General features: G+C 42.1%; 1 protein-coding gene and 1 long non-coding RNA gene across 12 annotated transcripts; one reads left to right on the plus strand and one right to left on the minus strand.

Annotated features, from left to right (window-relative positions):
* Nucleotides 1-483: 483 nt before the first annotated feature.
* TNC (tenascin C) lies at nucleotides 484-86578 on the plus strand. 11 transcript variants are annotated; one of them, XM_039866771.1, is made up of 29 exons: nucleotides 485-873; nucleotides 25446-26037; nucleotides 28545-29954; nucleotides 31223-31486; nucleotides 32567-32682; nucleotides 33381-33537; nucleotides 36905-37174; nucleotides 37921-38106; nucleotides 39092-39181; nucleotides 40619-40882; nucleotides 46616-46888; nucleotides 47459-47731; nucleotides 48350-48622; nucleotides 51167-51439; nucleotides 53739-54011; nucleotides 57895-58191; nucleotides 61397-61669; nucleotides 63238-63510; nucleotides 68357-68479; nucleotides 69600-69743; nucleotides 71848-71967; nucleotides 73621-73764; nucleotides 74485-74615; nucleotides 77854-77986; nucleotides 79628-79779; nucleotides 80570-80666; nucleotides 81531-81692; nucleotides 84018-84181; nucleotides 85980-86578. In XM_039866771.1, exons 2-29 carry the CDS (start codon nucleotides 25581-25583, stop codon nucleotides 86088-86090), a joined length of 6903 nt encoding a protein of 2300 aa, XP_039722705.1. In that variant the 5' UTR covers nucleotides 485-873; nucleotides 25446-25580; the 3' UTR covers nucleotides 86091-86578. The 11 variants fall into 11 exon arrangements, with proteins under 11 accessions (XP_039722708.1, XP_039722707.1, XP_039722705.1 ...); XM_039866774.1 differs by lacking the exon at nucleotides 51167-51439 and having other exon boundaries at nucleotides 484-873; XM_039866773.1 differs by lacking the exon at nucleotides 48350-48622 and having other exon boundaries at nucleotides 484-873.
* A 9240-nt stretch (nucleotides 86579-95818) lies between these two features.
* Nucleotides 95819-99669, minus strand: LOC120605745 (uncharacterized). The gene is made up of 3 exons (XR_005653694.1): nucleotides 99577-99669; nucleotides 96691-97116; nucleotides 95819-96015 (listed from the first exon to the last, which is right to left on the minus strand). It is a non-coding gene; the product is annotated as an uncharacterized LOC120605745 (long non-coding RNA).
* Between the last annotated feature and the right edge of the window lie 44510 nt (nucleotides 99670-144179).

A 144179-nucleotide genomic window follows, 5' to 3' on the forward strand; every position in this document is an offset into this window, starting at 1 on the left:
GAACCGTGTCAAAAAGCAGCTCTCCTACAAAATACTGCTTGCTGGGACAATGAGGCCCCCAGGCAGCTGGGCATAGCTGTCTCCCTCAGGGGAGAAGACAGACTGATCTGTGCTCCCAGTACTGACCCCACCTGCTGAGAACTAATCCTGGGTTATCTCTCTTCTGGCCCAGAGAAACCCAAAATTCCCCAGGCTTTTGAAGGGCTTTATCTCCTCTTTCCAGGAACTGGGCTCAGCCCATGTGCTTTCTCAGAGGTGCCCTGAGCAGCTGCTGCCCAGAGCCCAGGCAGCCGGCTGCTGCTCTCATTTCCAGCCTGCAGGAGGTGCAGAGCCAGACCCCGCGGATCCCGCTCCCTCTCCCTCCCCGGGCTTCTGTCTCACAATTAGAAAATCCATTTGGGGAGCAAAGCAAAAATCACACTTCGCTAACAGCTGCTCTGCGTAGGGGGCTGGAGGAAGGGAAGCAGGAATTCCTCCTTTCGCCATAAATTGTATGCAAATGGGTTCTTTTCCTGGCAGGGAGCAGGGAGTGAGTGCGTCTTTCATGAGCTAACCCCGTTCCTCCGCTGGGAGGGCTGTTCCTTTAATTCGCCAACCGAAAAAGTGGGAAAGGATGTCTGGAGGCGAGGCGTCCCATTTCAGAGGAAGGAGCTCACTATATAAGCCAGCCAAAGCTGGCTGCACTGGCCACAGCCTGCCTACTGTCACACGCGCTCCCGCGCAGACATACACCCGCCTCTCCATACAAAGACAGCTCCTGGTGGGGTGACCCTGGGGGGCCTCGCGCGTGTGAGCCCCGCTGCCGCTCACATCCAGGTACTTAGTCCGTGGAGCTGGTTCATTCAAGGATCTAGGTCTCCCAACTCCAGAAAGGTAAGTCTGTTTTACCTCCATCACCAAAGATCCTTGTGATACACTGTTTTCATTCCTGGTACCGAGTGGGTTGTGTTTACATAATTATAAAACTTTTGCTTTGTCCTCGCCGCTAGCAAAACGGGATGTTTGTTAGGACCTGGGTGCACCTTGACTGTTTTCTATTTGCCCACTTCTAATCTGATAGGTTTTTGTCTGTTTGTTTCAGTTCTTTGAATAGGAAGGAACTTCTTGTAAAAGTTTTTTGTTTTTTCGTTTTTTGTTTTTGTTTTTGTTTTTAATATGCTGTTCTTCAGAGGAAAAGTAAGAATTTTCTCTTCCTGGCTGATTCACCTGTGAATATTTTTGTGAAGGTTAGGGAAGTAGAGTTTGAAAGTAGAGTTTGCTCATAGCCTTACTCTGGGAAGAGATAGAGGGAGATTATGTTAAAGGATCATCTAGAGAGAACAATAAAATTTTACATCTAAACAGCCCTTACCTTACAAGCTTACAGTTTTGTATCCAACCCCTCATTCCACATCCACCCTTTGGACAGACGTGGAAAGGGATGAGGGCTGGGGACAAGAGAGAGAAGGTGTCTTCTAGGGCCTGACGAACAGCTATAGACGACAAGATGGGAGTGGTGAACACCAGTTTTCATTCTGAAGCACGGGGGAACTTTCTGTGGATACCTCCTGATTCACCCATCCTGGGGCTGGGTACCTGAGCATGTATGGGTCGCTTAGAGCCAGTAGTATCCCATCTCTTTCTAAAATCACCTCTCCCTCCTCACCTCTCATCACAGAAAGCCCTGAGAAGCAGTTTCTCCCTGGGATATGAGTACTACCTCTCCGGGCTGACTGAAAAAGCACAGGGGTTCCTTTCGCCCATCAGTGTTATAAGGGTTATGATAAAGAGCTCAGGTTTTGAAGGTGGGGATCTCTTTATTGTCCCTGCCGCCACCACCACACATGTGACCCTGATGAAAATACATAACCTCTTTGAGCCTCACTTTCCACTCTCTAAAATGGGCATAGTAAGGTCTGTTGTCACTATGAAGAGGAAATGAGTGAGTGCTCAGTACCTGGAAGTTTGGATAATCATTGTCATTGCCAAAAACTGCCATCACCTTGGACATTTAAAGAGGCACTTAGCCATCCTTGGATTGTTCCTTGTGCGATCCCCACCCGCCTGTCCGCACTCCCTTTGTTTTTATCTTGCCAGCACTAAGGGTGTCTCCCTAGGTTGGCAGGTCAGAGACTTGGCTGTATTTTACAAGCAGGAGGTTGTGTTGGCACAGGTTGGGAGAAAAGGGAGCTGCCTGGGGCTGGATATAAATGTCAGGTTCTGATTCCAGAATGCATGAGGGTTTGAATTTGGGTATTTGCAGATTCTAAAGTTGTCAGCTAGAAAGTAGAATGCTGCCGGAAGACTCTTTGGAAAAGCTTTCCGTCCAAGGGGAGAGCAGGACGGAACCCCCCTTGAAGAATGAATGCCTCTTTCTCATGTTTTTGTGGACCTTTCCCCTCTTTTTATAGAGCTTTCCCATATGTGCTTTAGAAATAAAACCTGCTGCCCACCGCAGCCAGCTTTCCAGCTTGTCCTACAAGCCCAGCTCAGGACTGGGGAGAGATTCGTTCAGTGCTAAACAAACCCGTGGAAAGTTTGATAGCATAGGGTGCATCTGAGCCTTTTGTACTAGATGTGAGTGTGCTGTGACCCTGTGCTTTGGAGGGAGGTGAGGGTGTTTGGGAGAATAAAAGGGTGCATAATATGAGTATTCTGATTTGCTCAAAAATTGTGAATTGGATAAAGATTGAAAGGGATGCTGCCAAACTCTAAAGTTGTTAAAGGTTTTTGTTTTTTTTATACTTTATTTAAAAAAACCTAGCTTCCCTATCTCATCTTCCACTGTCTCTCCAAGCCCCAAGAAGTTACCAATCTTTTAACCCTCAGCTTCGTCATTCATATAAAGAAGATGATCTCATTGGGCTCTTGTGACACTCAAATGAGATAATATATGCCAAACTCTTGGCACAGTACCTGGTACATAATAAGAGCTCAATAAATGGTGGCTTTTCTTGGTTTTATTGCTTACCAATTTGCAAAAACTTTCCCAAGATTAATGTTCTGAGACAGAACATTTCAAATATTTTAGCAATGAAATTATGTATTAAATGAAACTGAGGGAAAAACCCCAATATATGACAAGTAACTGCAAGGGTGGTTGGGTTGAAATAGGAGTGGAGGGTGCAAGACTCACCATATTGCTCTCTCAGCCACCAAGACATCACAACAGAATCTTGAACACACAAAACACAGTTCGAAATCGTAAAGCCAGGCGGCGTGCCTTCGGGATGCAATTTTGTACTTGGACGAGGCTCTGTGCCCTTCTGAGTCTCCACCTCTAACAGAAGTCAGAGCAATTTTCCAAGTAGTACGGTAGACAAAAATATATGTGGGAAGTTTAAAATGCTTAATGAAGGATGATTATTTTAATTAATTTTAATAACAATAGCCAAAACATAGAGAGACTACTCTCTAAGCTATAAGCCCATTGTGTACATCATCTGACTAAATAGCCGCAACATGTCTCTGAGAAATAGACCTTAGACAAAGGCATGGCTTGAAAAGCAGAGAGAATGAGTGAAGTTTCCTGACTTCTAGGATTTAGAGGAATGGAGCCTGTTTTCAGACCCACCTCTTCATGATCCCCAAATCAGAAGCACATTTCGCTGCATACCTGCTGAATGCTGCTGCTTCTTGAACTGCCTTTAGAAGGAATAAACTTTCTTTCTGACTAAATCCGCCCCTCCAGCCAGACTGTGGCCACCCATAAATACAGCGGTAGCCTGATCATATAACCAGAATGGAATTTGGAAAGGGAATTCAGGCTGACAGAATGAAAAACACATCTCCCCTAATTCTACCCTTTCTAATGCTCACAAAGAACTCAGAACACCTACCTATTCTCTCCTCCCCCTAGATTTCCAAAGACATACAGCCATGTTTGCTTATAGAAAAAAAAAAATCCAGTTGGCTTAAAGCATAAGGCTGTCCACACTGAAGTCACTTCAGTTTGGAAAGCAGAAAGTAGATAATGAACATTTAGTTGACTCAATATGCACGCACACACTCAAAATAGCTAATATTGAGGGCTATGTATCACACATGAGAGAGAAGGGTTTGCCTATGGTTTCTCATAATTCTCACTCTAGTACTGCAGGTTATGAATTTCTAGCTCCATTTTATGGCCAGAAAAATTGAGGCCCAAGGAAGTTAAGTGATTTATCCGAGGGTTTTCCAATAAGCGAGAAGCAGAATTGTCTTTAAACCCAAACTTTCTGACTAAAACCCCACAATTCCTTCCACTAAGCTACATTGCCTCCGGAAGTCAGGCTGGGCTGACCTCGTATAGAATCCTGTCCAATGCCTCTCAGTGATTGGCCAAGATGGTAGAGAAGCCCCCAACCAGCATTGGTGTCTATTGATTTTACAGAAAGGCCCAGCATATGTCATTTGTCATGGTGCTCTGAAAAGGTCAGCTCGTGGTGGTGTACTTCTCTGCCTAGAAACAGAAAAGTTCAAATTTCAGCCCCAGGAGAGAGAAGAATGACACTAGTGGTAGCGATTAGGTAATTACTGCTGATTTTTATCCCAGAAAAGTAGGTACACGCTTTGCCATGGACTACAAGTGTACCTACTTTTCTGGGATAAAAATGGACTGAGAAAGCAGGACTGTACCTGTGCCTGCACTCTCTTTGAAAGCCAGGCGAACTGAGCACTTGGTTTTAAAAGAGTTGATTTGGAGATAAAGTCAAATAAGTGTGTCCAGTCTTGAGGCAGTGAACCCCAGGACGATCAGGAAACGGTTGTGGGCTCTGAGCCACAAACTCCCCGGAAGCCTCCAAAATGAGATTATCATTCGATAACTTGTCACCTTGAGAAGACTACAGGGAATCTCCTTGAATCCGATGCCAGGCTAGTATGAACACCTTTGATATGTGAGAAACATTAGATGAAGTCTCCTTTCTAAGGAAGAAAATCCCCTCGAACTCCAGGCAATAATTCCATTCAAGACAATGGCAATGCTGGCCTCACCTGCCGTAAAGGGGCTTTACAAACCTTTTTTGACTTCTTTGCAGAGGAGAAAAGTCTGTGTGCCTACCTGAAGGTAACCCTGGTGAGGCAGATTTTTTTTTCAGTTACACCCTTAAGCCTAGAAATCCTTGTTCTGTTTTCTTCTCCTTTATCTCATACTTCCAGCCTCTCCTTAACTTTAGCAACAACCTAGTTCAATACTTCATTGCTCCCCTTGACCCTCCATCATAGAATGAAAGCAAAATGCCCAAGTCGAAAGCAGATCGTCAATGGAAAATCCCTTCCATGTGTGTTTTTAGTCTGTTTGTAAATAGAAATGAAAAAAAGAAAATTACATGCCAAGTTATCTCAGATTTTTTTTTGTTTTGAAATTTACTGAAATTCATAAGTTCTTAATTAGGTAGCCATAGTAACTCAAAAAGCTTTGGTCAGTCCTTTAACCCTCCCCAAACACCCTATGTCAAGAGTGAGAGATAGTTTGTAAGCTCTGAAAGCAGACAGCTTTGCTTCACAATTAACCACTGATCAACTCTTATCCTGGAGGGGATGAGCTGGCCACTACTAACTACTGTCATCAACACATCCAAGAAGTTCTTCTAGGACAGGCCTCAAGGCTACAGTATTAGCTAACACTTACTGAGTATGGGCATTATGCCACTTAATCATCAATTATTGTTTCCAGCAAGCCCCTCCTCGCCCCAATTCAAACATGAATTAGGTTGAGGCTTAAAAAGTTGAAGTAGCTTCCCCAACACAACTCAGATAGTGATGGTGGAACCAGAACTCAGAGCCAGTTCCAAGTCCCGAGCAAGTGTTTATAGCCATCATGATAAGCAAGTGGTGTTCGGCACCATAATTCTATTCATCCTCAGACACCAGAGAGGGCTAGACATAGCGAAGCTAAGAAATAGTCAAAGCTTATCTCCCAGACCCTAGTCTCCTCCTCAGCAGGGTGGCTGCTCTTTGTGTCTCCAGCTTGTTCCTTCAGGTTTCACTTCCTGTGGAAACTAATTAAACAGTGTGTGATTTCTAGTGTAATGTGTTTCCACTGGTAGGCTCTGAGTTGCAGTGGGAAAAAACCTGATTGACACCTCATCGCTCCTAGCAGCCATCGCTCCTAGCATGGACATACACATAAGCAGGTGCTGCCTGAGCGAAGGTGTGCTTGCCCTGCAGGCTGGCTTAAACGCCCCTCTTCCTGATTCCCACAGAGTCCTCTGTTTCCCCCACTGACCTCTGTGCATCATAAAAATTGTCCTGATGATGGCCTCCCACTCCACCTGACTACACACCATTGAAATCAAGTACATCAGTGAGGCAGGAACTATGTCTGCTGGAGCTCATTTTCCCCAAAGCCTAGCCACCTGCTGGCAGGTATCAGGCCCTTGGTAATTTTTTTCTTAAAGAAACTCACTGTTGTCCCAAAGAGAATAAAACAATAGCACAGCACTGCTTTTGCTTCTTAGCTGAGTTCTATCATTTATGAAGCATATTCATATGCCAGATAAATTTTTAAAAAATACTCATAAATTTATAAATGTATAAAGTAACTTTTCTGTACATCACTCTCAGATTCTTCTTCCAGCAATTATGTATTATTTTTACAATAAGTAAACTGAGGCCTAGAAACATCACTTGCACTGAGTAGAAAGTGGTGACTTCGGGTTACTCCCCAGGCCTAAGTCCCCAAACTGTGCTTTTCTTCACTGTGTCACTCTGCATTCAGGTATTATTCTCATTTCGCAGTTAAGAAAAGAGGTTAGAGACAGCAGGTGACTTGCTAGAGGAATATTTACCTTTTTAAAGGGTAGTTCGAGAAAGAAGGCAAACAACAAAAGTAAGAAAATCGACAGCGGTGGACTTGAGGCAAAGGTATACCTTGGAGGAATAGGGGAGCTCAAATTTCATCCGCCAGGATGGGTTCAGAGGTAAAACCAAACTTGGCAGGTAGAAAAAGAGATGGCAGAGACTGAATTTGAGCGCAAGTCAGTAGTAAATTTTTGTTCAAAACTTTAAATCTAGAAACACAGCGTAGGGAAATTCCATCTCATAGCAGTGTACCGGAGAAGTTTGCTGGGCGTGCAGTACAGCGTGGACACGTGTAACCTCACTGCAGAAGCCACACACCACAGCCAGAAGAGTGCTCAGAGCAACTCTGGACTCTCTGACAGCCAGAGACCCTCAGGGACATGGAGTCCAGTGTAGGCACCAAGATGCAAACAACAACAACAACAGTAATAATAAAGCGTGAGTGCATCCAGACAAGGAAGCCATGACTTTCTTCCTAGGGAAGAGATTGTCTGGGAGAGGCAAATACCGAAAGAGTGTTGATGCCACAGAGGGAGCCCACCTGGTGGGGCGTGCAGGAAGTCACAATCGGCTCCTGTTGGCAGATGCACCTTCGGTGCTACTCCCAAGGAAGTGGCCTGCTCTCTGAGGCACTTACACCACAGGTCTGGGAGGGTCCCACAGAGGTAGCTTGATTCAGAGGTGTCACAAAAGAGTGATCTAACTTATAAGTAAGTTGTTTTGAAGCATTTCTCTAGAACACACAGGATGTTAAAACCCAAAGAACTCATCAATAACCTCTAAGCCAGGGGCTTGGAGACTAGATTTCAAAAAACTTCTCTGAGGTGGTTTGGAGGCTGCCATGGAGAAATGGGGGAGCCGGATGGAATCCACTCAGCTTTCTTTCCACTAAAGCTCCTCCGCTTTTATCTGTTTTGTTCACTGAGATTCCTCATGAAATGAAAGTTCTATGACAAAAAAAAAAATTATAAATTGTTGCCTTGTTTAATTCCTTTCATTTTAAACATGATGACATTGAGACTTAGAGAAGGGAACAGTCTTTCTAACATTTCATTCCAGTTAGCAACAAGGTCAAGACTGAATCTTCGATCTTTTGACTCTTGCTCTTGGAAGCCAGAGAGAATATAAAATATATCAGAGTTAATGCATTGTTTTAAAAAAGAAAAACTCAGAGTTTTATTTTTTGAACAGCTTTGGTACACGTGGAATGAGCCGAGGAGTCCTCTGTATTAGTTATCTGTTGCTGCTTAACTAATAACTATAGAATGTGGTAGATTCAAACAACACACATTTATGATCTATAATTTCTGTACATCAGGCTTCCATGCACAGCTTAGATGGATGTTCCACTTCCTGGTCTCTCATGAGGCTACAATCACAAGTTCAGCCAGGGTTGCAGTCTCATCTGAAGGCTCAGTGAGGAATAATTGGCTTCCCAGCTCGCTCATGTGGTCATTGGCTGGATTTACTTCCTTGAGGGTTGTTGGATTAAGGGCTTCAGTTCCTTGCTGGCTGTTGGCCCAAGGCCATCCTCACTTCCTTCTACATGGGCCTCTCCAGCATGACCATTTACTTCATCAAAGCCAGGCAAGAGAGCTAGAGAGCCTACAAGCAAGAAAGGCATCACAATCTTGTATAGCTTAATAGTACAAGTGACATCTCATTACCTTTGTCATGTTCTGTTGGTTAAAAGCAAGCCACTAGGCCATCCCACACTCAAGGAGAGGAGATTACACAGGATATGAATAGCAGGAGGCTATTCATTGGATACCATCTTACAGTCTGCCTGCCACTACTTCCAACACTCCAGTGTCACTGACCTCCAACAACTTTCTATCAATGACAAGTTATCCAACACACCTATACTTCTGTTGATGAGCAATCAATAATGATGGCAGTTACTAAAGTAGATGACATCTTATTTTATCTTTCCATCCATTTATAAGGTAGAGCCAGGTGTTTTGCATTAGATGTCATTATTTATTGGTGAGCCATGATCCCTTTTGAATATCACCGTAGGGTTCAAACTTCTAAGTCAAGGACTTCAAATGTATTTCATTCAAAAGCAAGACATCCAATGTGACTAAAACTGAATCTCATCCATTGAACACCTTCCCAAACTATTTCTCTTCTAGCATGTATAATGAAACCTAGGATTAATTCCTTCTCCCTTTCCACCTGTTCCTTACTACTCTACCATACACCCAATATTGTGGGCTCTCCTGCCTTGACAAGTAAGCCGGTTGACTGCCTCTTCATCCCCCCATCATCACACTAGTTTAGGCTGCAGCATCTCAAAGATGGACCACTCCAAAAGTTTCCCTTTTGGTCCCCATCCCACCAGCTTTCCTTTTCAAGCTATCCCTCAACCGCGATTTGCAGAAGTCAACATGCCTAGGCCTAAAGATTTCCAAATGGTTCTCTTCTGGCCGCAGGAAAAATTCAAATCCCCAGCCTGGTGTTCAATATTTTCCGTGATCTGGCTACTGGTCCTTCAACACACCTTGTACTTCAGCTATAATTCATGTTCGCACCAACCATTTCATGCTTTGTGTGGCCTTCCAAATGTCGTTCTGTTTCCTAGAATTCCCTTCCCTATGTTTTTCACCTACTTATATGTTTCTGTCAAAATTCAATTCAGGAACCACCTCTTCTAGGTAGATGAGATGCCCCTTTATTGTCAACCCGTTTTGCCCCATGTGTTTTTCTGCCATCACTGTATCATTCTGGAATTGCCTGTCTGCTCTTCCTGCCAACGAATTTCTTGAAAGGAGAATTTATATCTGGTTTAACTGTAATCCAGTATAACTAGAATCAAATTAATTTTCAACAACATACAGCAGTCCTTGCTATGTCCCAGACTTCTTCTTCCTTACCAGAGTTTATTCAGAAAAGCCAGATCTTGAAGTTGTTTACATGCTTTGCCCTCTAGGCTCTCAGCTATGCAGAGTGATATCATAACATGTGACAGGAGGAAGCCAGCCCAGTCCTGGGACAGGAAACTGCCTCAGGACGCAGACTTGAAGGAATGTCCTTGCTTTCAGAGGTGGCCCCCAGAATCAAAGCATGCACTGCCTGGGATTTTAAAAAACCAGTACCAAGGACAGAGGAGGCTTGTCTGGGGATTTGAAGCTGAGTCACAGGAGATAGCAAAATCTGGAGGCTATAACAAAGATCAGTCTACAACTAGAAGGAGGCAAGAAGGAAGAAGGCTCTATCATAGGACATGGAGAAATTCACAGCCCAAGGGAAGGATTAGATAATGGTTGAAAGTATGGTTTTGGCATCAGAAAGTTCTGAGTTTAAGAGCTTGCTATTTGCTTGTTACGTGATCTTGGCCAATTTACTTAACTTCTCCAAGTCTCATTTTCCTCATCCTTATTGAAGCCAAAATAGCAGCACCAACTTCATAAAGTTATTGTGATGATTAAATGATGTAGTGCAAGTGTGTTGCTTAGCAGAGAAGCTGGCGCTCAATATTAATGTTTTATTGTCATCGTCATTGTTGAAATGATTCTTGGAAATAAAACTCCATTAGACAAATAGTTCCCAAAAGTGTGCCCTGTGGGACAGCATTCTCATGAGATACATCTAGAAAAGGGTCTTGCAGCCAAAAGAGTTTGAGGAACACTTGATACTGTGTCCCGTTCTTCGAAATTCATAGCTCATATGTCCATTTGATACATAGTTCTAGAGGCTGGAGGTACAATGGAAAACAAGATATATAAGATCTTTTTATTCACAGAACTTACATTATGGTGGAAGAAGGTGGACAATAAAAAGGAATCAAATAAATGCATTGTACAATTTCAGGTAGATATTTGCTAAGAAGAAATATAGAACATGGTAAGGGAATAGACAATGGCTGGTGGTGTAAAGGGTCCTCTTTTAGAAAGGGTGGGGCATGCAGATAACATTCGAGCAGAGATCTGAGTGAAACGAGGAAATGAATTCTGTAGGTAGTGGCTAGGAGTTCAGATTTTATTCTGAATGTGATTAGAAGCCAATGGGAAATTTGGGTTGAAGAGTACATGATCCTGAGAAACTCTATAGCAGTCAGTCTATTCAGCTTTGTTTAATCCAGTGTCCCCAAACTTATTTGACCACAAATACGCTTCCCCATAAGACTTCTACCTGAAAACATGTTGGAATACAGTCTGGTAAATTCTGCACTGGAACACAAGGTTTCACAGATTTTAAAAAGACTGTAAATTTCCCTCCCTCAGCTAGACCTATGGTAATAAGCCAAACAAACCACTTAGGCCAAAACAGGCATGCCCAGAGCAGGAAAACCTAGCTCTAGAAGAAAGATATGCAGGATGTCACCCTAATTAACAACTCTTTTTGGCTAAGATGATCAGTGAGCACAGCCAGCTTCAGCAGACTCTGGAACCCCATCTCAGGCCAACAGAAACTTGCCAACATCTGCCTAGAAGCTAATAAGTATTTGCAAACAGTACACCTTGGCTTAAGCATTCTCCAAAAGGAATGTATAAAACTTGAGCTCCTGCCAGAGGCTCTGGGAGAAAGACGGAGGTCAAATATTTCAGAGCTTACACGTGGACAGCCACCAGATTGCTGCTGAAGATCTAGGAAATGGAAGGTGAAGGGGTCTGCTTGGGCTCTGCTCTCTCATTTTATTGAGCGGCGCTAATTTAAGCTTTCACCTTATATAAACTGCAGGAAATTGCTTGATGATGAGTCAAGCTGGTATAGTAGTTAAGAGCACATATTTTAGAGTCACAAATCAAGGTCCAAAAGCTGGCTCTGCCTTTTAGGCCAGTCACTGAATGTCCCTGAGTATCAATTTGCCTTCTAAATAAGCATAATAATGCCTATATCACCAGGTTGCCATGACAAATGACAAGATAAATGATAGCATGTATAACAAAAGCATCTAGCATAAGTCTTGGCACAACATAGGTATATAATAGGCTCTCAGCAGAGTGTTAGTTTCTTCCCTGTCCAATTTAATCTACATTTGGTTTTATAATATTAGTTATCATTTGTTAACTAACTACCATATTCTAGCAGATGTTGGCAAACTATTGAGTAGCTGCCTAATTTTGTAAGTAAAGTTTTATTGGAACACAGTCATGCTCATTTATTTATGTCATGTCTATGGCTACTCTCTCTACAATAGTAAAATTGAGTTGTGACAGAGACCATCTAATCAAAAAACTAACATTTACTATCTGGCCACTTAAGAAAAATTTTACTGACTCCTGACATTCAGTGTGCTAAATTTATATACATAATTTCCAACCACCACAAACTAGCAAGTTGAATATTATTATACTTATGTATACAAAGAGATTGAAACAGAAATAAAGACTCATCTAGCAAGTCCCCCTCCAAAAACATATGCTAAATTCTATACTTAAAGGAAGCTTAGAAGAATAATAGAAGAGTTATTCATTTGTAAGATTCACCCCACTTTGCCCCTCGCTACCTCTGACTTTGATCTCTCTTGAACTAAATTTCTTGACTGTCTGGCCATATGTTTAGTTAAATGATCCTGCCTGGAAGGGATTTTTCCCCCTTTATTTATTTGTTTGTTTATTCATGTAAATCCATTCTTTCAAAAATAAAAGTTGTAGTGTCTAGACCTTCTGAAATGCTATCATATCTTGACTAATTTCTTGGAATCCAGACCTTTTTTTTTTAGATAGTATATAGCATGAGGCCCAATTTTCCAGAAAGGAGAGATTTTTAAGCTCCCTTGTCTGCTACTTCTCACTTTATCTTCTTCTCACTTACTCACTTTCTCCCCGGGCCAAACTCAAGGAGAGTAAGCTATTTCCAGAGGCTTTAAAAATTTGCTCAAGACATAGATACTATAGTGCATTCATCTTTGTGCCTCCCCTTAAGTTAAAAACTTAAATAGACACATGAACCCCAATTCCCCAACACCATCCTTTCAAGAGGTCCCATTTGAGGAATCCAGCACACTACTTAGATCGATGATGTTGAATCTCCCTCTGGTATTTATTGCATGAATATTAGTTCTTTAAACTGAACAATGAATCTTGCTTCAAAAGATAATTTGGTTCAGCAGAGAGAGCACTGGATTTAGAATTCTAAGACTGGTTTCTTAATTCTGAGCCAAATGACTACTGACTGGGCAACTTATTTAAACTTCTCAAGCATTCATTTCTCTTAACATGTGAACAATGCTTCCTAACTCAAAAGGTTGGTGTCACAATTAAATGGCATCTGTAAAGTGTCAGGGATGGGATAAGTATTAAACCATTCACCTCACTCTTAGTTTAAATTGCTAAAGAGCCTTCATCCTGGAGGTTTACACTTGTCACAGACTGGTCACAGGTATGTCATTACTCCCATCTAAGATGTAAGGAAATGAAAAGAGAAAGGGTCTAGGAGTTGTTCCAAATCTGCACATCCCTCATTGTGTGCCCTCAAATGTAATCCAGGAATGTACTTCAAACAGAAAATAATCAAGTAAGTTAAGGAAACACTATAAAAACTCTTCCCTTCTGGGAGATTTCCAGTGAACATGAGCACGTCAAAGACCCTGAAAAACCCTGAAGTAAAGAAAGCTGTGTAATTTGTTTGGCTTAAAATAACATATGGTTTAAATAGCATTTTTCAAGCATGTTTAATTAGAGAATTTTTTTCCTTGCATTAATACTCATCAACATGTTGTAGATTATACTTTAGAAAATGCTGCTTAAATTTCAAAAGTTAAACCAAAGTCAAGGGTTAGAAATTCTATATTTCAGGCTCACATGCAGCTTCTCCTGCTCTCTCTGTAAGTTGTAAAAGTCTTCCATGACCATTGTTTATTCTGAGTCCTCTCAAAGTTAGTCCTTTTAACTTAGTCACACAAAAACCACCATTGGACATCATTAAATGACAGCAGCAAAACTGACTGTTAGGAATGAGGTCTCTGACTCAGGAGTCAGTCCACCTGAATTAAATTCCTGCTCCTTCTTTCAGTTGTGTGCCCTTGAGCTGTGTGAGCCTCAGTCTCCTCATCTGTAAATTGAGAAAAATAAAGGTAGCTACCTCAGAGGTCTGAGAGAGGATTCAGTAAGATAGTCCACATAACACATGTAAAGCAATTCCTGGCACAGATATATTCAGTCATCGTTAGTTTATTGTAGCATTTAAATAGCCCCATGAGAAAGAGAGAGTAGATGATGAAAGTGTATCTATCTTGCCCAGGATCACACAAATCAATTACTGGAGCAGTCTGTTTTCCAAGAGTCCAGTTTCCTGCTCCCAGTCTTAGAGGCATATTTTCATTTCGGGGGTCAACTGTTACCAGAATGTATCGAACTTTATTGAATTTGATCCCTATAGGCATTTATAATTGTCGTTGACTCCATCTGGCTTCCTTTGACCCAGGCAGCATTCCATTCATCTGAATATCAGCCCACTGGGTTCAAAAAACTTGTTAAAGCTATCTATTCTTGCTATGCCAAATATTTGGCATATGTATCAACATTCTCCCCTCATTCCGGTACCCATGGTAAACATTGCTAATCCATCACAGTGTGTTTTGCCCTTGAGTCCAAACATCTTTGATTGTAGTTCCAAGCAGCCATATCAGCTCAATGAAGTTAACCCATAAACTAAAACTTAATTGCCATCCCAAACCAATTTAACCTCTTAACAAATACATGAACCTCTACAACATTATTGTCTATTTGTTAATATGTTCAATGTTGTAGAACTTCCTAATAGGGAAGGACGAAAGAGAAAAGGAAAATAGATACTATCATGTGGGTAGCATTTATTATTATTCCAGCCATTTATAACACTATTATCACATTCAATGTCTCCAACAACTCTGCAAAGATCTGTATTTACAGTTGAAAAACTCGTAGTTGAGAAAAGTTATAGGACTTTGCCAAAGGCTCCCCAGCAGTAAGCAGAATTTGATGGCATGTCTTCCTGGCTCCAAAGGCCATGGTCTCTCTTTTCCATCACAATGCCTCCCCTCCTTAAGTGTTTTCAAAGTCTTTTTGAGGCTACATCTTTGACATTAGGTGCCTGATAACGGCTTCACAAAGGCCACCCTGTCATAGCCATTTTCAGAAAATCTCTTGTCTAGAGTTGAGTGATGAGTCCATCTATAACCTGTCCTTAGATAAATCTCTTTAATTTTTAACCATGGCTCAAAAGTTTAACAACCTGCTTTCCAGTACTTGTGGAAGGATCAACTAGATTTCTTCAAATTCTGGATGAAGGCCAAAACAGAGGAGGCCATTGTTCCATTGGGAAACAATGAATTTGAATCTATTTGTGAAACAATTTTCCTAAATTTTATAGGAACCTATATTGTTGCCACTTGGTCATACCACTTTTTCTCTTCTTTTCTGTCTAGGCAAGAAATAGAAGAGGGAAAGCAAGTGCTCTGCAGAATTTTTATTTCAAAAATTGAAACCAGACCCTACCGGGGCAGTTTGTGGTCTGAACATATCAATGGATCTAGTCATATTTCATCCAAGCTTTTCTTAGGTATAACTAAACCACAAATATGAATCTCATTATTGTGCTGGATGGAAATATTTTATGGATTAAGATTTGTGGGCTTAATTTGTTGGTAATGAAACTTCTGTTTGGAGGATGGGAGAATATTAATAATAAATGCTACCCACAACTCGAGAAAAAAACACTCTGCATCTGGGAGTTTTCGTATATAATGTTGGCCATTTGACTTGAATCTAAAAGAAAATCCAAGATTAAGTTTGGTAGAAATATTACTGAATTAGCAATGGACCATAGGTAACTAGAACCAAAGAGACTCTAGAATCGGAGCCACACACACTTGCTTATTTTACAGGAGAGTGGATGTGACTTGCCCAAGGTCACCCGAGTAGTTGGCAGAACTGTGACTCAGGTTCATTTTTTAGCTTTTCTATGTATTGATTGAACATGGCCCCCTGAGAGCTTCAAGTTTCTAGGAGCTTAAAAATAACTAATAAATAGCCAAACTACAAAAGGAGAGAGAGTTGACCCGAATTTAACAAACAACAAATACTACAGTGAAATTGAATTACTGACAAATAATCCAGGATGCGTCCTTCACACAAAAATCAGAGTTTCACACTGAGGATATCATAGGCCTGGTCAATTCTACGTCCTACCAAATATTCACTCAAGTTTACTTTGGTCATATGGAATGCTTGTCTCAAAGCAGACAGTATTGGGCAATCAAGAACGTTTGGGATGTTGACTAGAATCTCACGGGAACGAGCCTGGTCTATCTTGGCCACTCTTGTAACCCCTGTGCTTAGTGTGGTATCTGGCACATAGTACGTAGTCACTGAATAGCTGAAGGAATAAAAATGAACTGATTCCAGGAATTAGTTCATTAGATGAATTCCTCGATACATCTTGCCTTAGAAAAGATCACAGGAAAACTAATTAAATTACAGCCATCAGGAAAATAAGAATATTTGTTCATTCATTGATTTCATGAATATGAACACTTGCTGCATGTTAAGTTTAAATCAAGAAATATATTCAGCTTTACTTTATTTGAATATCAGTATATTGTACATTTACCACATTCTAGACACAGTGCTTAGTTGGGTATTAAGAGATGAATGACTCAGCTATAGTCCCTGCCTTCATAGAGTTTATAGCCTACAAATAATCTAACTGCATTCTAACGATGTGAGGACTAACTGTATGCACACCAACTGCTTGTAATCTAACCTAAATACAACTGAGAATTTGCTTAATGCTCTAAAAGAGCAAGATACACATCTACAATAAAGCCACCCAAAATCATTTTTAGAATAATATATGATGGAAATAATATCAAATCAAATACTCAGAGAATTCAGAAGAGAGAAAAAAGTTAACCTAGAAAACTTCTAATAATAGATTTTTTGAGCTTTATCTTAAAGGGCAGATCGATTTGTCCACTCAGAGATGGCAAAAGAGCTTCTGAAGAGGCTTCAAGTTATCTGGAATCCTCTCCCAATGATAACTGAGATGTGACAGCATGCTTCATTGCCACAGCACTCACAGGATGTCTGGTACCTTAAGGCCCTAATTCTAGGGCACCAATAGTATTTTCCTTTAAGGCAGGTGTTTGGAAGTTGTATAGACAGAGCTTGGCTCTGGTCCTGAAGCATAACTCCTTCTCCTAGCAATTTAGCTCAGAAGGCTATATATAACATGATGGTTCAGAGCATTTACTCTGGACTCAGACCCGCATTCAAATCCCAACCCTACTACTTAATAGATACCTGAACTTGCACTAGACACTTAATTATTCTATGCCTCAGTTTCCACCTCTGCAAAATGAGAATAAAGATACTGCCTTAAATCATTTTTTGAGAATTTGAAATTAAGTATTTAAAATGTTTAGCACAGGCTCTGGTCATTCAAACCAGTGCTGCTTCTGAAACTTGCTTATGTATGTTCTTCTAGTTTCTAAGATTTCTGGAAACACAGGTAGGTTCTCACTCTACCTAGTCTCCTCAGCACCCAACTCGTCGTGCAGCACATAATAAGTAAAAAATAAGTAGCTTTTGAAAAGATCTTAGGATTTTTACTCTTGCTACTGGCTTGAGAGTGTGTACTATGTTCTCGATCTACAGTGACACTTAAGAACATCACAAATATTAAATCCACAGTACATGGGTTTAAAATCAATTGCATTTTGTGAGTTTTCAGGAGGAAATTACAAGTTCTATGATCATAGCGAACATGCCTATCTTTACTGTTGTTATATCCCTCATACTTAACTCTGGGCTTGACACATGGTCGGTATTTAATAAAGATGTACTGAAAAGATCAATAGTTAGATGGATGCATGCATGCATGAATAGAAAAAATGAAGAAACACATGGGACCAAGAAATCTGGAAAATCTCTTAATACAGATGGTCTCTGAGATCCCATTGTTCGTATTTCTCTCTGGGATCATTACATTGACCTCGGACTAGGAATTACTAGAAGTCTTTCCTATGCATTTAATTTTGAAGCCCTCCCAGTGATCTGAGAAAAGAGATAATCAAATGTCTTGATCAAGAGGCAGGACCTATGAGTTTAATATCAGCTTTACCACTAATTCGCTGGTGGCCCTCTCTGGTCGTTTCCGTTACGCTCTTCTCTTTCATGTCATGTACTATCTCTGAGGAATCAGATATGGCTGCTCGGAGTGATGTACTCATACCAGTACTGAAGGGAGGCTCCATAGAAGTGTGTTGGTATGGATTATCAATATCTGCCACGTACGCTAGAGACCTGTGTGTGGGTGCCACAGATTTGCCACTCTTGGACTCTATAGTTGATTCTAAGCCCTGCTCGAGTCTGATTTTGATTCTATAATCTGGTATCTGTCTGTGTCTATGGAAAGTGCTGAAAAGCTGAGCCAAACATTTCCCGTCAGGAGCAATGTCTTGGAAGACTAAACCACAGGCAGCCTGTTCTGGAGAAAGGCCTGGCTGAGCAGCATGGACAACCGATCCAGTAGCAGCCCTGCCTCTTGGCCAGGGTACTAACGTCCCAGAAAAGAACTCCACCCCAGGCCCATGGACTTGATTTTCTTGCTACCGAATTAGAATAGATAGGCTAGAAGGAAAACCAGGACTGTAGCCGCAGCCTCCTTACTCTCTTAAGGATTTCAGAGTATCCTTGTCAATTGACAAGCTGAAAAACGAAAAATTATATGCTTCCCTGGAAGCAACATTGAACAGGCAGGGCCACCCCCATAATTCTCGTATGAATTCTTCATCTTCAGAGACTTGCCTTCAATAACTGCCTTCTCCAAACAAAAGACACAAATCCTCACACAATAACAACTCAGTAACACACCAGTTACTGAGATCGCCCTCTTGTTAGGCACTATCTTAAGCATTTCTATGTATTATCTCATTTTCTCCTACTTGCAGTTGAAAGAATTTCATTGTAGGGTTGATATTATTATTGCCATTTTACAAACAAGAAAATTGAGGTTCAGAAAGGCAACGTTATATATCTAAGGTCATAGCTACTAGATGGAGCCATATAAAGTTGCCCCTATCCAACCATTTTTACCTATAAAAATGACAATTCCATATGGTTCAAACTAAAAGCAAATGGCAGAACCAGGATCTGATAGTATTTGATTGATTCTAGAGCAGATATTCTCAAACAGCGCACAAAGTCTGCTTGGGTATTTGTCAATTGTAACATTTATCATTCTTCTCTATAAATATCTATTTACGTGTCTGTTTCATTTACTGGACTCATTAAGGGCAACTACTATCCATCATTGGTCTCTGGAATATCTTGCTATGCCTTAGGTTATCCCATAGTCTGGTCTTAGCACTCACTGAACTCATCTCTGTTGAATGCAAGAATGAATGATTTTTAAAATAAATCTGTTCTGAGATGATTGTTGGCTCCACTAGCATCCTTACTGGGCAGCAGTTAAGCCACTGTGCTACCTAGATGGATAAATGCTTTTCGGTGCTGGAATTCAAACACTTAGGGCTTGGAAGGGCTTTGGTTTGGCAATCAGAGTTTTTTCAATTCTTTTAAGACCCAGGTTGTGCTGGACTCACTCAGCTATAAAAATCAGATGTCCTTGGAAAAAAAAATCCACACTTAAGGCTCTTTCCTGGCTCCTGTCTCTTCTTGACACATTATAAGAAGGAATTTATGAATGTTGGGAAGGACAAGGGGTGAGGAATTCCTAGAACCTTTAAGAACGCCCATGTAAGCAACCCCGTGCTTAATTGACTGTGCACAATAAAATTCTCTTGGTGTGAGCTGTCTCATGGGTTGCCAAAATGATGTGGAAAGAAATTCATGTGAATTGCTAAGCAGTGAGAATCCTTCTTGTTCCCCCAAACTTAGGATATTTCACGTACACGCCTCAGTCAACAAGATAAATATACACTTTGAGCTACTAAAAATAAAGTCACAAGTAACTAATTCTGAAATATGACTCCAGCCAGCTGAAATCCTTATCTTTATCTAAAAATGAAATTGTTTATTCTCCAACTGTGACTAAGGAAAAATCTGAAGATTGTTGATTCCTTCAACTAGCAATGGTCATTGTCCTGTGTTGCGGTGCTTAAAAATAACTCTTGGTTTATTCCATGCTCTTTCCAAAAGATTAGCTACTAAATAGCTCTACTGGGGAAAAGCAAAAGAGAAAGATTTGATAATAAGCCAAGAGGCACTTAAAGTATTATTATTAACCAAAAAGCCCTTGGGACATAGCTGCCATGATATTGACTATGGTTTCCCTGCCCTAAATGGAATGTTACTTCAGAGTAACGTTCTGAATAAAAATCTCTAATACCAAAATCTGGAGAATCATCCTGTACTGGTGATATCTAATACCAAAATAATTGAAATAAGAATTAAGACTTACCTTTCATCAGTAATGAAGTCCTAATATTTTAACCCACTCCCTCCTCCAAAGAAATAAAGCCTTTAGGACCATTGTTTTAATTTTTTTTTTTTTATAGAGAATACATGCCACAAATGTGCCAGGTATTTGGAGACCAAGAGACTAAATACAGAAGCCTATGTGTTTCGCAGCAGATGACACTGTGAGCACTTAGACACCTAGCCTTAGAGAGATACAGTGATGCTTACTGGGCTCAGTAACTGCTTTTCACACCCGCCCTTAATCCCCTCCTCACTACGGTTCTACCAACTTCGTTTGCTCTCTCCTTCCCACCCTCCTCGATGTACTTTCTACCCAAGTAGAAGTCAATCTTCAGTATCCATACGTGTTACTCTACCTTTGCCTACCTCAGGCAGCCACAAAGGGAAGTTGCTGTTCTTACTCTCACCTTCTTCCCATGCATTCTAACTACATTGCCTTTTCTCATGCTGTTCCATCTTGCTAGTCTTCTGTAGGCTTCAAATTCTACCACCTCCTACAGTTGTATCCATCCACTCTTTAGAATCCCACCCATTCTTCAGATCCATCTTAGATACCATCTCCTTAGAGGTGTCTTTCTTGAGCACTTCTAAAGAATGTAGCCTCCCTCCATTTTGAACATTGATAGACTTAGGTCGGTCAATCCTTTTTATACCTATTAGATTATTATTATAGTCATGATGCATCTCCCTGATTCTCCCATCCCTTCTAGATGCACAATTTCCTTTCTGATCTTTTCTCTGATTGACCAGCATTATTATTGTTACTTCTGTAACAATACAGTGACCATCTATTAAGCACCTACTATGTGTCAGGCACTCTGCTAGTAGTTTAATATGCATCTTCTCATTTTATTTCATCATCCTACAACACTGTGATAGACATATGTATAAACGAGACTCAGCGGAGGAGAGTGAATGTCCATAGGTAGCAACTACTAAGTGGAAAAGTTAGATTCTAACACAGGTCTATTTGTCTCCAAGGACCAGGCTGTTTCTCCCACATCCAGCTGCTTCATCGACAGAATTGATTAGACTGCCGAAGGAAATGGACTGAATTCCTTCAAAAACTCTAGACCAGAGTAGTGCAGAGTCAACAGAAGAAGGAGAATCATGAGTTATCTTTGACAAGTTTTACCAGCTCCCAAGAGAAGGGTGAGGCAGAGCATGGTGTTAGGTGTCACCAAAGTGGTTTCCGGAGCAGCTTATTTTTGATTTGATTTGAGGAGAAAAATCTTGTGAAGAACTTGAGGCTCTAAGTTGTACAGAGAGAGAAATAAGAAACAATTTCCTATGCCAAGGATAGGGTGGGGGAAAAGGATGCTGAGCTGGGGCAAGGCGGATGTTCCTTCAGCTCAGAAGAGGACACTGGTCATAAAGACCATTCCTCCTTTATACCTGGAGGTTTTCGAACATGCAAGATATGAAAATTATGATGCACATAAATATTTGCTGGTGTTTAGGTGAGTTACTGAAAAGAACTCCCTAGTTTCCTAGCATCTGTGCCTGAGGTATTCGCCCATTTTCGTTAGATGAGAGACTTAACAATATAACTTTCTTATAGACTCTCTTTGACCTTCTTGACTCAGTTCCCTCATTTGTACCATGGACTTAATATCATGAAGCAGCCTTCTAAGCCACTACTATTCAATAATCTTCCTGCAATGATGGAAATGTTCTTTATCTGCTCTGTCTGGTCATATAAACACTAGCCATGTCACTATTAAGCACTTGAAATTGTGAGTAGTACAACCGAGGATGAAATTTTTAATTATATTTAATTTTAATTCATTTTAATTTTAATAAACCACTTGTGGCTAGTGGATAACTTTAGACAGCCAGCTCTAGAGCAATGAATTCAAAGTTTTCTACCTCTTCTCTCTCGGGAAATCTTTATGGTAGACTTTTTTCTCTAGATTAATTATATTTTGATAAGTTAATGGGAAAGGAGATACCTAAAGAGTCTCATAAAAACAATTCACAGCAATTCATTGGCTCTAAAATTTTATTTTGATAAAGATAGAAAGCAAAGTCTGGTCCACATGTGAATTTTTGTGCATTCAGCATACATGCTGAGACAGGGTGCAGAGCAAGGCAACATGCATGGCCTTGAAATAGCCACTTTGTCCTGGATACGTAAACCCCAACAATCTATGTATTAAGCCAGTCCAAAGGCTCTTTCTGTTGCCTTTCTTTGTGAACATTGACTCACCAGATTCTTTAATTTCACCATAAAATATAGGTAGGTAGGAAAATGGAGAGAGAGACAGAGACAGAGACAGAGAGACAGAGAGAGACTGAGAGATCTCCCAAGACATATTTGCCTGGGAACTCTGAGAGAAGTCTCCACTTTACTGCAGAACTCTCATCCTTGCTTTAAAAAACAGACTTGCGTATGCCAAGGTAGTTTTCAAGAGTTAAGCGGAAGAAAATCCTGGAAAAAATATTAAGTGAAATTCATATTGTTTACTACAAAGCTTCCCTTTTTTGGGCTCCTGCTGCTGCCAAAGACTATACCATTCCCATTACACACACTATCTCATACACTTTTCACAACAGTCCTGTGCAGACACTCATATCACATTTTATTGACAACATGATTCTGGCTTGCGGTAGTAGGTATGACCTCCCTCAAGGAAGAAGAAGTGGTGGGACAGTGACTCAAAACCAAGACAATGTGTGTCTATAAACCTGTGCTCTTCAACACCATTGTATCGCTTCACCACTATTCCAGCACCTTGGAGCTTGCTACATTCTCAAAGAAGCCCTTTTAATTGGATAGTTCCAACTAGAGAAAAAATTCTCTTGTGCTGAAATTTTCCTTCTCTTACCAACTCTCCTCTGCATCTCCGACACCCACACACATTGGTGCTTTTTCTGTCCATCAGGACCACCAGGGACAAACCAGCTCCTGCTTCCCCAGGATTTATTGATCTCGATCCTGTCTCTCTCAACCTTGGCTTTCTCACCGACAGGATGAACACACACAGGTCAATGCTCCTTCCTCCTACAAGATATTTTCCAGACTTTGCATTGCTTTATCACTTCATATAAAGATAAGAATCTGCTTGTGCTTTTTACAGAGTCCCTATAGAATAAGTTATTCATTATCAAATTCGAAAAGCCCTGCTGTCAAAACATGATCCTTTGTGTCTAACCTAAATATCACAAACCGCAGTCTGCAGTCATTTTCCCTAGGTCTGTCCTCAAAGAGGACATTAACCAGACAGTTGTCTGAATGAGAATATTTTACATTCTTAAAGATTATTCTTTGCTTCCTATCTTTTGCCTCTTTGGCGTAAATATTTCCAGTTCTAATACATTTATCTTCATAAGATTTGCTACCTCTCCCATAAGTGATTTCTATAGCACTTCTTTAATCTAGATTCGAGTCACTGCTGAATTTAAGACAGGATTCAGTGAGGAAGACAAGCTTAAGCAAAAGGAAGCTGTTGTTCTGGACTTGGGCTAGGCTTTTTTCCTAGGAGTGCAACAGAATTGCATCTGAGTTTTAATGTGTGCCTACTATGGGCCTGACAGCATGTTGGCTAATAATTCCCAGAGGAAGGATTTTGACCATCATTTTACAAATAAAGTTCTGGTTTAGAGAGGATAAATGGTGTGCCCGAGTCACAGAGCTAGTCAGTGGCATTTGAACCCAGGTGTGTCTAATTCCAAAACGGAGGCATTTTATACCTTATAGAAGCTATAGTAGGTCTTTCCCAAAGTACAAAAACATCCACTTGCCCTCAGACCACCATGAGCCAACAGGAAATACACAGCCCTCAAGAATCTCATTTCTTTCCTCTAAACAATGCAGCATTTGGCTGTGCCAATGCACGTCTCTTACATGCACAGTGAAAAATCCTCATTCGACCCATACTCCAGTCATTATTACCCTAGACTCATTGCTTAGAGTCTCAACCAGCAACTCTAGTGGCCTTTTAGATGGAAATGTAAGCCATTTAGCAGCACACACAAAAGTGCTGGGTAATAGTCCAAAAGCATTTCGAACTTGGCCCATGGCCTTTTCTCATTAAAAAACAAAACAAAACAAAAAAACACACACACACAGAATTGATGGGGAGAGGGTGGGAAGGAAGGATTTTGTGGAAGGCAAAAAAAGTTAAAGCAACGGCAATAGAGTATGCAATCAGTAAATGGGTGTCCAGTAAACAAATCAGATGGGCTACACTGGTTTAAGAGAGGCGAGTTTGCCAAGTTCTCTTCTTCATAATAATTTTCATTCAGCAGGCTTGCCCACATCACAGATCCACAAATTCTTTTTTAGGAAACTAATTTGAATGAGAAAGCATACTCAGAAGAAGTTTATTGTTTCTCTTTTTGTCTTAGTTTTTGGTGTTTGTGTGTTTTTTTGTTTTGTTTTATTTTGTTTTTTGCCTAACTAGAGGATAAAAGGCCTAAGTAGATATTACAATGGATAGTTGGTAAAATATCAAATATGAATATAATTAGGATGTGGTATGGATAGTTCTCGATTAAATGCACAGCCAATATATCCTAAGTCCCAGACCCCTTCTCGATCTTACAGAAATACTTCTTGGTTCAATTTTCCCTGCCACAATCCCTCTCTAGGTTTTGCAAAGACTTTCTGTCGTCATGGAGGAGATGATGTTCATGCATTCTATCATTGGAATAAGATCTTCCTGGAAAAAAAAAAGTTAGAAACCCTCTTATAGGATAAGCAATCTAAACACCACATCTAGTTGACATAAATAGCCAACTTAGAAAGTCCAAGTGTAAGAACAGCATGGACATAAGAAAATGTCAATTTGTGAAATGACTGATTGAAAACCAAATAGCTCTCAATTATTGTCTTGAACTATATTCAAATTATTCCTAATTAACTAAAGAGGACTATAAATTACTTAGTACCATAAGTAATATAGATTTTTCTCACATGCTTCCAAGGCATATTTTAATTAATATTATAACCACCTAAAGATTAATCATGTCTTCTCGTCTTTACTCAGTAATATCACAACCACCTTTGACAATACCCCTTCCCTCTGCTACTTCATATCCCACTCAGGTGAACAGCCATACCACGGATGACTAAGACAACTTAGCAGAGTAAGAACTGCTTCACAATAGCATATGCTCCTCCAGCCTCTATATCTAATCCTGTTACTCCTTTAGAGATGATTGCATAGCTACACTCTAGTGAATATTGAAGGAATATCAGTAGAGTTTCAAACATAGGAGACATAAAATAAAAATTCACTCGGAATTTCAGATATTCGATAGATTCAATTAGTAAATATTAATAAGCCTGTTGGTTTTCTTTACTAATAGAAGAGAATTCCATCAAGAAGATCAATAACAACTGACTTGGTTTCAACTCTGGGCTCCCAAATCCCCAATTCTGCCTGAGAGTGAGATACCGAGGATCCTAGAAGCCCAGAAATATCCAGCCCACTCACCTCCACCATGAGGGCTGTGACTCGGCTGTTGGCAGGCATCTGCCTAGCTTTGCTCACTCTCCCTTCTGAAGGTGGGGTCCTCAAGAAAGTCATTCGGCACAAGCGACAGAGTGGGGTGAATGTCACCCTGCCAGAGGAAAACCAGCCAGTGGTGTTTAACCACGTCTACAACATCAAGCTGCCTGTGGGGTCCCAGTGCTCAGTGGATCTGGAGTCAGCCAGTGGGGAGAAAGACCTGGCCCCACCATCGGAGCCCAGCGAAAGCTTCCAGGAGCACACCGTGGATGGGGAGAACCAGATCGTCTTCACACACCGCATCAACATCCCCCGCCGTGCCTGTGGCTGTGCCGCTGCTCCTGACATCAAGGAGCTTCTGAGCAGACTGGAGGAGCTGGAGAGCCTGGTGTCTTCCCTGCGGGAACAGTGCACCATGGGAGCGGGCTGCTGTCTGCAGCCTGCCGAAGGTACGAGCTGGTGACTGGCACAGCCCTTCACTGTACAAATGGGAGAAATGATGAGCATGGTAGGATCCATCGAAGTGGGTTCCCTGGGGAGCTAGCCTCACAAGGGGTTCATTAAAAAGAGATTTTATGGTCAAATCAATGTGGAGACTGTAACCATCTCTATTCCGCTCTAGGTGACAAATGTTTCATAGAGGAATTTGCAGGCCTTTGAGAAGTCTTGTTTCAAAAAAACTCTATTTCACTTTAATAACTAGTTTCTAAAATTTATTTGACCCCGAAATCTACCCATTCTCGACCCTGAAACCTATGAGCACATTATGAAATTCCTGACCCACAGGTCACATTCTGAAATATAGCCATGTTACTTCATTGGACAAATAGGAAAACAAAGGCCCAGAAGTAGGATGGGGTGCCTCAGGTCTGCAATGAGGGGCCACAGTATTCTATACCCCGGTGTTCTTACAAAGGCACAGTGCTGCCTACGGTGGTGCAAAGTCTGTGGGGTTTGGAAAAACCGTTCCAGCTGCACGACAGCAATGACAATCACAACCAATGGGCCGAGCCCTTTCATGTGCCAGGCACTGTCGTTCATTATCTCATTTAATCCTCCCAACAGCCCTTGCAGATAAGATCAAATACGACCATTCTACAGATCTAAGAACTGAGACTCAAAAGAAGTTAGCCAGCTGGCACAAGATGACACAAAGGATAATGAGAGATAGGCGCCTTGAGCATTGTCTGTGTGTCTCCAGAACTCCCAGCCTCCTAGCAATACATGCCTGCATGTTTTTTTAAGGAATTTTGCCATTTGGGAATTATGTCTTCATCTCCATTCCCTAAAGTCGGTAGAACTATAGGTGTTTCGACGGCTTCAGATCGGAAATGAAAATCTCTATTTCTACCACTCAGAAAAAATTACCAGAAATTACTTGGGCAAATTAATTTAAGCATAGACTTAATCGCCATAAGTGGAGAGTACTAAAATAGAACATGCTGTAAGATTCTAAGGCAAAAAAAAAAAAGTTTTCTTTATGAATAAATTATCTTATCTTCCACTTCTGTCAACTCCCCAGCAAAATGCAGACGGGACTTTACACAATAGGATTAATTCTAAAGAATGGTTTGAAATCATTGTTTAGAGCAGTGCTATGCAATAGGAATATAATGTGAGCCATATAAGTAACCTTAGATTTTCCAGTAGTCACCTTAAAGAAATAAAAAAGGTATGGGTAAGAATAATTTTAACCTTCTATTTTATTTAACCCAATAGAACCAAAATATTCATATTTCACCCTGGAATCAATATAGAAATTATTCATGGATATTTTACATACTTTTCTTTTGCACCAAGCCTTTGAAATCTGACGTGTATTTTATACTTAAGCACATCTCAAAACAAACTAGCCACAATTTAGTTGCATAATAGCCACATGTGTCCAGTGGCTACCATACTACATTGCATCGGTCAAGATTTTCACTTTTCAAACCAAGCTTTTTTTTTTCATCACCATCTTTCCTGCTGTCAGAGAGGGGATCAAACATATCAATACGACTATATTTAGATTCAGAGAAAATGGAGTGAGCTTTGTTTCTTCTCCTTGGGCTCCATGGAGACCATGCCAGTTACCCCTGCAAGTTAAGACATTAAATAGACTTTAAAGAGCAGAAGTCATGTCAGTGCTGACCACGCATTCCTCAGACCCACTCACCACTGCAGACTGCAGGAAAGACAGGAAAGAAGGATAGAGGTGCCTACGTTTTGTGGGGGCAGAGCCAAATTGCAGGTTGTCCTAACAGAATTAGAAAGCCATTCCTTTGCCTCATTTCGGTTATGGAAAAAGAAAGTTTTGGTCACGTAGACCTATATACCGACTTGAGTCAACCCAAAAATCTCTGAGTGAGATCAGCACAATGAGCACAATGGTCAGCTCTTAATGTCCTCGTTTCACCCCGATACACCCCAGAGAAGTCGGCTGGGGGTCCCACTTGACCCACCAAGAAACTGAGCTCCAGAGCATCTCAGTCCCTTCCCTAATGCAACACAGCTATTGAGTCAGAGTCAGAATAGGGTTCAGTTCAACAATTATTTCTCGGACAACTCCTTTGTGCTTGACCTTGGCTAGGCGCTAAAGTAGCAACACAGCCCAGTGTAAAGCATTCCACAAAGTAGTGATCTGTAATCATTGGGCTTATGGAACTACATGAAAATTTGATGAGAATTATGGATCCTCTCTCCAGGGGTGGAAACACACCCACCCACATGCACGCATACATACTATCTTTGCATAGAAGTCTACAGTTTCAGAGAGTACAGATTAACAATCCCTACCTAGTATAATTAGTTGTGAGTCCCCTCTGATTTCACACACTAAGCACTAGTTTTTAAGCCAAGTGGGGCCCAAGGGTGCAACGGTGCTCTGGCTGAATTTGAATGTGGGTTTGGCGGGTAGAAATTGAGAAATCAGGCTGCTGTGCTCAGCTGAGAGCCTCTGTTCTCTTCGCCACAGGCCGCCTGGACACCAGACCCTTCTGCAGCGGCCGGGGCAACTTCAGCACTGAGGGATGTGGCTGTGTCTGTGAACCTGGCTGGAAAGGCCCCAACTGCTCTGAGCCCGAATGTCCAAGCAACTGTCACCTGCGAGGCCAGTGCCTCGATGGGCAGTGCATCTGCGACGAGGGCTTCACCGGGGAAGACTGCAGCCAGCTGGCCTGTCCCAGCGACTGCAATGACCAGGGCAAGTGCGTGAATGGGGTCTGCGTCTGCTTCGAAGGCTACACCGGGGCTGACTGCAGCCAGGAGATCTGCCCGGTGCCCTGCAGCAAAGAACACGGCAGGTGCGTGGACGGCCGGTGCGTGTGCCACGATGGCTTTGCAGGCGACGACTGCAATGAGCCGCTCTGCCTCCACAACTGCTACAACCGCGGGCGGTGTGTGGAGAACGAGTGTGTGTGCGACGAGGGCTTCACGGGCGAAGACTGTGGTGAGCTCATCTGCCCCAACGACTGTTTCGACCGGGGCCGCTGCGTCAACGGCACCTGCTACTGTGAAGAAGGCTTCACGGGAGAAGACTGTAGCCAGCTCACCTGCCCAAATGCCTGCAACAGCCAGGGCCGGTGCGAGCAGGGGCAGTGCGTATGCGATGTGGGCTTCACAGGTGCGGACTGCAGTGAGAAGAGGTGTCCCGCAGACTGTCACAACCACGGCCGCTGCATCGACGGGCAGTGTGAGTGTGACGACGGCTTCACGGGAGCTGACTGCAGTGAGCTCAGATGTCCCAATGGCTGTAGCGGCCACGGCCACTGCGTCAACGGGCAGTGCGTGTGTGACGAGGGCTACACGGGGGAGGACTGCAGCCAGCTGCGGTGCCCCAACGACTGTAACAGCCGGGGCCGCTGCATCAAGGGGAAATGTGTGTGTGAACAAGGCTTCCAGGGCTACGATTGCAGTGAAATGAGCTGTCCCAATGACTGTCACCAGCACGGCCGCTGCGTGAACGGCATGTGCATCTGTGACGACGGCTACATGGGTGAAGACTGCCGGGATCTGCGATGCCCCAAGGACTGCAGCCACCGCGGCCACTGTGTGGACGGGCAGTGCATGTGTGAAGACGGCTTCGCTGGCCCCGACTGTGCAGAACTCGCCTGTCCCAGTGACTGCCATGGCCAGGGCCGCTGTGTGAATGGGCAGTGTGTGTGCCACGAAGGCTTCATGGGCAAAGACTGCAAGGAGCAAAGGTGTCCCAGCGACTGTTACGGCCGGGGCCGCTGTGTGGATGGCCAGTGCATCTGCCAAGAGGGCTTCACGGGTCTGGACTGCGGACAGCGCTCATGCCCCAATGACTGCAGTAACTGGGGGCAGTGTGTCGCCGGCCGCTGCATCTGCAGTGAGGGCTATACTGGTGAAGACTGCTCGGAAGGTGAGTATCAGTGCTCGAGCTAGTGTGATAATGGCCGTGACAGAGTGTACACCTGGTATGTGTTGGAGAACTAAGTGTTGTATTAAACATACATATCCATTCAAACTCTTCGAAGGGTCAGTCATCATTCAGCTGTTACAGGGCTACCTATTTGAAGTCACAAAGGTTCAGAGAGGTTGTGAAATTGTCCCAAGGACGCACAGCTGATATTTGAGTCTGCTTAACTGGTCTACACTGAGTTTAACACCCAGTGTCTAGGACAAGGTAGATGAAATGATAATCTTCCTTTTGCTAAGCATCGATCTTCTTTTCTACTTCACACTGACACTGATCCAATAATAAACCAAATCTATTCAGATGGAAGTAAAAATTCAGCTAAGTTAAATGGACAATGAAACTATATGAAACAAAATGTTTTAAATACACACTCAGTTAAAGACTAGATGCTGATCACCTATGAAACAGGCCTATTTCTTAAATCGCCTTTTCTTTACCGTCTTTGATCTCAAGGATGGTGAGCTCCTTAAAGGAGCACCACCCCTATAGTTAGCATAAGGCATGATATACAATAAGTGCTCAGTAAACATTGGCTGAGTGAAAACACAACAAAGAATGATAATGCTCATGTTTAATGAGAGTCTTCTTTGTACTTCTGCCATCCACCCATATTATACTTGTGGAGAATTTCTACCTTAATTAAAGATACTAGTAGATAAGAATAAGTAAATGGCTCTGTGTTTAACGTGGCCAAGGCAGGGGCGCCTGAGTGGAAATAGCCCCACTAGCAGGAAGGAGATGTGAGTCCCAAATTAATGAGATAAGAAAAGTTGGGCAAGTCTCTCTGCATCACACATCTAGAAAATGAAAAAAAAATTGGACCAAATGAGCCCGAAATATCCTCCCAGTGCTAAGGATGTCTGATTTGAAGTTCAGAGCAGGGAGCGCAACTCAGGCTGCACTTTCCCATGCGAATGGCCTGAATCTGGGCTAAGGTCCAGGATGTGGAGAAGTCAGAAGGGCCAATTTGCAGAGAACCTTGAAGGCCACAGTACAGACTTGAAATTTTAGCCTGAAGGCAATAGATAGCCATCGAAGCTTTTAAAGAGAGTCCCAGCAAAGGGTTCTTGATGAGTTCTGCATTTTAGAAAACAGAAGATGGATCTCAGACCTCTGCGACTAGCAATGGAAGAATCAGGTCAAGGAAAACAAACCTAGAAAAATTTATAGAGTGTGATACTGACCGAAGCCGTCCTTTTTATTCCCATCAGTGTCCCCTCCCAAAGACCTCATTGTGACAGAAGTGACAGAAGAGACTGTAAACCTGGCCTGGGATAATGAGATGCGGGTCACAGAGTACCTTGTTGTGTACACACCAACCCATGAGGATGGCCTGGAAATGCAGTTCCGCGTCCCCGGGGACCAGACCTCCGCCACCATCCAGGAGCTGGAGCCTGGCGTGGAGTATTTCATCCGCGTGTTTGCCATCCTGGAGAACAAGAAGAGCATTCCCGTCAGTGCCAGAGTGGCCACTTGTGAGTGAGCAGGACTGCCCTCGGCAGTCTCAACTGCCCCACCTCACCCGGTGCATAACTGTCCTCACGAGTTACTGCCTCGCCTTTGCCCCCAAAGCTCTATAGCTGGCCTTTCATAGTCACACTAGTTAAGATCTTGGAATCCAATTAAGTGCATTGATTATTATTTTTAAAGAAACTCCTCGTGTGCTAACTTAATTAACTCATAATAATCCTATGAGATAAGAGCTATTATTAACCTGTTTTACAAATAAGGAAAGCAGATTCTGAATGAGTGGTTAAGCATCTCATTCCAAATCTCACAGTTCATAAGTGATGCAAGTGGAATTTGAACCCTGGCAGTCTGGCTGTGTATCGATGCTCTTCATCACTCTGTTCTCCTACTACCTTCCTGTGGAGTTCACTATCTATCTATATTTACATCTATATCTATATCTATTGTCTATTATCTATGTGTATGTATATATATACATATATATATATATTTAAAAATGGAAACATTAGGGTTCAAGTTCTTCCTTTAAGAGTGCAACATCAGTATAATTTTCTTCATACCTAAAAAGCAAGTTATGGCTAGAAATGGGTCCTTTTTTGCTTAGTAATCATAACATCATCTATCATGTCAAACTTATGCTACCTGCCAGGAACCATACCCAGCCGTCTACATGGAATATATCGCTCAGTTCTGAAAACGTACCCAAGGGGCAGGCATACTTACTTCCTCCTCCCAAGTGAAGAAACTGAGACTGGGAGTATTTTGTGCAACTTGCCCAAGTACACAAAATTTGTAATGGTGAAGCTTAGATTCCAGTCCAAGTCTATCTGATTCCGAAGCTTCTGCACATATTAGGTTTAACCACATAAAATTGCCAATATGTAATCATATGGTTGGTCCTAATATTAATTTTCATACTGCCTCACAGTACACAGCATCCCAGAAGAACCTTGAAGTAGACTCCAGCTCGGATGATCAGCCCCGACTGCGGCAGGCACCCAACCTGGGGTCCAGTGGAACAGGGTCGTGTCGCCTCTACCACACATGTAGCCGTCCTTATCTCCTCTCTGTGCTCTTCCTGACAGACTTGCCTGCTCCCGAAGGTCTAAAGTTCAAGTCCATCAAGGAGACATCTGTGGAAGTGGAGTGGGATCCTCTGGACATCGCCTTCGAAACCTGGGAGATCATCTTCCGGAATACGGTAAGGCTCGCAGAGGAGCCAGTGTGCCACAATCTGAAAGGTAGTCAAAGAGCTCTGCAGACTTTCATATCAGCTCCAGTTCCTTGGCTTTTTGCGGGGGACAAGGCTCTGATTAGCTCCTGTGTGTGTATATATTTTAATTAAGTGATTTTAATAAGTAATAAGCATAGTACTTAGAGCCGAGAGCCTAGGCAAATAGACATTAAGTCATCTCTGGGTTCCCGATGTTCTTCATAGTCTTCCAAATCTCTACTCAGAGACAAAAAAAAGAGAAAGAATGCTCTCTGTCTCCACATGCCTCTGGGCCTAAAGCACAAGTGAGGGAGCAAAGTGAGTGCCCAAGTTCAAGTCCAGGCTCTGCCACTTACTAGGTATGGGACTACGATGCTGCTTCTTAGTCTAGCAAAGGAGAGATTAAGCCTGTGGCTCTAGAATTCCTTTGTCTCTCACAGTCTGTCACTTGATTTGAGTGTCAAAGGGGTGAGCATAGAAGTTTATTAAAGAGAGAAACACACTTGAGAAATGTCTTTATCGTTTTTGTATCCTCGGCACTTACTATACTGATCAAATGCCTAGTCAGTGCTGAGTGAATAGACAGAGAAAGAAAAGGGAGATGAATGAAAGTGAAATGAATGAGCTGCATAAATGAAGAGGCCGTCACCTCCTTTAGGTCTTATTAAGGTGCTTCTCTCTTTTAGAATAAAGAAGATAAGGGAGAGATCACCAACAGCTTGAGGAGGCCAGAGACCACGTACCGGCAAACTGGCCTCGCTCCTGGGCAAGAATATGAGATATCTCTGCACATCGTGAAAAACAACACTCGGGGCCCGGGCCTGAAGAAGGTGACGACCACTCGTGAGTATTACCTTTAAGACTAATATTAAAGCTGATCGTACCTCATAGCACCTCTGGTTGATAACATGCCCTCTGACTTAGCACCAGTACCAGTTCGCTTTTGCTATGTAAAAAGCAAGCCCAAAACTTAGCGACTTAAAACAGTAAATCTGCATGTTGGTGATTTGGGCTGAGCTCAGCTGAACAATTTTTCTGTTCTTGACTGGGCTCCTTTATGCGTCTCTATGGGCTGGGGGCTGGATGGCCTGAGCAGGATGGTGCCTTTCTGGCCCTCTGGCCTCAGCCTCTGGGATGCTTTCATAGCAGCGAAACAGGCTGAACACTAGCACTCTGCCACTTCTGCCAAAGGAAACCTCAAGGCCAGTCCACATTTAAGGGATGGGGGAACGGGTCTATCTCTTGAGGAGAGGAGCTTCGATGTGACATTTCAAAGAGGCACAGACACACCAAGATGAACAAGTGAGACCGCTGCAAACAATCTACCACGTCATCTAATTTAATATTAGCACCAGGCCTGTGACAGAGGTGGGGCAAGTATTAATGTTATTATTTTTCAAGAGTGGAAACTCATGCTTAGAAAAGCTAAATCAGTTTCACTAACATCACATGGCTGATACTCTCAGGACCACAAATTTAAGCCAGGGTCCAGTTTTATAACTTGAACTCCATTACCACTAACATTGGCTAACCTCCAGTTTGTGTAGAATGTTGATCCCATGCCTTCAACAGGTCACTAAAAGGTCACTCGATACTGATAATGGCAGAACTTCTTAGGGAGTAGAATAAGTTTGGCACTACTAGATCATTTGGTGGGGGGGAAAAATCCGAATTTGGAGTTGTTCTACCAGAAAGCAAATTTTAAATAAATAAATAAACAGATAAACTAACAAATAAATACATCATGTTGCGTTGTCATTTGAGAAAACCTCTTTATCTTTTTCAAGACAGCGTATGTGCCAACTGCTTAAGAAATTGACTCTTCTTGGCAGGGGATGGTTGGAAAAGTTAAATCCGTTGACTAATGACAAGAAAGAACATCTTACATTTAAATATTTGCACACTTTGCTTAGCTCAGAGCCAATTTATAGGATTGTCTCCTTCACAAGCGTTTTCCGTCATCCTGACAACATCCCTCTGTGGTAGGTAGAAGGCAGGTACCAACAGGAAAAAAAAATCATTAGATCACCAGAAGGGCATAAAAAAGATCAAGCAAATGCTTTTTGCTATAGAGAAGACACACTGAAAATACAATAGACTTTTCTTTCATCAGCCCTTTTTCTTTTTAATCTAAACATGGGGATTTGGCAGCTTTATTTTCTTCTTACTGCAGGACAAACATCCTAACATTTGAAGTTCCCTAATCACATAAATATCAACATTGAGAGGCAGATATTTACTTCTTTATTTTGCTGATGCCTGAATTTTTTCCAGGTTCAAAGGACTTTTAAAGTTTTGGTGCCAAAACACTTTTGACTCTTTCCCTCTGATCTTTATAGAGATTGTATTACAACCATTTTTGGCACATGGATGTTTTTGAGCGGCCTCCACACTTGGAGGGGAAAGAGCATAGGCTATGAACCCAATCAGTCCTGCGTTTGAATTCAGGCTTCTCCACTCACTGTTAACTTGAGCAGGTTAACTTCTTTAAGCCTCTCACCCACTGTCTGGGAAATGGGTTTATAGTATCCTCCTTATGCAGTTGTCATGAGAGTTAAGACATAAATGATAAAGCACTGTGGTTGGCCCATGGTCAGCACAGGATAATATTAGTCTCCTCTAATCGAGGGTCTCAAATCTAGAGGGAGATCAGTCCTTGACCGAATCCCAACTTTTTTCAATAAAAGGGCTGCTAAAGGAGGCAGTAGGTATGGCATGGGTACTTGCCAGCACCTGTAAGAACACAGGACAGGCAGCTTCACTGTCAAATTAGAGCACTGTTTTCATTGGGCATTTTGCGAGCTCTCTATCTGTGAGCTAAGACTGTATCAACACCTAGAATTCAAAAGAAATAGACTCTGCAGTTTTCTCACAATCAGCTATGAATTATTCCTTCTTCTCATTCCCTTTATAAAACCAAGTTCCTTTCATTTGATATCGTTTCCTCAACCAATGCTGAAAACAGTAATTTAACTATTTTTAAAAATAAAGAAGGAAACATGGACTAAACGCCTTATAAGTCTTCATTTTCGACATTTACAGAATGCCTGGAATGTTTGCATTAAAATTGTTTATATAATTTTAAAAAATAGGCTTAAGACACAAACAGCAGAAACTGAGTCTACACTGGGGTTAAGAAAAGTCAAAGACTCACTGAATAAATGAACAACCCTATCTAAATAGAATACTACAGTTTGAATGAATTGTAGAGAAATCTGTTACAGAACAGTGAGACCAGTGCATTAGAATACTCTTCTTTTTAATTGTGATAAGAACACTAAGCATGAGATCTACCCTCTTAACGAGTTTTTAAATGTACAGTATTGTTAATTATATGCACAATATTGTTCACCAGAGCTCTAGAACTTAATTGTCTTGATTAACTGAAACTTTATATCTATGGAGGAGGGAGTATGTGTTTACCCGATTGCAACAGGGTCAAAGGGCTTCCTGTGAGGAATTGACATATAAGTGAGATTTTGAAGAATGAACAGGTGATTTTCAGAAGAGAAAGGGGTGGGCAACCTTGGGAAGAAGAGACAAAGGAACAGCAAGCGCAGAAGCCAGTAGGTGAGAAACGGCACTTGCTCTCAGAGCCCTGAGCAGCCGCTATCAGAGCACAGAACAGAAAGGGTGGATGTGGGGCAGGAGGTGAGTAACGAGGCAGGAGGAGGATCCAGATGAAGATACAAAGATAGGCAGCTGTGACGTTCCTGCCTAAATTTGTTTCATCAAACGTAACTGTCCATAGCTGCTAAGACAGTCATTGCCTCACAGGGAGTTTTGTCTAATTAAAAAACAAAAGAGACTAAGTCAATGTTTGTTTTGTTTTGTTTTGTTTTGTTTTAAATCAAGTAGCCCCTAAGCTTGTTCCTCCAACCTATGAGAACAGTAATGATAATAATAACGGAGTAACAACCACTTATCATTTAACGGTCATGCTCCATGCTCTGTGCCAAATGCTTTGCAAGCACTATCTCCCATACTATTAGAAAAAAAAGCAACAACAAACCCTACAAAGCAGCAGTCATCATTTCTACTTATAGCTTGTTAAACAGGACATTGAGACTCAGAAGATAAATTAAGGTCAAGTGGTCAGTAATACACCTAAGTGTACACAGATGGATCCGGATGGCTGCCAGCCCTCTCTCTGCATGGCCCTGGCACTTGCCCCAGTCTCTGAAATGGCTCTGTCCTCTGCCCATCCCAGGGTTGGACGCTCCCAGCCAGATCGAGGTGAAGGATGTCACAGACACCACTGCTCTGGTCACCTGGTCCAAGCCCCTGGCCGAGATCGACAGCATAGAGCTAGCCTATGGGATCAAAGATGTGCCGGGTGACCGCACCACCATCGATCTCACCCACGACGAGAATCAGTACTCCATTGGGAACCTGAAGCCAGACACCGAGTACGAGGTGTCCCTCATCTCCCGCAGGGGCGACATGTCTAGCAACCCTGCCAAAGAGACCTTCACAACAGGTAACGGGCCTTCCTCTCCGCCCAACACCAGCAGAGGAAGGATTGTGAGACTTCTGTCCCCCTCTTTGCTGGGGTGTCATCCAGGCTCCCTTTACAGTAAGGAAAACAGAGAGTTTTCATTCCTTTAAATTTTATCTTAAAATATTATAGCAGTTGGTTGATTAATTTTTCAAGGAAAAAATATCCAAAATATGTATCTTTTTGCATACATAGAAGGTGCTGGTCTGATAGTCTCAGACAAAAGTTCTAGTAAAAAAAACTTTAAATAAATGTTTTAATAATAAAATATAGTATATAGAAAACATGAATGACAAAGATGCCTCCTAACCTCTTAGCTGATGGCATTTTTTTTAAAGTACCAGAGTGTCAATCACTCATTCGCTATTTTTTTTAGAGCTCAGTAAGTATTGTATGAGTTATTAGAAATACAGTGATGAACACGACAGGCCAGTTCTTAAATTCATAGGGCTTTTTAAAAAGTTTTTGTATAGTTCTTTAAACCCCAAATCTGAGGAAAACAAAAACGACTCAAGTATCACATCATTAATAAGGGGGGAAGGTGCCAAATATGTAGTATTTGTTTAGATTTGTGCATCAGCTATTGAGAAGCGTATGTGGGCAGTTTTGTCATTTCTCTTCAATGGCAGGAGCCTAGGAGCCTTTCGTATCTCAGGTTGAATTGTCACACTCCCACTTTCCTGGTACCCAGTGTTTTCCATACGAATGTCCCTTCCTCTCCTAAACAGGCCTGGATGCTCCCAGGAACCTTCGTCGCATCTCCCAGACAGACAACAGCATCACCCTGGAATGGAGGAACGGCAAAGCAGCCATCGACAATTACAGAATTAAGTACGCACCCATTTCCGGAGGTGACCACGCCGAGGTCGAAGTCCCAAAGAGCCAGCAAGCCACAACCAAGACCACACTGACAGGTGAGCTCCACAGCCCAGACCTAGCCAGCCCCAAGGACATGTCCCCGTTTTGCAGCCCTCCAGAGAGAGACAACAGAGCAGCTCCCAGCCTTCCCTCTCACTTGGACGTCAACGACTGAGCCTGTACACTCCATTCACTGGGAAATCACAGCCTCCAGGGACAGCTCAGGGCCATTGTTTGCTTTTTGTTGTTGTTGTTGTTGTTGTTGTTGTTGTTTTTATGCCAGTTTTTTTTTTTATGCTATATATGTGTAATTTTTTTTAACATTTTATTTTTGTATTTTCCCCCTTCCCTCTCCCCAGTCCCTTCTGGTAACCACTAGTCCATTGTCCATGTCCATGAGTCTCTGTTTGTTTGTCCTGTCCATTTGTTGCTTTTAGGTTTATATCCCACATATGCGATATCATGTAATTTCAACCTTTTCTGTTTGGCTTATTTTGCTCAGTATGATTATTTCAAGGTCCATCCATGTTGTCGCAAATGGCAGTATTTCATCTCTTCTTATGGCTGAGTAATATTCCATTGTATATATGTACCACAGCTTCTTTAGCCAGTCATCTATCGTAGGACACTTCGGTTGCTTCCATGTCCTGGCCACTGTAAATAATGCTGCTATGAACATCAGTGTGCAAATATCTTTTTGAATATGAGTTTTCAAGTCTTTGGGATAAATACCCAGTAGAAGGATTGCTGGACCATACAGTAGATCAATTCTTAGTTTTTCGTTTTTGAGGAACCTGCATATTGTTTTCCATAGTGACTGTACCAATTTGCAGTCCCACCCGCAGTGTGTGAGGGTTCCTTTTTCTCTGCATCCTCTCCAACATTCGTTACTACTTGTCCTGTTCATGATGGTCATTCTAACAGATGTGAGATGGTATCTCATTGTGGTTTTGATTTGCATTTCTCAGGGCCGTCGTTATGATACTGTGAAAGGCTGTCTAGTTTGGTGCCATGTTTCAACATGCACATTCTCTCTCTTAGGTCTGAAGCCAGGGACTGAATATGGGATTGGCGTGTCTGCTGTGAAAGAAGACAAGGAGAGCAACCCGGCCACCATCAATGCGGCCACAGGTGAGGCGCTCCTGGAGCCCCACCACTACTGGGCCGGCACTGCCTGATGCAAGAGAAACGGTAGACGCCCCAAGGAGAAAGGGGCCCCTCGGATTATCTAGCACAGATATCTAATTCAGAAGTAACGAAGCACGCCACATCTCAATGATGCTGGCAGGCCTCTCTATACAGAAAGGGGAGCGAGGCTTTTTGGTTTTGTTTTTTAGGAAAAATTAGAACCATACTTTATAAGAAATCTGCAAACCTTTTAAGTTGATAACCAATTCCATGTTTTGTTTCGTTTTGTCTTTTTAATGCCATTGACTAATCGAAGCACATCTGAGGGGTTTTCTCAGAAAACTAACCTCTGTCGTACACCTGGTCATACAGATTTATAAGTGTCAGGAACAGTTGAAGTCAGACTTTGTTCTTACCTGTTGCTCCCCACAGCTCCAGCCTGTGAGGGCGGTTGGTAAGGGGCTGCCTGATTTGAAGCCATTGATTCTTCGTTCAGACTACTTTTTTCCTAAAAAGTGTGTTAAAAAAAGGAAGTTCTTCTCTCTACCTCTCCATCAGACTCCTCTTTACCTCCTCCGGACACCGCAAAGAAAAGGAAGGCTGGTGTGCCAAGGACAGATCACGCTCTACGGAGCCTCCTCATTGTGCGGGAGCCATAACGCTGACCGCTTCATCTTTTTGTTTTGAGGTCCTTGTAGGTTCACATGCTGTTGTGAGAAATAATACAGAGAGCTCCCCTAAACCCCTGGCCGTTTACCCCAATGGTAACAATTGTGTAACTACAGAACAACATCACAACCAGGAAAGTAACATCGGTACGATCTGTCGACTTTATTCAGATTTCGCCAGTTTTACACGCACCCCCTGTGTGTGTGTATTTAGTTCTATGCAATTTTATCACATGTCGATTTTTGAATCCCCCACTAGTCAAGACACAGAATAGTGTCGTCACTAAGATCTCTTTTGCTATCTTTTTTTTATAGTTGCAGGCACATCTCTCCCTCCTCCCATCCCTAACCCTTGACAATCACTGATCTGTTCTTCATCCCTATAGTTATGTCATTTCAAGAATGCTACATAAAAAGAGTCATACAGTATGCAAACTCTAGAGATTGGCTTTTTCACTCAGCAAAATTCTCTTGAGAGCCATCCAAATTGTTTCTCGTTATCAAGTCGGTTCCTTTTAAATGCATTTAATTAAGTAGCATTTTGTGATATGGATATACATTATATCCTTTTTAATCTTCCAAAAATCCAATGAGGTAATGTAAAACCACATTTACAAAGGTGAAGACTGGGATGCAGTTAGGTGAGACTCCTGAAGTCACACAGCCCCTCCACAGCAGATCTGGGGCTGCAGCCCCGAGCCGGCCAACTTACAGCCCCAGAAACAGCCTGTCTCACAGCCTGAAGAGCTTCATCTCTCTATTTTCCTTTCAGATATGGATGCACCCAAGGACCTTCGGGTGTCTGAAACTACAGAGACCAGCTTGACCCTGCTCTGGAAGTCCCCACTGGCCAAGTTTGACCATTACCGGCTCAACTACAGCCTTCCTGCAGGCCAGCCAGTGGAGATGCAACTTCCCAGAGACACCACATCCACTGTCCTGAGAGGCCTGAAACCTGGTCAGGAATACGCCATCCTCCTGAGGGCAGAGAAGGGCAGGCACAAGAGCAAGCCCGCACGCGTGAAGGCGTCCACAGGTGAGGTCAGCCCCTGAGCTTCCTACGGGCCCTCTGTTCATTGTGAGGCTTGCAGACCCAGCAGCCAGGCCATCTTCACATGAGAGACACAGAAGGAAAACATGCTGCTTTCTCCATTCACATAGCTTCTAAATGCCACTTACCTTTTCCTCTTGTCAATGGATTCAGCAAAGTTCTTTTGCTGGGTGATCAGCAGTGGTTTTTAAACATTTCTTCCTAGGAGAATTTAAAGCATCAGGGTTTGTGTTTGTCTTTAGTTTTTCTTTTTGATTTTGTGCATTTTACAGTCTTTTAAATTGTTTCTTTTTTTTACTCCCTTTAGCCTAACAATTAATTTACTTTTCTTTCTTTCTTTCTTTTTTTTTTTTTTTTTTTCAAGGTGATCAAGATGCTGGTAAGAATTCTTTGGTTATTTCCCATTAAATGTTTTTATTCCAGGTCTTTTGCTTTCCCCTAAGGTTACCTGAAAATTTGCATATGGTCCTTGGAGCCTTTCACAGTACCCTTCTCATTTTCTCTTTTCTTTTAGTCATTAAGAAGTGAACTTCATTTTCCCATTGCAGCTTAATCCTGACCTCCGGTGTCCTTTCTGGCCCAATTATCCTGTTCTTTGTACCTGCTGCCACATTTCCTCAGTGGCTAAATTGAAAACAAAATTAGAAAAATATCCATTCTTCTCATATGAAAAATATGCACATGTAGTTTTGCCCCCCAAATACTCAAGATATATAAGTAGAAAATGTTAATTCTTCGGGATTCGACAAGTCATAGTCTTTAGTTTCAACTTAATTGTACATATTTATTGAGAACCCACGGAATACACTGTAGTGTGCTGGTATCTGAGAGAAGAGTAGGGCACAAATATAGCCTTGTTATTTTGACTCATGTGCTCCTCTCACAGATCTTGGGGAAGACTAGACATTCAGGGTATTAGAACTCGATCAGGGAAGGGGAATCAGGAGCAGCCAGGCAATGTGTCATGACAGAAATGTTACTCCAGCTGAATCTCCACAAACAGAAAAAGGGTTGTAATAATGGGCACATTTGGAAATGCCTTGAAGGGTCAAATAACAAGTAACGCAAGCAAGATAGAAGTTGGTTTCCTCTCTCAGAAAATAAATCTGAGGTTACGTGGTTCAGGAATAGGATAGCAGTTCCAAATTATCAGAAACTCAAGCTCCTCCTCTCTTTCTGTTCTGCTATTCTTAGTCCTTGGCTTCCGTTCTCGAAGTCACCTCCATGTCACAAAATGGCTGCTTCAGTACAGCCTTCACATCTGTGTTCTAGGCAGAATGAAGGAGGAAAAACCAAAAACAAAAGGGAGTACCTCCTAGATGAGTCTTTCTGGAAACTTCACCAGTGACTTCTACACATGTTTCATTGGCCACTCCTGGCTATAAGTAAGTCTAGAAAAGGTAGTCTTCTGTCTTCTCAAGTCTCCTACATTTACTAGAGTCAGTAATATACTACAACCATGCTCTGTGCTAAGTTCTGAGGTTGCTAGGTCAATTAAGACAGGTCCGTGCCCCCCAAAAAGCTCACTGTCTAGTAAACAGACAACACAACACTCTGCTTGCTATAACTGGGAGTGCAGAGGGTATGGAGGGAGCACAGATGCCTTCTGGGCATCAGGAAGGATGAAAAATAGGAGGAAGCCTTTGGACAGATGCATAGAGGCCGACAGGACTATGTTGAGGATTATGTAAAGAAGTAGAAGTCCAGGCACCTGGCCTTTGTAAACATGTGGGAAGAAGAAAGAAACGGGATAAATGGGAGCTTTTGGGTAAATGTACCATGCGTCTATGAGTACTCAGATGTCAAAGGGCTACGGTTACCTGGCCTTCTCACTGCTCTTTAAATATGCCAACCCTGCTCCTGCCTTAGGGGCTTTACACATGCCATTCCTCCTGCCTAGGTATCTCTCTTCTCCCAGTTATTTGTATGGCATCTCTCTCATTGCACTCAGCTCAAGCGTCAGCTCAAAAGACTTTTCTGGCCACCAGTATAAAATCATGCCCCCATCCTGATTTACCCCTTCATGCTTCTCCAGAGTTCCTCATGATATTTATCAGGCCCGATATTATTCAGTAGTTAGTTTATTTATTTATGGCCTGCCTCCAACTACCAACCAAAATGGAAGGACTTCATCTCCTTTATGTAGTGCTGCATCCCCAGTGCCTTGAACACAGCCAACCATGTGCTTTATGAGCATCTGGGGACCCCAGTTGCTCCAGAGGCAGTATTTCCATTGAATCTTCTGGTTTTCTCCTTCTGCCTCTGCATTAACAGCCCAGATTCTCCCCTTGACAACTAATGGAAAGGAAAAAGAAGTCATTCCCTGGAAAGTCTTTAATTAAACTTAATCTGGATAGAAAAGGAAGGAAGGAAAGAAGAAAGGAAGGGTAGGAGGGAGGAAGAAAGAGAAGGGCTAAGAAGGAAGGAAAGTAGGAAGGGAGGAAGGGAGGGCCCAGGACAGATTAGGCAATTGAGGCTTAATGCCACATTGAGCTAAGGAGGAAGCATGGGTAGTGATTTGGGACTTTAAAGGGGAGGAAGGCAATTCACGTGGAGAGGCAGAAGCAAAAGTCTGGTAAACAAATGTTGGCTGGGCCATCTTCCACATGGGATACAGAGAGAAGTTTGATTGAATGGGCCTTGCTAGGTTCTTCCTTGTCTGTCACACCTAGTTAATAATAAACTCTAGTTATCTAGGACAGTACTTCGCTCCCTGGAGAGGTCCTCTACCTAAATTTTTTTAAAGCTGTTAGGAGTAAGGTAAAACTTTCTTCCTAAGTCTTTTGTTTCTTAAAAATAGCTAGCTTAAAATAATGACTGTCTCAAAGAGGCCTATTTTGAGGTGGCAAATGCTGCTTCCTTTTATGTCTACGAGATGGTGGGAATCTAAAGATTTAAAGTTGACACAGCCAGAAATTTTTCCAGGCCAGCTGGTCCACACACTATCAGAACAGAAATGAGATTTCAAAATTCCGATTTCCCAGGCCCACTGGCATTGTTCAGAGGATAGATGCCAGTGCACAGCTGTAAGAAAAAGACAACAGCCTTTTCATAAAGAAATGCCAAGAAACTGAGTGTGGAACTATGAAACGGAAACACTGGACTTCTGGGGCGGTCAGCCCACAGTGTATCATTTGCTCTCGAAATGTAGAGTCTGCATTTATTATGGGAAGCCTCTTAGTCCCTACCTCAACTATTCTTCTGTATTTTTATTCATATCATTCCCTCCCTTTTCATAACTTGTATCCCTCTCCCTTTAATTTATCTACTGATTTTATTTGGTGAAATCGTACCTTTTACTTACCTGACTAGTCTGTGTTTAGTGAAGGGGTTTGGGTAGAATACAAATAGCTTCCTTAACAGTCACAGCCCTACTCACTAAATATAAACTGATGCTGTTTTTTGAATTGTCTAACCACCCTCCCTCAAAAGAAAAAAAGAAAAAAAATGGAAGAATAGCCAAAAATGTTGGTGGAAGTATCATTACCATGAGTGTTACTATTTATTGAGCAACATAACATTAGGTGAAAATTACTCTAAAACTGTATGAACAAAGAAAAAAGGATGTGAGGGGTGTTGTATCACAGCATCGGTGGCATATTAAAAAGCTGCTTCAGAGAGAAGAGATGGTTCTCGTCAGGAAGAAACATTTTCTGTTGTGGATCTCCTCCTCGCCTCTCTCTGTCCATCTTTATGGCAACGGTTTAATAGATAATCCGTAATCACCTCCTTCCTGCCAAGTCAGGTCACTCTCATAGCTCTAATAACCTGGGACCTGAAATTTGTCATGGGAAAGAAAAAAAAAAATGTTTTATGACAGAATGAGAGAGACAGCTTAAAAGGCAGTTAGAGAGGAAAGACAGTGACCTCATTCACATAAAGGGGAAAATTGTCAATGTCAGCTAAGTTTCCGACAAGCAGGAATAAAAAAGAGGAAAGCGGAATAAGAAAGGGAATTTATGGGCTACAGGATCGATTTTCTTAACCTTACTGTTTCTCTTAGATTGCTTTTGTCTTATGTTTCTTCGTGCATGAAGACTGCTGGAGTTTAGTTGTGCTTTAATCCCAAGGTCAAGGATGCAACTGCTATATCTAGAGCGTTGCTTCAGCCTCACAAGGGCTGTGGGTTTAAGATTGGATGACTCTCCCTTTCTTTCCCTCAAATTAGATATATCACTTTGAGTTTTGAGGTCTTCTCTTTCTCATGGAGACCGTGTTTGTGTGGATAGAACCGATATAAGGCTTTGGATGTGAGCTTCTAGACACATGTTTGGGTTAAATGAGGAGTTCATAGAATGTAGTTCAAGATCAGGTATCTTAAACATTTTCTGTAAAAGGGCTTGATAGTAAATATTTCATACCATATGGTTTCTGTTACGACTACTCAACTGTGCCTTTGCAGCACAAAAGAAGCCATCAACAATACAGAAATGAACAAGCGTGGCTATGTTCTAATAAAACTTTACTTATGACACCAAAACTCGAGTTTCTTATATTTTTATATGACGTGAAGTATTCTTATTTGGATTTTTTTCCCCCAGTCATTTAAAAATACAAACACTGTTGTGAGCTCACTCATTGCCGAAAGAGGCAGCAGGCCAGATTTGACCTTTAGATTGTGGTTTGCAGAACTCTGTTCTGGATCAACCAAGATTTGAAGGAGAGTGAGCTTTGCCAATATGAAACAATTAAGAAGAATACTCCCCAGAACTTGGAAAAGTCTAAATTAAATACAGTCTTAAAAAATGTTTTCCCCTCTGAAAGGGTGTCTTCAATCCAATTGCAGGCTAAGATTTTCGAGTTAGAAGCCTGCTTTAATGGACACATAGAGCTCATTTGAAATTAGCAGTGTGTGAGCCATCAATAAAAACAATCGTTCTTTTAAATGAACTCAAAGCAGTTTTTACTCTGTTGTTTACATCATTCTCTTCCAGAGAAAATCCTTTCTTACTAAGACATGCAAAAGTCCACTTAAGCTCAGCCCTGGGCAACCTATCACCTTGAAGGAATATTCATGCAAGAGAGTTTTTATTATATTTTGTGTGTGCGGGAGATGAATGAACTTAGCAGGTTCCATTTTCATAAGCTCTGTTTTTCCCACTCGTTTTTTCTGTCCAATAAGGTTCAGTTTTACAAAGACTCACCGCCTTGCACCCTTCAGCCTTACTTATACTGTGGTAATTTATCTCTGATCTTCCTGAAGTGGTTTATGTAAACTGACTGGAGCCCATAAACTAACAAAATCCCAATATAAAGAAACAATAAAACAGACCTTACATGGGAGATTGAGGAAGCATGAACAGGAAGGGAATCTAAGAGGAACGAATTTTCTCAAAATACAGACAGTTGGGCAGCTCAGACAGAGAATCCCAGTAGCCAAAGGCTGTTCTTTCTAATCTCATCTGATGAGAGACACTTTCCAAAATGGAGACTGAAGACCGGAGCAGTACTAACATAGATGGGTAGTTTTCTAAATCCACAGGACACAGGTCAGTAGGAAAATCCCATTTCCAAAAGACAAACCCAAATATGCAACAGGGCAAAGAAGTATTATATTGATTTTTCTGTTGGTGTTTTGATGGGGATGCAGTGAACAAAATACGGCATTCGGGCCACCATGAACTTTCAGCACTGGCCATGGGTTTGTCATCCTCAGGTTCCCAGAAGGAAAGTGTTTGGAGGAATAGTTTAACTGACCCCATCTCTGTCATTATTTAGGCCACATCCCTGAACTGGAAAACCTCACCATGACCGAGGTTGGCTGGGATGGCCTCAAACTCAACTGGACCGCAGCTGACCAGGCCTATGAGCACTTTGTCATTCAGGTGCAGGAGGCCAACAAGGTGGAGTCAGCTCAGAACCTCACGGTGCCCGGCAGCCTGCGGGCCGTGGACATCCCGGGCCTCAAGGCCGCCACCCGTTACAGAGTTACCATCTATGGGGTGATCCGGGGCTATAGAACACCAGTGCTCTCTGCTGAGGCTTCCACAGGTACCTCTTACCTTTCTGTCTAAAGCTTCTGTTTTTCCCAACAGGAAATTGCCCAAGGATAATCAGATGCAACTTGCTTTTGAATGGACTTGTTCTGCCCCAACTTTTAGCACTAAGATGTTTAAGAAAGAGAAGCCATCAGGCTGCATAGCTTCAGGGGGAGCTTTCACACTGTACCCCAAGTGGACAACACCCTTGGGAGCTGTGCAAAGCCCAGCCTGGGGACTAAACATACAGCCTCAATGTCAGAGACATTTGGCTTCACAAATAGGTCCCCGCCTGGTAAGGCGTACTAAAGCATTTTATTTAAAAGGAAAAAAATAAATCACAAAGCTAATCTCCTCATCTACTGGAGGTTAGGGTAATTCCTTAAAGAAATAAGATAACAAATCTTTTCTTCCCGCTCAGCCTCTTTGCTCTAGTTCATAATTTTAGGAGGCTGCATGATGCATTTTTATCTTTTAAAAAGTCCTATTTTTTTAAAGTAATCTAAGACTGTTCTTGTGTTTAAAGATGCCCTGGATCTTGGTGTGTGATTTGATTATTAAACGGTGCTCTGTCCTTCTCCAGGGGCAATTCCCAGCTTGGGAGAGGTCACCGTGTCCGAGGTGGGCTGGAATGCCCTCCGGCTCAACTGGACTGCTCCCGAAGGGGCCTATGAACAGTTTGTTATTCAGGTGCAGGAGACTGACGCACTAGAGGCAGCCCAGAACCTCACAGTCCCGGGAGGGCTGAGGTCCGTGGACCTGCCTGGGCTCAAAGCAGCCACTCATTATAGCATCACCATCCGCGGGGTCTCTCGGGACTTCATCACAGCCCCTCTCTCTGTTCAAGTCTTGACAGGTATTCTAAACGAGTTTGTTAATTTGCTTCCCACCCCTCCACCCCCGTTGTCTCTGCTTAGGAGGGATCAAAGCTCTTCCCTGCTCTTCACTGGGTTCAGCCCCCACCACCTCGGGGAAAACCGGTGGTGAATCACCCCTGATTCCATCCAAATGTCACATCCCTTATATGGCTAAGTCTTAATGTGGCATGGTAGCCAATTCCATGGAAAATTCCACCTACTCTTTCTTTACAAAAGTGAGAGGTGACTTTTCTTTCAAAACAAGTTTCGGTCATAATATTTAAGAAGTTGGAAAGCACAATTTGCAAGTGGAAAAAAATTGGTCTGGGCTCGTTTTAAGATCACACCAAGACTCCCCAAAGCCCCATCTGTATGTCAAAAATGGAAGTCGCGAACAATTCCTAGAACTACCTTTTATTCCCAAAGGCTCAAGAGAAAAACCCGGCATTAGTGCCAACCATTGGAGTGTGCTCAACAGCTGCTGTAAATAAATTATGCATCTGTAATCAACACTAACCAGACAGTGCATCCCAACCCTAGCCAAAATGCCATCTTACCTGAATCCCAGTATACAATTGCCTTTTTTAGTAACTTGGTAACTCTGTGTCCTTGCATAGAGGAGGTTCCAGATCTGGGAAACCTCACGGTGACCGAGGTTAGCTGGGACGCACTCAGACTGAACTGGACCACCCCAGACGGGATCTATGAGCAGTTTGTCATTGAGGTCCAGGAGGCTGGCCAGGCCAAAGAAGTTCACAGTCTCTCCGTTCCTGGCAGCCTGCGCTCCGTGGAAGTCCCAGGCCTGAGGGCCGGTACCCCTTACACAATCACCCTGCACGGCGAGGTCAGGGGCCGCAGCACTCGACCCCTCGCTGCGGAAGTCACCACAGGTATTTGACCCTCCTCCCAGATGGGGACGTGATTGGAACAGAGAAAATTCCTTATGTAGCAGAACTCTGTTTCAGTGTTATTTACAGGCAACATGAATATAAGCTGTCCCTCAGGGAAGTCTGGGTTAGAATTCTACCCTACTCGCTGATTATTCTTGGGTATATCATTTTACATCTCTGAGCCTTCTTTTCTCATCTTCAATTCAGTGATAATACCCCTAACTCAGAACTCTGTCAAGAGCAGTGAATGAGATAATGAAAGTCCTCAGCAAAGTGCCCATCTTATAATACATATTGAATAGCAAATAGCTAAATTTATCAGATAGCCAAATAGCATAGTAAAAACAGCGTAAACAGCAAGGCAGTGGCATGAGAATAAGGTCTGAACTTTCGAGAGAAATCTCGTCATTAGTGGCCTCAGAGTCACTAACTGCCATCCGGCTTGTAGTCAGATCTCTACAGAAAACATTTGAAACGATCTAGTCAACTGCTGAAATTATCCAAGTCCCTCTCTCCTTAACAAACACTCAAGGCAGGGACATTCTCGAGAAAAGACAACCACATTTGACTTAATGTTTTTCATTCAATTTGTGGAGGAAAAACAATTCATCTCAATATGTCCTCTGAAAATATGCTGCTCCATCTGTTACAGAAAACTCCATGCTGTTCATAAAGTTTCTAGAAACAGCCTTAAAGGGAACTCTGGGCAAATGGGCCAGATTTTTGGTGATAGGATTTTCATGCCAGTCCCGAAGCCCATGATCTTCTCTATAGACCCTGTGTTTTGATAATGCCACCCAAATAACCTAATTTGAAAAAAAAAATTTTTTTTTGAGTTTTTTTTTGCTCATATATACCAAATAAATTTGGTCCTTGCTAGAAACTACACGCAATTCCAAAAAATAAGAAAGGTGATATTGTAATCCACCCAAGCTGGCCAGGTTATCATTGTCCTGTGTTTCCTGCAGTCCCTTCAAACCAAACAAGAGCAAAAGGGGCCTTTGAGACTACTGTAATCTGGGTCCAGCATGCGAACGGCCTACATCTGCAGTTTGTAAACTTTTGTTTTCAGCAGCGGAACTCAATTTTCGCATATAGAATATTACAAAGAACCCCATATATGACAGCTAAACGAACTGCTGTTCTTAGTGAGCTGGGAAAAAGGGAGGAGCTGCCTAGATCCATGACCCCAACCCAGTTCTTCCACAAAACGCTAAGTCTAGATGGAGCACAGTTTGAAAATAGCACCTCTAAACGGTAGAGTTTGCTTAGACTCTCGCCGCGTACTGAAGCCCGGGATTCTTGAGAACGAGTCCTTCGCACCTTCTCAGCTAAAATCTCTGCAGTTACTTCCATTTCTAAATATGAATCCATGGCTACTTCAGCTTTAAAAAGAGAGGTGGAGAGATTTCATTTAACCCTGAGAAGCATTTACTAAGGAGTGGGTTTTTCCATATTTGAATCTAAACTTTCTAAATCGGCAATAATAACTACATTAAATTTCCTTCCTATGCTGTAGAAAAGTAGTGGGCCCTGCTCTGAACCATTTGCTGAGCAAAACATAATCACTCACTTTAATTAAAAGTGGGCCCTCAATTCACACAAACGGCCTGGCTTCATGATACAGTCATTTCTCACTCAGACACCAAGTATCAGCAAGAGAAGGTGGGAGGGACGAGGACAAGCCAACAGTCCAGCACAGAACCTTTGACCCCTGAAAACTGAGAAAAGTCCAGAGATAAAACATCAGCCTTGTCCCAACCTGAGACAGCAGATGCTTTACAAACCCGGTCATATAGCATGTGGCCAGCAATGAGATGACCTCAACAATGTCAGGTAATGAAATGAAACAGGGAATTCTTTCTGATATGACTGAGGAGTCTCAAGGGGAAACATCGAAACAATGACATATTTGTTAGGCTGCCAATTACCAGGCACTCACTACGAGCCAGGTCTGATACTCAGAGGTTTAGAAGTACTATCATTTAATCATCACACAACCCGAATGAAATGGCACTGCCAGCTCCTTTTACAGGAGAGGAGAGTAAGACTCAGAAATGAGCCGGGTGCCATGCCCAAGATTACACAGCTAGCAGATATCAGTGGGGAATTCTAACCCAAGACCCAGCTTCCTCCAAAGCCTGCACAAAAATTAAACAGTTAAAACCATCCCTGCTTCCTTTATCCTGACCCACAATCCTACCTTTTCCAATTGCCTTTTAAGTTCTGGCTGTGCCTGCTCAGAGACCACCACCACCCACCCCCCTCCCCCCCGGTGGGTTGTGAGTGGTCCAGGTGGCATTGACATCTCAAGGGTAAATAATACAGATGTCCCCCTTCCTGGCCATTTTCAACTCCTGAAGAAAGCTGTGGACAGGTTACCACAATTCAGATTAGAACTTCTCAGAGACCAAGAATGACACACACACACACACCACGCACACATAATTCTCTCACCCCTTTCTCTCTTCCTTCGAGCTGGGCTGTGGGACATTCGGTTTCCTCATTTACAGAACTGACAAATACCTCTCTGTCCTTCTTCAGAGGAGCTCCCCCAGCTAGGAGACTTAGCCGTGACCGAGGCTGGCTGGGATGGCCTCAAACTCAACTGGACCGCAGCTGACCAGGCCTATGAGCACTTTGTCATTCAGGTGCAGGAGGCCAACAAGGTGGAGTCAGCTCAGAACCTCACGGTGCCCGGCAGCCTGCGGGCCGTGGACATCCCGGGCCTCAAGGCTGCCACCCTTTACAGAGTTACCATCTATGGGGTGATCCGGGGCTATAGAACACCAGTGCTCTCTGCTGAGGCCTCTACAGGTACCTTTCCCTCCCTGTTCATGCTTTCTTCTCAGGTTCCCTGCTTCCTCTCCAGATGATGGGTAGGGAGTAAGGAGTCAGCTTCTTTCCATGTCCGAATACTTCTATGCTCCCCTTAACTACTGGCTGTGCATGGTCAGAGATCTCTCGCTGGGCTGCGCCTTGGTCCAGACGCCTTTGCCATCTCGAGAATGAAGGATGCAGATGTTGCCTTTTTTGACCTTCCTCCAGCCTCTCCCAGACATCACCTGTCTAATTCTACAACTACCTCTCTATTGAATGATGGCTTTCTGTTTCAGGAGATAACCTGACGGTTTTAATTTTTTTCCTCTAGTGCCTGGATATAACTAAAAGCTGACTCTTCCCCTGTGTGAGTTGTGGTGGAGCACAGATTATTTACTTCAGAGAGTCTTTTTTGCTAGTTGGAAATGGTGCTTTACTATTCCGAATCCCTCAGGGTATGAGCACTGCGGTTCTTGCATTTAAAAGAAATGTTTGAGTTTAAATGTTTCTTTAAAATACACTGAGGATAATAAGAGACCTGAATTACCCTCCTCCGGCAATTCTCTCAGATACTGAGTCATTGTTAGAACACCAAATTAGCAAATAGCTAGACCAAAAAGAGGAGGAAAAAAAATCACACAAATATGACTGGATACAATACCAAAGAAAAAGCCATTCATTAGCAGAAGTACACACAGCAGCATTTGAAGCAAGGAATGTCCCAGGCTGTGAATGTCAAAGATCTGATGCCCTTTTTGCTCTTTTAATCAAGAGTTGCTCCCTGGAGTGTTGACCTTTGGATGGCACACTCCCAGCTTAGACCCAGGAGGGTGCATTACAGTTTACTCATCACTCTGCTGAGTGACAAGGCGTTCACTGTTTCCCCAGGAGCCTGCTAAAGTGAGCAGCCTTTCCGACGCTGCTTTCCATTGCTCATCTTTCTATATGCCTACACTGGTTTAAACTCAGTAGATGCTGTGTTGTTTGGTTTTGCATATGCCCGCCCCATTTTTATATAATTATTACAACCAAACTTTCATGGAAACCTGTATGTCCTAGTTGATTCTACCAAAAACAGATCCATATTTTAGCCTCAGTCATTTCAGTATCTCTTGCTGACATAAACTTACAGCACAGGCAACTGTGAACGGTGACCCTAAAATGCCTAAAAATTGCAACTCAGGCTGCCCTGGATGTACCCAGGCCTCCTTTATTTCACGTCCACAAACTTTCCCTTCCCAGAAGGCAGATCAATCACCTACCACTTCTGATCTTTCCTACAGATCTTGTGGTTTGGGTGTTCTTAGTATGTTTGTGCTCTTTTTTTTTCTTTTTATTGATAGCAACATTCTTGCCTCTGATGAGTCAGAATGCTGGAAGGACAGGCAGTAATTCGATCTGATTTCACCAAATCTCTTGAGAGAGGAAAGTCTTCTCCTTCCTTGCCAGAGAGACAGTATTAGCTTTTCAAACCCTGCTTCTGCCTGCCCTCTGCATGTTTTATTCCTGCTCTGAAAAGTTAGGGTAGGACCATCTCCAAGACAAAATATTATTTCTTGGCTGAACAAGATTGCCTGACTGCTTTGTCTTGGCTCAGCTCTCCTGATTGGCAATGCAATACGAGCCTTCTTCGCCCACACAGAAAGCAGTTAAGAGAAGACAAGCTATTTTAACAAAATATGAGAACTGCCGGCCCTTGTCAGAAGCACAAAGAAAATACCAAGAATTACACTGTCAAGTTGCCAACTTCCTTTAAGTCACAAAATCGGAAGCCTGAGTGTACCACCTGGGGAGGCTAATGGTGTCAGAATTATTTAGTCTTCATTGGAATAGATGGGAGCTCTCTCAAAGCAAAGGACACCTGCAGAAGGAAGCCAAGTAATTTTGGTCTCCCAAGTGCAATTCAAGACAGCGGAAGCTGCCAGCACTCATATCTTTCGACCGACGGCCAGCATCCTGGAGGTGGGGCTCCTGGAAGCATCTAGGCTTAGGCATAGCAGGACCTGCCACAGTCGTTTGGCATGTCTTCTCACACACCAGATTCCAGCCAGCCTGATCATGTGTGGCAGCTCCAGAGCAGGGAAATCTAATTGCCATACCTTCCTTTTAACAAATCCCCTTTTCCTCTCCCATTGGCACCGACTGATAACACTGCTTCATTTTGCTCTAACCCTGAACTGTCAGATCTTTCTACCCAGCTGCGGTTCTATTAACAACCTCAACTTTAAAACGCAGCCAGAGGATTCACTCAAATTGATTTGTTTCTTCTCTCCTACCCACCCCCTTTTTTTTTCAGCTGGAGAACCCGAAATTGGAAACTTAAACGTTTCCGACATAACCCGTGAGAGCTTCAATCTCTCCTGGACAGCTACCAATGGAACCTTCGAGACCTTTACCATTGAAATTATTGATTCCAATAGGTTTCTGGAGACGATGAAATACGAAATCTCTGGTGCTGAACGAACTGCCCACATCTCGGGGCTACGCCCTGGTAACGATTTTATTGTCTACCTCTCTGGACTTGCTCCCAACATCCGGACCAAAACCATCCATGCCACGGTCACCACAGGTACACGTGCATTCTCCCGTTCATAACACCCTCTCTCCAGGGTCTTCTTTGCAGGGTGAAGCCACTCCTTCTCAACCACTGAAGCACAAGCCACAGTGCAGTAACTCCTCCAGGATGCCAGGCTGGAGAGCTATTTAACATAACTCTCTCTCAACAGCAGCTCAAATGGTGAATTTCCATTAAGCCTCTTGCCCGATTTATCACTGACCAGGACATTGGCAGTATAAAAGGTAGTTTGGTCCAGTTTGCCATATAGAATCTAGAGGAAAGGATTCTCCTCTTTGACAAAACAAAGAGGTCATAATGAGCATTGTCCTTGACTTTGAAAGTCATCTACATCAGTCATAGAGTCCTTAAAAATCACATTTTTTGTCATCCTACTGTCTTTGTCTTTCTAGTGCCTTTGACCTCCTAATACCCAAATATGCCAACGATTTAATATGATTGTGTTGGTGCTATTTTTTTTAAACTGGAAAAATCATGAGAAAGAGCAGAGATTACTGATCATACGAGTGCAGAGGAAACCATGCCACACAGATCCCCCCAATTCCATTGCCATCTGTAGGAGAGGAGACCAGAACATGCTGTCTTGCCCCAGAGCAGTGAATGATAGGACACAAACATAAAAGTAAAATAGTTGTGTTTAAACAAAGAGCTTGGCTAGCAGAAGAGTAAATGGCTCTCACTTTAAATTCGTATTATCTGTGACATACATTCTATGGCAGATGTTCTTTGGCCTGTGACAAAAGAGAATATTCTATATGAATTCAGAAAGGAGAGTCTTTCCATTCGAAATAACATTCTTAGCACATTTTAGATAATGCCTTCTTTTGACGGTTAGAGTAAGACATCACAAACTGATTTTTTTTAAAAAAGTTATTTATGGAATAAACACAGGAAAATTTCTTCTTATAGTTCACAATCTCATATTCTTGGGAATTCAAGAAAAGGATTGACATTTTAGCATCAAAATTATCATGGGCCATCCTTATCTAGTTCTCATGTCAGCCAGATTAAAGTACAACAAACCTAGGGAAGAAAACTAGTAACCATATGTATTTGTTTCTCATAGCTTAAGTGGTTTCCAACAAGGGAAAAATTCCTTTACTAGAGGGTAAAGTATACAACTTTATGGATTTAGTCTTACGTGTTTTGCTTTGGACCCTGTAATAGTGTTTTAAATTGACACACTTTCATATTGTTTTCTTCTCACTTTGGGAGCCTAACCTCTCCTTAGCTACCTCACTATCTCAAATGTGACCTGGGACAGTATGTCCATCTTGTGGAAAGCTCAGGAGTCTGCCTTTGATGGCTTTCTCATAGAAGTTAGGAATTCTGACCACCTCCAGGAGATGGTGGTGTGTTCCGTGCCTGCGGCATCTCGCAGCCCTGTCATTAACAACCTCGAAGCTTCTTCCAATTTCCCTGCCCACCTTCACGGGCTGATTAGCAGCAGCGCACTCAGACCCGGATGGTCCAAACAACCACAGGTATTTCCCTTGATGGGTTCTTCATTATCCATTGAACTTCCTTTGAGGAGCATTCCAAAAACTCACTCGCTACTCATTTTTTATCCTCCTAGTTCCTCTGGATCTTCTCCAAATTTGATAAAACCAACTCAAATTAGAGCTTTAAAGTGGTTTTTTAGAAAAATACTCTCACCCCAAATTAAGGAACTTCAGTATCAACCTCTTTTTTCCTAAATATCTACTCACATCTGGAGTTTTTCTGTTTGTTTTTAGAGAGGTAACCTGACATGCTTTGACATGAATTTCTAAACCATCCTTCCATCTGATCTTGAATAATCGTTTCCAGTTCCATTCATCATCATTTGCCTGTGGTCTTTCTAATCAAAATTTGCCTCTGTCATTTCAAAGAGGTGTGTGCATGCCATTTTTGGTTCTTGGTCAGAATGCTATACATTCTTTTTCTCTCCAATAAGATTTTAAAAGTGGTTCCACTAGCATGCCGAGAAAAGACCCTAAAACACACCCCAAGAACCACAAGAGGGGATCCAGTGGTTTCATCTTGTTCTTGAGATTTTTATTTGCTTGCATTCCCTACAAACAGATTGCTCTTTTTTTCACATTTACTCAAGCACGTTTTGTCACCTACTGATATCTGTCACAAAGAGTCAGAGTTTTCCTTTCATCCATCATCTCATTCAAATCTTGGTGCATGTGGTGAATATTCAGAGCCTTAAATTTTTGAAAATGTCCATCTTTACTGGAAGCAGGCAGCATGCATGTCAAGGAATTGTTTCAAAGGATTAGAAGTAGTAAGAGAAAAATGTCCCTAGCGTGCATGGAACACTAACTACCATTCTCTTTCTGAGTTTTTTCTTGCATCTCACTTTTTAGCTTGGTTGCACCCTTTGGGAGACAGCTGGCAGTAAACCTGACCTTGAGAAGGCAGGTCTTATTCGGCATGGTGAATGTGTTGGCACTGCCAGTCTCTGTCTGGCAGCATGAGACAAGTCCTAACATGCATCCTTAATTTGGGAGATTGCTTCCATAGCAATATATAGGGCAACCAGAGTCTCATTTGGAGGATTTTACCTCCTGTGAGGTTAAGGTAATTTGCCAGTGCTGTGGCTAAAAATTATACCATCGTTGGCTTCTCAAACTGACTAAGTAGGAAATCTCAAGCCATTTTCTTATGACTATATTCTGCTTCTGAGCCAGATCGTTTTGTCCACAGGGACTTTATTGCCGTGAGTTATGCTGTGCAATTGTCCCGTTAAAGTTTATCCAAGTGAGTCCATTCCTTTCTGCAAATGCTGGAACTGCAGCAAAACAAGTCCCAAAACTAATTCTCCTTGGGAGAATTAGTCTGCTTCCTCTCAATCCTAAAACCTGATCCTAGTATCTCAGCCCTCCAGGACTGTTGTGTCTCTCTAAATACATTCTGAATGAACTTGCTTTAAGGTTAGTATTGCCTTATAAATACACATTTATGAGGCCAGACCACATACATCCCAGCTGAAAGTAGCAGTACTGGCTTCCTACATTTGAAATGAGTTGTTGTCATCACTGATTGTCTAGACTTTAAGGGACAAAGGAAACTTAACTTCAGTGGAACTACGCATCGTTCCAAATTATCCGTAAGTGAATTTCCTAATCAGAAAATAGTACTCCTAACTTCAAGTTTTTCTTTCATGTTTGCACACACTAGGAATTTTTTAATGAAAGCCATTTTTTACCTTTACAGTATTCGCGGTGAGAATGTAGGTTTTCCTATGGGTGTACATATTTGGGTTTCCAAATACAATGGAGAATTTCTCTTGTATGAATATTAGCCTTTAATTTGTGCAATCCAAATAGATATAAAGAAAACGAAATAAGGAAACTTCAAAGTAGCATTTTCTAAGCCATGCTCAGTGGAACACCAGCTCCTTGAGATGTTCAAAGAATATTCCTCGTAAAGGTTATCCACTGATCAGTAAGTTTATGAAATGCTGGGCTAAACACAATTAAGTAGGTTTCTTTACAACGCCAGTATTTCAGAGCCTTTAAAATGCTAGCATGCTTTGCGAACCTCTAGAGTGAGATACAATGCACGCTTTACCATGAAGCTGTCTTTTCTTGGAACATCTTACAGAGCTGGTACCACATTACAAACCTTCGAAAATGTAACCTAAATCTCCTTTATGTTAATTCTACTTACTGTTCTCATGGCTTATGTTTACTTTTCTTCACACATGACTAGCAAATGGTCATGTTTACACTTAAAAAGACACAAATCCACACCTGCAGATAAAGAAATGCAGCCTAATATATTACCTTTCTGCAAATATTTGGAGGGATTGATACTTTCAGGTTCTATGGCTACGTTCTGGAGAAATCCACTGCTTCCTCTAATCACATCTCTCTCTTTCTCCCAGCCCATGTTTCTTCCCCTTCAGAGCCAGAGCCACAGCTGGGCACGCTAATCCTTAGCAATATTACTTCTGACAGCTTCAACGTGTCATGGACCACTCGAGCTGGGCCTTTTGCAAAGATTGTTATCAATATTAGCGATTCTCATTTCCTGCATGAGCCCCAACAAGTCACAGTCTCAGGAGATGCACAGCATGCTTACGTCACCGGCTTGGTGGAGAACACTGGCTATGACATTAGTGTAACAGGGACCACCTGGGCTGGGGACCCCACCAGACCCCTCACTGCCTTTGTCATGACAGGTACTCATTCAAAGGTTCTCACTTGTCTGTTTAAAATTCTGCAATGGGAAAAGGAGGTAAAGGTGATAGACACTGTCAAGGGAAATTGAACCTAAAACACAGTCTTTGCTCCACATGTAATTAAGTAAGGGGAGAGCGGATACTATTGCAAAGAGGGACAGCCACTCTTAGGAACTGGAAGTAATATATTCAACAGTTGTATAAAGCTTCTGAGGATTTCCATGCCCAGTTTTATAGGTTGTCTGATCCACAGTTTGGAGATTCTGGCTAAAGAGTGAGTTCTAATTTAATAATGGCCTAGGGCATGAATTTTATCCATAAATCATACTGGGTAAGTCCATATACTACCTACCCCAGAGATATAATAATTTACTTTTTTCTTCTAAAAAATACTTCTTTAAAATTGTCTTTATAACAGATTAATGAAAGCTCAAGCTAGGATTGCAGATAAATCTTGTTTAATTAAACCTCACCCATTCATTACTTGACTTCTAACTTCTTTTTGAATTACATTTAAAAAATTAGTTTTCTATTTTCTTCCCTGAGATTATTCTAAATCAATGGCAAAGGTAGCAAATGATGTGGATTTACCAAATCTCAAGTCTGAAAAATCTCAGAAAATATTTAGAATTCTATTCCCTTCCACTAATGAGAATTTTCAGGAGACCAACTTTGTCATATGATTTTCACATTAAACCAGGCCTCGCCTAGGGTCTAAATTTCTGTAAGTAAGCTCCGCTAATATGTTCAATTAAACATTTAATTGGAGTCAGTATGGTGTCCCAGAAGAGTAAGGATTTTGAGATCAGGCCCAAGTGATTCCTAATCCTCTTCCACATCTTTTCAGTTATATAACCTTGTCTGATTCTTAACTTCTCTGAACCCCAATTTCCTTATGTATGAAGACAAGGTAGCCACAGCTTTGTCACAGGGTGTTAAAATGGATACATTGAATTTAAACTGCCTGGCATCCAGTAGGTGTTTTACAGATGCTCACTCCTTTCTGCTGTCTCACAATACCATGAAGAAAGTGGCATTCTTAAAAATAAGCAACAAGCTAGACAGGAACAGTAGACCAATGCGATCATGACTTTCCTATGGTTTTTAAGAGAATCCTGGACATGTTTTAATATGAGATCAAAACGTGGTTCTATTTTCTGTCCAGTGATCTAATGTGAATCCAATCATTTAGACAGTCTTCAAATGCAGGCTATGGTAATTAATTTCTTAGCAGGGCTTGGGCAGACAAGGGTAGCCATGATATGAGAATCTCACTGCCCAGGAGGAAAGGAATGACCAGGTGCAGATCTCATCAGGCCCTTACTTGTAGCCTCTTGCACGACCTCCCACAGAACAGAGAGAAGAAAAGGAAGCCAGGAGAGCTGGCCTTAGGAACCCTAGATCCAGTTACAGCATTGTCTCAACTAATCCTCGAAGTGAAAAGGCTGCATTTTAAAAGAAGCGTATTTTAAAAAGAGGGGGAAAGAAACTGAACATGAGAAACTATAAATAAGAAACCCTTGATTAACTAATTAGCCTGAATGCCCTCCTTTTCATTAGAATATACTACTTTGATGGCATGGAGGTGCAAAGCGCCTATCAAAGCAAGGCGCCACTTATCTAAACAAAACTCAGCAATAGAATTTGAGACCCTTGTCTTGCAGACAAGGAAGCCTGTTTGCACAATAGATGTGATTTCAGCTTTGCCTTTGATAGAGTTATGATTTGGGGGGAGATTATTACATGGTTTAAAAAAAAAAAGCCTCAAAATAAATGCCAAGTGTTTCAAAATAAGTACAGGAAGTCCAAGCCATAGCAAAATTTAAATCTCTGCTTAGGGGATGAAGGCAGTAACTTACTTGTTCATTCAGTCACCAGACTCTTCTTTTTCAAACATTTTTCTTTGCATCCCACGGATGAGACTGTGGGCATTAGTGTAAGATCATTTATCTCTTTGAAATTTTTCGTTTAGCTACAATGGGGAAAAAGGCTATAAACTAGATGTAACTAAAGCAGCTCTAGCTATGGAATCTTCATTCCCCTGCCCCCTCCGATAAAAAATGAATACATTCACCATTACTGTGTTTTGTTTTTGTAGCGGGGAGGCATTGGACCTTTTCCACTAATCCTGCTTATGCCTCAGGACTTGCCAGCACTGATAGGGTTGACTAATTAGATGTTGGTTGAGGGTGTAGAAAGAACATTGAACTTGGAGTCAGACAACCTGGTTGGATCTTAGTTTAACCTCCTAGTAGATATATGATCTTGGACAAGTCATTGACCTCTCTGTTTCTTTAGATGTGATAGGGGAGGTTGATGAGTAGCAAAATCTACCTTACAATGTCCCTTTGGGGATTAAGTAGGATAATGGATTTGAAACCCTGTCAATTGGGAATTATTGACAGAAATTCAGCTGATATAAACTGACTCCTTTTGGGAATCCCAATGTGTGAAAAGACCCCTCGACACCTAAGAAGCGAGAGTGCCTGAAATACATATGTTTGGTGAGTGAATGAACAAAGGACGATGACAGAACTTACTGAAGATCCAGACATGTCCTTAACTTCTAACTTTATCCAGGAAAATATACATCAAAATAATTAGCTAATCTCAGTATTCTTTACTGGACCGTAACCATACTTGGTTAATTTTGACACATGAAAAATCTTACTTTCTCCTTTTATCTCAATTTGTAAGCGTGTGTGTCACTAATGGGCCTCATAGACTTGATTCAAAATTTGAACTAGAAATAGAATAGAAACATGAGGTATAACAAAAAGGAAGTATATTTGGGGGGATGGAGAGTGATTTGCTTCAAGACCGGAAGACAGTGAGAAGTAGAGAAAGGGTCCAAACCCAATATAAAATATCCAATTTTATAAGAAGTTCATGGTCTTTCGAGTCAGACCCAGCTTAAATACCTTGCTCTATCACATACTAGCTATGTGACTTTGGCCAAGTCAATCTCTTTAAAGCTCAATTATCTTACCCGTATAATGGGAAAATTATCTCTCTCAGAGACTTGTTATGAGATTTACACAAGATATCATTTAGCACCCAATAAACTCTTACTAATATTCATTTTCTGAGCATATAACACATTTAATGATGGATGGGGTAACTATCAGTGTTTGTGGAGACTTGTGCTATCCCAGCGGAGTCAGTGCTGCTAACCTGAGTTATTTTCGCTCCTCCCTTCTTTCAGAGGCCCTGCCCCTTCTGGAAAACCTAACCATTTCCGACATTAATCCCTACGGGTTCACAGTTTCCTGGATGGCATCGGAGAATGCCTTTGACAGCTTTCTAGTAACGGTGCTGGATTCAGGGAAGCTGCTGGACCCCCAAGAATTCACACTTTCAGGAACCCAGAGGAAGCTGGAGCTTAGAGGCCTCATAACTGGCATTGGCTATGAGGTCATGGTCTCTGGCTTCACCCAAGGGCACCAAACCAAGCCCTTGAGGGCTGAGATTGTTACAGGTATTTTGATTCCAGTGAGCCATTTTCTTCCCTTCCTGGTTTCCCACCGTGTAATCCATCTACCAGATCACCATGGCATTAACATCCTTGTCCATGTTCTCTCCTTAATTCGTAGATGTGGCCTGCTCTTTTATGTTTTCCCCCACCCCACATTCTTCCTTGTCTTATGTCTCTAATGAGCACTCCCCTTCTCCCATTCTGGAAATGAGAAGGTCGAAATGTTCCCACTTGGTGTTCCAAATCCTTTGGATCATGTCTTCTCTGTAGCTCTTGTGTGATTACTCCACGTCGTCTTCCCCTGCATTCATCCTGGCTGGTCCCCAGCTCCATTTCAGCCTTCTCAAAGGAAATATACCAATGAGTATATTTCAAAAACTTAGTTCCAATATTTGCCATCTCAAAGTTTCAGCTGTGATCTTGACAAACTTACCAGGTGGGTTTGTCATTGGATAACCAATTGTGAATTTATTATTTTGGTAACCAGTAATATCATAGATATTCTTCAACACAGACTAAATCCATAATTTCCTCAAGACTATTAATTCCTAGAGGAATAGAGCATTAACAATGTTAACATTCAAAAATCTGTGTTTCCCAAAGTCTTTCTAGAGATTAGTAGTTCATAGATTATTCAAAGGTCCTACATGGTGAAGAAGTTCCATGTTCAAATAAGTTTTGGAAACACTGACTTAAACATAGTTTAACAGAATCCTTGACCACAAGGCTTTATAGAACATCATGATGTGCATGTGTCTCTCCAAGAGGGAATTACCCAAACAATATTTCCCAAATTTATTTGACAATGGATACCTTTTAAGGAAGAGGATCAAACGAGGGTAGTTTGCTGTGAGTACACTTTGGGAAACTCAGCTGTAAATTTATCTTGACATCGAGTTTTGTCTAGTTCAGGCAATCCAAAATAACACCTTGAGTCTAAAGTATGTAGCACAAGAGGTTCCAAGCCTCAGTTCTACCATCTTAACACTTATCTAATGGTTCAATAAAAGCAAGAAATCAAGAGTAGCATCCTTCTTTAGTAAAACAGCTCCAATAAAAAAGCAAAAGACCATAACATGTATGTCATTTTAAAAGCCATTTTGCTCATGATCAAGGAAAATATAATCAGTGGTATCATCATGGGCAGCTCTACAGATCGTTAATGGTGGTTTATTTGTCTTTTCAAAAAGAAAAGAAAAAGATCTTACAGAGGATGGGCACTCAGCCATTGGAAGACAGCAAATGTAAATAAGTTAATGGCTTTGAACTTGTTTAAAAATGCGGAGGTGGGGCATGCTGAGTCCAGATGTAGATTTATAGAATTGCTTTTAGACAAAACTCACATATGCAAGCATCCACTTGGTTTGTATTAAATGTGTCAACTCCATCTTTCCCTTCTCCTATGCCTGCTAGATTCATTCATGTTGAATAATTTTATTTTCGATATCTCAGGACACTTCTATCTCTAAGAGCCGGGCATCACTGCATATTGATACCCCCATGGAGAGAAGATTGCACAGGCTGATAAATGATGTTTTCTTTACTCCTTCCATCATTTTCTCCCCTTCTAGAAGCTGAGCCAGAAGTTGACAACCTTCTGGTTTCAGATGCCACCCCAGACGGTTTCCGTCTGTCCTGGACAGCTGATGAAGGGGTCTTCGACAGTTTTGTCCTCAAAATCCGAGATACCAAAAAGCAGTCTGAGCCACTGGAAATAACCCTACTTGCCCCTGAACGCACCAGGGACATAACAGGTCTCAAAGAGGCCACTGAATACAAAATTGAACTCTATGGAATAAGCAGTGGAAGGCGATCCCAGCCAGTCAGTGCTATAGCAACAACAGGTACTGTACATAAACAGGAGGAAACAGAGAAAAGTCATAACGTGGGGTTCTTCTCACAAGGCTGGGAAATTACAGGAACTTTAGATGGCAGACAGGTTCACATTCAGATCCTGGCTCTTCTGGTTGTCAACTGGGTGACCATGGACAGTTTGGCTAAGTCTTGATGGAAAAAGAGTCTTTATGCCATTTACTTAATAGCTTTGTGAGGATTAAGTGAGATAATTCATAGAAAGCCCATAACAGAAGGACGGGCACATAGCAAGGGCTCAGTAAATGAGATATATTTATAAATTCGTTGTTATTAATACATTATCATTATTATAATTATCACATTTTTTCCATTCCAGAGACTCTTCTTTCTACGTATTATCTTATCATTTTTTATCCAGAGATATGCTTCCTTGTTCTTTGATCAAATGTTCAAACTACACTATACAGGGATAATGAAGGAGTACCTCTCTATCTAGAAAAATTAATGTTTATAAAATGTATAAATAATCAGTAGCATGATCAGGAAGGAAAAAAGAGGAAGCTGGCAAGGTTAAGGGCTGCTCTTCATGAAACTCACTAATTTTACTTGCTACTTATAGCAACTCTAAAAGGCACTAGAGAGGTGAATGAAAACTTTTTCATATGAGTTGTTTCAAGGAGAATAAAGAAAAATAGTAATAACATGACTTTATAATAATAATATAAGACTAACGTGACCCTTTAGGAGGAAAAGGAAAGACCTATAACAGCTGAGGTGAATTTCTTCACAAAACTGAGGGAGGTGGAGAAAGCCTTAGTTAGAGATGACTGCTTCAAAGAGGAACCGGGGGTTGAGGGGGGACAGGATCACAGGGAGAGGTAAAAGGACCCTGAGAAATGATGTAGCCCCGCGTCTTCTGTTTGCGTGTGAAGAATCTGAGGCCCAGAAAGTAAAGAGATCTGCCTAAGGTCACACAGCCACATTTGGAGTAGAACACAAATGCCAGCTTATTTTAATACTATTCGGTGTAAGCGGGCTGGATGACAGACAACCGACAAATATACACACTTGCCTCTCTGACAGGCGCAGAGCATAACACTAGCCGAAACCTTCTCTTTGTCCATGGATGAGTATTTTATGTCAAGTTTCAGAACCTGGTAAGCTCCAAGAAGCCACTATAGAAATCATAATCTGTATTTGTAGATGGAGAGGAAATGCGGAGATGCAGGCAGCAATTCAGTCAGAGGAAAAGCCCTGTTTCTGATTAACATGGGCACTCTATCCCCGGAACGCGGATCTTGGTTTCTCCCCACCCTGTGGCTGCCCATAAAACAACTTCGGATCAGAGGCAGAGCCTGATTTGACCTTGGTTTATAAACACTGTTTTTTTAAAGTTTACTTCTGATCACTGATTTTGTTTCATTGGTCTTATTTTCTAGAGGCCCTGCAGTTCTAAAGCCAAAGGGAGAATGAATAATCATGATTTTTTTTTTTTTTTTTTAAGAACAAAAGAAAGAGAAAGCAGCCTCCTTTCTGGAAAGCCCTTTCTTTGATTTCTTTCTTTCTCTGGGTCTCTTGTCATTTCACAGCCAGCCACACACAGGTAGTGTGTGTGTGTGTGTGTGTGTGGTGGTAAAGGCACAGGCGTGCATGCATGCGCGCGCGCGCGCGCACGGCCCTGCTCCAGTACTTTGAGAGGACAGGAGAGGTGACTCTTGAGCCAAGCAGATGTCTAATTTCTACCTTCACCTCATCAACTTTAAAGTCTCCTTATTGTTTTTTCATCCCTCCTCCTGTGTTTTCTCCCTCGCACCGTCATAAACCTTTCTCTGTGATGTTCTGCTCCTCTTTTTTCCTTATAAAAGCTGCTGGAGGTTGTCATTCTCACTACCCAAGCACAAGCTGCCAGCCCTGAGTGCCCCAGGCAGAGGGTGGTTAGAGGTGGTGTTGCCTAGTGGTCAAGCCTGCTGCAGCCTCTAGGTGATTCCTCGGAGTCTAATCCTGGCCCTACTTCTTAAGAGCTATGTGACCTTGGGCAAATCTCCTTTCCACTCTGAAACTCAGTCCTCTCGCCTGGCAGATAGAATTTACCTCAAAGATCAACCATGAGATTTATTTAAGATCATGAATGCAGAGTATTTAGCAGATTTCCCTTGCTCATCATAACAAAATTAGCTATTAATGAATTATGACTTATAATATGTAACATAATATAATGTGATCTAATATAAATTTTATTTTTAATTAACCACTTGGTTCAAAATTCAAAAGTTAAAGAAGGATATAGAGTGAAGTCTATTCTATGCCCTTTCCACCCAGTTGCTCTATCTAGAGGCAACCAATATTACCACTTTCTTCTGTATCATTCCAGAAATACTCTATACAAATAGACAAAATTAGACATAAATCTACAGTCCCTTTTTTTAAATTCTTTTTTTGGCACAGTGGTTAACATACCCATTCTTTCACACGTTGTTGCTGTGTGTGTTTCTTGCTTATTAATAGATCTCAGAGGTAATCACATATCTTATTTATTTAACCATTCCCCTACTGGTGGACACTTAGGTTATGACTTTTTTGATCTTTCTGCCTATCATTCCCTGCATTCGCAATGACTCCTCTTCCCCTCTGTAGTTTAACTCACTTCTTCACAATAGTCTTGTGCCCTAACCCTCCCTTGGGAGGCCCAGAGTTGCCAGGAGTTTCTTTTGCTTCTGGGGAATTAAATGCCAACATGCCTCTGTGCACCATCTGGAGGGTCTCTGGAATAGACAGAAAATAGTTCAAAATCCAGCAACAGAGTAAAGTGACTTTGTCATTCTCTTCTGGAGATTGCTTAACCTGTCCTCATTGCCACTCCCAGACATACACTGCCTGTACTCACTTCTACTCCCCAAGGCCAATGGGGGTATCTCCCACTCTGCCCACCTTTCTCATCCAGGCAGACTCTCAACTCCTCTGCTCGGTTCCAGGTCAGATGCACTTAAAACCGCGCCCCACCACACTGCAATAACATTGTGTCTGGGGCCTGTGTCGATGGGTCGACAGAGACCCTTGCTTGGCAATCCTCCCTTCTATATGAAGCAGACTCTTTATGCAGAAGGAGGCATGCTAAAATAACAAATAGTCTTCCACACCTAGGTAGATCTGTTGTCCAAAAATATCTCACACACACTGACCCTGGAATTCCACCACCACTGTGCTATATTTTCAGGTTAAACGTGGCTATCTTCCTGCTGCCACTCTAATCAAGCACATGACAGATGAGGCTACTGATTCTGATGGTTTCTAAGACAGAGCAGATAATATTGCCATTTTGCAGATGAGAAGGCTGGGATCTAGAGAGAGAATCTGTGGCCACAAGATACATCTTCTAAAATATGCCAGGACCTGCACCAATGAGGTTTGCAGTTAGAGCGGACCAAGCTAGCAGCATGGAGAGCCTCAGTGCCTGAGTTTACACACCTCCCTGGGGTTTTTCCTCTGCTGGCCTCATATAGATCTTTCCTAGAGGCTACTTCAAAATCTAAGGTGGCCCATGGCAGAAAGAGTCACATGAGAAAGAAAATAAGAGAGGGTGATCATGTTTACTGAATTCTTACTGCGTGCCAGAGTCTGTGCTAGGAGCTTTATATGCATTATCTTTGCCAATCCTCAAAACATTCTTGAAAGTAGGCACCATTTTACCACTGGAGAGATGGAGCAACTGACCCTCATAGAAGTGAAGGGACCTGTCCCAGGTTGCCCAGCATCTCTATGGCATTTGGACAGTCAGGATCTTGCAGGCTCCAGAGCCCTCGTAGTTTCAAAAGTTTTCCCAGAAAAGGATAAAATCCCAGGCAGCCACGGAGTCTAGGGGTGGCTACCAGGTTGCAGGAAAAAGCTGTAGGAGGAGAAGAAAAGATAGAAATGGAAAGGGAAAAAAAAAAACATCCTCCCAAGAGTGGTCTGTGAGTTTCAGCACTTAATGATCAACGTGGGTTGGAGAGGGGAAAAGATGAAGCGAGCTCCCTGGAGACCAGAAAATTGTTTCCTGCGTTCTCTGGTTAAGCATGGTCAGCTAAGGAGGGCAGAAAGCTAAGCCAAAAAACATACAGAGTAAAGCCAGAGGACACTGGGTTTGGGGAAGAGATATTTATGTAGCAGAAACTAGCCCCGGGCATGGCTTTCCCCACAGGTAGACCCAATGTCCATCGGGTTGTTTGCTTTGGTGACGGGCCTGAGGTTGCTCCCTGGCTCCGGACATCCATCCAGTTCCGGGAATGGGTTTGCCGAGATCAGTTTCCATGTGAACATTATTTCCAGGATCGTGGGGTTGTGCTCTGTTCTACTGCCCAGTCCTGGGACCCAGAAAGGTCACACTACAAGAATGTTCTTTGGAGAACTGAGCCTCCATTTACTCCTCTGTAAAATGGCTAACCGTTACTTTCTTCTCAGGGTTTTCTAAATGAGGGTTAATCTTTATAAATTCAAAGAACTGTACAATTGTCAAGTCTTGATATCTTTTAATAAAAGGAACTATAAAGCGAAGATTTGAGGGAAAAAGTGCTAAAAGTCCAAAATTAAAGGAGGGTGCATTCCAAGCTGAGAAGCCACTCACCCACGCTAAGTCAGATGCCAGCTGCTGTGCTAGCATTCTCCTTGAATGAAACCAAATGGCAGCCCTGCAGCCCTGAGCCCTGTACCTGAATGAAAGAATGGTCGTTTCTAGCAAGTCACAACTTGACCACAGATCACCACATTCTTCATCCTCAAGGCCTGGCCCAGACACAAACTAGGGGCTAAGTATTCCTGGATAAGGAATCCAAGAAGAATCTTTGACGAACAAGATAGTTAACTATTTCTGGTTTTCTCTTGTGTTTTTTTCCTTGATAGCCATGGGCTCCCCGAAGGAAATTATTTTCTCAGACATCACTGAAAACTCAGCCACTGTCAGCTGGATGGCCCCCACTGTCCAGGTGGAAAGCTTCCGGATTACCTATGTGCCCATCGCAGGAGGTAGGGAGCTTGGAGGGAGGCGGGGGAGGAGGAGTCTGGAGGGTTTGGATGGACTAGTGAAGACAACCCGATAATTCTCATCCTGCCAAATGTCATGGCCATCCTTAATTTGAGACCATCTGGATAAACCTCATTTATAAAATGCTATGATATTTTTGGAAGAAACTACCTCATGAGGATCATTTTAAGAAGACCCTTTCTAGCCCCGAAATTCTAAACGTCTATAAGAAATAAATTCCCAGTATTGTTTTTACACAATGACAGAAGACACTAAATACATTGGCCTTGTCTCTTTTGGCACACTCATCTGAAAAGCTGGTTTTGACCTGGATAAATGTAAGGTTATGGCCTTGGATCCCAAAATCTGTCTGTCTCACTAAGGGATGGAAGTTGTGACTGAATAGAATCTGGGGTTCTAGTTTAGAGCACATGGGCTGTAATAGAGACCACGGAGGAATCACAATCTAATCTGTCTAAAAACATTCGTGCAGGCAGCGAGCTCTCTGCAAAGTGGAAGTCGGTACAAGAGAGAATGGTTAATAACCTCTTCAGAGTAATGCTATAGCATCTCTATGGGGAGTTTGACCAGCTGATGTGCAAACTCCTCACCAGCCCTGAAATTCTAAGAAATACAAATTTTGGACTTTCTAATAAATATAAGTACAAATTTTTTTTACTATTACCATCTTCTTTTCTTAAAGAGAAGCAAATTTTTTTTACTATTACCATCTTCTTTTCTTAAGCTAAGACAATGTGTTAACTATAACAAATATACATTATATGGTAGGCTTCCCATATTCTTTGTGAGAAACGTAAATAAAATTTGCCCAACATGCTAGCTCTCTACTGAATGGAAATTTGACATTTTTAGCACATCGTGACTTCATGTTTTTTTCCTCTCCTGGCTTGATTTTTGGCATCTGCCCGGATGGAAAAAAAAATCATACGAAAAGTAAGACCTATTATCTTATGCCAGAGGGTAGGAGCAAATGAGAAAAAGTCAAGAAAAATAGTTAAAGGTGCTGTGACATTTCCAAATCGGATAACCCATTCCTGGGGCAAGAGTGAGTATGTTTCAGTGACATTTGCCATTCCCAATGTTACTTTTGCTGTATTCTAGGTACACCCTCAGTGGTCACCGTGGATGGAACCAAGACTCAAACCAAGCTGATGACACTCTTACCCGGAGCCGAGTACCTTGTCAGCATCATCGCCATGAAGGGCTTCGAAGAGAGTGAACCTGTCTCAGGAACGTTCACCACAGGTGTCGTGCTCACCTTCAACTATATATATTGTTCATGACTCAGCAGCTGGAAAAATATTTCTATTTAGGAAATTGTAGTGGGAGGTGCACTGGATTTGGAGCGTCAGAGGCCTCATTTCTGGCCTGTTCTCAGTCTCTCATGGGCTCAGGAACATTGACTTCGTCCTTAACCTCTCTTGGCCTCCATGTTCTGGGGTCATGTGGAAGAAAGAGCGCAGGTTTGAGAGTCACAATGACCTGGGTCGAAATCTCAAGCCTACCAGTTTTAGGTACATGAGTGGTTAGTTCATCTCTCTAGGGTCTTGTTTCCTTCTCCGTGAAATGGGTACAATTCTGCTTCCTTTGCCATAAGATCACATGAAACTCTATATGTAAAGCATCTATAAAAGGTGAATGACTGACTATACAGGTTACCTCATCTCCTCCCCTTCCCCACCTGGTGCCAGGAGCATCACAAGTGTCTTTTCAATTGAGTGCTTCACACAGACACGTAATGGTGACAGCTACAAAGTAACTACTCTCAACTGAGCAGCTACTGTATGTCGGGCACTGTTATTAAACCCTTTATATTCAAACCATTAAAATGGCTGTTATCCCATTTTACAGAAGAAATAACTGAGACCTAGGAAAATTAAGCATCTTGGCCAAGGTCCCATAACTAATAAATGCTGGAAGCAAATCTGAACTGAGGTCAGTCTCACTCCAGACTCTGTTCTTCTAAAATAAAGGGTTATTTTCCTATTATAACCTGATTTGGACAGCACACTGTAAGGAGGAAGAAATAATGAATTGCATTGAAGGAGGATGAAGTGGAAAATTTCTCTTCAGGCAGCCATGTCTCTAAACAATTTATCCTTTGATATATGAGCAATTATCCAGCCTAATCTATTCAAGGATCCAAAGAATGGGCCTCATAGGAAATTTTAAAAATATCCTAATGGTTCAAAAGAGTTGATAATATGTAATTAAAAGGCCCCATCTGAACCCAGAGTCTTGTCCGCCCTGCCACACAGGCTTCTATTTCCCCCTTAGAAATCTTTCATTCATGGATTCTCCACAGCAACAGATGGCAAAGGCAGGGTGGGCTTCCTCCCAAGGCCACATTGTTCTCATCAGTTAAAGGAGAGTCTGTACAGGCCTGACGAAGCAGGGATGAACTCAGAGCGGATGATGTGGACTCTCAAAATTCCTCTGCCACCTCCTGACTGTTAGGCCCGTCATTTCATCTCTTGGGGCTCAAGCACCTCATCCATGAAACGAGCTGATGACAGCTGCCCTTCACCCTCCCAGGGCTGTCATCCCGGAATAGCTGAGTAGTAAATGCGAACACAAGAGGAAAATAGCTATATTTAGGTTGTTTTTTTAAGAAAAGATTATTGGATAATAACAGTGGTCAGTTAAGTGGGCCAGGACTCTGTGAATACCCATCCTTTCTTTAATAGTCACATTAATAACAACTGCAATTATTGAGCACTGTCCCCGGCACATTTGACACACACTGTCTAGTTCATCCTTACAGCAGCCACTCTTTCACAGCTGAAGAAAGTGAGGTTTGGAAAAGAGAAACAGCACAGGGCACACCAACCCTAGACAGAGAAGCCAAGGTAAAACCTGGACCACTGGCCTCTGGAGCCTGGGTCCGTGCTGTCTAGAAGCCACCTAAGCAGAGCTCTCACTCGAAGCTCAGGAAAGTCTTGGGCAGCGTCCGCTCTGTCCTTTCCTCTGTTTTTTAACAGTTCATAGTGATATGAACTATGATGGAATCCTTGCCATGTGTTCAGCCCTTTCCATTTTATACATCACCTTTCTACCTCTAATATCATGTGAAAATCAAAATAACACTAAGAATAAAGCTGGAAGGAATTATTGTGCCCATTTTACAAATGGAGAAATAGAAACCCAAGGTAACCCAGCTGACAAGGAAAGGAGTCATGACTCAAACCCAGATCATCCTGGCTCCAAGGTCAGGACTCTAAACCTTCCATGCAGTTGACATTGTATCCCAGACCAGGAATCCAGTAGCAGTATAGACAGCCAAGCAGCTGTGGCCCAATGTCCTACCCCATGGCTGCCTATCTCTCCAACACATTACCTTTCTTTGCAGCTCTGGACAGCCCGTCTGGCCTGGTGACAGCCAACATCACTGACTCAGAAGCCCTGGCCATATGGCAGCCAGCCATCGCCCCCGTGGACAGTTATGTCATCTCCTACACAGGGAAAAGAGGTAAGGTCACGTGCCAGACTCTCCCCACTCTGAGGAATGTCTGTCCTGCCGTAAGCTCTCCTTGCTCTCCCTTCTCCGTGTCACATTTGGTACAGGAAGACAGAAATGCATGGGTCGGTTGGAAAGATTAGCAGTATTCTTATGGCTCTTGATTGCCACTTTAGAACAACCCATGGGCTGGGGCTGGGGCTGGGTGGGCCAGGTGGGTGTGGAGGGCTGATCAAGGGAAGGAGGTACATAAGAGGCCCTGTGTCCATATTTCTCTGCTGTTGTCAAGTGAAGAGAATCCCAGCTCAATGTGTGGTTATGTCAAAGGGAGTCCAGTGGGCCATTAAAAAAAAAAAAAAAAAAAACGAAGGGAACGTCCCCAGCCTCTTTCTCCTCTCCTGCTAGCCTCTCCTCCCATCAGCATGAGCCGCCCTCTCTCAGAAGCAGCTCTCACCTCTTACAAAGAAAAAGTCCAGAACCGAGAATCTTAAACAGGCTATATCCGGTGGCTCTGGGGAGCCTGGGCTTCTCAGAGGTCACAGAGGAAGCCAGTTGTAGCAAATTTGACTGAGAAATCAGAAATGATTAATCCTTGTCTTTGCAACCATCTTCTCTAATTTACTCATTTGGCAGATTCAACATTTGTTTGGGGCACCAGCAAACCCCAGCCACCAGAACGTCAACATTAAATACACATGAGAGAGAAGAAAGAGCGGTTCCTTTTCAATGAATGAACCCATACTTTCGTACTGAGCCACTCCAGAAAAAATTTTACTATCTTAATGTCAAAGCATATGGGAGTTTTATACTTTATGGTTCAATATTGTTTTACTCGCAGTGACAATATGGCAGGGCACCATAACCTGTGCCTGGGGCCTCTGAACATCTTAACTCTTCTGAGTCTGGGAAGATGGTGTGGTCTTATCTAAAATAAATCAGAGTATAGTTCATGGGCATCATGGAAACTGTGGGTGCAGCCCTAAGAAAGGGCCTGGTCCGGAAGAGGGGAGAGAGTGACTAACTCGTTCCAGTTTGCCCAGGACTTTCTCAGTTTTAACACGAAAAGCCCCAGGAAACCCCTTAGTCCCTGGCAAGCCAGGACGGTCAGTCATCTATGATTAGGAAATCAACACATACATCTAGGCACTGGCGTTTGGTTTCCACTGTCAAACCTGACCCAATGGGTCTCAGAGGCAGTAACCGGGCTCTGGTGTGTCTGCCGCTGGTTTCTGTGGTCCCACAGCCTAATGTTTGACAACATTTGGCAAATTATGAAAGGACACATAAGTAAGTGAGAAGGACAGGGAGAACAAGCAAAGGACAAATTAAACGTGGGCGGCCCGGGGCTTGGAGATGTTACCTACAGCTCTCCTCCAGCTAGTCCCTGGGCCTCGGCTGCAAAGCACCATGTGAAAAAGTGCCCTGACCTTCAGTTCCCCTTCCTTCTGATTCAGTGCCTGGAAAAATCCAGTCTCCATATGATAAATCTTTTGCAAATGAGATAAGTGCTCAAGAGAGAGAAAGGGCCATGAGTCGTCTCAGAAGTCAAACCTGCTTTTCTGCAGGGTCACAGAAAGTTTCTGTGTTAGGAGGTGTGTGTGTTGCTGGCCAGCTCCTCTCAGACCAGGAGAGGTAACTGCTTCGGTGTCTGTGTTTCACGTCTAGTGCCAGAAATTACAAGAACAGTGTCTGGGAACACGGTGGAGTATGTGCTGACCAACCTCGAGCCTGCCACGGAATACGTGCTGAGGCTCTTTGCAGAGAAAGGGCCCCAGAAGAGCTCGACCATCAGTACCAAGTTCACAACAGGTACAAAGGCGCCCACCCACAGCCTCCATCTTAACTCTTTTTTCTTGTCGGATCCTTGCAATGTGATGACATCACCATCAGCTAAAGTCACTAGTGCCCACTCAATCGGAACCTTAAGAAACACATGATTTCCTTTTGGACTGAAATGACCTTGTTCTCTCCAAGGACAATTTTAAGAGGAGGACTTTTTAAGTGGAAAACCAGCTCCTACTGGCCCTAAACCCATTATGTGATGATCTATGTTCTAAGCAAGGAAATAGTTTTCAGAGAAAAATTTTTCAGTCACGTTTTCCTAAATGTCTATTGGGTATTTATTCATGGGGATCTTTTTACAAACTATAACAAGCAGAGAAATAAAGGTACTCTCCTCCCAGTAGGGGTGAGTACCAATGTCAGCATCCATCTGTCCTCTTGTTGAGAAACAAGGGGCATTGGTGACATGCTCACAGCTGTGTCCTTCTCTCCAAACCCAACCAAGGCCAGTCAAGGCCTTGCTGGGCTCAGGAAAACATGGCCCTTAGGATGAGATGAACCACTGAGAATATATATCTTTGGAGATCACGTGGCTCGACCTCATTTACAGACGGGGAAGGTTCTATTCAAGGTCATATAGGGCAATGGTAGGGAAAGGACTTGAACCCAGGCCTCCTGATACCCAGCCAGGGATCTTTGTCTTACACTTGCTGACTCGTTTGATATGTAATGTCTTATCTTCTCCAGACCTCGATTCTCCTAGAGATTTGACAGCTACTGAGGTTCAGTCAGAAACTGCCCTCCTCTCCTGGCAACCTCCCCGAGCATCTGTCACCGGTTACCTATTGGTATATGAATCCGTGGATGGTACAGTCAAGGTATCTTGAAGTATATAAACAATTTCCCAGGGCTAGCTGAAACATTTATATGATCCTCAAGGTAGGGAAGAATCATCTGGGTGTGCTTCTCTACCTCAGTGCAACTGGGAAGCTGAAAAAAAAATAACTAATAGGGACTGGATGCCATGCCAGACTTTCTGAATCATATGCTCCAGCCTCTCTCATTTTAATTAGACTCCAGTTTTGATAGCCAGCCAAGGTCAAAAACACTGCTTCAAGACTTGAGGACATTTTAGGAACTGAAATCTTGGTCCCTTAATATTTTATTGAGTAAAGGTCAAAGGCTTCTTCTTCATCTTCGCCATGTAAATTACCTCCCAGATGGCATCATTCCATTATGCATTCAAATATATATCACCACATTCTTATCACATCAACCGTCAAACTTATCAACTGTTAATAGTGTTACAGAAATTGTTAATATTATTTACATTCTCTACCCTTGAACTTCTTTTCTTTTACTTTTTAATTTGATATAACTTTAGACCTTCACACAAGTGAAAGATTTTCAAAGCTTAACCTTCTAAACTTGTTACTGAATTTTAAATTTTGGTCATCCTACTTTATATCTCCAAGATCTTTTACTTATTCTCTGCATGTTCATCTGTTTCTAGCTTATTGTTTGTGTTTTGTCATCATCTTCTCTTTACCTATGAGAATATATATTATTGTTCTTTTATTCTTCCACTTGCATAGTGTTTCTTCCAAGTTATTTTTTTTCCCCCACTGGTTGGTTTGGTTTAGCTCTTCATCTTTCATGTTGGAGACTTCCACCCTTGTCTGTTGGTCCTTCTGTTGGTCCTGCAGCCAAGAATGAAACAGCCGATTGGGAGTTTCCATCACATAGACAGGGCTCGTCAATGATGGGGTTCACCATAGAATGACTGGGTGAGTCCCAGCAATTTTTGTGGGAAACTAGTGAATGTCAGTGCTGTAAGCCTTTACTTGAGCTAAACAGTCTCCCTAGAGGACCCTCCGACTCCTTCAAACCAGGCTTCCAGGAGCGTAGCTGCAGAAGACTCCCATACATACAAACCTTCACTTCTTCGGTGTCCAGTATAGCACCTCGGCCTTCCCTGCAGCTGGGCCCAATGGGTTTGAACCCATAGCCTCTTCTTGCTCGACTTTTTCAGAGAGTAAACCTCAGCTTTCCATCTGAACTGGGAAGGACTGTCATGTGGACTGGGGATCTGTTTCCTAGACAAAGCTTTTAAACAAACTTTTATTCAGCCATGCCCCACACTGACCTTCTAAGGCATCTTTGCTGTGGTACATATTCCATTCTTGAACTTGCTGAGTTCTGGGCATTCATCAGCCAGCCTCTGACTGGCTCTGCCCGCTTAGTTAGCCCCTAGCTTTCTCCATTCTGCCCCCTCAGTTGTCACTGCACCATACGCTTTCCATCTATCAAGACTCTGTTGACATTACATGCCCATTTCTGTCTCTTCTGCCATTTTCCTCATCTTTGTGGGTTTGTACTTTCTATCCCTTTGCTCTCATGTCAGTGGGCATCAGAAGTGAGTAGAGATAAATGGGCATGCCCAGCCTGCCATGCTTACCCAGAAGTGGACACACATTTCCTATCGCAGCCCTTCTTGGAGTCCGTATAATAATGAATGACCCATCTCGCTGTATGAACTAGAGCGAATCTCTTACCTTCTCTGGGTGTCAGTGTTCACGTCTATAAAATGAGTACGTTGGACTCACCAAACTCTAATGTCCCTTCCTGGGCAGGCGTTCTAGGATTTAGTGTTTACCAGAAGTCATGAGGCTCATTTCGATCTATCTCAGTTGCCTGGAAAATGACTGCACAGCGGCCTAGAGAACTGATAGGTAACTGTATCCCCAAGTAATTCAATGAACCCAGCTTTGTACCTGATCCTTCCCCAAGGCCCAGACCTGTGGGTCACACAAAGGTCACTGCGTTACTGGTATCAAATGAGCACAGGTTTATTTTCCTGCATGTTCGATCCCCAGCTTTCTGTGTTTCACTCAAGAAAATCAGCATGGCATAGGAGGAAGAATCCTAGACAAGAGGCTGAGAGGCAGGATGTAAGACCATCCCCCGCCACCAACAAATCATGGAGTGAGAGCAAGTCTCTTACCTTCTCTGAAACTCAACTCCCCCCATTTGAAAAATCAGGACGACTTCACCTGCCGAGTCCTGAGGATGGGGGAGGACATTCCAGGAGTCTCCACACTGACTCGTTGCTGCCTAAATCCAGTCGGCTGAGTCTGCAGGTTGTAGAGAGCACTATTGTGTTTGGTTAGCTAGGGATGTAGATTGAATTCCCATCTCAGACACCAAGGTCATTGGCTAAAAGGCGATTTCACGCACATTCGAAGCTAGAAAGAGGATTTGAAGAGAAAGAGGATTTCCTGCAAATGGAAGCCGATCGCCCTCTCCAGATAGCAGCATGGTGACCAGCCACAAACTGCAAGCACAGTTAGAATCGATCTCACAGCAGCTGCACACGCCGCCTGTCCTGGGTGTCCCTGTTCAGGAAAGGAGATATGCTGGGTCAGCTCCAGCTCTCATCGTGCCAGGCCTCTGGGCACTGTAATCATCTCCTGACTCAAGAGATCCCCACACTGTGCACCAGAATCATCTGGGGAGCTTCTTAAATATGCACCTGACCGGGCCCCACTTCTGGCTCTTATGATGCATTCAGTCTGGATGGAGCCTAGGCATGATATTGTTTTAAAGCTTCCCAAAAGGCTGTGAAAAAGAGCCATACCAGGGGCCCACTGACATAACTGTCTCAAACTCTAAACCTTTTGCCTTTTGTGTGATTCATCTTGCTCCCAGATTAAATTGGGTTCATGTCATTCTCTTGTTCAAAATCCTTTCATGAATCTCCATTTCTTATAGTAATAAATCTTAAATTCCATAGCTTGGCATTTAAAGCCCTTGGTAATCTGGTCTGTGCCCACCTCTTCTATCACTCCCTCACCAAAAGCCAAGAGTGGTTGAGGTATGTCATTGCCTCTTCATATTATTTTAATTCAGTCTGCCTCTTCTGACATCAGGACTTTTGCTCATGCTGCATTTTTCTCGCCTTTGACATTCCAGCGATGAACATGGAGCCAGGCACAGAGTGGGACTCAGTGAATTCTTGTCAAACGAATAAATAAGTGGATGGGTGAATGAATGAATTCATCACACCCTGAAGATTAATGTAGCCAAAAGCTGTTATATTCTTTCTCCCACCCTTAGGAAGTCATTGTGGGTCCAGACACGACATCCTACAGCCTGACGGGGCTGAGCCCATCCACTCACTACACGGCCAAGGTCCAGGCACTGAACGGGCCCCTGAGGAGCAAGCTGGTTCAGACCGTCTTCACCACAGGTAAGGGGCTCAGGGAGCAGCCAGCTTTGTGAGCCGAACTAAACTTCCACTTCTCCTCTGACTTCTACATTACATTTTCCCATCAAATCTCTGAAAAGAATCAAAGTCTGAAGAATGTGGGTGCAGGAGATAACAGGGCTCATGGCGAAAGGGAAGGAGGATCAGTAGTGAGAACATCTGGATTCAGTCCCCATCTCCACCACTTGCTCAGTGTGACTCAGGGAAGTCACTGCCATTCTACAAGCCTGTTTCTTTAATCCCATCTATGCAATGGGATTAACAACTATCCCTTCTTCCCAAGGACCTCATGAGGATCCTTGTATTGTCTTTGAACTCTCAGTCATTGTGTGGCCCATTGTCAAGGCTCATTATAAGCTCAGGGTCCCTTTTTTTCTTCTTCAGCATGTCAGCATTTACAAAGCTCATCCATACTCAAAATCACAAACAGTCCTCCAACGGAGTTGGTTATGAGGGGCCAGGATTATCATGCCCAGTTTTTTGTTGGGGAAACAGAGACTCCCAGAGCCTCAATGACCTGCCCAAGACCACATCATGCATTAGAGTCAGCTTTGGGCTCGGGCATTCCGGGACAAGGGGACCACCCTGCACCCTACCACTGGGTGTCTTCTGCAGATGGCAAACACGCAAGGTGTTCCATTGGTGAATAAGAGGAAGCATCCATTCCTGAGGAAGGGAAGAGTCAAGCTTTGGAGAGCCCTGAGCCTAGGCCACACAGAGCATGTCCCAGAGCCGCGTCCTGCCCTTCACATTTCACTCTAGTCACTCTGCACACTCCTGCTGAGGGAGGTGCAGAGGCAAACGTACCTCTTTGCCTTAAACCAGGTGCTGGAAGTGCAAAAAAACATGAGTGTGCCCTAAAGTTGTTCTCAGACTAGGGCCATGAAATAAACAACAACAACAAAAAACCAGCTAATGATACAACCTCAGGTGAAGATAAAGCATCATGAGGAGGTCAGATCAGAGAAAAAAATTGCTATAACCGTCAGTTCTTTGTCCCATCTGCTAAGCGCAGCCCCCCAAATTGTCCATTTCTATCAACTTTTTATTTTTTGCATCACATTATTGCACTTGGAAATTCCCCAGGCATTCTTGTTTTCTCCAAGATTCCCAGGCTCAGGACAGTGAAATGCCTTCCCCGGCGTTCCAAAGCAAAGAAGTGGAAAGTTCAGGACGATAACCCTTGTCCGTTTCGGAATCCTCTGAAGACACTGAGATGCATCCAGCCTAATAGAGTGCTCTGAGTGATAGTGAGCCACCCCCTGGGTGCCAGAGACTCAGCCATCCTGGCCAGCACCTGGGTGTTCATCGGGTGCTGCCTGGCTGCTCCAAGTAGAACAAGGCCAACCTGACACACGCCCCTCACAGCAGCTTAGCTCTTCCCATTGACATCATTGGTGGCTTCCATCAGTATAAGGGACTGAGCTAGATGGGTCCTTTATATGCATAACCTCTAAACCTCATTGCACTCTTGCAAAATAGGCTTTGTCCCCACCTCGCATACGAGGGCCCAGAGGCCCAGAGAGGGTGAGTCCTCTAACTAATGAACAGCGGAGCTGTAATTGCCAAGCTCCTACCCAGTCCTCCTGCTCTAATGGAGTCACTCTTCCTTTTTATCCTCAGTTGGACTCCTGTACCCATTCCCCAAGGACTGCTCCCAGGCAATGTTGAATGGAGACACAACCTCTGGCCTCTACACCATTTATCTCAATGGTGATAAGGAGCAGGCTCTGGAGGTCTTCTGTGACATGACCTCAGACGGGGGTGGATGGATCGTGAGTATCGCTAAAACAGACCCCAGATCTCTCAGGCATGGGGGAGTGGGGCAGAGGGCACAGCCGGGGCAGGAGGTGTGGAGGTCCTCCCCCTGCACTCTGACCCCAAGGTGCATGAGGTTTTGCAAGATAGTGCCTGTCACATGGGGACACTCAGGGATTATCTCTTAAACAAAAGAATGAAGAAGCTGGGGATAAAAAATTTTTTAAAAAAAAGAAAGAAAAGAATTATTTTGTAATTTATCTCATCCGATCCTCAGCTCTGCGATGCATAAAAATGGATCATGGAACCCATTATGTACATTAATTAGCATTTGCTACCCAGTAGGCACTGTGCTAAGAGTTTTATGTGAATTATTTCAACCACATTACCATACAAGCTGGGAAGGAATTTTTTTTAATTAATAAACTTTATTTTTTAGAGCATTTTTAGCTTTGCAACAAAATTGAGCATAAAGTGCGGTGAGTTCCCACATACACCATCACATGCACAGCTTCTCCCACTATCAATAGCCTGCACCACAGCTATGCATTTGTTTCAAGTGATGAATCTACATTGACATATCATTAGGACTCAGAGCTGGGAGGTATTTTTAGTCTCTATTCTTCAGGTGAGAACACAAGACTCAAAGAGGGGAGGGGAGCTGTCCAGAGTTATGTGGCAAATTAGTGACAGACGGAGGTGGGAACTGGTGCTTTTCCCACAGTCCAATGTTCTTCCTCTCAGAAAGATGCCTTCTCTTTCTTTCAATAGCTCACATGTACCCAGATTCATTGATTATATTTATAGGTGTTCCTGAGACGCAAAAACGGACATGAGGATTTCTATCGAAACTGGAAAGCATATGCCGCTGGGTTTGGGGACCGCAGAGAAGAATTCTGGCTCGGTAATGCAGCGCTGCATGTTTGTGTCCCAAATGCTATTGTTGCCCTCTTTGTCATTTGTCCTAACCCACAGCAACCCGTGGGAGAGAGAGAGATGGGTTAGAAGGAAACAATAGCTCTAGTAGTAGACACAGAATATCAAATTTTCAATGAAAAAGACTTTAAATATTCTTTAGGGCATTAAAAATAAAAATCTAATCAAGGGAGAGCCAACAACCAGGTCTTCAGACATAAACTGAACTGTTTGTAGAATTGTCCTCACTGATGCCATTTGCTCTTCTGTCCTTGACTCCAAGTGCTGAGATGGGTTCTTCGGAGCCACAACCTCTTAGCACCCCAGTGAGGTACAAAATTCCCATCTTGCACATGGGAAATTAGAGCCTCAGAGAGGAATCTGGCCAATGCTGTAAGCAGCTGAGCTGCAATTTGAAATCTCCCAAGCCAGCTGTACAATGCCACCAGCCATCCAGCCACACAACACACTTTTTAACAACCTACCTGCCCAGGGCACTGTTCTACGCACCAGTGCCTGAGCTGCAGGATGTCTATCCCATTATCATCCATTTCGTTTCTCTTGTAATGAGCTTTAGTATTTATAAGGTGCTTTCCCCACCTTATCTCCTTTGATCTTTGCAATACACTAGGAGGTTGGCAGGGCAAAGATATCAATCTGATTTGACCTGAGACTCAGGAACAATCTATTTTGCTTGGTGTTGAGCCGGCAAGGAGTCAACCTAGCTGCAACCTGGGTCCATGTCACACAACCCTCCTTAGAGTATACCCAGCCACTTTTCCTACAGGGTGGAGTAGAAACGATGGCTTCAGTCACTTGTGCTTCTGCATCAACCCTTGCCTGTCATCCACAGGGCTGGACAACCTGAACAAAATCACGTCCCAAGGGCAGTACGAGCTCCGGGTAGACCTGCGGGACCATGGGAAGACAGCATATGCCGTCTACGACAGGTTCAGCGTGGGAGATGCCAAGACTCGCTACAAGCTGAAGGTGGAGGGATACAGTGGGACAGCAGGTATGGGGCAGCTGCGCTTAGAGCCTTCAAAACCACACAGCCTTCTTGTGTTTTCAGCTAATCCTTCCATTCATCATTCCTTACTTCATTAATCCATCCATTTGTTAGATCAACAATTATTTGAATCCATACTGGATGCTAATCCAGAAGACCTGCAACCAAACAGAGTTGGGTAGATAGTTTGGTCACTGAAACAGAGTAGGTTGGGAATCAGGACAATCAGGACTGATTTGAAGCTGCCATCACTTAAAATATATGTCTTTTTATCCATTTTTAGACATCGATTTTAGACTGATAGAAAAACAGCCTCTCAGGGGCCTTAAAATCTGTCTGACCCAGTATTTCTCAATTTATTGTGTACATATGACCCCCAGGGAATACTGTTAACATGCAGGTGCTGACATATGGAGATGCAGCATTTCTTACAAGTTGCCTGCTGATGCCATTGTTGGTGGTGTTGCTAGTCTGTGCACTGCACTTTGTGTAGCAAATAATCCACTCCATCACCCAACTGTTTGAATCTCTTCTAAGATCCCTGCCATGTGGTCGCCCAGCCTCGGCCTCTGTACCCCTACAACCGGAAGCTCGCCACCTCTTCAGCAGCCCTTTTGTTCCTTGTCTGATGCATAGCCTAGTTCAGGTCTTGAAGATGTCTTTCACTTGAAGTGGACGTTATCTGGTTTTCTGGCTCCACATCAGAGGAGTGATAAATGAGGAAACAATATTCATTCAGGCCTACTAAGTAGCATCCTCTTTTGCAGATCTTTCTCATGCATTACTCTCATTGAACTCTCACAAAAACTATCTCAGGAAGATATTGCTCTATTATACAGAGGAGGAAATCGAGACTCGGAAAAGTCTGATGATTTGCTCAAAGTGGAACAGCTTGTAGAAAGTGGGCAGGGGGGCAAACCTGGCTGCAGACAGGTGTTCTTGGTAAAAAGGGGGGATCAGGTCTGATAGTAGGACCATTCCATGCCACCCGTGCCCACCTTGGGTGGCTTTCAGTTCCATGTATGAAAACAAAAGACAGAGATGCTATGGTACATTCCCACCCTCTCTGATCTCTGAAAGAAAATATCTCTAATGTAAAAAAGTCTCTGGACAAATGTGCATCAAAAGCCAGGCTCAGTCAAAAAAAGAGACCCAGCTCTTTAGAGATAAGTCTGGTGGTAATGAAGAGAGAGACCCAGGGGCGAAAATTGTTTTCATTCTTGCAACCCTCAAAGAATTCTGACATTTTATTACCTGGCAATAAATACCTCTTTGCTTGAGATGGCTTCAGGCAAGAAGGATAGATACAGTTACATGGCAAACAAAGACACTGACTGAGCAGCAAGAATGAGTGAACCTCCACCCGTCTCTCTCTATTTCCAATGACAAAATGCGCTGTGACAGGTCCCTTCACCAAGATAACCCTTGCAGGAGAGCCTCTTGTTTATCAATGTCTCCCTACCATGCTCTTGATCTTGGCAGTTCATCAGTTAAAAAGGCATCTGAGTCCCTCCGACAGCTTGCTCCAAATATCAGGGGAGAAAGCCTAGGCATCTTTACATTTTTATGCACAGCACTGGCTGGGTTGGGGGTGAGGGGCCACAGAAAGAAAAGGCACTTAAATGTTCCTAAAATTTGGTGGGTTAAATTACAAACTAGATTCCCACTTAGATGATCTATAAATGGGCTCTTTACGAATCAGGGAACGCTGACCCCATAAAAACTTTGAAAATTAACTATATGATGCATAGGCTACTCGGTGACATCTAATATCTGAAGGGTGTGTTTTTAAGGATGGCTCTGAATATCTGTGCTTTCGAAGAAAGCACACCATTCTTACATGCAGGTTTCTCATGTTACTCTCTGAGCTCCTTTGTGGAAAGGAAATGCAAGAATATCATAAAAATAACAGCAATCGTAACTATTTGCACAACACTCTACCTGCTTAGCATACACCTCCCTATCTAACAGCACTCTGAGGTGAATAGAATCAATGTTCTAGTTTCATTTCATAGATGAGAAAACTGAGGTTCAGCAAGAGGCTTGGCTTGTGCAAGGTCATGGCTAAGGAGTGAAAGAGATGGGACTTGAAGCTGGATCCTCTGAAGCCTCCACAGCCCTCTTTCTACAACATTAGGCTGCTTCCATCAGAAATGAATCCTCAGGTGACACTCCTGTCCCATCCAGTCCTATGTATGATCCTAAATCTGGGTCCAGAGTTCAAAGCCTTCCCACCCCAGGACCTTTCAGTTGTTACCCTTGGTTCTGCCTTTCAGAACCCACAGGAAACTCCAACTGGGATTTCTCAGATCTATATTTTCTCTCTCCCAGGTGACTCGATGGCCTACCACAATGGCAGGCCCTTCTCCACCTTTGACAAGGACACAGACTCGGCCATCACCAACTGTGCTCTGTCCTACAAGGGAGCCTTCTGGTACAAGAACTGTCACCGTGTCAACTTGATGGGCAGATATGGGGACAATAACCACAGTCAGGTGAGTGGCCCATGAGGGCTCAGGACCAGGCTTGAAAAGCTGGTTGGGGATGATGGGAGAGCAAATCGGCCCCTCCATCGTGGCGGAGGCTACAAAGCAGGAAGCACAGGCCCATGACATGATTTTTCCCATCATGGCAAAGAGAAACCCCAGTGACACTGCAGGTCAGGTAAAGTCATAGAAACAGCACATGTGAATTCTTGAAGATCCTGAGGAGAACTACTGGTCAAGTGAATTCCAAACCAGACAAAATCTTTGCCTGAACCCCTGAAAGAAAGCAGATAAAATGGAGCCCATGTCACCCAGGGGTGAAAGCAGGGGGTTTTCTCCAACTTACTAAGTTGCCTCAGTTACACTTCCACTCTGAGCATTATTGTATCACCTTTGCTGCCTTGTCCCCTCACACCAGTGCAATACCAAATCTTCCTGAAAAAAAAAAAAATTTACATGCCAAAAGTAAACTTCTTTTTTCCTTCCTTCCCTCCAATTTTGAAAGAAGAAGTAGATGATGTAAAAGGCCATCAAGGAGGTATGGGAGCCCGGACCTAGATCTGGCTTGCTCCCGTCTCTGTGTGGGTTCTGCAAAGTCACCTTGCTCCCTGGCTTCAGTCTCCAGCATAGTACAAGGGGGACTTGCTTCGAGCAGAGGGAAGAATGGGGGAGAGGGAGGCAGCACAAGAATGAAGCTGTCAGGTGACAGCATCTTCCCATAACTGGAAATTACAGACTTATTTGCCTGTGAAATAAGCCAGCCTTTCTCAAATCCCACCTTCTTGTCAGACTCAGAGAATACCCGATATCAATATATGCCCCCCCCCCAAAAGAGAATCAAATAAAGTGTCGCTATTTTTTTCTCGATTTCACCAGCCATTAACTTCTTCATGGATAGGTCCTCTCCAAGCTTAAATAGAAGAGGGGCCAAGAATGGGGTAGTGGCCTCAGAAGAGCACTCTCTGAAGCTAACCCCCTCCCCTATTGGGACAAGGGGCCTTGTGGGGTTCGATGTGCAGAGTCTACCATCTGTAGACTCTGCCAAAAGGTCAAACGTGGAACTAGGAAGCCCAGACTCAAATATCGTCTTTTCTGGAAGAAAACCTTTGGCCAAAATTTTAAGGATATTTCTCCTTAAAAGCAATATTTACCGAGAACATACTATGTGCCCAGCACTGTGATAGCTCCCTTACAAACTTATTTAATCTTCAGAACATCCTTTCAAGGTTGACATTATTAGAATTTAAGGGAAAAGAAAAAAAAAAAAGATAGCGAAACTGAGGCCCAGAAAGTTTTGATAACTTGTTCAAGACCATTTATCTCTCAAGTAACAGCATTAAGTTGTAAAGTGTGTGTTCCACCTATGTTCTTTCTACCATCCCATACCAACCCCCATGAAAGTACTCCATAGTAACCCCATGAGTTATAGATTCCCCTGCATGTAGCTACACAAGTCTATAACCTCCAGTCATGACACGAATTCCTTTAGCGCCTACTCTTAATAACGGCCAATTTCATCAGCCACCAATTTGTTTCAAGATGGTAAAAATTAAAAAGAAAAAAAGATTACAAAAATCAGGTGGCTTCCGACTAAAGTAAAAAAAAAAAAAAAAAAAAGTCAGATAGAGTCAGCCCCTTTGAAAATTTTCACTGCACACCTCAATAGATGGAGAGGCAAGAGACAGCTGTGAACTACCAAACAGTCTAATCGAAACAGAACTCCTTTTGCTCCGTCAACGAAACAGCAGTTGGTCAGTGAACACCTTGCCTAATGGAAACCAACCTGGACTTCTTCTCTTTCTCACAGGGTGTTAATTGGTTCCACTGGAAAGGTCACGAATATTCCATTCAGTTTGCTGAGATGAAGGTGAGACCCAGCAGCTTCCGAAATCTCGAAGGCAGACGCAAACGGGCATAAACTCCAGGGACAACTGGGCGAGAGAGGAGTAGGGCCCAGAGAAAGAAAATAATTTTACCAAAGTGTCAGTACAACCCACCCAACCATCAAGCCACGCCTGGGCATTGGGCAGGAGTTAGCGCTGACCACGGGTCAGCCGGGCCAATGGTGGCGGCACTGGCCTCCCCACTCTGCGAGTCCTTCCTTCGCACCAAAGACAACGGTCTCCAACAGGTTTCTGTTTTGTTGTTTGAATCAGCAAAAATCTTCCAGTGACAGAATCACAACAGTTTCCTTCTCTTGGGTAGCTCTGGGCATGGGGGAGGGGCAGGCTGTACAGCGGTAGTTTGTTTTAGAACCAGCTGTATTTTACACAAAGCTGTATAATTAATTATCATTATTTTTGTTAGCAGTGATTCAATGTGTGTCATTGGAAGCCGTCCCCTTTTTTTATATTTCGTACAAAAGAAACCAGAAAAGCAATACTGTTTCGATTTTAAGGATATAATTAATATTATTAATATAATAATGATGATGATGATGATGCAAACTAAGGATTTTTAAAGAGATCTTCCTTTCCAAAATCCATGTGGACAGTACCTGATTTTTTTTTTTTTTTAATAAAAGCACAAGTACTTTTAAATTTGTCTGTTGTCTTGCCTTTCATCGTTGAGCTGGAATTCCACCAAAGCCGATGTATTCGAACAAGGCGGGAACGCTGGAAAGGAAAGATGAGAGGGGTAGGCAGAGTGGAAGGGGAGGCAGGAGGGAGACAGGAGAGGCTGGAAGGGAGGGAACCACTGTTTTGAAGAAAGTTGAACAGAGTTGGAAAAAGCTGACAACTTAAGATTCGGCTTCTTGCTCAACATTTCCAAGACTAATAGTTTATGGTTTGAAAGATGTTTATACCCATTTTCCAATGTAATCGCCTAACAATTCAGTGACGTAGGTGAGGTGAGAATTGTTATCATGCGAGGACCAAAAAAAAAACCCCAGAGGCAGAACCGCCTGAGTTCAAATCTTGGCTCCACCATTCCCTAGTTCCCTTGTCTCTCTGTGCCTCAGTTTCCTCATCAGTAAAATGAGGATGTTCACACTTCTTAATTTCACAGCATTCCTGTGAAAAATAAGTGATGCCATCCCTGTGAGACCCTTAGCACAGTGCCAGGCATATATGTCAGGCACTATTACTTTATATAAGATGGACTGGGGTTCATAGAAGTGCAATGACTTCCTCGTGGCTACACTCCTAATTAATAATAAAACTAGAACTTAAATTCTGGCCTTCTGGCCCTAGTGTTCCTGCTCTCCCCAAGGCCCCAGACTTTGTATGCCATGGTGACAAAGTACAGGTTGCAGAATGAGGAAGTTCAACTGGATCCTTCACCAGGCTCCTACAATCCAAAACTCATAGAACTGGAAAGAATGTCTATTAGGAATAGCTTCTTCTCCCTTAGGCAAAGCCCCCTGAAAAAAAGAGAGTCCGGTGTCCCCCAGCCTCAGCCTGAATACATCTAGTGACATGAGGGAACTCAGCCCAGCAGAGCAGATCCCAGCAAGTATGTGTCAGAACCACACATTACACATTTCTCTTTAAAACAAGAGTGTTAGAGGGGATGCAAGGAGCAAGTCCCAGTTCATTCTCTTGGGAATATTCAGCAAATTGACTTAATGAAAATGTTTGGGCTGATAGACCTCATTCAAATGGAATGTGATGGCTCAGAAGTGAGGATCAGAGGAATTTATGGGTCTGGCCAGATCCTGTGCTGCTGAGTTTATCATGCTTTAATAAATGCTGTCATGTTATATACACAATTTGCTGTTTCAGATCATAAGACTTGTTGCCTGCAATTCAGCCATAGCAACACTCGCCTTGCTTCATAAACCCAAACAAATGGGTGGCCTGTAACAACCAAACCTTAGTGGGAGGCTTAACTCTCTGGTGCCCGCTGCCTTTGGAGTCTCTGAGCTCTCGTCTTATCCCTTCTTAAGAAAGATAGACATAACTAAGCTGGTAAGGTGTCCCCAGAAGCTGCACAGCAATCGAATTCTGATTGCTGAAGAAGCTACGTCAAACAGGTATCCTTAATCTTGGCCTTGGGAAAGTTGTGGGTACTCCCAGAAGAAGCCAAGGCCTTGACATTCAATGGTGTACAGCTGGTTTCAAACTGCCTATGCACCGTGAGCTCTGGTCCAATGCTCTGGTTGAAAATGCAATTCTCAGACACACCTGATAATCCAGTTGCTGACTCTGTGGCTTTATTCAAGCAACTTCTTCCATCTTGAAAGCTCTATTGAAATTCTACTCAACCTTCAAAGTCCAAGCCCAATTCTATCTCCCATGAAGCACTCAGGAGCTCTGTATTGAAAATTAATTTCCAGGGTGTTTGGTCTTCCCTTTGTCCATCCCTGACCTACTCCCTCCCCTTCTCCCTGCTCTGTATACGTCAAAGCCGCCCTCTATGAATGATATCAATGGCCTTCCATGCCCTTAGGCTTCCAGCCGGGTATCGAAATGAGCGGCACTTGCAGGACACGGAAGGAGACTGGAGGGGAGGTGTGGGTGAGGGAGGCAGTCGGGGCACTTATTTTCCAGCTTCATCTCTATAGCATCATGGTGGGCGGACGGCTTCCCACATAACACAGTGACGGTGCCTCTCAGTTGACGGTCTGCACACAAGTCTCTCTTCAGGTTTCAGATAACTGCTCCCGCACACGCCCCTTCGGTCTCTGCACCTCAGCTCCTGCTAGACCAGGGGAACCATGCTGGGCCAGTGGTTGCCCCCATCCTGCCCGCACCTAGTCTTTCTACTTAAACTCTCCTCGGGGACTTTGATGGGCACGCTTACTATCTCGGGGTTAACTTGGCACTCAGTACCACTGGCGGAGCTGTCTGCTTGCCTTACCCCAGTATATCTACGCACACCTCTCTCTCTCCATAGCGGACATTGGACATTTAAGGCCTCTCAGCTTCCAAGCTCCTTTCTAGTTTTGGAGCATTTCTCATTGTCTGAGGACCCTGTCTCCCACCATGAAAGCTACAGAGGAAAATACTCTTTCCTCCTCCCCACGGCAGCCGGGGGCATGGGATATAACTTGGACTTGGCCCATTAAATACCTGGAGAGGGACTTTTAACTTTGAACAAGGAATGTAAACCAAGGAGCGTGTTGGCTGACGTCCACACCACAACTCTCACAGTGTCTACCACGCGGCCCTGTCCTTTGGGACTGCGATCAATCCCACCTTCTCCCCATCTCTGCTTGCCCCTCCCGAGCCATTCTTCCTCCCACCATGACTTGCCAACACCGGAGTATCCGGGGCTCCTTGTGGGCTGTGCTGATTGGTTGTCTTCTCCCAAAAGCCTCACTTCCGTTTCCGTTTAAAAGTTACTGCTGAGCACCCCCATATGCCCAGCACTAAGTGAACAAAATAACCGTGGCCCTGACCTCGTGCAGCCTCCATGTCAAGGAGAGGCCGGCAACAGCCCCTACATCAGACGAGCCAACGTGTAACTGCAAACTGAGGGCACGCTATGGAAGCAAGTGAACGACACGATGAGGACATCTAATGGAAATGACGAGGAAGGCTTCTCTGAGGAAGGACGTTTGAATCGCGATCTAAATGCTAAGCGGGAGTTAGTTAGCCAGTGAAGGAGGCAGGAGAGGCAGAAGGCAGAGAATCTCTATGGACCTTCAGGCCGCCGGGCTGCACACAAAGCAAGCCAGAGGCCCAGGAAGAGGGGCACAGAGGGCAGCAGAAACCCTCTCCTGCACCTTCTTTTGGTCCAGAATAAGGATTTTGACCTTTTTTCTAAATGCAGTGGAAACCTGCTAAGGAATTTTAAGCGGGGGTGGGAGGAGTAGGGGAGGGTTATTATAATCATGTCTGCTTTTTAAAACCACCGTTTTTGTGGAAGTTTGGACCTGGGCCGGGAGGTGCTAGAAGGAGAAGCCTGTGGGGAGGGCACTGCAGGAGTGGGATGAAAGGCGACGAGGCTTGCATAAACGTGGCGTCCCGGAGATGCAGCATATGGTGCTGAGAGATGTTTAGAAGGTAGAACCCATAGGACTTTGGGTTCCTGAGAACGTCTCCACATCCACGCCCCTGTTCCTGAGCTGCCCTCTGTTTCTACAGGTGATCTTTCCTATACACAGGTATCATTTCAATTGGGCCAGGCTAATTAGGGATGTGGGGAGCTGGAGTCAAGCCCCCTCCCCCATTAATTCCAGGAGCTGGGAGGGCTGTGGCGCCTTATAGACTAGCAGACTAGGGCATTGCTCCTTGGAATGCAGGTAGGGTGGGAGGCAGAGCCAGGAGAGGCTCCCTTGAGGTTGCTGTGCTTAAAATGAGGACGGTGGGGACACCAAGAGGAGGCTGTGGCTACAAGTAAAGGGCATAGATGGTTCAGGGCCTTGCCTCAGGGACTTTGTGTCCTGGGAGTGCAGCTGAGAATCGCTGAAGGTATTTAGGGCAGGAGTGACATAATCAACGTTGCTCTTTAGAAATCTCACTCTGCACTAATGTGTCCTCTAGACTCATTTGGGTGCTGGGATCCTCACCTGTACGCCCTGCCAGGATGAGAGCTGGTGTGGTATATCTGTGGCCAGCAGAGGGCTCACTCCCCTTGTGCTCCTCCCTCCCCAAGCGAACCTCCAAGAAGAATTGAAAGCTCAGAAAGGAAGCAGGAAAAGTCTCTCCCCTTGAGAATCACTCCAGTGCCAAGACTGGAACATGGATTTCATTATAGGAAACACACACACACACACACACACACACACACATCCAAAATAAGTAGCTCTCACATTAGCACCTTCTATTTGCAGTTATAGGTTAAGAAGTGTGTTTCAGAGCAGTGAAATGACTTCCCCCAGGTTCACTGCCCTCGAAGTGCCAGAGCTGGGACTAACACCTCGGTCTTCTGAGCCCACACCATCTGCGCACTTATTCCTTTATCCATTCTCACATCAGTACACGCAGAACACCTGCCCTCTGCCTATTCCCTCGTAACACTTTACAGTTTGCAAAGCCGGTGTGATCATAACGACTTCTTCAAAGTAATCCTCTTTGTAGTCACTGAATCCTAAGTTTTCCAATTACTGAATGACCTTGGTCTAGTCACTTAATATTTCTGAGTATCCCTAAACATGAGAATTAAGAAGACCTACCATGATGAGAATTTGTGATACTTAAGGAGAAAATGGACAGTGCCTGGCCTGGAGCAAATGCCAACATAGGTTTGTCTCTCTAAGTTAGCTGAAGGACGTTTGTCCATATGTAAGCATCTGGGTACAATACTTAAGTCAACCAGCAGATGGCAGGCTCCCCCGGCTTTAGGAGGGCACTAACTGCCCAGCTCCTTGGGAAAGTGTAGATGTGGATGTGCGATGCCTGCTGGGCTCCCAGGCTAGGACACTTTCAAGAAAACACCTTCTTCACCTCCACTTTACTTTTTTCTCCATAAGGAGTTCACACCCTGCCCAGGGCATGGCAGGCCTCCTCCCTTCTTGTCTACCTGTCTGCTGCAGAAAACCTGTCAACAATCATGAACTCTCTTATCACTCCTTGCAAACGTATACTAGGATGGGGGTGGGGGGAGGGGAGAGAATAGGAATGTGGGGTACAGGGACAGGGTTTCCGGCCCACGTGTCCAGTCCCCACTCAGATTTCTCAAGGACCTCCTGGCAAGGACCACCACCCTTCTCCAACATGTGTCGTGGATCCGCTGCATTAATGCTCCACCACTAATTTACTTTGTTTTCATTCCCTTCTTGTTGGCTGTGAAGGCTGAGCTCACGCTTCCTTACTGTCCTGCGCTTGCCCCTTTGGCTTGTCCCTGGACCCTTCTATTCCCCTTTCCAGCCACTCAACTTTCCGGCACAGAGTGAGGCGCATCTAGAAATGGAGACTAGTTCCTGCTGCCGTCCTGTCGTTTTAATTTCTCTTCACCTCTAAAGCCTGCTTGAGAGGGCAATCACTCCGGGTTATCCTGAGCAGCTTGGGCAACACTGAAAACAAAGTCAAAGGTCCCGTGTCCCCAGCGCTTGCCCCCTGGAGCCAGTCAGTACCCCCAGAGTTATGGAGTGATCCTCTCGAAATGCTGAGTTGTAGCTTCTCATTCCACTGCTTGAAAGCTTGCCTTCTGGCTTAGAGCAAAGTCCAAAGTGTTACAGTGGCCTTTGAAGCCCTGAATGATCTGTCCCCTGATACTTCTATGACCTCAGGCCGCTCACCATGATTATCTAGGCACACTGGTCTTCCTGCTATTCTTCGAACCCAGCGAGCACTCTCTCGCCTCAGACCCTTCCCCCAGCATCCTCTGTCCCCCAACGCACGCCTCACTTTCTCACTTCCTTCAGGCACTGCCCAGTCTCACCTTCTCCACGAGACTCTCCCTCACCACCCTACATAAGCACACACACGCACGCAGCCCTCCCATCCCCAGTACGCTTCTCTATTTTTCTCCACAGCACACATTTCCTCTGAACGTACTACTGGTCTACTCATTTATGTGCATGTTTTCTAGAATCAAGCTCTGTGACAACAGGGACTTTATATGTGTTTCCCCGCTCCTGTGTCTCCAGCACCTAGAACAGAGCCTATTCCATCATTCTCAGTAGTTACTAAATGCATGCCCGGACGTGGGGGGAGAGGCGAGCCTTCGTTATTATCCTCGCCTTCTTTTCTATTTAATTTCTCAAGTGTCAACTCTGTTCCCAGATCACCATTTTAAGTAAGAACAAACAAACTCAGAGAGGACGTGATTTTCCCAAAGCGGACATGCAATCAGTATGGATGCTAATTTGGTTCCTGTTCACTCAACAGGCCAGAACCCAACAGTGTGATTTAAAGAAACAGCAAAAGAATTGCTCTATCGAGCTCCCCAGGCAGGTGCCTCTCCTGGAGAGGGACAGGCTATGGGCTGAAATTGTCTTACAGCCCAGGCAGGCAAAATCCAGCAGGACTTTTAGAGGGGAAAAACACCATAAACATCAGTCATTTCAAAGATAGAACATGGTAGATGTCCAACCAAAATCACTTCTCCAGGTACTTTCCACACATGTGGTCTCTTGGAGAGCATCCTTCCAGTTTTGGACAGAGGCCCTACCACCCCACCACACTGAGAACCATCGTTTCTCAAGGATTGATGGGAAGTGAGCAACACTGAAAACCATCATTTCTCAAGGATTGATGGGAAATTGGCAAAATTAGCTGACCTCGCAAGCCCTTTATTTACAGGCATTAACTTTTAAAAGGTTCCTAAAATGATAGGGAGAGAGACAGAGACAGAGAGAATTTTGGTATGGTAAGAGCATCACCGAACTAGATTCACCTAGTTATAGCTTCAAGAGCTTTCCCCCAAAGCACCGTTTTTTCCCAGTATAAAATGAGGCTGGATCATCCTCAGAGGCATTCAGCCACCCTGTGTATATATTTCCCTGCACCGGAGGCCTTCTAAGCAGTTCAGCAGAGGAGAGGCCCCGGATGTGTGAACGGGGTTTGGGAGAGAGACACAGTACACCCAACTCAGTGGCGGCTGAGGACCACCCTCTGCATGGACACCCTTCAGGAAAGCCTCAGAATCAAGTTTGAAAAGGCATCTCTCTCTACCGAAAGCCCTTCTCCAAGGTACCAAAGAGCCTTCAACTCAGTACAATACAAGGTTAGCTCCCGAGCAGGACACAGGCCCCACAAGGACACGGATTGTTCTGTGCTCACACCGCACCTCTAAAGTACATAGCACCTGAACGCAGTAGCTGCACAATTAAGATCTCTTTATAATAACTACCTGGAAGTTATTGAGAAAGATTCCAAGGTCACAACCAAGCTCAGTAAAAACAGAGTCACACTCAATTGATACATCTTATTAATATATTTGTCATCCTTAGGATGGCACATATTTAGATGATCAGGATAATGAGAAGACTAGAAATACCGCCTCATTAGAGAGAGAAAAATGGGATAATAAGCAGGAACATATCTCTGTCTCAAAATCTCTGAAGGTCTGTCATGGAAGAGAGAGAGCAGACTTATTCCGTTGGGTGACAGAGAAAACTTGGTGAAATCTACCAGGGAACAAATTGCACTCAAGTAAGAAAAGAACTTTCAATGACCAAAGTCATCCAAAGGACAAACAGGCTGTCATAGAAGCAGCGAACACCTGATATTGGAGGAGTCCTCTGTCTTGATAATGCTTCACATTTAAAGCGGTGGTTGTAATGTCCCTTCCAGCCCCAAAATAGACTTACTCTGCACCTCTGCTTCAGCCAGTTGTTTCATACGAGGTGTCCAAAATGCTCCTGGTCCAGGTGTTCAGTCTCCAGCCTGAGTCTTAAATGCAACCGTGAAACAGTGAAGACACCACGAAACACAGATGTTATTCTCCTTGGGGAGACAGGAGACCAAATAAAATTTTTGCCTATTGACTGTTTTTCCGCACAGACAGAGCCCTTTCTCCGGGGGACATGCTGGGGAGGAGCCACACTTGCAAACTAGCAAAAGCTTAAACCTCTTAAAACTTCTAGGTTCAATTAGTTTCCCCACAGCAAGCTCCTTACAGAAAAAGAAATCCGCAGCTCCAGCCACGACGTGCTGCCAGGGTCTTACTGCCTCCTGGACCACATGGCTGCAAGAGGTTGCTCAGGACCAAAATTGTACTTTCTAACCTTCACTTAGGAAGTTACAGGAGGCTTGTGTAAAGTGTCCTCTCCATAAAGGAGAGCTTAACTGTAAAACGAGATCTGAAGTTATCATTCAGCTTCCAATCTCAGTCACCACGTAATTCTTTTTCCTACTTCATCTAAATACCAAGAGCATTCGAACGGAATTTAAATGGCTTCATTTACAGCATATAATGCATGTTTTTAATACAAAAGTTTGAGGTTGATTATAACAAGACCAGTAGACATGGAGTCAAGAAACAGCCTCCCTGACCAGACTGTGGGTGTATTGAGGGCAGGAATGATTTCTTAACAAACTCTGCATCAGCAGCATCTGGTAAGGAAGATAGCTAAATTGATGACTCAATCAATCAATCGATGGTTTCCAGCTCTGGATCTGCTTCAGAACCAGCCAGCCGTATTACCTTGCTTAAGTTACATAACTTCTCTGAGCTTCAAACAGTTTCATCTCGAAATCAGAAATAATAAGAGCTGCCTTGTATGATTGCAATAAATGCAATAATGTGTACAAAGTGTCCCAGAAAGTGGCCGGTACTCAGTGTGTGGTATGCCCCTTCTGCTCCCCAGAACCATACTTCACACAGAGTAAACGATTTGCCTGGTGGTCCATAGATGACACTAACATGCACGCTCTCAGTTAGCTAAGGGAGAAGCACGGCCAGGTGAGTTCATGTGCTTTGGGCTCAGGCAGCTGCCCAGTGGAGGAGTTTCAGGCGGAGGGCGGAAAAGAAATCTAAAATTTAAGTATATCTCTGCTGACGGTGAGAGGCAGCTAACACTCGTATTTGTCTTTTGTTGTTCATACCATGATTTCTGTTTGGCCATGTCAGCTCCAAAAAAGCAAAGTTACCAGATCTTCCAGAGGATTCACAGAATTCACACCATTAACAGCTTTTCATTAGCAGAGCTGAACATGCAGACACAGTAAACTGTACTCAAAGTCACTTATGCATAAAGGATTCCGATAGTAAACTCCTTTCGTGTCTAGTCCCCCCATCTCTGCCACCCAAGAGTTTATTTTTGCAAAGAAATGTATACTTGATGCTGTGATCAGGAAGTGAAATGTATGTCACCCAGTACGTTCCCTCATTGACTGCACTGCAAAAAAAGTAAGGACAAACCCATCATCCACTTTCTCCAATCATCACGGCCCAGGTCCGCTGTACAGTCTCTTCCTTCTAGTTCCTTCCATTGCTCTCGGGTCTCTTTTTCATCTCAATAATTTAATTTTACCTTGTGTTTAATCCACAAATCATGGCAAATTTTTCTGCAAAAAGATAAGATAGAAGAATGTTAAAAATGTGAAATTTCACACAGATTCCCAATTTGAACTTTCCTGGTTTGAAAATGATACCAGACTTCCCCTACCCCAGATTCACGATCTTTAAGTGAGTGATGATGCTAAAAATGATATCAAACACTTATAATAGCTCTGGATATGTCAGGCACTGTTAAAAGTGCTTCCCATGTAGAAACTCATTTAATCCTCACAAAAATCTTATGGCATAAGTAATATATGTCCATTATACAGAGGAGAGACTGAGGTACACAAAAGTTAGGTAACTTCAAAACACATTATTGAGAAAGCACCGTATTTAATCCAATTAGGATTAAAATGGAATGCTTTAATTTAGAACCCCATCATATAGGAACCCTGAAAATGGCTGCAAAATAATTAACACATTGCAAATGCTGGCAGTGGAGCCAGGCCACACAGTACAGACAGTAATTTTAATGATAAGGAATAAATTTGATTTTTCTTCCACCATTAAAGTTCCAGTAGCAGGAACGTCAGAACCTGACAATAGAAACAATGAAAGCCAAGAGGTTGTTTATTGTTGTAACTGGGTTACTGAAGAAAAGATGCATTAGGTGAAAGGGCACACACTAATGTTTCCTCTGGCAGCCAGGTAGACACGTCACTCCCCTGGCTTTTGCTCACCTGACGCCTTTCCCGCAGCGTGGAGAATCGAGACAGGAATTGTGAGGTCACGACGAAGGAAAAAGCTGCAGCCCCAGCTCCAGACCACAGTCTGGAGGGTGACTCACACTGTACTCAGGCCCGCTGGTCCTGCTGAGCTGGTCTGATGGAGAAGTGGCTGCTCTCAACTGTGGCTTGAAAAATTATGGGCGATGAAAGGTACTACCCTGCTGATCTGCATTCCAGAGTCTCCGGAATTCCAGAGACCACTGTAGGCTGCTTCCCCTTTGGATCAAGACTCAAAAACAGAGGCTCTTTCAAGTCCTAAAATCCCTTTGCCTTCAATTTTGGAATGAGCAGCAGCCAGGTAAAAATGCATCTTTATTGAGGTATACGCAAAAGTCGTCACTTCTCCCAAACTTTAATGACATCGTCGGCATGACCACACTGAGGGAACGGAAACCAGATACAGAGAATTGCAAATGGCGAAGCAGGACCAGGAGGTGCACCTTGTCCACTCCCAAGAGAGCCTCCTGCCAGCTGGGCATTGTCTGCAGAAATCACACTGGACCTTCCAGTCTCTTCCTAAGTCCCCGCTTCCTGCTGTCTGGTTATCTTCTGGTAGTTGCTTACTTTGCTTGCTGTACTCGACTCTGATGTCTTCAACCCCAACACCTGATAATTAACCAAAGTTTCAGCACTTCTTTCGTACCTGCTTCCTAGACTGGCATTGGAATTTGACCTGCTTCTTTGGTAATGACTCAGCCCAAGTCTGGTGCAGCTTGTGGTCAAACAGATCCCAACATCCGGACACACTCACAGACTTGTAGGTCTTAAGCTACACTGGCCAGGCTGCCAGAGCAGGCTCATGGAAAGAAAAATATCACAGGTGGGAATAACCACAGGTTGGCTCCCTTAGAGAGGATACAGGAAAGCCCCCTCTGAGAGGGTGCCATTTGAACCTAGACCATTAGTGTGATCCGGGGCACAATCCGAAGTGGGAAAAATCTTGCTAAGTAAAACAGCTTGGACAGACACTTCTGATGTCTCATGTCACCCTTGATGTTGGTACAGCTGCAGTGGACATGTTATCCTTCAAGCATGTGCTCTTAAGTCTCCCCACTGTCTGTCTCAAGGCTTTCTTCTGAGCCGGGAAGCCTGCTCAGATCTAACCCAGGGACATTTTCAAAGTGAGAGATGGGGAGTCCCTGGAGACCCTCAACCACTGCGAGATGGGAGCTCTGGGGGAATATCCCAGGCCTCTCATCTTCTACAAGACAATCCTGAGGCACATTGGGCATGCCTTCTCACAGGGGGCCCCCTGGGAACCTGACACACAGCACATATCGGCCTTCCCTTCCCTGCTGTCTCACTCTGTCCACGCCCTCATTCCTGCATCCTGGGATCACCTCTCAAGCCCTTGTCTCAGGCTCAGCTTCAGGCTCAATAAGCTGAGGAGGAAGCTCACTGCGGTTCCAGTGAGAATCAGCAGTGCTATGTATGTAAGATCAAGCCTGTGAGATCAGATGGTGCACGAGCTATGGAAAAGCTTCAGATTTCAGACCTCACTGCCTAGGTGGTCAAGATGCTGGAGCCCGGCCTGAGAACCCAGCCAACAGGCTTTCAGGTAGCAGTAGTGGCTGGGGATCTGGGCTCACCAGGGCTAGATGGAGTCTTTAGGCCTCTGCTAAGCTGGCTAAAATTCAGGAAAGGAATTGGGACAGGCAGGGAAGGGACACTAAAGGCAAAAGTGGCCTCATTGAAATGGGGCCACCAGGAAAGCCACAGGGGAAGTTCTGACTCAACCCTTATGCAAGTGCCCAGAAGTCATCTCTAGCACATTGGATATGGCATGAAAATAACCGCAGCTTTCCTGAGTGCTGCTTATTTTCAATCTGCTAAGCAGTTTTCATAATGAGCTCATTTAGTTGTCAAAACAACCATATAAGTCATTCTCCCCATTTTATAGATGAGGAAAATGAGCCCGCTAAGCCCTAGAACTAGGACCAAGACTCGAATACAGACGTATTAGATTCCAAATTCCATACTCTGGCAAACCTACTACAATGCCAGGGTCTAATGATGCTGCAGCCCATGTTCAAGGTCAACGATTGACCCTACAGATGTAAGTTTGCTGGCTACAGGTAGGAGGGACTGGAAGGGATAGGAACTGATTCTCTGTGTCAAAACACACCTACAGCCTGGGTTCACCAGCATCATCTGGAGAGAGATGCTCTCTGTGACTTTACCTCACAGCAGCAGTGACCATGTCCTACACAGTTACATTGCAGCTGTCCATCCATTCTAGAGGAATGTTTCTCAGATTTATCATACTATCAGGGCCCGAAGGGGAAGGACTCCAGATTGGGACAAGCAGGATGCTTACTTCCTTGTCATTTAGAAAAGAAACCACAGCCATGCTTATATCTGCAGGGCATGCTCCCATTTAAAAAATATATTGCAGCTTGAAGTCACGATGCTGAGGATGGGCAGAGCAGGCTGTGTGATTCCCACTTGAGAGCAGAGCAAACAGGATCAGACATATTGAAAGGCAGGACAGTGAGGTAGAAATCTCAGGCACCAGCCGTGGAACCAGGAATGCCCACTGTAGCCCAAGCTCTTCCCCTGATTGGCTTTGACTCCCCAAAGGCTCCCTATCCACCCTAGACACTGACTTTGCAGGCGGCATGTTGGAGAGGGAAGAGTCCGAAGCTGGACAGAGACTGACTCCCTGAACAACCCTGTAAGGCAGAGCTCAGACCCACCAGTAGCACTGGACCAAGATGTGAGTGAGCAGCCAATTGTTATAGCATTGTGCCAGCGAGCATATAGAGTTGTCTGTTCCAGCAGTCAGCGAACTCTGGTCAGTACAGACCTTCTGATGTCAAGGCAGCTTTCTCCTCTGACCTCAGTGCAGCAGGTTCAGCATCACTTGGAGCTTCCATGTGGTGCTTCCTAAGCTGGACTTCATATTTCCTGGTTTCTGTGATGTCTGTCGCTAGTCTCAGTCCTTGCCACTGCCCTTCTTCATTGCCTCTGAAATCAGTGAGACAGCAAAGCCATGTACCACTCAACTCTTCTCCCTGTTGGAAAAGAGCCAGCCCCATTGGTTAATTCAAAAGCCAGATTGAAGGGCACCAGACTCGGTCACAGGAGACCCAGGACTGACCTTAGCTTGGCTTCTAATTTACTGTGGCACCTTAAGCATGTTTCTTCAGCACCTCAGGCTGGCCTTCCCATCTCTAGAATTATGGGGCTGGTCTCACTTATACAAAGCATCCTGCTAACACGTTAGGATTCTAACATGTGAACTCAAGGCCCAAGAGAGAAAGATGCCGGTTAATTAGTCAAAGCTGCGGGATAATTAATGAAGGTGATTTCCCCAGACCATGAATGGGGAAAAAAAAGATTTCATTGAAGGGGAGAGAATTGTCAAAATGGATGTCATGGGTATGAAGGCAAAAGATCACACTGTTTCCATATTCACAAATCCGGCTGTTTGACAGGTAGCGTAATAGAACAGAGAGGCCACAAATTCTGGATGTGCATAGACCTGGGCTCAAATCTCTCCTTTACTCTTAACTGTGTGATGGCAGGAATTCACTTCACCTTTCTAAGCCTCCATCTTATCACTTGTAAAATGGTATGTCTCAGAAATTTGTGGTAATTAAATGAGATAATGCAAGTAGCACACACTGTAAGTCGTGGCAGAAAATTCCCTGACTCTTGTCATGATAAGCTGAGGGAGAAAGCTAGTTCGGGAAGGCAGGTGGAGGATGGAGGCATTTTGTTCGGTGATGCACCTCTTCTTTTATGTCAGCATCATGTGTCAGGCACTGGTAGTACAGAGATGAATAAAACATAGCCTCTGACCTCTAGGAATTCATCATCTAGATGAAAAGACGTCTAGTGTGATAACGACCTCATACAAGTACAAGAAAGCCAGCACTTCCACTTCTAGAACATGCCATAGAGAGATATGGGTGCTCGTGGAAGCATGTTAAGAGATGACCATTGAAATTCTGGCTATAAATTTTAAAATCAGGGGGAAAAAATGAAATGTCCATCAGTAGGAGAGCAAATAAATTATAGCAGATGAATAATGAATCAATAACATGTAGTCTCATTAAGAGTGGGTGAAAAATGCAGTTATCGAATTATATATACAGTTAGGTACTTTTGCTTAGATTTTAAAACACACAGAAAATATTTTGTATTTTTCATGGATGTGTTCATTCGTGTGTATAAAAGTATTTTTTTAAATAAACTAGAAGGATCCACATCAAATTCATGAACCTGGCTGATTCTGGGGAAAGGAGGAAGAAAACGTGTGTAGAGATGAGGGTCAAGGGAACAACAATTTCATCCCTAATGCTTCACTCATGTTTAAAAGGACTAGCAACAAATACAACAAATCAATGTGGATAATAATGTACGTAACATTATTCTTAATCCCTTTCTGTATTTTTTTAAGTTTCTCACGATAAATGTAATAGAAGTATAGCAAAGTGTTGGACAAAGAATGATGCAAGTGTCCTTCCTTCAGTTAGCCCAAGTTGACCTTAGAGTAAATGTTAGAAGGCCATGGGTAGATGGTGAGGTCAAGGCTGGCAGGAGTTAGCCAGTGGTGGTAGAAGACCATGAAGCATGTTGGTTCATCACATTGACACTACCAGGGAGTCTGCGTGAAACTTTGTTTGAAGAAAAGACCTAGTTTTCACTCCTGGAGTCACCACTTTTAATATAACATCATCATAAATGGAATCACACATCAACTCTGAAATGTATTGCTTTCTCTCATAAATCCAGTTCTTCACACTCATTAGTAGACAACATGCGGACTTTAAAAATTCTATATGATTTAAACTTTATTTCAGCCAATAATTTAAATAGACCTTTTAGGAACATCTCGGTCTCTCTAAGAGAAAAGGTTCAATCTCTAAAATGATGGTTTCTTGTCTGTCATCCCCAATTCCAATACAAGATGGTGCCTGGGCATGGTTTATACAGTCTTATGATGGAAGGAAAATACTGGGGCCCTAAGGCCAAAATTCAGTTGAATATTGGAGTCAGAAGTGACACCCTTTGTCTGGCTAATTGCGTACTGACCTGCTAGTCCTTCAACTGAAGTTTGCGACAGATGAAGCTTGAATTCTGCTGTTTCTCTCATTCTCTCTCTGCTTGGGACAAGTCCAGGTGCTCCCTGGCTAACTCAGAACCACTACCTCTAGACCTTTTTGAGGCCTGGTTGTGAATTCATTCAGGCTACGATCATGTGGTTTGTTGTCTCTGCAGCCATCTCTATAGACCGCCTTGGTCCTACTATGATGGACCTTCTAACCAGTGCTCTTCCCCAAAGCACACAGGAACTGAGGGAAGCTTGAGAGGGCTAAACCTCTAAGCCTCCCTCAGCCTCATAGATACTACACTGCCAAGTTTATTTTGAGATGGCTGCTCTGACATTAATACAATATTTTGTGAAGTGGCTCTGCCTGGCAGTTCCCCAAGCAGGAAGAAGCTAAATGTTTCTTTCATTTATCTAAAGTACTTCCCTTTTCTTCATTAACTTCCCATCACAAGATGGTTCAATCTCCTCTCTTCTCTCTCAAGCTTCTCCTTTCCATAAAATTCTAGGCTGCTGAAATGGTTAATTTTACGTGTCAATTTGGATAGACCAAGGTACCCAGATATTTGCTCAAACATGTCTGGTGGTTGCCGTGAAGGTATTTTTTAGATGAGATTAACATTTAAATCAGTAGACTCTGAGTAAAGCAGATTGCCCTCCATAATGTGGGTGGGCCTCATCCAATCTGTTGAAGGTCTTAAGGAAAAGAATCCCTCAAAAAAGAGGGCTCTCTGCCAGCAGACTGCCTTTAGACTCAAGTTGTAGCATTAACTTTTCCTTGGGTCTCTAGCCTGCTGGTCATCTTTTCCTTCTTATAAGGCCCAGTTTGCAAGGCTATGGTCTTACTATAGTCTTACTGAGGAAGCCTAGTACTTGTCCTCTGGGACAATAAACTTGAAGGAGGTAGGAGGCTGCAAGGAAACCAGGGCTAAAGGGAAAGATTTAAATTTGTTATTAAAAACTTGCATCACCATTACCCTGTGTGGTCTTGGATGAGTCTTTTCACATCTCTGAGCTTCTAGGTGTCTCACAAAGTTGCTCAACTAATCAAGATATTATTATCTTTAGTAGTAATAGTCATTCTTGGAGATTCTACCATGCCCTAGACACAATGCAAAGGTCAGTGGAGATTGCGAGTGTGGAATTTCAGGATTTGTGGGCGTGGGGCTGGATGATAAGTCAGAGTTCGGGGCCACAGATGGGATCGTATGAGGTGGATGTGAGCAAGTTAAGTTCAAGATGGCCAGATTGTGTGTAGGTTATAAGATCCAGGGGGACGGTAGAGTTGAGACGAGCATGTGGTCAGGTATGATGGGACTAATGATTTGGGGGCAGTGGGTTGACGAGAGAGAGAGAGTAACGACAGCTACTTCTTCCCATATCTCTTGTTCTCAGTGATGTGATACTAGTAAGTTTTTCTTTGATTCAGAAAAAAAAAAAAAGTTCAAAGGGAGCCAGCTTTAATGTCTGCCCTGCCAGGTAAGGAGTGAACATTCTAGCAATTTCACCCATGGAGTCCGAGGACGATGGGAAATTCCCCTGGAAGCCCAGAATAAACTGAGGCCAAATTCTGGGCTTTTTCTGAGCAAACATTTTGAGAGAAACTGAAGTGATGATGATGTGGAAGAGCCACTGGGGCTGTCCCCTCGCACAGACACAAGGCTGATGAAAACACAGGGATTAGTACAGATGAATCATTGCCAGGCCTCTCCCTGAGAGCATTTGCTAGTGGCAACCTAATAAATACCAGCTCTCTGAAAGCGCTGACAAGTCACCACTGGGCCTGGGAGTTAGAGAGATGGCTTCCGAACTTGGTGGGAGGAGAAAGCGAGGAGTGGAGACCTGGGGGCGTATCCCCCTTCCAGAATTCATGTTCTTCCTTTTGGTGAGATAATGTCCTACTCTTTCAGAAGTGTGGGTGATTCTAGAATCTAGATGAATAGCGCCCACAATCCTGACCTTCCGCGCCTCCTGTGTGGGTGGGAATTCACTTCCCCCTATGACTCCTGCCCTTGACAGCCAGGAGCAGGACGCTCTGTCTACTGGGAAGCTTGGGAGGCTGCCTTGCTTTAGGTTATTGACAGTAAGGACAGCCTAAAGGTCTCTGGAGCACCGCCTCAGACAGAATCTAGGGTGAACAGAGCTGTAAGATGCAATATTCCATCAGTGACTTGACCAGGGTGGTGAATAAACAGACCTACACGTATGATAAAATGTACAGAGCTAAGTACATCCATACACACGTACATACACATACGGCAAAATGAGATGAGAACTCATTTTGGTGAAATCTAAACATCGGTGGATTCTCAGTCTTAACATCTGGTCTCAACATCCTATCACACTACAGTTATGCAAAATATGACCATTGGGGGAAACTGAGTAAAGGGTACACAGAATCCTTTGGTGTTACTTGTTTTTTTTAAAAAACAGGTTTTTTGAGATATGATTCACATACATACAATTCACTCACGTAAAGTGTACAATTCAATGGCCTTTAGTCTATTCAGAGTTGCATATCAATCACCACAATTTTAAAACATTTTAATTATTTCAAAAGAGAAACCCCCCCCATCTTTTACCTGTAACTCCCAAATTTCCCCATGCCCCGAGCCCTGGGCAACATTAATCTTCTTTCTGTCTATAAATTTGCTTGTTTGGGAAATTTCATATAAATGAAATCACACAATAGGTGTCCTTTGTGACTAGTTTCTTTCACTTAGCATTTATTGTAGCATATATATCGATATTTCACTTCTTTTTATTGATGAATAGTGTTCCATTTATGGATATACCATGTTTTGTTTATGTATTTGTTAGTTAATGGATATTCAGGTTGTTTTCACTTTTTTGGCTATTATGGACAATACTACTATGAACATTCATGAGCAGGTTTTTTTGTGGGGACGTATAGTAATGAACATTCATGAGCAGGTTTTTTTGTGGGGACGTATGTCTTCAATTCTCTTGTGTGTATACCTAGGAATGGAATTGCTGAATCATGTGGTAACTCCATGTTTAAGCTTTTGACAAACTGCCAGACCGTTTTCCAAAAACATCTGCTTCATTTTGCCCACCCGCCAGCAGTGTGTGGGGGTTCCATCTTTTCCATATCCTCACCAAAATGTATTAGCTCTCTTTTTTTTTTATTACAACCATCCCAGTGGACATAAAGTGATATCTCGTCGTGGTTTTAATTTGCGTTTCTCTGATGGCTATGGAGGCTGAGCATCTTTTCATGTACTTATTGGCCATGTGCATATATTTTCTTTGGAGAAATGTCTGTTTGAATCCTTCGCCCACTTTTAACTGCAATATTCATCTTTTTATTTTTGATCTCTGTAGTATGTCTTACAATTGTAGATGACTCTATAATTATCTCCATATGAATTTCATTTTTTAAAAAAAGGACATTGGGGAAAAACTAAAACTTCAGAGGAAAAAAATGAAGCAGTATTTCTCCAAAGAGGATATATAGAGGGCAACACAACGCATGAAAAGATGTTCAATAACATTAGCCATTAAGGAAAAGCAAATTAAAACACAATGAGATATAACTACACTCCTATCAAAATGGCTAAAATAAAAATTAGCGACAAAACCAAATGTTGGTGAGAATGCAGAGAAACTGGGTCACTCATATATTGCTGGCTGGGGTTGTAAAATAGTACAGCCACTCTGAAAAACAGTCTGGCAGTTTCTTACAAAAATAAACATGCAACCACCAGACAACCAGCAATGGTACTCTTGGGCATTTATCCCAGAGAAATAAAGATTCCTGTTCATATAAAAACCTGTATATGATGGTTTCTAAAAGCATTATTAGTAAGAGCCCCCACGTGGAAGTAACCCATATGTCCTTCCATAGCTGAATGATCACAGAAAACTGCAGCAGGTCCACACCATGAAATGCTGTCAGCAACAAAAAGGAATATTGATACACTGAACGATTTGCCTGCAACTCCAGAGAATCAAACTGAGGGGGAAAAAAAAATCAAAAGGTTACATACTATATGATTTCATGTATGGAACCCTTTTAAAATGACAAAATTATAGAAATAGAGAGCAGATGAGTGGTTGCCAGAAGTCAGGGATGGGTGGGGTGCAGGAGAGGGGGTGGGTGTGATGATATGAGGCCAACACCAGGGAGAGATCTGTAGAAACGATCTGTACCTCGACTGTCTCAGTGTCGGCATCCTCGTGGTGACTTAGTACCATACTTTTGCAAGACGTTACCAATGGGGCCATATACCAGATCTCTTGGATCCCCCTATAGCATTTCTTACAATAATGAATCTGCCATTATCTCATAATAAAGTTTAATTTTAAAAAAGAAAAAGGCAGTGCCTTCATGGATGTACTTATGGCTATACCAATTATTAATTGTATGATTTGGGACAGATTGTCAGTTTTCCGCCTGTAAAATAGGGATAATATCCACTCGTATGACTGTGGTAATGGTCAAATGAAAATACAAGTGAAAAGACCCACAATTAACAAAGCAATTACTACTGCAACTATTACTAGAGTATTCTCTGTCCTTAATATACACCTCTTAGTAAATGCCACAGAGACAGTAATGTTCACTCGCCATTAGTTGACTTCTCCCTTGCTAATGTAGCCTCTTTGAGAAAGGTGACAGGACAGGCTTGGTAGGTGGTTGCTAATACGAAAGCTGTGAGGGGCTCAAGATTGAAAGGAAGTCGGACAAGAACGCGGCACTCCCCGAGGCCTCTCAGACAGAAGGCGCAGGACACGGGCCATGCTGGAATCAGGTCATGAGTTTTACTGACTTTTGGTACCTGGGAGTTGGGACTTTTGACCTACCTGCCTGAGTAGAAATGTAGTCTAACCTTGTGTCCCTTCTCAAGGCTACTTCTCCTCCCTGCCTGCCAAACAGGAATAATCACAGCTGTCTTACAAAGCTGGTACGAGGGCCACTTCAGTGTTTCCCGAACTCCAGTCATTCCCATACCAGCATCCTCATTTCTACCAAATTCGTTTAACACCAAAAATGTCATTTATTTACAATTTTTTTCATTAAATCAATACTCTTCTTTCCTTAAATAACCTTATTTGTTAAAAGAAACAAAAGCAGATACGCATATTCATTCACATTTTGATATCTTTGCAAACGGCACGCTTCTTGCAATCAATGGTGTATTACAGTTTGATGAGTAAATTATTTTTCTTTGTTAATGGAATATATAATGACATTTTATAATAAGAAACATTTTAGGTTCTATTAAATATGAAATGCCACTTCTTTGAGTAGAAAACCAGGTTGCTTATTAAAAACAGAAGAAAACATTTAAACAAATATATTTCATTAAATTACATTTTATTTAAATTTCCGACATAATTAAATTTCAGCTAGTGTGCTGCCTGCAAACATGTTCGCCTGAAGTCTGTGCCTAATCTATTAAAAAAATAAAGAAATTTAGTGAGCAAAGGTTAGCAAAGACTTACACGCACTAAGTGGGTAGGATCTTCATGATGCAGTATAGCATCTCATTCTGTTAGTTAACAGCCATACTACGCAGCACCTAAAACTATCTGCATTAGCAGCAAGCGTCTGCCTTTCAAAGGCACTGGGGACGAAACAATGCTACCCCAGCAGACATCTGGGAATTTGAGGCGATACGCTTGCCTTTCCTAGGGGAATGAAGTACAGTGTAGTGGTTCCACACTGAGATATTATGTAGCAGTTAGAAACATCAACTAGAAATACACCCATCACATAAATAGAGTCTTCAAATGTTGAGTGAAGAAATAAGAAACTGAATGAGATGTATATCACAGATGTATATCATACAAGGACATTAAAAGCTTACACATTCACCATAAACACTGCACATTTTCAAAAATATTCACATGTCTTTAGGAGAGGGTAGAAGGAGGGTGGACCAAAGGCGCAGGGAAGAAAAATAATATTATAAAATAAAAATTTTAAAAAGAGAGGCTGTTTGGACCGATGATGGTACTGCACCCTGAGAGTATTTGAGTAACTCAACTATCTGCATAAAAAATATGAAAATAAATATAAAGCATATAAATGTATACAGTAGGTACTCAATGACGAACAAAGGCTGTCTGGAGTGTATTCAAGAATTCCAAGTGGTGGTGAATTTCCAGTGACTGTCCCTAGGTAGGTGTCACACATCCCCTTAGCTTAGCAGTCCCCTGGATCAGTCCTGGTGCCCCAACCCCTACTCACACACACACAACCCAGACACCTCTAGTTCAGGATAACCCAGCACCAATAATCATCCCTACCCAACACCATGGGGCGTCTGAAGCCCAGCTGACTCCTCTAAAACAATGCTCACAGACCGTAAGAGTTGATCCAGGTAGATGCTGCTTAGGGCCTGAGTTTCGCCATCCCATTGTACAGATAGGAAACTGAGGCCAGAGAGGGGCAGAAACTTGATGGAGTCACACAATGAGTAAGAGGCAGTTCCATAACCAGAACCAGGTTGCTTTCCTTTCACATGTGCATACATCCTCCCCTCCCCACACACGGTTGGCAATGCCCTTTACCTGACCTACCCATATAAACCAGTGGCAAGGCCACTGAGATAGACTTTCCATCCTTGAAGGGGCAAATATTTGTGTCTGGGGTGCTGCTCACCAGCCACTGGGAGACAGAGACATTAGGAGGTCAGGAAATTAGTACGAGGGCAATGAGTACCCTAGCAGATGTGACAGAAGTGATAACGGCCAATGGTGTCATTTCTAAATGCCATCATCACTGAAGATGATCTAGTCCCTGGAAAATATGCTGTCTATCATCTTTTCTCCAGAGAGAGGGTAGGTGGTAGATGTATTAAAAGTGGTAGCAGGGGCATAAGCCATATTATGAGAATTGTTTCATGTTCCTAAAGTATATACTATTATCTCCTTTTTACAGATACTCAGAGACTCAGAAAGCCTAAGTAACTTGCCAAGATTCAAAAAGGTAGTAAGGGGCTGAAAAGGGATTTCAACAGAGCGTGTCTGTCACCAAGTCCTTAACCCCCACTCCCCAACCCCACACTGTGTCCTTATACACCAAGAAAATAAGAGGTTTAGGGAAGAGAGAGCTACGGTTTGAAAGGAGGTGAATCCAGGAGGATTTCACGTGCCTCCATCACCTGACATAGATCTTAAAGGAAGGATATGATTTCCACAGGTGGGTGGGAGGAGGGCGTTTCAGGTGAGGAGAATGTATAGCAAAGGTATCCGGCTAGGAAAGCACAGCACATGCTCGGTGTGCCAAGTGGGTGGCTGGGTGAGAACCTTGGGCATGTGAAGTGGAACAGAGATAGGTCAGGGTGAAGGATGGCTCTGTACAGAGGGAGAGAAGTGCCAGTCATCAGGTCAAGGGGTTTACAGGCATCCCAGTGGGCACTGCAGAGTTCATGGAAGAATTTTAAGGTGGGACTTGGCTAGAGAATTTTCCCTATCCTCCCCAGAGCCTCTGTGGCTGAAAGAAGAAGGTGGGAGAGGGGTCAACAATACAGGTTTGGGGCCAAACTGACTTGGGTTTGAATTCTAACCCGCCATAAATTAGCTGGAACCTTGGGCTAGAGGCTGATCCTCTTAGATAACACTTAGAACAGGCTGAGAACCTAGGAAATACTCAATTTGAGTTAAAGCTGATGATGGTAAAGAAGATGACCATGACAACACAGAAGGCAGAAGAGGGATGAGGAGGAGGAGAATTTGTGGTACTATAGACAGGAGGATGGCTCCATGAGTCAGGACTTACCGAAGAATAAGGAGTCACTAAGTCTAACCAGCAAGTAGGATTCTGAGAAAAGGTCTGGAGACATGGCCAGGGATTTCTCCATGGCCAAGACGTCTGTCTTTTGCTTTGTCTGTTCTCTAATCATTCCTGGTACCTTGCTGGGTCTATTTAAAAATTAAACAAAACAAACAAAAAATAAACATGTATCAAATAAGCCCATGCGCTAATCGCCATGCTAGGCACTAGAGGCCCTGAAATGAATAAGGTCCCATCCCTGCTTTCAAGTTTACAGTCTAGTGGGTGGAGGTGGGGAGGGGCACAGACATAAGCAGTGACCTAAAGCAGAAAAGCCCACCAACCTGAGCACTAGGTTGAGCTTCAAGTGAAGAGATGAGTGTTAGGGATTGGGGTTGGAAGGAGCTGGGAAGGAGGTGGCCGAGTGGATGGGATGAGAGCCCTTCTGACTAGTAGCATCTAGGAAGAGAGAGCAGAAGCTTTGACTCGCTGAACCTGAGAAAAGACTAGAACATCAAGTCTGAAAAGAATAGAACTGGACAGCTCCAGAGTTCTAGGTGGCAGGAAATAGCCAGTAGTTTTCGCCATGCCTTAGAATGAATATACTGCAACTGTTTTTCCATCTTTGTCTCTTTTGCTCAGGATTCAGACTCCTGAAGGTCCATTCTTTGGTTTCATGAAGGCAGACATCAGGAACTTCCATCGTGGGAGCAGGTTCACTTCCAGAAAGGAAATTCAGTCAGCGTTGCCAAACATGCGAAAAAGATAGATTACCAAAAAGAAATAAATATCAAATATAGTTCGAGCAGATACAGCTAGTGTACCACCCAATCTCCTCTGATTTGGTTCAAAGAGGCAAAGTGCCCAATTTAAAATCCTTCTCCCTCTCCCCAGACATCATCGTAATGAGGAGTAGATCCTAGAGTGAGATCCAGTTCTGGCCAATGAGATTCAGGCAGAATCCAATGAGTGGAGCTCCTGGGAAAACATTTTGAAAGGAAATGCCCCTTTTGGTGGTTGGTCCTTCCTTTCTTAGTCGTAATGCCTGAAGGAGAAGCAGCCCTTCTATGACCTGAAACTGAAAGCAATCTTCGAGGGCTGGAGATAGAAGGGTAGAAGGAAGGGGCCTGGGTCTTCAATGGCTTTGTAAAACTATTTCATAGGGGAGACAGATTGAAATCAAGTAGTCAGACCCACATTACGATTAGTTTGTGATAGGGGGGTTGGGGAAGGGTAGGCTCCTTTCTTTGGGGTTCATTCAGCTCTCAAATGACTATATGCAGGAAACCTCTCCTGACCCCCAGAATAAATCAGGATTTGCCCATTTTATAGGTTCGTGGCTCACTAGTCTTTTCCCCATGGGCAGTTACCACAATTATTGGTGCCATTGTTTACATAATACCTGTGTCCATTATCAGACTCTGAGCTTTGCAAGGCTCCAGTAGATGTCTATATATCTATATCTATGTCTATATCTACATCTGCATCTACATCTATACCTATATCTATCTATACCTATGGATGTCCAGATCCATATCGACATATCTAGCTAGCTAGCTAGCTAGCTAGCTACTTAAACCCACTGTATCCCCAGTGTCCAGCACAGTGCCTTGCATAACAGAGGTCCACAGATCTTTGCTATATAAGTGAATGCATGAATGTATAAATGAATGAAGGAGTCGAATGAAAGCCAGCAGTTGAGATTATATCTTCAGCCTCCTCCATCGCCTTGTTTCTACAAAGAAAAGCAAGACACGACTAGGCAAACTGGGGATTCCTCAGTATGTTATAAGAATTCAGACACCTCTGAAGATTCGGGGGCTGATTATTCAATGTTTTATCTCTCCAGAGACGTCTTTTGAGCATCGCCTGGCTTCTCGGGGTGCACATGGATTCTAAAGGTCTGTCCGTTTTCCTCTTTAAGGGAACTTGGGTAGAGAAGAGGTTGGTCCCCCTGAAGTCTGGGGCATCCTGTGGGTTGTGATTATAAAAGTTCATGTTCTGTGCCATTTCCCTAGTGGACATTCTGACTGCACGCCCCCTGCCCCACGCACACCCTTGGTCCGTCGGGTCAGTGGCAGAAAGCAGCAAGCTTTCCCGCAGCTCTGAATCAGGGCCACTTGTGTGTCATGCACGTCAAAGCCACATCAAAAGCTAGAGCTGGGTTGCCGGGTCTACACTGAAAGTCCTCAGGAGCCACAGCTCAGGAGACACGGGGCTCCTGAGGCAGCCGCTGGCTCCCTGGTGGACCAGGTACTTTCCTGAAGAGAACACATCATTCAGCTCTTCCTGTGCTTTTACTGTAAACTCTTGGTTTATTACGCACCTAAGAGGAAGGAGAGAGGGGAGGAAAGAGAGACAGAGACAGACACAGGGGAGGTTTGATGTGAAAGAAGCATAGCAAATAGCAACAGATTCTTATCCGATCAGAACCGTGAGCGACAAGCCCCCATCTGAGAGGCGGAGGCTGAGGCCCAGAGAGGGAAGGTGGCTGCCCATGAGGCAGGAAGCCGAGAGGGCAGGGACGGAAAGCCAAGCCTCCCGACGCTCTGCTTCCACACTGCTTCCACATACCCGGAGAGCCACTCGTTGAGACCCCTCCGGAATCCAGGCCTTCAGGATCGGGGGGCCCTCAGGAAGGAGGGGCAGCAGTCAGGGCCAAGCATGCTTGTGGCACAAAGGCACACTGAGATGTCACCCATTCTACCGAGTGCCAGTCACTGTGATGGACATCTGAGCAAACCCAGACATGAAGAAGCCACGGGCTCTGCCCTTACAGGGCTCGCAGTCCAGCTGTAGAGACAGACACATGCTCAGCCCCATCCGACCCCAGGCAGATGGGAGAAGGGTTAGACATGCACAGAAGTAGGATCTGAGGGTCAGGATGGGGGATTGGAGCAGGCAGGGAATGCGCAAAGGTTTCCTGGCCTCCGGGGTGAGCATGTGTTCACTGCAGGAAGGAAGGTCACCTCAAGCAGTAGCAAAGGCTTCGAGGTGGGGAAGTACGTGGTGTAATCCTGGTGCATCACCCTGTGACTGAGGCTTAGCCTGTTTGTAGGAAACAGTTGCAGAGAGCTGACTAGGAAGGCAATTCCAACCAGCAGTGAGACCCCCAAAGCCGGAAGCCTGGTTTTGTTCATGCTTGAGTGCCCAGCACAGGGCTGGGCACAGAAGAGCCAGCCACCAAGTGAATGGCAGTGGGACCTGATTGTGAAAACTTTGGGCCTTAATGAAGCATTAAAAACATGTTAACAACATCTTTCACTACTTTGGAATTTGTGCAGAAATTCTTCCCAAAGACCACCAACAAAGAAATATCCACCAAATAGCCCATATTCTGAAGCTTAGAAATTCCATGCTAAGACATGAGGACAGGTGGCCAACATCACTCACCTGCAGGCTTTATGAAAGGACTTACAATGAATTCTTCCAGAGGATAAAGAGATCAAAGAATGGGGCATTTTTAGAGAGAAAGAATTTGCTGAGGTGCTCTGCTTTTCTTCACTCCACACCTCAACCTAAATGAAGTGATGTGGGAAAAAATGCCAAAGCTCATGGGTAGAATGGAAGAGAAAAATTAGTCTGGAGACCAAGTATGATTTGCAACTTGGACAAGGACCTGGACCAGTGAGTACATTATTACAAATGGGAAAAACAATCACAGGGCTCTGCGAGACTGGACTTTAGCAGCGCCACCATGTGGCAGGAAGAAGCAGGTGCTCAGAATCCAGCTTCCTCCTTAAGTTTGAAATTTAGAAAAGGACTGATCACCGTTTAACTGAATAAGCATCTAAAATTCGTGAAAAATATGGAAAAGTGAGGGGAACCTTGAAAAAAAAAGGGGAGATATACTGCATTTCCAACTAGTGGGCATGAGTGTTTGAAAGTAACAACGTGTGACCTTATCCATATTCTGAGCAGGTCAGAAGGGTTTTAGAAAAATCTTGTCCTCACCCTATCAAACTCTTCTTTTCTTTCACATATCTTTTCCAGTTTGTATTTCAGTCAAAAAAAAAAAAAGTGAAGTGGTTGACTAGAATGTCTTACCCTACCAAAATAGCTTTAAAAAAAAAAAAAAATACAAGGATATTTTGTTATTTTCGTGAAATTTCATGCATGTGTCATTCAGTTAACATTGGATTATGACATTCTTGGATTATTGATTTTTGAAATCAAAATGTGGAGAGTGACAGAGAAAAAACTTAAAAGCATTTAGCCCTGGGAACTGCTCAGTAGTAAATGTCACTCACTTCTATGATGATTTGTATAGTTAAGCACTTTGCATAGCTAAGCATAAATTCTGCTCATGTCTTTCTGTCTTTTTTGCCCTCTATCTTCATGCCACCTGCCCTTGATGTGAAGAGTTTATAATAGGAAATCTAGCGCAAATGTTGTCCTACCATACTGTGGCTAATCTACAAATCTCAAATGTCATTCCTTACTCAGACAGAGTAAGGTAGAATGGAATTTATGCAGCTACCTCTGAATTCTTGCTTTGCTGTTGAGCTCTGTGACCTGGAGCAAATTATTTAAACTCTTGGAGCTTGTAAAGGACTTTAGTCACAGAAATCATACTGTGTCTCTCTAAGCATTACATGAGATCACACTTACTAGAACAAGGTAAACACAGTAAATAAATAGTGGATACAGGCAACATGCTTATTTATCTTCTCCTCCTCATTCTTCTCATTCCTCTGACTTCACCCTGGAAAATCCATTTGTGGATTACAGGCTAGGCATGAACCATTAATGAGGGAAGGTGGGTAGCTGTGGCAAGCTTTCCTAAACATTCCTCTTAGGTATGCTCTCAATGGGGGCATACCCAGCACCCACACAGCTCTAGGGGAGCCAGGCTCCAAGTTGGAGGCCTCCAGCCAGGTCCTGCTTGGTGCTGTGCCAGGCCTGGAGTGCTCCAAGATAAGGTGGAGATCCCCAAATGCCTATATCTCTGCCTCAGGCAAACCCGTAGAGCTAAAGAACCCCAGCAATTAAATTGGGTGTGGGCTGATTATCCTAATCTGTTAATACCAATCAAAGAGACATTTGAAAATTGAGAGATATTCTTGTAATACCATGCATTCCAACTCTTTCCTAAAGATGTGTATCTCTATTATCTCTTCTGGTCTTTATAACAAACTTATGAGGTTCACTAGGCAGGTACAAGTATCTCACCTTTGCAAATAAAGAAAGAAACTGTAGTCAAAAGTGTAGAAAGCGTTTTACTCATGGTCTCACAATTAGTAAATGATGGAGCTGAAGTCAAACCCACAGGTTTCTTCTTTACAGTGACCTACTGGATCAAGGACGACTCAGCTTCCACATCCTTCCATGTTCCTGAGGATCAGTGGTATTATTTATTTTAGTGACTGGTCATACGCCCCATGACTTACCCAACCTTTCTCACTGCTGAGCACATTTACTAGTAGCCATGAGATTATTACAGAAACATGAGGAGAAAAAAGGAGAAGTAGTTACAACCCTTTTCATTCACGCTTCAAACAAATAACTTGGTACGAATGACACACTCCCAACTCTGTAGCAGTCTGTGCTAGTCTTTCCCGAACTGTTCAGAAGAAGGAAGTCTGTGACTTCTTTGGTGCTTCCCTAAAGCCAATATCCTGGCTCTCACAGTATATACTAGAAGAGAATTGTAGTAACATATTATCTCAACTAAAATTATAACAGTAATTACTTTGATGCATCAGAAGGCATTTTCATTAAGAAAAAAAATTTAAATGTGGAAAAGTGTAAAAATGAAAGAATCCGTAATTCCACTATATATGTGTCTACACTTTTCTTTTCTCTTTTTTTTTTTTTTTTGTTTTTGTGCTTATAAAACTCATGGCCCTGGAACAACTGGTAAAGTCGTGTTGGGCTTCGGCTCCCATTCCCAATCACTGAACTCCAGGGGTGCAGGCATCTCCATTCACACTGGAAAGCAGAGGACGAACCAGGAGAGGAATGACTCATCTGTACACTCACGGTGCCCTACTCCCACAGCAGGAGGAGAACTGTGCCAAGAATGTTCCAAGGAGGAAAATGCCTGCTGTGCACATAGACTGATCTAGCTTAGAGAATTAACGTTGGTGTTATATGAGAGTCAGAATGTGTTTGAGTGGTCTATATGTGCGTGTAGGAGAGACAGAGAGAGAAAAACCAGGAAGAATCCTCAATTTCCACCTCTTACTGGCAAGAATAATTGAGTACTCACCAAACTTAGATAATCACCAAATCAAAGGAAGAGATATGTGGTTTAGCCCACAAGGGGACACTTGGCAATGTCTGGAGACATTTTTGGTTGTCTCAACTGGAGGGGGGTGCTATTGCCATCTAGTGAGTAGAGGCTGGGATGCTGCTCACGGAGGACAGGACAACCCTGCCCCCTGCTGCAACAAAGGATCATCCAGCCCAGAATACCAATATCAAGAGTGCTGAGGTTAAGAAACCCTGACCTACAAGAAAATGAAGATTCACTCTTCATATGACAGAGGAAAGGAGAGCAGGGACCGGAAGACAGGACGACAAGGACAGGAACCATGGGAGGACCCTTTAGAAGAGTCAACTTAAAAAGAGAGTTGGAATTATATTGTATGTATTATTAGTGATTTTTTTATGATTCATCAGTGTAGTGAAGTGTTTCCCTATGTCATAAAATATTTTTTGAAAGTGTGGCTATTAGTGGTTTAGTAATATATTTACATACGCTGTACCACATCTTTTTGACAATTCCTTTATTTTTTATAGCCCGAGTATGTCTAATCACCTCTTGGTGTCAGTAATAGAGTGATGACATCTTGAGTAAACAGATCTTTGTGAACATCAGATTGTTTCCTTAAATTCTTAAACATAAAATTTTTACATGAAAAGAGGTGCATATTTTATGTCTTTTCCTACATGTTGCCAAATGGCTTCCAGAAAAAGTCCTCAATCTACACTTTCATCAGAAAAAATCCTGGAGGTTTTTTCAACCTTTATGCTAAAGGCTCACTCGCTCCCATAAGAGATATTCCTACCTGATCCTTCTCACTCCTTCTTTCAAGGGACAGTTCTATTTACAAACATCATACTACTCTGGTTATCTCCACCTTCCAGATCTCAATTCCCTCTTTTACAAAATTATTGGAATTAGTTGGAAGTTGACAAAGCCATTATCGCCCTACTCATATCCTAGAAATGTGAATATTTTAGTTTTACTTTAACGTCCAGTAATTCCATTTGAAAAGAAAAATGATGAATTGGTAAGTATCTAATATACCACCCCCACCTCTAGCTTTCAAAATGTGAAAAGTCAGATCTGGAGAGAGGATGAGATTGGTAATCTTCCAAAGTCAGGGGAATGTTCAAGCTCCAATCCAAGTCCTTTATGGTTGGTCCAGTGTTATTTCTGCTGAATTCAGCTTCCAAAAGATCATAAACAACAACAAAAAAGATACCACAACATGCGACAGTTTTACAGGTAAGGAACTGGGGCTCAGAGGAATTGAGCATCTCACTCGCAATGACATAGCTGGTAAGTGGCAGAGCTGGAGTCCACCCAAGTCTACCTGACTTTGCTGGTTGGTATGGGCAACTGGTTAGTCCTTTGCTGACCCAAAAAGTGACTACACTATGGTCACTTATCCATAGAAAAGATAATGTTCTTTTCATATTCACATCATCACATAGACTATAATATATACTGAGTTAAATCTGTATTAATTAGCAGAGAGCTTGTATAACAAGGTAATTTATATGTGCATACAATGGTGCAATTGTACTAGTAGACTCTATTGATAACTGTATCGTCATAGGGTCACTACCCACAGTGATTATCAAGCACTGGTAATATAGTTCGTTCACATTGAGATGGGCTGCAAGTTTAAACTGCAGACTGAATTTTGAAGACTTGGTATGACTCATTAATAATTTTTAACATTCCTTATATGATTGAGTTAATTAAACATTATTAAATATAAATATTAAGATAAATACATTATTAAAATTAATGTCACCTGTTTCTTTTACTTTCTCTCATGTGGCTACAGGAAATTTTTATATTTCTATGGGGCTCACATTATGTTTCTATGTTTCTACTTGCTAATTCTGTGATCAAGGCATCCTGACTATCGGGCAGTGAGAAGGCCTTATAGATGGAAGATGATCTGATATATGATCATCCAAACTGTAGACAACACCTAGAACCTTATACTGTTATGTCTGGGAGGAACCCTCAGCAGAGACTTCTAATTATTCTATGATATCCATTCTCCTCTTCTCTCACAATGAAGAAAACCCCAGGTGTTTGCTGACATTGTAGCAGCTAAGCATAGAAACTATATTCCCCAGGCCACTTTGCAGCTAGGTGAGGCCATAGACAACGTTCTAGCCAATGGATGTGAGTTGAAATGCTATGTGCAACTTTCAGCTTGTATATTCGATTATTAGAGGTGGTATGTTCTTGGCTCTTGATACTTTCCTGCTTTCTGGGAAAACAAAAGGATCCTGGATCCTTGAGGATTTCTTAGAGTAGCCCATCTCAAGACCTCTACATGAGGAAGAAAAACATTTCTACCCTATTTAAGTCATTATTTCATACAACTAATTTAGTCTTCATACAGATGCTGAAGACCATTTTTATTTAACATTCTTATATTACAGGACAATTATATATCAGAGAGGGCCAAAAGGTACCCAAAATCACACAGCAACTTAGCATGAGAACTGGTCTTGAACCCAGAGCTTCTAACTATTTACCCTTTCATACCATGCATTGTACTCAGCTAGCTCATCCAGTTACAGAGTCGGTAAAAATACATTCCAAAAGTTATGGTGCGTAAATGAATTATTCTCCTTTGTATCCCAGAGATAAGAATCTTCATTTGCTCATATAATTGGTGTTTTAAACTGCATCCTTAAAACCTCAATGATTTGTGTAAATTACCTGTGATACAATAGCAGCTTACTTGAGCAAGAGACAGCCACAAAATAACTTATCAATGATGTCTTGCTAGAGGCACCAAAACAATGAAATGTCATCCTGATTTGCTTCTTCCCTGCTCTTTAATATCCAGATAATGTTGGTTCAAATCATTAACTTCACATCTGTGGAAAACCAAAGCCTGTAAGATTTCTGCAAATTTGGGGGCAGGGGGTGAGGGTCATTCTTATGTTTCCAAATCTAGATATCTGAGTGCTGTTTATTCCACATTGTTACAAACCAAGCAAGAAATCCAGCCCTTCCTCAACTTCTACACATACGTACACACACATGCAGCATCTCACACATAGAGCTAAATATAATACACTTAGTTGAAGATTTACATAGGAGATAGGAAAGATTATATACCAACAACTTCAAATTGAACATTAGGCATTTCTCTTGCAAAACTTTCCTTTGCTCACCATGTTGCAAGGGAATTCCCATGGGATGCTTTTCCTAGGGTCACCACGAGGCCATAGAGGCACTCCCTCTATAGACCATATGGAAGGCAGAATCCTGGTTTAATTGCAGCCCCAACTCGGCCCCTCAGCAAGCCAGCTTGAGTAGTGGCAGCCTGCAGAACCCGCCTATGGTGGCTCTGGCTTTCCCTCGAGTAGCCTTCAGTCACAGACCATCTCTCCAGTCCCTGCTCCCCTCTCTCCCTGATATGCCCTGATCTCTCCTCTTCCTCACTGATATAAAGATAGAAACATCTATAAACTCCTCTTATATTCTCTGGCTAGACCACAACTGCCAACTTCCCACTTTTTCTTTTGCTTGAGTTCTTGCCAAGCCCCTTGGGGTCTTACTTGCCATTCTGCGTGAGTTGACATATGATCTTTCCAAATAAGAAGGATTCCTTCATAGACAAATTTTGGTATCAATTATTAAGATAATTTAAAAGTTCACTAAGTTAGAAAGCAAAAATACATAGAACCTCTACTCAGTTTCTTTCACAAAAGGAGATACACGAAGACACCTCCCTAACAAGCTGAGGGCTGGGGCCATCCTTTGGCATGGAAGGAATCGTAAGGTCCTGTCCAATGCCTCATGCAGTAGTTGTCTCTCTTTGATCTAGCTACAACAAGGTACTAACGAGCCTCTGCCCAATGGACAGTCATTCTTCTCCAAGGCAGTTCTGACCCACTGCACCTACCATTACTGGACCTAGTTCCATCACAGGATGGGGGGTAGGTGATACCTTTTATGGCTCCCATAGCACAGGTTCAAGTGTATTAGCATAGAATTTGAGATTCTTTACATTTTGGAAGCCACCTAAACCTCTAGCCTTCTCTCCCTTCTCTGTCCTCTACATAATCTACTTTTCATGCCTCTGAACTTCATATATGTCATTTTTCCTGCCTGGAATTCTCTTTGTCACCTTCTAAGCCTGGGAAAGTTCTGCTGATCTTTAAATTCCATAGCACCTTCCCTAGGCACAGTTCATTTGCTCCTTCTTTTTCCTGGAGCTCTCCTCCATACCTTTATTACATAGCATAGATCAGACCACACTGGAAGGCTTTGTTAAACCCTATATCTTCCCCTACTACCTAGGAGAAACTCATCATCTGTTTCTCCAGCTCTTAGCACAAGGCTTAGTGCATAGTGCATAATATACATTGGTCTGAATTATTATACAAGTGTATCCCCTCTTCTCCATGACAGCCATTCAACCCAATGAAGAGAATGATCTTGCCCATCCTTAGTTATCTCTTTTCCTGCTAGACTCTTAGGTTCACTCACTAATCCTTCTGAAGCATGGACCCCAGTCCCCTTTCTGCTCTTGTCCTCCTTTGGATATGCTCCCACTTCCCAAGGTCACTCTAGCTGCTGAAATTCAATGTCATACTCTAGGGAGACTACTGCAGGTTCTCAAGAGCCTGCACGTGGAAGAGGTAATTGTTCTCATGGAATTATCTAGGACTGCAGTCCCCTACCAGGGCAGGGATAGGCCCCTGGGATCAGGCAGGGCCAGGCCCCTAGGCTATCTCAACAAACGATGGAGCTCTGGGGTACACTTAGCCTCCTCCAAAGTCCACACAGCTCTGAGCTCTGTCCTGTGCACCCTTCTAGCACAGCTACCAACTTCCGGATTCTCTTCTGCATAGGTAGAAAGATATTTACATTTTTCTCATAAAATTTTATCATCTCATACATGCCTTTTGTAAAGTGCTTTTTCATGCAAAAATTATGCTGCACACAAATACATTTCTAGGTTAGTAAAAATACATCTAACATAGAAATTCTTAACATAGTGCCCCATGGATTGGCTTTAGGAAAATTGAGAAGCCTTCTGATATTGCAAGTTAAAATTTGCGTGTACGTGAATATATGGACTTTTCTGGAGAGAAGATCTATGATTCTTGGTCTCAAAAGGGTCCATAAGCTAAAAATTTCTAAGAACATCCTATTATCATTTTTCAGCTATATGCAGCCTCCTGGAATTGGACTTTGTCTCAAAAGACTTCAGTTCAAGCTACATCTTTGTCACATACTATATGAGCAATCTTTGTAAATTCACTCAAATCTGCATGACTGGAGAAAACGATTCTTGTCCTGCCTAAGTATACACAAGTGTCCTATTTTACAAGTGAAGAATTTGACTTAATATAACTTAATCAAAAAATGACCTTCTCTTCTCCCAAGGCCCAATGGGGACAGGTGAGGACCTAGAAACAGAGGCATCTCCTGGAATTTCCTTGAATTCTTTTGCCATTTTCCTACGTCCCACCAGAGGGATAATGAAAAGCTCCAAATTTTCAAAGAGGCATTTAATGATGTGAAATAGTTTGAGCAAATCATACTCACAATGCTATTCGATGCTGGACTTATTGGTTGAGAGATCATTTCGAACTTTCTCAAAAAAGAAAAAAAAAAGACCAATAGAACTGAAAAATCTCTGTGTGCATTTTTTCTTCCTCTTCTCCACAATGAGTTATGTCTGCCAAAGCGCTAGGCAAAAGCCATGGGGTGAGCCCTGAGCTACAGGAATGCATCTGCTGAGACATGTAACCAGGGAGAGAGAAGAAGTTACGACTCTTGGGACAAAGCTTCACTCAGTGGTAAAACTCTAGCCTCACAGCCTGGTCTTCTATAAACAATCTTAGCTGTCCCAAGATGACGTATTACCTACCTGCTTTATGACTGGACGAGGCAGTCATAAAGCAGGTAGATAATACGTCATCTTGGGACAACTAGGATTTGACTGATGTAACATAGACCCAAAGTCACATGTTATTTCTCTTTCCGGGGTTGAGATGGTAATAATCTCCATAATAATCAGGGATCCAGATTCTATTTTGCTGCTCTTTCATCCTTAACATGCAGTTTCCACCTTGTCGCCAAGATGATCGCTCCTTCTCCCACTCTCACATCTGCATTCCAGTTAGCAGGGCATGCCTTCTCCTATAGAGTGCTCGACTTGGAAGTAGTGCCCGCTCTAAGTTCCAGTTCAAAATGTTTTTTTTAGTTTCTTTTGTATTATTATCTCTTTGGACCCATGGATTATTTAGCAGTGTGTTGTTTAATTCTCAAATATTCAAGAATTATCATTTTGTTACCGATTTCTAATTTGGTTCTGGTATTGTCGAATAATACATTCTGCATGATTTTGGTCCTTTTAAATTTCCCGAGAATTGTTTCATGGTTCAGCATACAGTCTGTCTCGGTGAATGTCCCATGGGCTCTTGAAAAGAATGTGAACTTTGCTATTGTAGGTAGAATGTTCTATAAATATCAGTTAGGTCAATTTGATTGATGTTGTTCAATTCTTCTATATCTTTAATGATTTTCTGTCTATTTTTATGTCAGTTAAAACACAAGAACAATTGCAATTTGTCTAATTCTTTGTTTAGTTCTGTCCATTTTTGAGTCATATATTTTAAAACTCTGTTAATTGAGTTTAAGATTGTTGTCTTCTTGACAAATTACTCTCATTTTCTTATAAAATGTCTCTCTTTAGTCCTAGTAATATTCTTCATTTTGAATTCTACTTCCTCTGATATTTATATGTCTAGTTTTTCTTCTTATAATTAGTATGTGCATATAGTATGATTAGCATCTTTTTTCAATGCTTTAATTTTAACTTGTGTCTTTATATTTAAAGCGTTTCTTTATAGGCAGCACATAGTTGGTCTTGCATTTTTATCCAGTCTGACAACTTCTGCTTTTTAACAGGAATGTTTATCATTTATATTTAATATAATTAATAATATAATTGGTTTTAAATTTACTTTCTTTTTATTTGTTTTGAATTTGTCTCAAATGTTCTTTGTTCTCCCTTTTCTCTTTCCTTATCTTCTTTTGAATTATTTTTTTAATCATTCTATTTTAACTCCATTATTGGCTTATAAGCTATACTTCTTTGTTCACTAGAGTTCACAATATGCATCTCTAACTTATCACAAGCTATTAATTAATATTCAATTAACATTATACCACTTCACATCTAAATTAAAACCTTGCAAGAGTGTACTTTCATTCACCTGCTCATGTACTTTTACCATAAAACTTATGCCATTTTATCATAAAATTTATTTTTACATAGGTAAAATCCACAATACATTGGTAGGATTTTTGCTTTCATTAATCAATTATTTTAGCAGAAATTTAATAAACTTACAATTAAAAATCACTTGTTTTTTATATTGTTTATATTTGTCATTATATTATTTACCACTTCTGTAGCTTTTTATCTCTTTCTATAGGTATAAATTTTCATCAGTTATCATTTTCCTTCTACCTGAAGAACTTTTTTAACATTTCTTATATTCCAGGTCTGCTAGCCAAAAGTTCTCTTGAATTTTTTTTCTGAAAATGTCTTTATTTTGCCTCAGCTGTGGAGGATATTTTCATCAGATATAGAAATCTAGGTTTACAGTTTCTTTTTTTCCCTTTAGCACTTTCGAGTTTTTTGGATTCTTCACAATGCAGTTTCTGAAGAGAAATTGGATTTATATATTTTTTTCCTCAATAAATAATTTCTCTGGCTATTTTAAAGATTTTTCTCTTCATCTCTTGTTTTCAGAAATTTAATTAATATGTTTCTTTGTGTGGTTTTCTTATGTTTTTCCAACCTGAGATTTTTTTGAGCATCTTGGATATGAGAATTTATGTTTTTATCAAATTTGTAAAAGTCTTAACCACTATTCTTCAAAAGTTTATGTACATATAGAAATTTAATATACGACAAATGTGTTTTTTAAGTGAGTGGCAAAAAATAAACTCCATGAAATAAATTATTTGGAATAGTTGGCTGACCCTTTATTTTTTCCCTCTACCTCACTCCATTCACAAAAATAGATGTTTTTATATTAACAACCTTAGTAAAGAACAGATATATAAAAGTTTTGGTGAAAATAGAAGGATTGTTTAGGAACTTAATGTAATATATTTGAGTTATTGCCCTAGCAAACCTTGTACGTATTTACACAAATATTACTGGCCCTGCTAAAAATTAACTACTGGTTAACTAGGTAGGCATTCCTTGCCCATCCCCAAATCAGATCTGCCATATATGATTTTAAAGTTTATGGCAACCACGTTCAAAATACGTTCTTTGAAAAAAAAATTATAAAGTGCATGTGCTTTTTCTGAAAATGTTCCTGTGTATTAAGTTCAGCTGGAACAAACAGTAAACCAGAAACAATGATGTTTTAAACAAAATAGAAATCTATTTCTCTTTTATGTTTATGTTTACATAGTCATTCAAGGTTTATACAGAGTCTTGAATATCATCAGATATCCAGATTCTATTCCTTTTACTGTTTTGCCATTTTCAACATATAGCTTCTAACTTAAGATCCAAGCTCCAAATGTGTTACCTACCCATTTACTTATTTTATCTTAGCCAGTCAGAAGGAGAAATAAGGAGAAAGTCACATCCCTTCCTTTAAGAATATTTCTTGAAATAACATAAATTCTAATTCTATTTACATCCCATTAGTCAGAATTTCATTACATGGCCACATCAAATTACAAGGAAGTCTTGAGGTTTGGGCCTGGGCTCCTGTTTCCAGGTAACTTTTAGGTGCTGCATTATTGAAAGAGATGGGTGGACAGATATTAGGGGACAAGTAGCCTTGCTGCATTGATCACTCTTTTCTTCAATAAAACTGTTTGGCCACCTATATATATAAGATGTAGGATAAACAAACACACAGTCTCTCCTACATGAATCTTACAGTCTAGTGAATACATAAAAGTTGAATTACTAAGAACATATATCTACTGTACCCTTCCAATAGCCTATTTTTCAACCACATCTGTTTGTAATGATATTCTATTGGTTCAATTTCTACAAATCATCAATACCATTATTAAGCCTCACCTAGAACTCAGCATCACATTAGAAAATATGAGAGATCCTTGAGTGTTAGAATGAAAGAAAACTTCAGAGATCATTTAATCCTTTGTGGTTAAGAAAACTGAGGTCCAGAGGAAAAGGGACTTACCCAAGGCCCCTCCTTCAATCTCTTTGTTGGCAGGGACTCAGATCTCTATCTGCATTTACTACAGAGTCTATCAGGACTCTAAAATTCAAAAAATAAAAGCTGAGCTTCCCTCAGGATTCCCCTGCTGTGCATGAGTCATAGGGAAAATCCCCTGGGGACAGCCAACGACTATTGTTGCTGTTGTAAGAATGTAGCTTGCTAGGCACCTGAATTTCTCACCATTAGATAGGAACTCATCCCACCCACACTGCTGAAATGCCTTTTGAACCAGTCTCTGTGCCTGGAAAGAAATCAGTTAGTCGAACATGCTGGATTTAACTCCCTGCTCCAATGCTTATTAGCTGTGTGTCCTTGATCATGTTGCTTACCCCACCGAGTTTTAAATTTCTTATCTCTAACTTGGGGGTGATCGTCCCTGTACTACAGTACTAAAAGGATCCAGTAAAATACCTTCCCACCCACTTACATTCCTGTATCATTGCTTCCAGACAGAACATAGTCTACCAAAATTATTTTGGATGACTCAGCTACTTCAATGGCTCCCATTTACTTACACTAGAAAATCCAGGTGCCTTGGCAAGATTTTCAAGGTCTCTCCTTTTTTAAAAAAGGGAAGCTTTGGCAAATCAAAGATAAAAATAAAACATAAGTCAACTGGCTCCTATGTTAATTATTTCTAAACAAATAACTACAGTAAATATTTATGAATAGTTATTGAACAAATAATTATAGTAAAAAGTAGAAAGTTCCACAAAAGATAAGATATTAGTATAGAGTACTGGAAGAAGAGGCTCATTTGTTATAATGATGCTTATATCTTCTCAGTCATTCATTTGCAGGGGTTGGAATGCAGTCATCTCTAGGTGGCAGAGTCATGGGTAGTTTTTAATAATTTTATTGGTTAGTTTCCAATTTTTCAACAGCAAAATATTTTTCATTTGTGTAATAAAATTAAAATGATGATGCTAGTAAATGTTGTTCCTTTAACTGAAGATTAAACAGGTGAATAAAGTGATGAAGGAGAAAGCTTGTGAATGAAGTCAGATACTTGAAGACTTAATGACAATATAACCCAATTGGTCCTTGGGGTCACAAGCATGTTACATGCATGATCGCCATTAGTTTATTCTCTTTCAAGTCTCATGGTCATTTTTCTGTTTCTGAGACTCTATGACTGTATTTTGAGGCAGGACTTGCAATTAAAGGGCATTCCTCAGCTCTAAGATAAGCAGCCAACAAGAGTTAATAGCTAAAATATATAACAAAATTATGCAAATCTATAAGAAACAGACAGCTGCCCTAATAGAAATATGGTAACAGGATATAAACAGTCAATTTACAGGAAAGGAAGCCTCAAAAGCTAACAAGCTTACAAAGAGATGTTCAAAATCAACAGCAATTAGAGAAATGCAAATGACATTTTGGACTTAGAAAAAAATTATAAACGTTTCACCATAGCAAAAACTATAAAACTGTACCAAAACACTTTGTCGGCGAGGATGTTAAGAAATCAGATCCCTTATACACTGCTGGAAATGAAAAATGGTGTAAGTACTATAGAAAAACAGTATGGAAGTTCCTCAGAAAATTGAAAATAGAACTATCTAATGAGCCAGCAATCCTGCTTCTGGGCATATATCCAAAAGAACTGAAATCAGGATCTTGAAGAAATATCTGCATACCCATGTTCAGTGCAGTATTATTCATAATAGCCAAGATACGGAGACAACTTAAAGCTTCATCAGTGGATGAATGGTTAAAAAAAATGTGGCATGTACATACAACAAAATATTATTCAACTTTAAAAAAGCAGAAAATCCTGCCATATGTGACAACATGGATGAACATAGAGGACATTATACTAAGTGAAATAAGCCAGTCACAGAAGGACAAATACTGTATGACTCTAGTTATATGAGGTATCTAAGTAGTCAACTCATAGAAACGGAGAGTAGAATGATGGTTGCCAGGGGTTTGGAAGAGGAGGAATGGGAGTTTTTCAATGAGGATAAAGTTTCAGCAAGATGAATAAGTTCTAGAGATCTGCAACACAGTGCTGATAGTAATAATACTGTATCAAGCACTTAAAAATTTGTTATGAGGGTAGACCTTGAATTAAGTGTTCTTACAAAATAATAATAATAATAACCCAAAGAGGCACAAGAAAACTTTGGGAGGTAGGAAAAAAACAAACAAACAAAAAAAAAACAGCATCACTGGATTAGCAGGGATATGGGAATATAGTAGTCATCATGTGGTGGGCCATCCTAGAGGCTAAACTATCAATATTTAATCCCATTACACATACACGTACTCAGTAATTTCTTTCCAAGGTATAAAACACAAGATACTCTCACACAATTTCATCAGAGAACATGCCTAGGGATGTTTACTGCTGTATTTCTTTTTTGGAGCAAGGGGGAGGACAGGATGGAAAATAATCTTTATGTCCATCCCTGGGAAAATGAGTAGGTAAAAACAGGTGGACGCATACTATAAAATATCATGAAATATCAGGCAGTTCAAAGGAATGGTTTGGATTATTGTCATAGCAACATAGATGGATCTTAAAACCATTGCCTTTGATGAAAACCAAAAAAGGAAAACCAGAACGAATGCATTTTTTAAAACCATCTAGATTCGAAATACATGCATATATAATAATATCATCTTTAGAGAACTCATACAAATAAACACAATGGCATCTCCTTGGCCTCCCCCATCCCACACTCCCTGTGCACCTATACTTTCCATCCCAAAAGTACTAGCTGCTTGTAGTTCCACAAACTCAGCATGCTGCTTCACTACTGTCTGTCTGCCTCTGTACATGCACTTCCTTCTCCCAACCTTCTTGTCTAGTCCACTAAGGGATGGGCACGCTGAATCTTACTCAACGTTGAATTATCAGAGCTTATAGCTTGCTGTTTGGTGCCAAATAGCTGCTCAGTAAATATTGTTGACTGAAACTCAGTTTGGGAACCCTCAGCAGGTCTCCCCTGTACAACAAACCCACTCCATCTTCTCTCAATCTTTTTGTGTAGTGACTACAGGTTGTTGAATAGCTTCCAAATCCCAACACTATACTACTATCTGGAAGACTCATACTTGAAGGTCAAGATTCGGGGAGCTTAGTATGGGAAGAGAACTAGGGATATGAAAATTCCATATGTTGACTTTCATTTTATGTAAGGTACTCCTCTTCCAACTGTACCTGGTGTCCTCTGGTCCAGAGCCCATCTGATTCACTCCCTTCAAGAGTAAACCTCCAGCTATATGCCAGGGCATAGGAGAATATGTCACCTGATGTAGTTGGTTAGGGTGATTCAGAGGTCCCCTTGCTTTTACAGATTTTCAACTATTCCTCCTCTTTTGAGGTCCAACTTCACCTTGTTCAGAAGTTCTAGAATCCAGAACCTTCTTGAGACTCTAGTGTGTAAATCTCTTTGCTCTCCTGTTTCTGCCAGCTTATGAATCAGACTTCTCAGGTCTACTAAAACCAACTGGACCAGTTGTCCATCTGCTTTGCAGATTTTCAGTATTGTTATTATCCCTTCTTCTCTTCTTTTTGTCCTTGAGAATCTATGCCACCATACATTATGCTAAAATTCAGGCAATGTCATTTTATCAGTATTTCAGGAGATAAATGTGTGTTTGATCTATGCATGTATGTTTAACCAAAAGCTGCCCATTTCCAAGTAACTTAAACGGTTAAAATGTCTTGCTTGGTTTGGGGCAAAATGTGCAACTTGGTAAGGTCCACCTCCCATTCTTGTTTTGACACGACAGATCTTCAGATATTAGAGAATATCTGACTTTCCCCCTCACACTTTGATTCTTCTCTTCTCCAAGATAAGGGCAAGCCTCCCTCCAGTATTCATTGCACCCAGCAAACACAAAAAAAGTTTGTGGGGAGATGGGTGAATCAGAAGGAATAATACTGAGATAACTCAGTTGCTTACTCCTAGATTGGTGATTCTCAGTGTATGTTCCTGGACCAACAGCACCAACATCACTTGGGACCTCTCTGAAATGCCAACTCTCAAGCCCCACCCTAGACCTACTGGATCAGAAACTCTGGGGTGGGGACCCAGCAATCTGTGTTTTAACAAGGAGATTCTGATACACACTTCAAATTTGAGAACGGCCCTAGGATCAACCATGGCCAACAGCACAAGGAAATAAAGAACAAAACTGGCCACTGTGTCGCAGGCCATTGTGTTACCTGCAAAGGAGTGATTATAAACAGGAGACCCACTCAGTTGATATCAATTATACTTCATTATAATAGCACTCCTATGGAAAAGAATGCTAACTTCAAGTCGGTTTGTGTTAAAAAATGTCTCCCTTCTATTCACACTTTAGTCTCGTGGTTTTACTTGCTCTCTCTACATCCTGTACGTGCGTGTCTATTCTAAGAGAGCTGACCCAGATCTACAGCATCCACTCCATAAGGTATCATAATTACAGGCTTGAAACAGCTTTGTACTGAGGTGTGGCTGATAGTCTTCTGAAGAGCTTAGCTCTCAGGAGCTAATGCTTTAAGGTTTTTTTTTCCACCAAGAGGTAATCTACAATGAAGATGGTGAATCTCTCACCTTCGGTTTGATTTCATTTCAGCCTTAGAAAATACAGAGGGAGATGCACTCCAAAGGAAAATGTCAACATTGATACCCGAGTTACTGTGATTCGGAAAAGTTTCTGAGAAGTTTCAAGAGGAGAATTAAAAAGTCATAAATAATACAGAATCTAAGTTTTCACAAGGGATAGCTTCTCACCTCCGACTCAACTTGCTCAGAGCACCAGTAGGATTAAGATTCTACTACACCAAAGATCCAATATATTAAAATAAGAATAATGGTTTCGATTTGAAGGTCTACTGTGTGTCCAGCAATGCACAAAGCTTTTACGAGTGTTATGTCAGTTCACTTAAACTTTACATTTCTGAATTTAATCTTCCTTTTAAAGATGAAGAAGCTAGAGCTCAGAAAGAATGAACAGTTTGACCAAAGCCACGCAGCTAGTAAATCAAGATTAAATCTATTTTCATCTGCCTGCAACATTTATGATCTTAATCACCTGCCACACTACTCCCTGAGCACAAACATCTATGTTTCAAATAAGTCAGTTCCCAGCTCAGACAGGACTGGGTCATTCCAAAAGCTGATCAAAATTTTTCTCTATCCAGAGCGTACTCCCCATCTCCCCAACTCCCTCCCCGCCCCACATCTAACAATCTTGTCTGCCTAACAAGTTACTGCGTTTCCTTTGAGACCCGGTATAGGATCACTCCTTCTGTGAAGCCTTTCCCCAAATCCGCAGACACCAGTGCTTAAACACAGTGAAGCTTGTCCTTGTTGTGTCTTTTATGATCTCTGCTGATTTTGTGTCTATCTCCCCTTTTCCCCTTCCCTTTTTTACCCCTTCTCTTCCTTCTCCTCCTTCTCTCTCTCTCCCTCCTCTCTTTCTCCTTTAATACCTATAATATAGAACTAAAACCATACATGTAACATTTTTATTTGTTGTAATTTATGATTCAGGTTTAAATAATGTTTCCCATTTTTAATTTCAAAATCCAGTGGATGGAACATTTTTGTAATATCTAAAAATAAGGTCCAAAACACAAACACCCACAATTCTCTCCCTTGAATTAGCAGCATACAGTAAATTAATTTTTTTGGTGAGTCAGTGACTAGAAATAGAAAAAAAATTATCCAGTCTCGTTCAATGGGAGGAATTAACACAATTTCAGCATCTAAGTACCAGCAATGCACTAATCATATAAATACAATAATTAATGATATATAATATATATTAATAATCAATTATATATTATTCAGTATATTTATATTTATATTCTCTGTGGTCTTATCTGCATTTGTAGGGAGACAACTGAGTCTCAGAGAAGTTAAGTAATATAAAGTACAGCACAGGAAATATAGTCAATAATATTATAATAACTATGTATGGAGCCAGGTGGGTACTAAACTTATTAAGGGATCACTTCGTAAGTTATATGAATGTCTAACTATTATGCTGTTTACCTGAAACTAATATAATATTAAATGTCAACTGTAATAAAAAAAGTTAAAATTTAAATTAAAAAAAACAAGTTAGGCCACTGTCCCAGTATTACCCAGTAAGGAAGAGGAGGAGGTGGGATTCAAACTCCAGATCCACACTTTCTCACTAGATTAAACATTCTCTACATGAAATCAAAAAAGAAAAAGGAAATGTCCCTAGTAAAATACACAAACCTAGGATTAAGGAACACTTTTTCAAAGAGAATAGCAAGGTTACTCGGCCAGAGTTTTGTAATCACAGGCGCACAGCTTGCATGCTGACACTTCCTATGATTCAGCTCTGCCGTCTTACTTGGCTCTTTACGAAATTAAACCACATTTTAGAAGAGGAAACAATATCACACCAATAATTTCTGTTTAAAATCTGATAATTTAAAACAAAGGTGAAAACCAATGGAATGACATAGATTTTTATCTCACCTTCTAGTCATAGAAATGTTGAGTGTGAAAAACTTTGAATTCCAAATTCCAGAAACAACACTTTTTTTTTTTTTTTTTTGCTGGCTTTGGAGGTTTCTCATATTGTTTCAGAACCTACACACCCTATACCCCTACTCTCATGGCACCTGCTTCCTCTTCCTTCCTCAGACCATGCCATGAACACTAAGGCATAGGACAGGGAGGGGGCCCAGTGGGAAGAGCCCAGAAGTCCTTCCCTGTGTGGGACACTTCTGAAAATCTCTAAATGTCACCTCCCCATGATTGTCTCAGGCTGGCCTGAGCTGACCGAGAGAGAGGAAGAAAACATGCAGGGTGTCAGCCCTTCCTGGGTTCTGAGAATTGCAACTTGGCCATAGTTTTCTCTGGCCTGAACCATAGCAGCAGGCAGGGTAGAAAGTGTAAGTAAAGAAAGTGCAGCTGATGTTTTGTGGGAAGTCATCAGAGTGAAAGCAGGTGGGGTCTGCAGCAGCCCTCAGCTCCGCCAGGCCTACCAAAGTTTCCAGGTCTTTCCCTCCCGTTCAGACTCTGAGGAATCTTGTGGCATCCACATTCTTCTCTCACACCTCATCAGCTTTCTAGTGCATTTTTCATCTTCATTCTTAAGAAGTCACATGCCCCACTAAACGTGAATTTTCCCAAGGCCAGTCCTAAGCCACTGCTCTTCTGGGCTGCATCTGGACAAAATCTTAGTACTCTATTGTGCTTGAACATGAGAATGAATTTAGAAAGATCTGACTTCAAATTCTGGGTCTGTCTATTGTCACGATGTGACTTGAGCACGTAACAATCTTTCTTCATGTCATTCTCTCCTTTGATTTGTCTGTAAGAATAACTTCCTGATCTATATTTCCAGTCTCTACCTTTAGTATAGCCAACTGCCAGCTAAATGTTTCCACTTGGATGTTCCTTTATTGTCTCAAATATGACAAACAAAAACCATTATCTACTCTTCCCCATCCCCCCACAATCCTTTCTACTGTTCTTTCTACTAATGGTACCACCAGTCTTTGAGATTCATTTCTAACTCCCCATATTGAATCATAACATAAATGCTATTGATTCTTCCCCTACTATCCTTCTTTTCTTCCAGGTTCTTGTCAGTTCATGACATTCTATTCCCCTACATGTATACTCCTTTCACACTAATCTTTATACCACAGCCAGAAAAATATCCTACAACTAACACTTTCCACCACAATGGAAAACCATCAAAAATCTTCCAACTGGAAAAGCATACACTCCTTGGCCTAGTGCTCAAGGCTCTTCATAATATGGGCTCAGCTTCTTTTAGCATTATCTCCCAGGGTTTCCCACCTGAAGCCTCTGCTACCATCAAACCATTTCACTGAACACATAGTCATCCCATTCACTAAATATTTGTATAAAGCCCACTTTGAGCCAGCATAAGTGGACAAGAAATTACATAATCAAATTTGGGAGGACAAGATATAGACATATGAGCAATGATTGACTTAGTAGAGTAGAGAGAACATCAATTTAAAGGGCCTGGAAGGCATTTACTGAACATAATCATGAATCCTGCAGAACACCAGCAAGATGAAGCTCCCTTGAAACAAGGGCCAAGACATGAGGCCTCACATCTCAGAACAGGAAGAGTTAAATTCTTAGATGCCTTGTCCCCTGCTCCCAGCCCCATAGAGCCTGATGGCCACTCTACAAGCAAAAGACAGGAGAGCTAGTATCTGGGGAAACTGAAGAAGTTCCAGACTCACATATATCAGACACAGAAGAGGACAGAGATGAGGCATGGAGCTGAAAATGATCATGCCAAGACACATCCCCATGGTTTTTCAGAAGTCCACAGATGATGATCCTAAAAGCTCCTAGATGGAGGACGGGGAAGAGAAGAAGATCACACACAAACAATTGGGAATCAGAACTGCAATCTGACTTCCACCAGAAATACCAGAAGTTGGAAAAGAATTGGAGAAAGCCTTCAAGCTTCTGAGGAAATTTTTAATCTAGAGTCCATTACTTAGCTACAATATCAACAAACATAGGGAAGCATATAGACATTTTTAGACATATGGAGACTCAGAAAATTTACCTCCTATACACACCCTGTTTTTTAGGAAGTTACTTGAGAACGTCCTTCAGCTAAATAAAGGAATACAACAAGAAAGAGGAAGATGCAGAGACTTAAGAAACAAGGGGTCCAAAATAAGAAAGCGGTGAAAGGAAGTTCCAGGATGCCAACAGGGCAGGACACAAAGAGAACAAGCAGTATAGACAGCAGCAGAATAGAGATTTCCAATACAAGGGCTGCAGGAAAATAGAAAACGGGACAAATTAATATCTGATACGTTTTACCATTTAGAACACAGGTTGGCAAACTCCAGCCCATGTTCCAATTCTGCCTGCTACATGGTCTTGTAAATAAAGTTTTATTGTAATACAGCCACACTCATTCATTTACATATTGTCTGTAGCTCATTTACATATTGCCTGTGACTGTGTTCCCTCTACAACAGCTGAGTCGAGTAGTTGCAACAGAGACTGTCTAGACTAAAAAGTGTAAAATTTTTACTATGTGATTCTATACAGAAAAAGTTTGTCAGCTTCTGATTTAAATAGGAAAAAAAAATTGCTGCTCTCAGACTGGGTAAAAAAATATGTAATAAGCGAAGGAGGTAAAAAAAACCCCACACTACCTGGGGGTAAAGAGGCAATTGTTAACTCAAAGAGGTACAAAGTTATACAAGAAAATAAATGATCATAGGATATTACTTGGACTCTGCAGTGAACAATATTTTCATAATTATAAAAATATAAACACTGATTCTAATTCATCCAAGGACTGTGATATAAATATTAAGATAAGAGGAGAGGATAAATGAGATGTATAAAAGCTCTAAATTTCCATCTACTATAGCAGGAAGTCAATGGAAGTCTAACATTAATAAATCAATAAATAACAATATAAGCACATTTGCTAGAAATATAGAAGCATATGCCAGAAGAAATAATTAAAAGGGTTAAAAAGTGATTTGTCTGGTGAGTTGGACCAAATTAGGTAAGGATTAGTAAACAGGACACTGCTGTTTTCATTATAAATTTTTCAATACTTAAAAAAAAAACTGTATAAACATTATTTGAGGAAGTGTCAATAAATTTTCAAAAATACACATTCTCAAAAATTACAAAAGATAGTAGGTGTTATGAAGCCCCAAAACAAGATGCCATGAGAAAGAATAATGGAGGCAGATAAACTATAAATTTACTTAATCTTCAGAGAAGTCAGTTCTAAGAACATGACATTTAAATTGAGAACTTGAAAGCTAGCCAGCCAGCCACTTCAGACGAAGGCGCTGCCCAGACTGAAGGAATAGCATGTGCAAAGACCCGAGGGTGAGATTAAGCACGATGATATAAAGAACTTGAAGTGTATGGGATTGGCTGAAAGAGAAAATATGGATATAGACATGTTCCAAACTAGCAAAGACAGCAAGAAACTATGATGCCTCTTCGAAGCATCCCAAAGGCATTGCTGAACACTGGCTGATGATATCAACGGCCTAACAAGCACATGTCGCAAGACTGTTGGAGCACATTTCATCCTTTCATAATTTTTGCATAAAGATAGATTCAAATTCAGAACCTAACAAAAAAAGTTACTGTACAGTCAGAAAGTTGAGCTAAGCTGTATCTGTTTCCTTCCAGATGACACGTTAAACTCATCTCTAAGTGGCGAGGGGACTCCCCACTTTTAATCCCTGCCAGCTTTAAAAGTGACCTATCTTTCTCAAGTAAACTCTTGGTCCCATGCCGGCCTATTCCATCATGCCGGCCTATTCCATCTCCTTAACCACCCCCTGGAGTCTTTCTAGTCTCGTCTTGAGCATTTGCTTCCCTTTAACCAAATCTAAAGTCTTGGTCTTCGCCATCACTCAATTGACTTCCTAAGTTCATCTTCTCATCATTCGGCTCCTGATGTCTCAAAACAGACTAGAATCTGTCAAGGACCCAACAGACGCTGTCTTCCTGCCTCTGTAAGGAATGGACTCCAGAGAAAGAAATGATTTTCCTCAACATCAGGCAGCAAACTGATGGAAGAATCGGGGTCACAATGCAGATGATGTCGCTTTTGGTTTGTGAGGACCTCCCTTTAAGACTCTCCAGACAAAAAAGCTACTACTCATCTATGGGCAGGAGCCTAAGACTGAAATTCCGAGAGGTGAATTTCCTCTTTTTTTTTCCCCACTCTATTAACAGAGAGATTTTACACTTTTAAAGAAATGGCAATTAATATTTAGAAGGACACATTCTGGTTACATTTACAATTCATGATCTTGGGGTAAAGTAATGCCCAGATGTAATTATTTTTGTGAAATAGCACTGATGTCTGCTTATTAGCTCTTGCTTCCTTTAGAAGCAGCAGGAAGCCTCCACATTATTGCTGCTGGCATTTTCTTGCAGGAATTACTAAGGATTAATCACGAATTATTTTATTATAGTGGGACAAGGCAGCACTGAATTAATATTGTGTCTTAAATATTAATCAGTGATTCTCAGTTCTTTTGGTCTCAATTATTTTTAGCTTTTTAAAAATCAAGAACCCTGTAAAACTTTTGTTTGTATGGGTTTATCTATAAATATTATTAGAAATAAAAATGGAGAAATGTTAAGAATCTTAAAGTATTCATTTTTAAATACCAATAACAAACCCATTACATGTTAACATAAAGAACATTTTGATTTTAAAAGAAAACTATATTTTTAAAAAATACTAAGAAGAGTAGCATTGGCTTTGTATTTTTGCAAATTTCTTTTATGTCTGGCTTCATAGGAGATAACTGGATTTTCACACTTGTTTCTTCATTCTGTCTTTTGTAGACATATCATGTAGCCTTTGAAAAACTCCGTTTATACTTATGAGAGAATGAAAAAGGCCAAAAACATCTTGGTATTGTGCAAATAGCTACAACATCGTGGGAACCCTAAAAGGGATCCAGGGATCCTCAGGAGTCCCTGGACCACATTTTGTGACCCTCTCATTTCACTAAAATAAAATAGCAACATATATTTATTTTTTCAAACATTAGTGTTTTCACATAAGGGATTTCATTTAATCCTCCCAACCCAGCAAGGAGAAGATATGTTTATATTCCATTACATGTAAGAAAGTGTTTGTTAGTAAGGACATTGACTAATTTATTTTTAAACATTTGGGTAAATAAGCCATGACTTAGGGTCTGTGGAAATCTTTGGGTGGACAGAGTGATGTCACTCAAAGGTCGGCACCTTATCTTAGTAAGTATTTCACCCTGTCCTTAAATATTATTGTGGGCAACTCATCTGGATCCATAATTCATTCAATAGCTGATCTCAATTCTAATCTGTCTAGAATATAGATTCCTATTTCAAGAAGAAGGGTATCTTATTTCGATGCTTCCTATTTTCTCGTTTATACCACTTCGGAGGAGAGGTAATGCCCTAACCCTGGCATCTGCTGAGAAAAATTATAATCGTAGCAATAATCAACCGAGCATACACCAACTTGTATTTTGCCGAGTGCTGGAGTTGAGGAGGAAGAAGAGGATCACAGCAAGAAGTAATGTGTACAGTATAAGAACTGATGTCGGATGCTAAGGTGGAACTGGTTTCCAATTCCTTTCTATCACTTACTAACTATATGACTTGGGCAAGTCGAGGGACTCTGTGAACCTCAGTATCTTCATTGGTAAAATGAGGGTGAAAATTCTAGTCTCCTAGGGTTATTGGGAAGTTCCTATGAGATAGTGCATGGAAAGTGCCTATTGCTGTGCCTGATACATAATGAGCACTCCATAAATGGCAGCTGTGATGATGTGGATTATAGTAATGATGATGCAGCAACACTCCTGAGGTTGGCATAGCCCGCTGACTCAAGGACCCGCAGAAAATCTTCTCTGCAGAAGCTACGGCCTCACTTCCCCTCTCTGTATTCCAACTAACTCCTTACCCAGCTGTTTGCATCCTTCTGGGATCTGGGTGCATCTCACATTATCAAACTTCTCTTTCTCTCTCTACTCTTCCATCTCTTACCTACAAATATCAGGTGGCCCACTGTAAGACTCTCTTGATGAAGGAAGCAATGCACTTACATTCAAACACAAGTTTCTTATTTCATTGGTACTCAGACCAGATACTTTGAATCGCACTGCCTAATACAGTTCTCTTTTCCTGGATTTCTTTTCCATTGTTAATATCTAAGATCTAGCTATCCTTTAAAGCCCCACTCAGATGCTACCACCTCCAGGAAGTCTTCCCTATTTATCTCCACTGAAAACAATCTGTTCTTAGTGCTTCCTTTCATACTACTTATATCATGTATTATATTAGCATTCTACAAACTCATATCCTAACTCTTTTAGTAGGCTACTTGTTGGAAGGGCTATGTCTTATATGAGTCTATACCTGCCTCCCTCTCCCCCATACTCTGTACAGGTCTTGGCATACAAGAAGTGTCAATTAATAACCCTAAGCAAATTAATAAATAAATCGATCAAATTTGATCATGACACTCTCCTACCTAAGCTTCTTCAATGGTTACCTTTGCACTCAGATTAAATCCAAATTTCCTAATAGCAACTACAAAGCCAGGTGATTGTCCCTATTCACTTCTCTAGCATCATCTGGTACCACCTCTCCTTTGTCCTACACTTATATATCTCCCCTACATGACCCTTGAATGTATAAAATTCTTTCTGGCCTTGGAGCCCTCAAATACACTCTTCTCTTTCTAAAATCCACTTCCTCCCATTAATTTATTGGTCCACAATTTCTGACATTTCAGGTTTCAACTTAAAAGCCATATCCTCAAAAATATATATATATATACTCTTGGATATATATCAGTAAGGGCCCTGGCAGGAAAAAGATGCCACATAATAAGTGGAGTAAAATGTTAATAAAGGGGCTATATACAAAGGTATGGACATCATTTAGAAACACCAACAAGAGATAACACAGTGCTTTGTGGCTAGCAACAACAGGTAGACTTTACCTTGCTCAGGCCAAAAGCAGGAGTGGAGGGAACATGTATAAGAACCTGGAAAGAGAAGTTGTAAGACAGCTACCTTAAAGAATTGGTGGCTTTCAGTAGAGGGTCAAACTAAGCAGGGAGATCTGGTAGAGAATGAACTAGGAAAATGAATACCCCAACCTCTTTTTTCTCCCATTCTCCCAACGGCCAATCCCCAACTAGGAGCAGAGGAGCCCTTTCAGGCATTCCATGCAGGTCAGCCTCCAGGGAGTGGGGAGAAGAGTGGGAGGAAGGATGATAAAGGTGAACAGAAGCTATCCAGCTCGTCATTCATTCTCAGGTAGATTCTCTTGTTATTCGGCCTCATAGTAACCTGTGCTTTTTCACTTGAGCATTCAATACAATTTTCATTTCTCTATCTTTTTTGCTGAATGTCTATAAGCACCTTCAGATTATAAATTCCATGACCATGAAGATATGAGCCTTGCTCGATACGCTCACTGTAGCATTCCCAGAATCTAGCATATAGTAAGTGCTGAATAAATACTGTGAGTACATGCACGAACACAGGCATCTGTCAGAGACATAATAACAAATGTAATAATACATGTACACATCTCAGTTTCAAAGGGAGAAATCTCCTCTACAGAATTAAGAAATGCCAGAAAATTTCACATCAAAGTCAATTCAATGAAAACGAAAAGCTGCCTAGCGGAAAAAATCAAACTCCAACTTTTAAAAGAGCTGATCTTGTTTTATGAAGCATATTTCCTTCTATAAGCCAGACTAGATAAGCTATCACTGTATTTTACAAAATTGTTACTAACCCAAACCTACACTGCAGATTTAAATAAAGTCAAGTGGAAGGATTCCTCCTTGAACTGTGTTCTCTACAAAACCTCAGCAACTCCCAAACCTACCTGCATAGTTTAAAAGAAGGAAAGTGCTAACAAATCCTACATTATCTCCTCACGGTTTTGAAATTTTATGCATCTACCAGAAGACTAGATTTCTCTGAGCTGTTGTGGTAACGTTATGAGGACTTCAGATACGAAACTTTTAAATCAAATTCTCCATAAATTTGTTAAGTCAGTGTATTTTATAGATAGCTGAATTTTATACCCAGTGACAAACTTCTATATTGGCTTCTCTCCTCTGCCCTTCAAAACATTCATTCTTTGATGAGAATGGAGAAGTCTTTCTTCTAGAACTTTTACAGGAAATAATTCCAAATACTTCATCATTCTTTCAGTTCCTCAAATGTGTCATGTTCCATGTGCTTTCCAACAAGAGGAGTTGTATATTTGCTGCTCCCTTTTTCTAAGAGTCATCCCTTTTTTCTCCAACTAGTTCTGTAAAAATGAAAGAATATTAATACCTAAATAATACTGTGGTTGTGAGGAATAATCAAGAAAATAAGATAATTGAGATAGTATATGTCAAGTACATCAAACATTGTCGAGCACATAGTAAGATCTCAAAGTGTTGTCATCATAGTCATTAATGATTACTTCCAAACTGGGTGCCTTTCCTTCACAGCACTAATTACAATCCATAATTACGTTTGATTCAAATAATTATAAAAGTAATGTATATGTCCCTGACTAGACAGAAAAAGCCTAAGAGGATTTGTACAGCTAGCAAATGTGCTATTGGTCAATATCATATCTTCAGTTTCTAGGAAAATGTTTCACATTTAGTGCTCAAAATTTGTGTTAAATAAAAAAAAAAACATACAATTTCTCCCCCTCTGGTGGCATAATAATCACCATCCCTTTCCATAAATTTCCTTCATGTTCATTATTTCAAGAGCTCTAAAGGTAGATATTGGAGGAAGCTTATGCATCAAGAAGTCACTTACTAGAGACTCCAGCTCCCAGAGTCACTAGTGTGCCAGAACCCAAGGATCCATATTTCTAATTATATAGTGTTCTGGGTATAGGCAGAAAATGGCAGAGGTCTCTGTAATGGGCTAAATGTTTATATCTTTCTGAAATTCATATATTATAGCCCCGCCCCACAATGTGATGCTATTTAGAGATGAGGCCTTTGGAGGTTATTAGGTTTAGATGAGATCATGAGAATGTGGTCCTTATAATAAGAAATTAGTGCCCCTATAAAAGATCAGAGAGCTTGCTCTTTCTCTCCACCATATGAGGCATAGCAAGAAGGCAGCCATCTGCAACCCAGAAAGAGAGCTGCCATCAGAACCTAAACGTGGTGGCATCATCCTCCAGAGCTGGAAGAAACAAATGTCTGTGGTTTCAGTCACCTAGTCTGTGGTAATTTTTTATAGCAGCATGAGCAAACTAATACAGTTTCTTATGAAGGATGAGAGCATGGGTGAGGATATTCTGCTGCACTCATGAGGCCCTCAGTTTTATTTATATAGTTTTCTATACAATTGTTAAAGCATAGTTCTGACAGTGTGTGGAGAAAACGCCTTATGTTTGCCACACTATTTCTTCTTCCTGGACACACAAAAAGACTACATTTTCCAGCATCTCCTGTATTTAGCCTGGGATCATATGACTGAGGTCTGAACAATAGAATACAGGCAGCAATGATATACGCCGCTCCCAGGCTTGTCCCATAGAATATCCCATATGCAGTTTTCCACACTGTCTTCCTTCTCCACAGCCACCTTGAAGCCCACAAGGGCTTCCTATCAGCCACCAGACTTCACACAGTTGAAAAATAAATTTTTATTGTATTAAGACCCTGGTATTGCAGGACTAACTTGTTACTACTGCACATCCTAGTATTACCCTGACTGATGTAGTGAGATAGAGAGGAACACTGTAAAAAGAAAGAGACCCAGAGTTTGAGGTCCAATTCCGTCATCAGCTTACGATGTGCCATTGAAAAGTCATCTCTCTGACTCTGAATTTTCTCATCCATGTTACTCAAACATGAATAGATCACCATGGGTGGTCCTTGATTTTGTCCCTTATCTACCTGGTAACTGGGCTCATTGCTTCACTATATCCCTCTCTCCTACACATAAATACAGCTTTCGAAGCAATGGTAAATCACATTGTTTTACTGAAGAATTTGTTGGGTACTAACAAAATGGATTACACCTAGAATGACCGTAAATAGTATGATTTGGCTAAGATGTGCCCATTTAGACCTATTGTTCCAGTGTAATTCAGTGTAATTATTAATATTAGACATCTCTCTGTCCATACTATTGTTCTCCCTCCACCTTGAGATTCCACTATGCCCCAGAGGCCTTCCCTGGAGTCTTTTACTGGATCTTTTGCACCTAACTCATTAGCTGAGAATGAGATCAGAGAAATATGCCAACTCATAACTCCTCATTGTATTTCATTGCTTCAAACTAGACACATGGCTCCACCCTAACTGCAAGGGAGACAGATTATTGTAGACTTCGTTGTGATCTTTGTAGCTCAGAAAAAAAAAAATTGGCGAATATGAGTAAAGGTTTAAAAATATGCCTTCAACTTCTCTATGGGGAAATGACAGTGGATCCACTTCATAGCACTATTCCCTGATAAAGGCGGACCAACACTGCTTATGGGGAAAATGGCCCCTGATAGATAAACTGCCTCTAAACTGAACAGACTGTGAATGAACTATGAACACCTGGTGGAAAGGGCTTCTCATCCTGTGGGACCTGGAAGCTGAAAAACAGATATTGGCTCCAATGAAGCTAAGGGCTTTTAAACCAGACTCTCATTACAAGGTCAATACTTGTGTTTGGGGGAGGTGGCAGACAATATCCCTTGGATTGCCATCAAGACCGTCACTGAAGAGACATGCCTGGTGCTGCCCTCTTGGCCTGCCATACTTCTGCTGTATTCTTCTAAGTGAGGTACATGTAGGTTTGATTATTGATCCTTGCTATTCAAAGTATTGCTCTTGGAGGGACAGCATCAGGATTAACATAACTTGTTAGAAATGTGGTCAGCCCGATCACAGACCTACTGAATTAGAATCGACATTTTAACAAGATCTCCAGGCAACTCCTATGCATAATTAAAGCTTCAGAGGCAGTGGTATAGATGAACCCAGGACCAGAAACCGGTGGCCACAGAATGAATATAACAGGTGACACTAGCCAAGTTCTGCCCTCTTAAGCTCATACTCATTCTCAGGTCAAATCCACATTCATGTGTATTTTTTTCTTGTTGTTTCTAGTTTTTGCTTGTAATTCTTTAATCACATTACTGATGTTCTCCAGTGGACTCTGATGGAGAAATTAGATCCTCTTATTTTAACCTACGATTAATCAATTAGTCCTCAACCCCAGTGCAGCAAGGCAACAACTTCCTCAATGGCTTTTTTTTTTTTTTGGCTTAATTAACAGAAATTTATTTTCCCACAGTTTTCAAGGCTCTTTCTTTATGACTTCATCTAAACCTAATTAGTTACCAAAGGCCCCATTTTAAAATACCATGACATTGAAGGATAGGGTGTCAATGTGTAAGGGGGTTGGGGCACAATCGAGTTCATAGCACTTCCATTCCTCCCTTCCTTTAGCCCCTGGCAATCACAAATCTGCTTTCTATATCTATAAATTTACTTATTCTGGATATTTCATATAAATAAAGTCATACAATATATGTGACCTTTTGTGTGTGGCTTCTCTCATTTAGCACACACTCTAAGCGTGCATCCATATTGTAGCATATATCAGTATCTCATTCCTTTTTATGGCCAAATAATATTATATTGTATGGACATACCACAATTTGTCCACTGATAGAATGGGCAACTTAAATTATAGTGAATAGTGCTCCTACAAACACATGTGTACATGTGCTTAATTACCTGTTTTTGATTCTTGAGGGTATATGCCTAAGAATGAAATTGCTAGGTCATTAGTAATTCTATGTTGAACTTTTTGAGGAAACAGCAATCTACAGCAGGTCCTTAAATAATATCGTTTAGTTCAATGTCATTTCCTTATAATGTTGATGAGATATTGTAGGAACTTACTTCTTGTTTATATCAATTAGCCTATGGCAAAATTGATTTCATTATATGACAAAATTAAGTGAGGAGTTCCTGTATTTTCCACAGTGGCTGAACAATTTTACATTCCCACCAGCAATGTATAAGGGGTTTGATTTCTCTTCTTTTCTTTTTTTTTTTTTATTACTATAGCCATCCTAGTGGGTGTGAAGTGGTGTCTCATTGTGATTTTGATTTCCATTTCCATAAAAACTAATATCTTTTCATGTGTTTTGTGGCCATTTGTACATATTCTTTAGAAAAATGTCTATTTGTTTATCTATTTTTAAAATTAGGTTGTTTGATTTTTGTTATTGAGTTGTAAGAGTTCTTTGTACATACTGAATACTAGACTTTTATTAGCTGTATGGCTTGCAAATAATTTCCCCTCTTCTGTAGATTGTCTTTTCACTTTCTTCATGATGTCCTTGATGTACAAAGTTTTTAATTTTGATTAAGTTCAATTTATCTATTTTCCTTTTGTTGTTCATGCTTTTGGTATATCTAAGAATTCATTGCCTAATCTGAGGTCATGAAGATTTTATATGGTATAAGTTAGGAGTTCAATTTCATTCTTTGCATATAGATATCCAGTTGCCCTAATATCATTTGTTGAAGAGGCTATTTTTCCCCCCATGTTCAAAATCAATTGACCATAGATATATGGACTTATTTCTGGATTCTCAATTCTAGTCCAGTGGTCTATCATTATGCCCATACCACATGTTTCGATGACTTTTGTTG

The sequence above is a fragment of the Pteropus medius genome, unplaced genomic scaffold, assembly GCF_902729225.1.
Source record: "Pteropus medius unplaced genomic scaffold, Ma_sr-lr_union100, whole genome shotgun sequence".
Lineage (NCBI taxonomy): Eukaryota > Metazoa > Chordata > Mammalia > Chiroptera > Pteropodidae > Pteropus > Pteropus medius.

Bases quoted from the DNA above. Each gene is read 5' to 3' on its own strand.
- TNC (XM_039866771.1), top strand. From the start codon at position 25,581: ATGAGGGCTGTGACTCGGCTGTTGGCAGGCATCTGCCTAGCTTTGCTC. The intron at 37,175-37,920 runs GTAACGGGCCTT...TCTCCTAAACAG, and splicing joins CAAAGAGACCTTCACAACAG to GCCTGGATGCTCCCAGGAAC. The intron at 84,182-85,979 runs GTGAGTGGCCCA...TCTTTCTCACAG, and splicing joins GGGACAATAACCACAGTCAG to GGTGTTAATTGGTTCCACTG.